At 34.7% G+C, this 144,179-nt stretch overlaps 2 protein-coding genes and 3 pseudogenes across 2 annotated transcripts; 3 read left to right on the forward strand and 2 right to left on the reverse strand.

Annotated features, from left to right (window-relative positions):
• The first annotated feature begins 17,981 nt into the window (after positions 1-17,981).
• LOC120170038 (glucan endo-1,3-beta-glucosidase 3-like) lies at positions 17,982-20,788 on the forward strand. The gene is made up of 4 exons (XM_039178088.1): positions 17,982-18,101; positions 18,963-20,216; positions 20,325-20,352; positions 20,455-20,788. Exons 1-4 carry the CDS (start codon positions 18,044-18,046, stop codon positions 20,606-20,608), a joined length of 1,494 nt encoding a protein of 497 aa, XP_039034019.1. The 5' UTR covers positions 17,982-18,043; the 3' UTR covers positions 20,609-20,788.
• A 4,711-nt stretch (positions 20,789-25,499) lies between these two features.
• Positions 25,500-79,375, forward strand: LOC120173506 (annotated as a pseudogene).
• An 857-nt stretch (positions 79,376-80,232) lies between these two features.
• LOC120170053 lies at positions 80,233-97,672 on the forward strand (annotated as a pseudogene).
• A 2,461-nt stretch (positions 97,673-100,133) lies between these two features.
• Positions 100,134-118,121, reverse strand: LOC120166943 (annotated as a pseudogene).
• A 19,765-nt stretch (positions 118,122-137,886) lies between these two features.
• LOC120170062 (21 kDa protein-like) lies at positions 137,887-138,800 on the reverse strand. Its single transcript, XM_039178097.1, has 2 exons — positions 138,127-138,800; positions 137,887-137,897 (listed from the first exon to the last, which is right to left on the reverse strand). Exon 1 carries the CDS (start codon positions 138,753-138,755, stop codon positions 138,138-138,140), a length of 618 nt encoding a protein of 205 aa, XP_039034028.1. The 5' UTR covers positions 138,756-138,800; the 3' UTR covers positions 137,887-137,897; positions 138,127-138,137.
• Positions 138,801-144,179: the final 5,379 nt, after the last annotated feature.

Here is a 144,179-nt window from a genome sequence, read left to right on the forward strand (position 1 = left end):
ATCTTTATTGCATCCTCATAAATTTGATAACCCAATTACCTATATAGAACTTCATTCTTTATCATTTCTTATACTTGTATTTTCCTTCCTTAAGGTTCCATGCAAATACTTATCTCCTTTTCTACATCATAGCTATCTGATCAGAATATGCAACTATATTCAGATTCACTTCATAATCAATTAACTCAAATTTATATTTTCCTCTAATCTTATAACTCTATCACCTTTACTCTGACAACTAGTCAATAACATATGTTCAATCTAGGGCACAAGCCCTAGTCAACCAATCATATACATCCTTTTCAATCGAACTTATCTCAAAATTAGTTTATTTAGCTTATCAATTTCACCTCTATTCTCATACATCTTGTAATTTACGTTGCTCAAACTAAACATTTTGACTTCCTTTGCCTTATAATTTGATCATCGATATGCTCATTCTTGAACTCTTCTTATCATTCCTCAGTTTTACTCAAACATATGAATCCTCTCCTTCTTCACTATGTCACATTATTATGATAAAAATATGCAACTGTATCCCGATCCACCTCATCTTTGGTTGTCTTATCCTGACAATATCTCAAAATATTAAATTTCTATACATTTTCCCTCACATAATCTGGTTAGCCAACGCTAACTCTTTCCATCTAAAATGCAAACCCTTATTTTATCCACATTCTTGCTTCTACACGGTACTATTCCTTTATTTCAAACTCATAAACTCTGGCTTTATATATCTTATACGCTTATCACTGATGCACTTATTCTTGAGCTCTTCTATAAGTACTCACCATGTCATTTGATCTTTTTAGCGTTCTTATGGTGACACTTGTTCACCATATTTTATCTTATCCACATACTAACAAAACTAATCCATATCGCTTTTTCGATTCAAAACAATGAAGATCTTCTATCACTATTCTAATATGATTTCAACTTTTTGAAATCAACCTTTAATCTTATAAGACACTTTCTGAGGTTTCCGCTCTTCATCCTGCCTGGCCAGGGCAGGTGAATTGCTACCACCATCAGATTTGTCAGCTATCGATTTATTTGACTTTGGCAATTTCTATAATCAATTCCTACTATATCATACAAATCTTATTCTATTAGTAAGACAGCATACTCCTTACACTATCAGATAAGAAATTTTCACTTTTAGTTGGCATGTACATATTTTTTAAACCTCATTTAACTTCGGTTTAAGCCTAGAATCGGCTAAACCTTAGCTCTGATACCATTAAATGTAACACCTCAACCCGTACCCGACCCGGATCCGAATCTGAGGTGTCACATTGACTTTTCAAAACATTTACTTGTATAAAATAGTGAGTAATTTAAAAAAAAATTATACATGTAACTTATTCAAAAGATTTCCAGAACTATTCAGAGCTTAAATGTTTTTACAAAACCGATCAGAGCATATACAATTTAAAACATTAATTACATGCCAACTATTTTCAATGTACAGAATACATCTAATTTAAAACATCTTTTCTGATCTGATCTTCGGTAAGAAGTAACTGACCTATCTTGCTCTACTTTGCACTTTACTCTTCTCACTTCTGTAACCTACGTGTGAAACAATCACACGCTAATTCTATGACTTAGTGAGGCAAATAAACATATAATATAAACTATAGCTTGTAATCATGCATGAACAACTACTGCTATCACTTATACCCTTATTCATATAACAAATCCCTATAACACATATGCAATATATCATTACATGTAAGAACATATACACACACATATACTCATCACTCATCATTTCCATCTTTAACCTTATTTCATTATCAATATTATTATCATTTATATCACTTAATACATATCCTCTTATACCTAGCATTTTAACCAACATTTGACTCATTTAATCATACAATCCATATATCATCATATAAATCATATAATACCATTCATAGCACAAAACCATACAAATCAAATGTAATATGTTTGTTGTTATTTCTTTATTAGCCCATGCACACATGTGAGAACTATAGATATGTGAGTCTATAGAGGTTGTGCACTAATACTGTCACCATAGCTCATATAAATGCACCGAATTACCTCGGAGAATTGTACCGTAGTGCCGCGTAGAAATGAACCGAAGTGCCATATAAGGTTGTCCCTAAAGACCACATAGAAAATTCCTTAAGAATCATATACATATGCCAAGGTTCAAGTATGTGTCTCAAAAGACCTCACACATGTTCCAAAGAATACATATATGTCCCGAAGGACTGCGTAGACCCTCGACTCTTGGCATGCCAACTATACCCTAGCTCTCATGACACATAACATGGGCATTATCATTTATGTCATTTCACATTTTTACATAAACATGTAGTTCCCTTTCACATAGCACGTAGATTATGTCACATAAGTTGAATCACATATATGTATAATCACGTAGATCACTTTTATAGATCACGTAGTTCATATCAACTTTTCATGCTATTTCACATTTCTGGTCACATTGCTTATATCTTATTTTTATGTCTTATCATATATATATATAGATATTCACATGTTCATATTGTCCATCATTTCATCATCTAAATGTGTATTCATATAATTCATCTTCCTATATTTATATATATAAAGATATATATATATATATATATATATATATCATCTTTACTATACTTGTATTCACATCATTTATATTCTCCTTCTCATAATCTCATATATCCTGATTAATAACTTATATCATATATGTATAAAATAACTTATATTATATCATATAGCTTACACCTCATTCTATGATATTCACCTAGATCATATCACCTCTGTCATACTTATAAACATATATCACTTCTATTATTTCATTTATATATTAATCTAATCTATTTACCTAATTCAGTTCATATAATACCTATAACTTTCTAATATGACTCCGTAAATTTCTATCATACAACCCATATATCATAATTTTATTTAAGCATATGTATCTTTCCCATCTAGCTTATCTTATATGTTCCTATTATCACTTATGTTCAAGTCTCCTATTTGATATATTATTCTCATATCATCCTATAAGTCAATATTATCTATATTGTTTCAATTCTCATTTAATGATATAATTCTATTTTACTATTTCACATAAATGATCATACCACTATGTACTTGCCCAACTCACATTCTTATTGTTTATATAACATTTACATTTGATTACTTCATTCGTATCATTTCTCCTAAACTCCTTTTTTTTCCATATTCTCATATTATTATCTAATTTATCTCATATCATGTATTCGCGTAGTCTTATATTCCATTTCTATATATCTCAAAGATCTTATCACATAACTTCTCTTTTATATTCATATAATTTCTTATCATATCATATAGTTTATATCATCATAACATAACATATATTCACATCAACCATGAAATACATATACAATAACATATCAACACATACCATAACATATAATTCAGACACTCATAACAAACACATGTTCATGTTCATACTTCATGCACAATACTATAGAGAATAGACTTGTCGCAAGTATTATTTCCCATTAAACATCATATATAAAATACTGCGCACTCACCTGGTCTCACTAGTCAATAATGCTTTTATGATTTCCTTTCTTTCGATCGAATCTTAACTCGATAATCGTTCTGGAACTTGTTCATGTTCGATATCTACCTAATCATACATTGGTATATATCAGTATCCCATTGATATACTCTAATCTATCATTTCTTAAACCAAAAGAAATGTCTATTTCTATTTCCCCTTGAAGTTCATCGATACATTCTATAGTGCATCGATGCATTCTTTAACATGTGCATCGATGCACTACCCATGCATCGATACACAAATCACCTTCGATGTTTTCATTTTAAGGGATGCACTCCTTATGCATCGATGCACTAATTGCATTCAATGTTTTCATTTTTAATGGGTGCATCGATGCACTTCCTGTGCATCGATACACACTGAACAATTTTTGGAAATACCCTTGATGCATCGGTACACATTGAATGTGCATCGATGCACATAGCCCAGAATTCATTTTTATGCCCGAAAACCCACTCTTTTCAGCTTAATAACTTCATACATCATCCCCTTTCTTATTCTTAACTTACATACTCATATTCAAACTCATTTATATTCATTAATCACCTCTTTAACCTCAAAATCCTATTCTCCATATGTAATTCAAGAATTACACTAAATTTTCAACATGTTCCAAATTCAATTATATTACTTCAAGAACTTCTTTTTAATTGTCTTTGTTGTAATTTCCATTGCCTTAGTTTAGGTTTTAATCCATTTTGACTTTATTCCTTCTCGTAGCTTGCTAGCACTGACATGCGTGTATCTTTCTCATCATGTTTCCTCTTTTTAAATTAATCCAGTACTTACGTTTTCTGTCTATATGCAGAGATTTTTAGGCAGAGTTTATTTGCAGGGATTACTTCCCATTACAGAGACGCATATGAATGACTGCATATGAAGACTGTTCAACTATGTATTTATTTATTTATTTATACATGCATTGTATTTAATTTGTATTTTTAATTTTCTGAATTGTCGGAGGTCTTTCACGGAAGTTGCTCTCAACCTGGTGTTGGGGGCAGCCTACTAACCTACCTCCCCCTTACCCCATTGTATATGGGAATAGGGTTTTGTTGTTGTTGTTATTGTTGTTGTTATAAACTCTTAATAGAAATTCCTTTCTAATTCTCTGTTCTTGGTGTTTTAAACTTATATAAGCTTTCCTTAAGCTTATATAACCCCCAAATACTCAAATCCAACTTAAAAATTCAAGAAATCAACAGCTAAATCAAACTTACCTTTTCTCTTGGCTTCCACGTGAAGAAGAATAAAGGAGAATAAGAGAACTCTGGAGAAATCTCTCCCTTTCCACGTGGTTCATTTTTCTTATAAAGGAAGAATAAAAATCTTACTTGTCAATTGACCATTTTACCCTTTAATTCATTCCATAATTACTAAATAACCTTTATCATATATTTGCAATAAATCATTGAACTATTCAATTATCCTACTTTAATCACCAATTTTTGAAATTTTTTAATCTATTCACTAACCCGATTTTGAGGATGTTATAGTTCATGTTCGGAGGATTATACCGTAGCAAAATGTCTTGCACAGATCATTCTAAGACTCCATTGAACCCGTTGAAACGCCACTCAACCAAGCCCTTCCTCGGTCACGCAGAGAATATGGAAATAACTTTAACTTCAATACATCTTCGTGCACTCTTTGTTGATGAAAAGAATCGCACAAGTCAAAATTCCTTATCATAACTACACTTCATATCATGTACTCACCTAGGTCTCATTGGATACTACTAGGCTCTTGTTCTCTCTTGCGAATCTTACTCTGATGACCTATCAGAACTTTGCTTCCGATCGATATCTACACGAATACGAAATTTAATGAATGTCGATATTCGAATTACCAAGCTAACTGGAAATTCACTTACGTTTAGTCATTACACAAACAATCTAGAATTAATATCAATCTCATCTCAATTATATCGAATCATAATATCTTGATATACAAGAACCTTATATTTCATTTCATACTTGGGGGTATCGATACACTCCCAGTATACCGATACACAAATAGCACTCGAAGTTTGAGGGTTGTCCGCTGGTTTTTAGTACTAAATATGGATGTTGAATTATGTGCAAGTATACACAATCGAACAAGTAATATAGTGATAAGTGAGTATCGTCTCCACAAGGATTGGAGGAAATTGATAAGTTCGATCAAAGCACTTTACTCTGTCACCTAATTAAAGTTAGTGATGGTATGTACAAATGATAATGTTGTGGCAAGATGAAATGGATGTTGTGGAAATGGGATGGTGGTAATATGGTAGCAAATGGATATGTTGTGGCAAAGTGGATGGAAATGCTTTGGCAAATTAAATTGTATTGAATGCAAACAAATAGAAATGCAAAGGCAAAATAAAATGTAAATATAGGATTTGATTTATAGGAATTTAACTTCCTCACAAGACAAGTTACTACGGGAATGACTGATAGAAGTCACTAAGGAAAATCTAAGTCCACTTCTCAGAATGTTTTATGTCTTATCTGCCTGACAGAGTTTACTAGGGTGCCCTATGCTATCTCTAGTAAGGGACTCGACAGAGTGAAGATGCCTTGGCAAAACCAGTTGGCGTAAGCCCATGCAGTGATCCTATTGGTCCAGATAAAAGGATATGTCTCGGCAATACCTTTTTGTAGTAGCATTAACATCTAACCTATCGCTCATGCACAACTCCTTTTAGTCGAATGAAATCCGAGCCTTATCTCTAAGATGGATTAGGCTTAGTTAATATCTAGAACCCCTTGCTTATGTGGTTCCTCCCTAGTTTCTCTCGAACACTAAGGATGTGCTACCTAGACATTCTCTCGAACACTAAGTAATCTCCTAAGGAATGGCTACTCTCATAGCTCATACAACCTTAAGGCACTAAAATCCATAAAGAAAACAGATAATAACATACCAAAATAACCATTCATTAAAACAAATTTTAAATATCCAAAATGAACTCCCACCAAATAGGATTAGTTCATCGTGGGGTTCGAAATAAGCAAGCACAAAGTAAGTTAATCCGTTCCTTACAACCCAAATGATAAAATATGAAAGCAAAGAACAAAGGGAAAGAGAAAAAGCCTTCGACGTGCACTGCTGAAGCTTCCCTCGGCCACCACAGACTGTCCCAGCGAACTAACCCCTCTCAGACGCCTAGAACGCCACTCCCTCTAGCTTGTCAATGGAGGAATGCCGCAGCAAATAGGATTGGTGGAGAACTTTTTCTCTGAATTTTTAGCTCTTGGCGACGTGGTAAAAGTTCAAAGTCTCATCAAAAAGTCTGGCTTCATTTCCTATTTATAGGGGAGAATGAACCTAGGGTTTTGTGTTAAAATTACACTTGAACCCTAAAGTTCATTCATATTATATGAGAGTCGGCGCATAGATGGTAACTGGCCCCTCCTATGTGGCTGATTGTAGAAATCACGAATAGAGAATGACAGCTGTCTCTTACTAAAAATATTTTTCTTTCGTTTTGATCGTTATCGAAATGCCAACTGGTTCGGCATTTGCATTATGCTCAGCAGTCTCCTTATGTCACGGCATTTCCCTTTTGCTTTTCCTTGCTTCCCAAATCCTGCACATCACCAAACAAACACCTTCCCCATAAAGCAGTACCGATTACAAAATAAAATGTCGCGACAAACAAAATTCCACCACATGCAACTATATATTCCTAAATGCATCTATATGATCCTAAATGGGCTCTTAGACAGTCAATAACTTAAGTGAAAATGTCCCAAATATGACATTTTTATGGAGTTATCAAGGGTATCGATACACTCGTCAGTGTACCAATACCGATATATACTCATACAATTACGCATGTTCAACTCATGAGGTATCGATACCTCTCCTAAGGGTACCGATACACTAGGCCCAGAGTGGCCATTTTCAACTAGAAAATCACCAAAAATCCACCCCAAAACTCCCTTAAACACGTTCTTTGAGTTTATAAACTCACCTTTATACCTTCAAAATAACTTGTACATATTTACAACTCTTAAACATTCCAAATTCTCATTTAAACACTTGAATCTTCAAATCGTACCCAACATTCAAACATGTTATTACCCAATTCTATCACTCTTAATCTTTTAATTAACCTATTGACAAGTCAAAAATCTTGTTCAAACTTCAAAAATTCATCCATAACAAAATTTTATCTAAAAACGCATTTTACAAATCCTTCTCTAAAATACTCATCTTGTTGTTTTAAGCTTATATAAGCTTTCCTTAAGCTTATATAACCCTCAAAGAATAAAATTCAACTTAAAAATTCAAGAATTAACCATCATAATTAAACTCACCTTTGGGATGAAGCTAGCGTGAAGGAGAGAAAGAAGGCAAGAAGAGTTTCCAGATAACTCCTTCCCCCCACGTGTAATACTCATATTTAAAGGGGGAAAATATCCTTTAAGTTGAAAAGACCATAATACCCCTTTAATTCATCCATCTTTCCTATTTAATCCAACATTAAATTCTTTACTTAGGCCCTTAACTTTTAACTTATTTCGAAATCGAGCACCAAATTTCAAAAATTTACATTTTAGTCACTGATCCATTTACTAGGATGTTACATGCATGCAATAAACCTCAAATTTATATTAAAGTAAACACTGTAAAATAGCAAATTCATATTCAAAATTCCAAAACACTTTAATTATATTCTAAACCACAAATTCTAAAAATACTTTAATTATATTCTAAATCCTAAATTAAAGTATTTTAGAATTTAGGGTTTAAAATGTAATTTAATTATTTTAGAATTTGGGGTTTAAAATAAAATTGAGGAATGTGTTGTAAGTTTTAAAAGTTGGGGGACCTAAATGCAAGCGCCTGAAAAGTTCAGTTACCATATTACAAACAGACTAAATGTTAGAGGACTATCATGTCATCTTCTTCTAACGGTAGTGTAACTGTAACCCCCTAGACCCGGCCTATGCGTTTCGACTAAGTCTAGTGGATCACATTATGATTATTAAAGACATTTTTCGAAACCGTTATTCCATCAATATAAAATCACATTATAAATAACATGAAATTATAAACAAATTATACTATCAAAATCCAACTCGTAAATATAGTACCAATAAATAATAATTTAATTTAAACCTTGTCTTCAAATTCAATATCACAATAAACCGAGCAGTATTAGCAAAAGAGTTATCATTATAAAATCCGATATTTTAAAATAAGGTCCATGTCACCAAAATAATGTCAACTTGCCAGATAAAAACATTACAATTTGATTTACTTCAAGAGATATGTTGATCCTCCAAGTGCTCGAACCAAGGTATCTAACCAACAGTATCTGAAAGGGGAAAACATTTTCAAAAGGTGAGCTAGGCTCAGTGTGTCCCAACATTTCCATAAAATCACAATAGGTACAAATCATAGTCCAGTAATCTCACAAATTCGTAAAAGAGTTTAACTTTTTGAAAATCATAGTTTAAACCCTTTTCTGGTACACCATCAGTAGTTCCCAAAAGTATTTTCCATATAGCTTACTTTATGCACATAGCAAAAAGAAAGCCGACTTAAGGATAGGCTATGAAGCTTGTATCCTTAAGCCCAAGTCAATAAGTCTATATAGCTTTTCGAGTCTGAATTTGGCCAAACGGATTGCGGAAACGGAATCAGTACGTCGAAAAATATAAAGTATGACTTTTCGGAAATTCAGATTCTTGGTCAAAGTCAAAGTCAACCACTTTGACCGTCGATTTGGAAACCTTCGGGTTTGAATTTGGCAAAACGGACTGCGGAAATGGATTTGGCACGTCGAAAACTATCAGGATAGGTATACTCGGAAAAGATTTACGGTCGTTTAAGGGTCGGTCAAAGCCATTTTAAGTTTTAGTCAAAGAAAGTCAACAGTCAACGGTCACGGTCAACGGTCACGGTCAACGGTCAACGGTCGGGTCGGGTCAACGGTCGGGTCGGGTCAACAGTCGGGTCGGGTCAACCCGGTTCAGACCGGTCAACCCGGTTCAGACCGGTCAAACCGGTTCGAACCGGTCAAACCAGTTCAAAACTGGTCAAACCGGTTTTCCAGCAGCTCACTCTCCCTGCGGCGGCGCGTGCGGCGCGTGAACAGTGCCACGGTGTCAGAAAATTCCCGTAAAAATTTCTAAAAATTATTTTGAGCGATTCCGAGATACTTACAACGATCGGTTCAAATTTTTGAACGGCGGAGAGCTCGTATTTCAACTCGGCCGAATCTTTGACTGCTCCACCTCCTCACGCGCCGCCGTCGACGGTGAACAAGGTTGACACCGGCGGACTCGAAACGACACAAGGAACACGATGGTGCAGGAGGTGTCGTAAACGGAACAACGATCGGCGGTGAATTTAAGTTTTTCCCGGTGATAGAGCTAAAAAAAACGACGATGCTTTGACTGAAAATTCCCGACGTTTGGCAGCGTTTCACTTCAATTAATTTGAAGGGTTTGTTCCTCGCTTGATGATGAACACAACGGTGGTTTCAATTTTATGATTGGACGTCGAACGACGTCGGAATCGGGCTTGGAAGTAAGGGTACGAGAGAAGGAAAATTGAGCAAATTCTCAATTGTGTTTTCTGATTTACAATCAGAAACCACGCTTAAATTATAAGCCTGCTGACACTCCTTGGAGGAATTCAGGGCTTGGTCCTTGAATTTCCTTCAACTTATAAAATGGCCTATAACTTTTCATAAATTTTAGTTCAGTCATTAAATTTCACCAATTTTCACAATTAACGTCCAATTTAAATTAAATATTATTTTGTAAATATTCGGGTTGTTACAATTCTCCCCCTCTACAAGAAATTTCGTCCTCGAAATTTACCTTATGAGAATAGTTGAGGAAACTGAGCCTCCATTGACTCTAATGTCTCCCAAGTAGCTTCTGAGGGGCCTCGATTACTCCACTGAACTTTGACCATTGGAATTCGCCTATTCCGAAGAACTCTTTCATCTCTTTCTAAAATCTGAATGGGCTCCTCCTCATATGACAAATCCGGTCTCAGCTCTACTTCTTCAACCTGAATAATGTGACCTAGATCTGGACGGTATCGCCTTAACATAGACACATGAAAAACATCATGAATACGACTGAGGTGGGAAGGCAACTCAAGCTGATAAGCAACAGGTCCAACTTTCTTCAGAATACGATACGGCCCAATAAATCGTGGACTCAATTTACCCTTACGCCCGAATCTCAATACTTTCTTCCACGGTGAAACTTTTAAGAAGACCTGATCACCAACCTCAAATCGTATATCTTTCTTTCTCTGATCTGCATAAGACTTCTGCCTATCAAATGCCTCTTTTAAATGGTCACGTATCAATCTGACTGTGTCCTCCGTCTCTCGCACTAACTCAGGTCCCAACGTTTTCCTATCACACAACTCAGTCCAACAGATCGGAGTGCGACATTTACGCCCATAGAGTGCTTCATAGGGTGCCATACGAATGCTGGTCTGATAACTGTTATTGTAAGCAAATTCAGCCAAAGGCAAAAATTTCTCCCAGCTACCATGAAAATCGATTACGCAACCCCGCAACATATCCTCAAGTATCTGAATCACTCTCTCAGATTGACCATCAGTTTATGGGTGAAAGGATGTGCTATAATCCAATCTTGTTCCCAAAGCCGTATGTAGCGCCTTCCAAAATCTCGAAGTAAATCTCGGATCTCGATCAGAAATAATAGACAATGGTACACCATGCAATCTGACAATCTCTGAAATATACAATCTTGCCAGCTTGTCCAAAGTATAATTTACTCTATAATTTACTCGCACAGGAATAAAGTGAGCTGAATTTGTAAGTCTGTCAACAATCACCCAAACTGAATCTTTTTTCGAATGAGTCATAGGCAAGCTAGTAACAAAATCCATAGTAATACGCTCCCATTTCCATTCAGGAATCTTAATAGGCTGTAACAAACCTGATGGATGTTGATGTTCTGCCTTAACTTGTTGACAAGTCAAACACCTCGCTACAAAATTTGAGATGTCCTTCTTCATGCCGATCCAATGATACCTCTCTCTCAAATTCCGATACATCTTATCTCCACCGGGTTGCATAGCATATGGACTACTATGAGCCTCAGTAAGGATAGTCTGTCTCAACTCAGCATCATCAGGCACACAATACCGACCTTTGAAGCATAGAACTTCATCCCGGTCAAGGGCGTAATCTGAGCTTGTCCCCTGCTCTACTTGCTCAAAGATGGGAAGCAAGGAGTTATCAAAGGGCTGCTTAGCCTTGATCTCATCAACCAAGGTCGGCTTAACTTGCAATTCTGCTAACAAAGTGCCATCATCATATAAATTCATCCTGGCCATTAAAGATCTCAACTCCGATACCGTCTTTCGACTCAAAGCATCTGCTACAATGTTAGCTTTACCAGGGTGATAATCAATCACACAATCATAATCCTTCAGAAGCTCTAGCCAGCGCCGTTATCTCAAATTAAGCTCCTTCTGGGTCAGGAGATACTTTAAGCTCTTATGATCCGTGAAAATATAACACTTCTCTCCATAAAGATAGTGTCTCCAAATCTTCAAGGCAAAAATCACTGCTGCTAACTCCAAATCGTGAGTAGGATAATTACACTCATGAGGTCGCAGCTGACGGGATGCATAAGCCACCACTTTACCTTCCTGCATTAAAACACAGCCAAGTCCTGAGTGTGAAGCATCACTATACACTGTAAAATCCTTCCCGGACTCTGGTTGAATCAACACCGGTGCTTGAGTCAAAACCACCTTTAATTTCTCAAAGCTCTCCTGTTGTGCCTCGCCCCAGTCAAACGGCACATTCTTCCTTAACAACTTTGTCAAAGGAGAAGCAATGATCGAGAAGCCCTCAACAAAACGTCGATAATAACCAGCCAAGCCCAAGAAACTGCGGATCTCAGATACGTTCTTAGGTCGTTTCCAATTCATAATAGCATCTATCTTGCTGGGATCGACCTGAACACCTCGCGCAGAAATAATATGCCCCAGAAACGACACTTCTTGAAGCCAAAATTCACACTTGCTTAGTTTGGCATATAGACGATGCTCTCTCAAAATCCGCAGAACGATCTTCAAATGCTCGTCATGCTCTGCCTCAGTACGAGAATAGATCAGAATATCGTCAATGAAGACCACCACAAATTGATCCAAATATGGTCGGAACACCCGATTCATCAAATCCATGAAAGCTGCAGGAGCGTTCGTCAAACCAAAAGGCATCACTAAGAATTCATAATGACCATATCTAGTGCGAATAGCCGTTTTTGCAATATCTGATCCTTTAACTTTCAATTGATAATACCCCGAACGAAGATCAATCTTAGAGAATACAGTAGCTCCTCACAATTGATCAAATGAATCATCAATCCTGGGTAGTGGGTATTTATTCTTGACCGTCATCTTGTTCAATTTCCGATAGTCAATACATAATCTTAGCGACCCATCCTTCTTTTTCACGAACAGAACTGGAGCTCCCCATGGTGAAGTACTATGTCGGATAAATCCTCGATCGAATAATTCTTACAATTGGACTTTCCACTCTTTAAGTTCCCTTGGAGCCATACGATAAGGTGCCATAGAAATAGGTGACGATCCCGGATAAGTCTCAATCTCGAACTCTACCTCTCTATCAGGAGGTAACCCAGGCAACTCCTCCGGAAAAACATCAGGAAACTCGCTAACTGTACGAATCTCCTCGATCGTGGAAATGCACCCTTGGTGTTCAAAATACAAGCAATGAAGGTCTCATATCCCTTCCGGATCATACAATCAATTTCCATAGCTGAAACTATATTGGAGAGATAACCACGCCGTTCACCAATTAACACAACAGTCCGACCATCTGAAGTCTTCAGAGTAGCCCGCTTGTATTCGCAATCCAGCTTTACCTTGTGTTTATTCAACCAATCCATTCCAAGAATTAGATCGAACTCCTCTAAAGGAAGCTCCATAAGATCAGCGAGAAAAATTTCTCCCTGAACCTCGAGAGGACAACGCCGGAATACTTTATTCACTAATACCGCTTGTCCTACTGGACTTGTAACTGTAACAGTATTTTCAGTGTTCTCGATCGGAATCTGAAGGTTTCGAGATACTAAGCTCGATACATAGGAGTGAGTGGAACCATTGTCCAATAATGCAAAGTATGGGGTAGAATAAATAGTAAATGTACCTGCAATAACCTCAGGCTCATCTCTGTCATCACGACGTCTAGTTGCATAAACCAAAGCTGGCTGTCTAGCCTCAGAAGCTGTTGGCCCTCTATTTTGCTGAGGTCGGGCTCTACTGTCTGTCCTGGACGCTGATCCTCGAGTCTTTCCTTGACTACGATCTCTAATTGGGGTCTGTACTGTAGTCTGCGAATGCACAGGAGTTTGGGTAGTGGTCTGCTCAAACGAAACTAACTGAGGACAATCCCTCCGATAATGACCACTAGATCCACACTGATAGCAAAGACCCATCTTCTTACGACACTCTCCTGAGTGCTGTTTACCACAATACTCACAAAGGGGCCCATTATAATACGACGAGGAACCGCCTCGACTGATAGCTAAAGGTGAGGATGTTGCAGGCCTGAAACGTGTATTGCTTCTCTGAGGGGCTGAAGTACGAGTCCTCTTTCCGGACTGTGCTGATGACTCCATCGGGCCTGAAAATTTCTTAGATCGATCTTGATCAACACGCTCTCTACCAGAAGCTAAAACCTCCACCTCTTCCGCATCTTTGGCTCTGCCCACCAGCACATCAAATATCTCATCCTGATGGGTTACAACTTGCCTACGCAGCTCGTATCTGAGTCCAAGGGAAAATTTACGACATCGATATCTCTCCGTAGGTACCATACTGAATCCATACTTCAGCAATTTCAGGAACTCGATCTCATATTCAGAAACAGTCATGTCTCCCTGAACCAGGTCTTGAAACTGTTGTCGTCTCTGAGCTAAGTAGCGCTCTCCCAGAAAACGACTCCGAAAGCGATCCTTAAAGAAATTCCAGGTCAAACGATCGGTAGGAACACTACTGGTCACTGACTCCCACCAAGTGTAGGCATTACCATCTAACATTGCTACAGCACCCAGATATCTCTTAGTTGAGTCCAAACCCAACTGATCCATGCGTCTCTCTGTATCCTGGAGCCAATCCTCAGCTTCAGTAGGAGCTCCACCAATCTGTCCCCCAAAAGTTCTAACTCCATTGGCAATCAACGTCTGTGAAATAGGAACCTCAGATACAACACCAGTAGCTCTAACTGCTCCCTGTATTAACTGCAGAAACTGTCTACTAAAATTCTCATCCAATGCAACTCCAGTAGACTCTGACTCAATATCGGTCGCTCCTATGATCGGTGTAGTCATGCCAATACCATCGGTAGGTGGCATATTCGTTGGTGTCGTAGGAGCAGGATCACCTATTGGAGGTGGGGGATCTACTCGTATCTCATCAATCGGATCTGTAAATCTAGCTACTCGACCTCGTCCACGACTAGTTCGACGACCACGTCTAGCACTCATTTTGGTAGATCTCGAGATTACTACAGAAGATAAACTTAAGGTTAGATAAGCACTTGGAGTCTCGAACATAGTTAAAATCTTAATAACTTTGTGACATGGCCTTAGTAACTCGTTTTGTAAAATATTTCAAAACTGTATTTTCAATGTGGACTCATACATAGTCCGAGGGTTAAAAACCAAAAGCTCTGATACCAATAAATGTAACCCCCTAGACCCGGCCTATGCGTTTCGACTAAGTCTAGTGGATCACATTATGATTATTAAAGACATTTTTCGAAACCGTTATTCCATCAATATAAAATCACATTATAAATAACATGAAATTATAAACAAATTATACTATCAAAATCCAACTCGTAAATATAGTACCAATAAATAATAATTTAATTTAAACCTTGTCTTCAAATTCAATATCACAATAAACCGAGCAGTATTAGCAAAAGAGTTATCATTATAAAATCCGATATTTTAAAATAAGGTCCATGTCACCAAAATAAAGTCAACTTGCCAGATAAAAACATTACAATTTGATTTACTTCAAGAGATATGTTGATCCTCCAAGTGCTCGAACCAAGGTATCTAACCAACAGTATCTGAAAGGGGAAAACATTTTCAAAAGGTGAGCTAGGCTCAGTGTGTCCCAACATTTCCATAAAATCACAATAGGTACAAATCATAGTCCAGTAATCTCACAAATTCGTAAAAGAGTTTAACTTTTTGAAAATCATAGTTTAAACCCTTTTCTGGTACACCATCAGTAGTTCCCAAAAGTATTTTCCATATAGCTTACTTTATGCACATAGCAAAAAGAAAGCCGACTTAAGGATAGGCTATGAAGCTTGTATCCTTAAGCCCAAGTCAATAAGTCTATATAGCTTACCCTAAGCACACAGCAAAGGAAAGCCGACCTAATGAAACATCTTGGGGCCCTCAAGAGTCACATTAAACCCAGTTAGCTTGATCAGAGCTATTCCATCGTATTTCAATTCCAAAATTCAATTGCACCGTGACATAAATTCCATAAATCCAAAAACATGGTAATCATATACCATTTCAAAACAAAAATTAGATAGCAGCCATATTCCATAAATTGTCACATTAAATTGGTGCATCCATAAAACAATAGCCAATGAATTCGGTGTACCACATATTAAAACCAATAAAACAGTTCAATAATAAGTAGGGAACACACCTCGACAATAGGTTTAAATAGCAAATTTACTGATTGCTGGTTTCACCACGCTCTGCTACAATTTTCGAACGGGTGAATACTGGCACACGTGGTTTAACTGATCTAGAAGAGCTGGGTCGAGCTGTCGAACTATCCGGAGAGTCTCTTGTACCTTCAAACAATAATAATCTATCAGTCCCAAATCCTATTTAATTGTTCAAAGCTAGTCTTCTTAAGTATATAAGCATTTTTCGAGTTTGACTATCAATTTAGGGTATTTCGAGTCTGAATTTGGCCAAACGGATTATGGAAACAGAATCAGGACGTCGAAAAATATAAAGTATGACTTTTCGGAAATTCAGATTCTTGGTCAAAGTCAAAGTCAACCACTTTGACCGTCGATTTGGAAACCTTCGGGTTTGAATTTGGCGAAACGGACTGCGGAAATGGATTTGGAACGTCGAAAACTATCAGGATAGGTATACTCGGAAAAGATTTACGGTCGTTTAAGGGTCGGTCAAAGCCATTTTAAGTTTTAGTCAAAGAAAGTCAACGGTCACGGTCAACGGTCACGGTCAACGGTCAACGGTCGGGTCAACGGTCGGGTCGGGTCAACAGTCGGGTCGGGTTAACCCGGTTCAGACCGGTCAAACCGGTTCAGACCGATCAAACCAGTTCAAAACTGGTCAAACCGGTTTTCCAGCAGCTCACTCTCCCTGCGGCGGCGCGTGCGGCGCGTGAACAGTGCCACGGTGTCGAAAAATTCCCGGAAAAATTTCTAAAAATTATTTTGAGCGATTCCGAGATACTTACAACGATCGGTTCAAATTTTTGAACGGCGGAGAGCTCGTATTTCAACTCGGCCGAATCTTTGACTGCTCCACCTCCTCACGCGCCGCCGTCGACGGTGAACAAGGTTGACACCGGCGGACTTGAAACGACACAAGGAACACGATGGTGCAGGAGGTGTCGTAAACGGAACAACGATCGGCGGTGAATTTAAGTTTTTCCCGGCGATAGAGCTAAAAAAAACGACGATGCTTTGACTGAAAATTCCCGACGTTTGGCAGCGTTTCACTTCAATTAATTTGAAGGGTTTGTTCCTCGCTTGATGATGAACACAACGGTGGTTTCAATTTTACGATTGGACGTCGAACGGCGTCGGAATCGGGCTTGGAAGTAAGGGTACGAGAGAAGGAAAATTGAGCAGATTCTCAATTGTGTTTTCTGATTTACAATCAGAAACCACGCTTAAATTATAAGCCTGACGACACTCCTTGGAGGAATTCAGGGCTTGGTCCCTGAATTTCCTTCAACTTATAAAATGGCCTATAACTTTTCATAAATTTTAGTTCAGTCATTAAATTTCACCAATTTTCACAATTAACGTCCAATTTCAATTAAATATTATTTTGTAAATATTCGGGTTGTTACAGTAACGACGTCAAACAGTCGGTTACGTCGGAAACCATATTACAAATAAACTAAATATTAAAAGATTGTATTACAAATTCTAAAAGTTAAAGGACCTAAATACAAACTTTAAAAAAATTCAATGATCGTTACTATACTTACTCTTTAAACTAAATCCCACCTCCATCGTTACGGTAACAGCTCACCACTTTATATATTTATACTTCAAAAGGAGCTCCCTTTCCTCTCTCTCTTTTTTTTTTCTTTGGGGTTTCTCCTTTATCTGTGGGTTCTTTTTGAGGTTTAACTCAATAGCTTCGCATTAGTCTCGAAAGATCGAAGCTTTTACTTGCTCAAATGGCTGCTTTCCTGCTGCTTTTGTTTTTGCTTGTATCTGCTGTTTCTGGTGATGAAGGTGAGATTCGTTGAAGCCATTGTTGTTACTTACTCCACTTAGATTTTAGCTTCGTTGTTATGTTTTTTGTCTATTTTTTTGGGCTGGTCTGTCTCTCTGTACTCTTCGTTTAGTACTTTCTTACTTCTTCATAGGCATTGATATGTTTTTATAGAAGCTGGCATCTGCAATTTCTGGGTACTAACCGTTTGGTTGAATGATCAAGAGAAACTTCGATTTTTAAAAAAAATATTTGAAATCACAGTGTTACTTTACTTTTATGATAAACTTTTTCTATTATTTGGAAACTGAGAGCATGATGGTTCTACAGAAAAAGAGAACAGTCTTTCTCATTGTTGGAAACTCTTCTAAACTTTCCATCTTTGATGGGAATCTCTAAATGCGCCCCAGCTCATGCGGCGTTGCATTACCTGTCTGAAACTGCAATTTCTTTTGTTCAGAGAATATTCTGTAGGACCAAAATGGCCCTTACGGAAGGGCTCTAAATGTTGAATGTATTGGCATCCTAGGAAGTGTACATTGGAGGGTAGTATTGTATTCTTAAGTGTAGAAAAATAACATTCTTGCGTAGTTGTTCCATTATATTATTATGTATGTAGAAGCTGATTTAATTTAATAAATTCCTCCCAAAAGAAGAAAACTTTAATATATTCCAACCAACTGTCACCTGAGTTATCAATTCATGTGTTTTACTTTGATATCTAACATCCATTGATGAAGATAATCATGTAAATGGTTATGTCATCGAAAATGCTACTTTTACGATTGAACTGCAATTTTCTGTAGTTAATTTAGTTGATGATTTTCTTTCTGTGTTTTGGTTGTTTGATTCATATCTGTATGTGGGATCTCTCTTTGCAGATGCCTTTATTGGTGTGAACATCGGCACGGACATTTCCGACAAGCCCAGCCCTACTGAAGTGGTTGCCCTTCTCAAGGCTCAGAGTATAAGACATGTCAGGCTTTATGATGCTGACCGGGCCATTCTCCTCGCGTTTGCCAACACAGGCATTCAGGTGACTGTCTCTGTCCCCAATGACCAACTCCTTGGTATCGGTCAGTCAAATGCCACTGCAGCTAATTGGGTGGCTCGCAATATTGTTGCCCATGTCCCTGCCACCAACATCACAGCAATAGCTGTTGGATCGGAAGTTCTAAATGCACTCCCGAATGCCGGTCCCATCCTAGTTTCTGCCTTGAAGTTCATCCATTCTGCTCTTGTTTCTTCTAATCTTGACAGTCAAATCAAAGTCTCTACTCCACATTCTTCTTCTATTATTCTGAACTCTTTTCCACCTTCTCAAGCCTTCTTTAACCGATCATGGGATCCGGTCATGGTTCCATTGCTAAAATTTTTGCAGTCTACAGGGTCGTGCCTCATGCTTAATGTATATCCGTATTATGATTACATGCAATCAAATGGCAAGATCCCATTGGACTATGCACTTTTCCGTCCTCTCCCTCCTAACAAAGAAGCTGTGGATGCTAACACACTCCTGCATTATACTAATGTTTTTGATGCTGTTGTCGATGCAGCATATTTTGCAATGTCTTATTTAAACTTCACCAATGTTCCAGTTGTAGTAACGGAATCAGGTTGGCCCTCTAAGGGCGATACATCTGAGCCCGATGCTATAGTTGACAATGCTAATACATACAACAGTAACTTGATCAAGCACGTTCTTAACAAGACTGGGACTCCTAAACACCCTAGGATTGCAGTTAGTACATACATCTATGAACTTTACAATGAAGATTTGAGAACTGGGTCAGACTCGGAAAAGAACTGGGGGCTGTTTGATGCCAATGGGATACCAGTTTATACCATGCACTTGACGGGTGCTGGTTCTGTTTTCGCGAATGACAGTACAAACCAAACTTTTTGTGTTGCGAAGCGGGGTGCTGATCCGAAGAAGCTACAAGCAGCTCTTGATTGGGCTTGTGGACCAGGGGAAATCGACTGTTCACCGTTGTTGCAGGGGCATCCATGTTATGAGCCTGATAACGTGGTTTCCCACTCAACATATGCTTTCAATGCATATTACCAGCGGATGGCCAAGTCTCCTGGGACATGTGATTTCAAGGGGGTGGCTAGCATCACTACAACTGATCCAAGTATGTAACTGAGATGTTAGTTCTTATAGAATAAGACCACAGATATCATAATTTTCATTTTATTACGAGGATTGACGAGCTGACGGTTAATATTGTCCATCGGTGCAGGTCATGGTTCGTGTAGGTTTCCCGGAAGGTATGCACTAATGCTTTTAAATGTTATTAATTTTCTTCAAGCTAGATTATGCTGGCCGTGAAGCAATCTGATTATATTATATGACTTTAATTTTCACTGTAGTTCTGGGAAAAACAGAACTTTTTTTAATGGCACATCACTGGCTCCGTCGTTGAATGATACGACTTCAGGATGCCCACCACAATACCATGGGAGTGGTCCTTTTACAACCTCTGTGATAATAGGTGCTTTGCTCATGGGCGCTGTTTTCTTGTAGAACTTGTTTCGGTTTTAACATCAAAATCTATTGAAAAATTCAATTCTCTGCCTCCGCCGGAACACATGCAGCATATCCGATTTTGTTTCGCTTAGGAGTTCAAGTTGCCCGATGGAGAATTTGACGGAAACATTTGGCCAGCAAGGTAGTTTTAAAGATGAGTTATTCAAGATTGTTGAAGTATTGGTATCTTTATTAAGTACAGTGAGCAGTGGGTTGTATTCTTTGGGTTTTGTTTTGAGGTTCATGTTATGTAGTTCAACATATTTGTTGGATCAGCCAAAGGCTTCTCGTGTTTATACATTCAAATTCATATTCAACCTTAAACTACTAAACAAATATGATATTTTATCCACTCTCTTGTTCATCGGCTCATCCCTCCTTCCACGGCCAGTGGGGTTGAAGTCATCGACACTTCTCGTCTCCAGGGAGAGAAGCGGTCACAGGGGCCTGATGACCAAGGGACTCTAGTTTTAGTCTTAACATCTGTCGTTTGTGGCGGCTTATTGGCCGAACTGTGATAGTTGTGGTGGTGGAGCTGAGAACATTTCGTAGCCAATTGGGTTGAAGGAAGCCATGGATGGATACAGAATATATGGCTATAAGGTGCTGCGAGAACTATATAGACAATATGGTAAAATAATTAGAAATTATTATAAATTTATCTGAAAATCAAATAATGAGATTTTTATTAGAAATTTGTTTTGAAGAATATAATAATAAGTTGTAAAATTATCATAATTTATTTTTTGGATAAATCTGGGATGAATCCTTATTCCACCTTATAAATGGAAACTGAAATTTAATGGTAAATTTTTTAGAAATTTAATGGTAATTTTTTTAAAAAGTTCACATCAACCGAATAAATTTTTAATGATGTTAACGTTTTAAATTAAATATATTTATAAAAAGTTAATTCAATAAAAAATTATGGATAGAGTGCTAAAGATTTATATATTTAAAAATTATATTAAAATATATTTATTATTAATTAAAATAATAAATTTTAACTATTTTTTAATTAAGTTGATATTCGATTAATTTGTGATATCAATTTAATTATAATTTTGAGAATAAATAAAAAAATAACACATATAGAAATTAAAAATTCAAAAAAAATTATTGATTACTTTAATGATAAAAAAGTCATTCATTTTAAAGGATTAAAATTTTAATAATTATGTTTGTAAGATCTATTGAGCTTACCATTTAAGGGGAACAAACATTTTCTTCTGATAATTCCTCAACCAATTCATCGTTCTTCAAGAATTTAAATCCAGAAGATAGTATAGGTTTGCATAAATCAAAACGTCATGTCGTTGTAGCTTTCCCTTGTAGGAAAGGAGAATCAACTCCCAAAAGCATTAAACTTAAAGCTTTTAAATATACATTATGGGTAAATTACAAATATAATAATTGAACTTTATTCTCTCTCTTATTTCACTCATTATACTTTTTATTTTTTTCAATTTAATAGCTGAACTTTAAATATTAATTTTTTTAGTAAATTACAAATTTACTCACTAAATTTTATTCTCTCTCCTATTTCGTTCGCTATACTTTTATTTTTCTTAATTTAATCATTGAACTTTACACATTAAATCATCAGTTTTCTTACTAACAACCCAATGACATGACTTATTTTATTAATATATAGTGAATTAATGATGATATATATTCTTTATTAATATTTAATTATGACATGTAATATTTAAAATAAAATCTTAAATTTTACTCCTAAACCTTAATCCCAAATTACAACCCCACCCTACACTCATCCTCCCACTCCCGCCGTCTCATCCTTCCACTATCATCTTTTATCTTCAATCGAAGCCTCAATTGCCACTTTTTCTTTCCATTGGAAAGAACCATCTGTAAACATCATCTTCACAACGTCGAACTTGTCTTTCAATAGAGTAGCTGAAGAGATAGTTGTTGGATCTGTCATTGATCAGAGGCTTGGAGTTTCTCAAAGAAGAGCAAAGGAAAAACGTATAAAAGTAAAGCAAGACAAATATGAGAATGGAGAAGAAGATGGGACACGATTTGTGTATAAAAGGGGAGTGAGAATGACGGTTTAATGACGAACTAACATATACCAAATAACAAAAAGTTAAAGCATTCAACGCTAGATCCATGAAGTTTAAGGGGTTTTTAGGTTAAATGGATGCCATATTTGCATTCAAGAGGATGAAACAAGTTTGATTGAAAATTTTGGGACTTATTAGCCACTGTTAATAACGATCGACGATGGTCGACGCGGTGGTCAGCCACGATGAACGGTGGTCAGAATTTGAATAGGTTGAGAGGAAATGGGAGGAATAAAAATAAGAAAAAAAGAAGGAAAGAAGGAAATTTTAGGTTTTTATATAGATGTAAAATGATGTCGGTTTGGTAGAAATTTAGTTTTTTGTTGTTGAAAAAACGAAGTTGTTTTGATGTTGTGTGCCCCATTTATTATTTAACAGTAGAGTGATCAAAAATAGGAGTAATGTCAAAGTTCAGTGATTAAAATGAAATAAATTAAAAGCAAAGTGAGTGAAATATGAGAGAATAAAATTAAGTGATTAAATTTATAATTTACCTTAAAATTTTTAATCAATTCAATGTTTTTCTCATTATATTTTGATTAGTGGCTTATTTTAATAGAAGCCATGTATGATTTACATTTAATAAAACAAAATTCATCAGACATTAATATCAATTAAAATCACCCCGAAAAATTTCTAAACTCAAAGTTTAATACTCACATTAAGCCAAAACTGACCATCGTCATTAGCCTCATTCACCTTAAGGGGACATTTGGTTCATGGTATCTCATATTATCGGGGAAATAGAATGTCATTCCCCTTTTGGTTGGCAAACATTATCAACCCTGGTAATAAGTTATTTACAACAGTGATATTTTGGGGTATATTATCGAGAATGTGATTATCCCCTTCCTTTAGGTATTGTTATATTCCCGGTGTTTTGGATTAAAATGTCCTTAAATTTTTTTTCAAAAATATCATTCTTCTGTCGTTGAATAAAAAAATTATACGAATGTTAAATTACAAATTTATTCTTAAACTATTTTAGATTTAAAACAATCTATAATTAGAATTTTATATAAAGTTCAGAGGTTAAAATAAAATTTCACCCTTTCTTTAAACCTATTTATCTTTTCAATTTTGTAAAAAAAAATATATAAATTTTATGAATTTAAATTTTTTAAAGAAAATATATAAATTAATTATAATAAAATTATAGTATAATTCAACTTGTTAAAAAAACAAATATATATAATAAAAATAATTTGGTAAAATATATTCCAATAATCTTTTATTCATTTAACCAAACACTGTAATCTTACATTCATACTAAACGAATCAAACACAAAATACAACATTCCCAGTAATTTTATTCATGCTGATAATCTTATTCTTACAGGTAATCTTACATTCAGTGAATTAAAACACACCCTAACAGTCATCATCACTGAAATAACCATCATTTCTCCCCTTATCCAAACTAAACCCCTAAAGCAAATCCAATGAGCTTTAAAATCAATAAATAATAGTAAACAATAAACAAAAATCAGATTAAACAAAAAGATAGAAAGTACCATTCTTAGCCCATCGTCATTCAAATTTTAGGCTTTGAAACTCCGACTGGAAATCCGTACGATCAACAAGTGGATACAGTCATGAAGAATAACGTATCTCAACTGTGTAACGATTTAACGATTCGGTGAAGAGATCAGCAAAATAAAAGAGCGAAAGTTTCTCGATCGCTTGTTTCAGGGCTGTATGGGCTCCTCTAAGAAGATCTAACTCAAGAAATTAAAAGAGGGAGAAAAGGAGAAAAAGCTTATATTCTTGCATGATCGGAGATGACACCGCTGGTCCAAGCACGACGGATATGACGAGGAGAAGCACCAACAACACCATATTATGCCAAGTTTCCAGCAAACCATTTCCAATAACCATCACGAGTAAAACGAGGTACATGTCGTCGAAGATGATGTTGTTGAAATGAGAGATGGAGGAGAATGACGACGTAATTAAAGAGGAGCTCGAAGTCAACAGAAGAAAGGAGCTTTGATGATGTCTACTAGGAAGTTTGTAACTTGATTGTGGAGGTTGCAGTCGTCAGATATAAAATAAGTCTGCTAGTGATGCCATGTTTCCTTTCTCTAACATCCAACTGCCACTTTCATCTAGGATACTAGTAGGTTACTTTAGAGATTTGATCATTAATACAATTAAATAAATTTAAAAGATAAAATTGATTTAATTAAAAATGAAAAATTTATTAATTGAATTTTATTTGAAGGACAAAATAATCCTTAAACCTACATAGGAGATATAGGCAGGTGTGGGGTGACTGGTGAGAGAAGAAAGCATCCGATTATGAGGGAAGGTAAATTACTAAAGGAAACACGATTCTTCCTCATTATCATACGTAGCTAACTAACTAATTAACTAACCAACAGAATCAATTATAAATTCAGAAATCAAACTCTTTATTTCCTAAAAAAATCGCAGGCAACCTGAAAGGGGAAAGAAAAGACCTAAGCCTCTCGTATCTTGTAGCTTTCGATTCCCTTTTCTTGTTGAAATCTGCGATAACTTTGTTGTTTTCGTTAGGGTCTTTTTAGCATCATTTGTGAATGGTGGAAACAGTTTCCAGTACTACTTTGATGGTCTCCCTTTGTAAATCAAGGGCGAGCTGTCTCCTCCCTGTTTCGCCAGTCTCTGCTTCCGGATTCGGCTCTTGCAGGGAAGGCTGGTATTATCGCTGTCTCGGCCTTGATCCATAAACATCAACACCCAACCCCCCCCCCCTTCATTTACTAATAAATATTCCTTCTTTTTCATTTTCATTTGTTTGGATTTTTTCTTTAAAAAATATGTTGCTCTACAAGCAGAAGAAGAATCAAGGTCCCAAGGGCAACAGGCTCTTGGTTAGTATCACGGTTCTCGGAAGTGCAGGTCCCATCCGCTTCGTTGTTAACGAGGAAGATCTCGTTTCTGATGTCATCAATACTGCCTTGAAAGCATATGCTCGTGAGGGTCGGTTCCCGGCTCTCGGATCTGATACCGATGATTTCCTACTTCATTGCCCTAGTGTTCGACCTGATGGTGAGTCTTATAACTTAATTCCACTTGTTTTTCTGTGGTCTGTGATGAAAGATGTGTTTATGATTGTGTTGTTGCAGCATTGAATCCATATGAAACGATTGGATCACAAGGGGCGAGGAATTTCGTGTTGTGCAATAAACCGAGGACGGAGGGCATGGAAGATGGTGGAAGGACGAGCAGGGCAATGTCTAGGAAGGGAACTGGGAATTGGAAGGCATGGATTCATAAGTCCCTCAGTATTAAGATCTATTCCCATTAAAATTCTATTTTATCAACTTTTACTTATAAATAAAGGACCCCAACAGTGCTTATCATTGATCAACATTGGTAGCATGTTTTGGTTATGTTTTCACTGTATTTATGAATTATGACATGGTATGTAAAGAATATTTATAAATAAATGGACTCTGAATATTTATAATCAAATCATAAATTATACAGACTTACCGATCATAATCTTCTCGACTCAAAAAATTATTTTTTTCATAAATTTGATCCGATCTAGAAAAGAATTAAAAAAAAATTTAGTTATAAAAAAGGATTCAAATAATTCAAAAATTTTAATAATTAATGGATTGGTTTTTAATCTAGAGTTGAGTCCACCAACTCTGACATATGAATATATATATATATATATATATATATATATATATATATATATATATACATCAACATATCGGTACTCCTAATAACGGCAGTTAACGGTGAGTGAGAGATTTGTTATAAATCGATAATATCAATGATCAAATCATTACTTTTGAAACATTAATAAAAAAATTTACTCAAACATAAATTATCATTTATATAATTTACCCTAAAAAATTATTTAATATAATTAGGACGTTGAGATATAATATTGTATAATCTAAGTGTTTCAGCAACGTCAACTTTATTATAAAATTATTAATAAAAACTGGTGAAATAAATATGGCAGTTGATTAAAATAACTTTAATCTAATAAACAAGGTGTCTTTTCTCATCCTCATGTACCTTGTTTATAAGTAAACAAAAAGAAAGGTATACTATATAAATTGAGACTAATATTTGAGTAAATTTTTATTTATTTTTACTGAAGTTTCAAAATTAATAATTTGATCGTTAATATTATCAATTTATAATAAATCAATCATTTACCGTTAACATTAATTACTGAGGTGACAGAATATTAACGTGACATGTTAACGCATGTAACTTAACACTATTTTCCACACAAGACTGGCCGTTTGACTCTCCAATACTGTTGACCGGCCATTTTGCCATGTAATCGGCACTGGTTTGATTATAGTGTATTTTCTCTGGCAGTGCAACATGGGTCTAGACCTCCGCTGACGGATCCTCTATTTTAGTACAGGCAAGGTAGATTTGGGAGCTTAATACCCATCGAAGCTTAATACTAAATAATTGACGCATCTCCTGTTTGACTATCCTATACCGTTGACCAATCGATTTGTAAAGTTGTGAATAAGGAAGGTATATTAGGTAAAGTAAGAAGATGGAGTATATAAAAGAAAATGTGTATATTCATGAATTAGGGGATTTGTTCATACGTAAAATAAGGGAGGGATTAACTTTGCAGCAATCTCTTTCGTTCTCTTTGCTGATGTATTCTCGTCGAACTATATGCAGAAATTGAATAACCAAGAAAACCCCCAAATCTTTGAAGTTTTGAGTCTTTTTTGCAAGGGAACACCGAACACACTTCAACTTAGATTCTTGAGTTATTTGCCAAATGAGCGTACCTGTATTTGACACTCATACCCGAGTCCAAGTAACATTGTAAAAAAGTACGTACAAGATTCCACTAGTATAACATAAACACTATCATTGCATGCATGCTAGTATGAAAGAAATGGGTAAAAGACTTGTACTGACAATGCCTAGTTGATTAACTGCTGCAACAAACTGTGGATGAAGGTCAACAGACCAGACAACCCTCGGTTTCTTTAGTGAGGATGTGCCATCTCTATCATCGTTTCATCCTCATCACCCTTCTTCTTTTTTTTATCTTTTCCAATTTCCTTCGGTAGTTGAGGTCAAGGATGACATGCTCCAAGTCCTTCCATCCGTTCTTCGTCTTCCGAATGACATGCTGCCATATGTTCTTTAACGCCTCGATGATAATTTCAATACAGAGATGCTTGTGGTCAAGGATGTTGATGGTAATTCAGACGCGCAGTGTGTGCACCGCCGAAACCCTCCACCCGCCGTTGGAGAAAAGACGTTTTAATCAAAACAGTGCCAATTACATGGCAAAATGATCGGTCAACTAATTGAGGGAGTCAAACGACCGTTCAACTACATAAGGGAGTTAAAAGATTGGTCTCACATGGCAAAATGGTGTCAAGTCAGCCGAGTTAATATACCACGTCAGCATTCTATTACCTAGCATTCTATTACCTAAATAATGGTTGTTAAATATGAATAACCGATTTATTATAAATTTATAATTTTAATGATCAATTTGTTAGTTTTAAAATTTTATTAAAAAAAATAAAAATATATACTCAAACATTCTAAAAGAAATTTTCCGTCTGAAATATTTTGAAAATTTCCAAAATATCACAAACAAATCTATCACCAAATCTTTTTGAGATTCGAGCCAAAACCAGGCAAACCTTATTTATAGTTCAATGAGCATTTGTAAAATAATGTAAAGTATTAAGTTGCAGGTAGAGAAAACCGAGGAGTGCAAAGAAATGGGGGAAGAAGCATTGTTGGAGAAGTGGCAAGGGAGGATATGGGAGGTAATGATGAGAAGAGAAGTGGTGGTGGAAGAGGTTAAGAAAGTGAGCTCCGTTGCGGTTCTTTTCATGGCGGTAGCGGTGTCGCAGTACCTAGTTCAGGCCGTACCGATGATGATGGCGGGTCATCTTGGTTAACTCTCACTCTCGGGTGTTGCAATCACCGGCTTTAGCCTCCTGGTAAGCTTTTCACTTCAACCTCTTAACCATTATGGAGTTCACTGCATTATTAGTAATTTTTTTTTTATCAATTTAGGGATAAACATTCGATTATACGAGTCGTATTTTATGACTTAAACTTAACTTGAATTTTTTTCCATCGAATCAAGTTTAAGAAATTCAAGTCGGGTTTCTATACAAATTTAATTATAATTATTTATAATATTATGGTACGTATTGGTTCTAATTTTTTTGAATTTCTCTAACCATCAGTGTTTTAAATAGCGCCCTGCTACCGCGATAGTGCCTGCGATTTCGCGGTATCGTTGTCTACCGCTACCCTCGTAATAACGCCCAATAGTGCCTGCTATGGGCGCAATAGTTCACGCTATAGTTGTAATCATGGTAAAAACAAAATGACTTAAAACACGAGCGCGATTTAAAACCTTGTTAACAATATATATATATTACGCTATAATTTTATTTAATATATCATATACAATATAAAATTATAAAATATATTTACAATATTATATTTTAAAGAAGTTATTTTTAAGGTAAAAGATTGATGTGAGTATAAAGGAGTCAGAAATAATTTGTAAATAATTAGTCAAAAGATTAACTTGGGTAAAATATAAAGTTAAAAGATTAAATTAAAAAAAAGAGTATATTTTTAGTAAGAAAAAAAGAATTGAAGTTACATGAGTATTTTATAATGATAGGGGAAGTATGTGGTTTAAAATTGGTAAAATAAAATATTTAAAATGAATGATGAATTGAAGAAATACGAAAATAATACAAAATTGAGGGATTAAATAGAAATAAAATAAAAAATGTTATCAAAAAAGGAGGAATTGAGAGTACATAGTTATTCTATGATGGTTTATGAGCACGTTGTAATCACCATTTTTAAAATAACAGCAGCCCGTCCACGTTGCAGCTTCACTCGACGGTTCCATCAGTTTCCAGAGGAACACCAGCTGTCCCTCCACGTCGGTAGCTCTACCACAATAGTGTTCCAGTTCCTTCCAGCAACACTAGCTATTCCCTGCTCCATTAAGTAGATTTCAGAGGAACACCAGCTGTCCCTCCACGTTTCAGCTCTACTACAGTACCCTTTCCAGCAGCTTCCAGAAGCCAGCTGCCCTTCCACGTTGAAGCTATAGGGTGAGTCACCACCATAGTTTGGTGACTCACCGAAAAATCGCCCTATTAACTGGTCCATAGTGAGCCTTGGTGGTGGCTATAAAGCCACCAAATCTGCAAAATCAAAAAAAAAAAACCAACAGCCAGAGAACACAACAACACCAACGACGAGGACAACCACCGGAAAAAAAACATACAGAGGTAAAACAGAAACAAGCAGACAACAACCAACAACACAACAACCAGAAGCCAAAAGAAAAAAGAAGAGAAAGCTTACTCGGTCATCGGAGACTTCGAAACATCACCGGAAACCTTCGAACTTCGAAGGTAAAATCCTAGATTTAGGAAATCCCAAGGGTTTTTAGGATAAATAAAGGCCTTATTCGGACTTAGAAAGAGAAGATCTAAGCTTTGGGGTATTTTGTAAATTTTCGGCCACCGTGAACGGTGGCCGGTGGTGGTGACCGGTGCCGGAACACGGCTGCCGGTCGGAATTTGTCTCCCTCCGGTTGAGGGTTTAGAGAGAAGACAGAGAGAAAATTTTTTTCTCTCTGTTAGAGAGAAAAGAAGAAAGGAAGAAATGAGAAGGGTGATCCTTGGGGCCGGCTTAAATGGGTATAAATACCCTCATCAAAACGACGCCGTTTTGATGAGGGTATCTGTGTAATTTCATAAATGAGTAAACCCCATCCGCAGTCCATTAGTTTTATAACTTTACATTTTAGTCACTAAATCAATTTATAATCCTTTTAATTTGGTTCTTTAATTTTAGTTTTATTTATTTTAGTCCTTTATATTAAAAATAATATATTTAGGATAAATATCATATTTAGTCCTTTAATTTTAATAATTAATATTTTAATCCTGAGTATATATTTTTAATTTATTTTAAAATGATATTCGAATTTTATATAGTTTTATTTTAGTCACCAAATTAATAAATAAGGAAAATAGTATGTTTAATCCCTGAAATTTTAAATAATTACGAATTAGGTATTTAATTTTATTAGATTATAATTTAGTTACTAATTTTAAATATTTTCATAAAGTTTTACTGCTTTTAAATATATAGTTCTAATTTTATTTTTATTATTGATTATTTATGTTTTAATTGTACTTGTTTATATTTGAATATTATTTTTATTATATAGTCATATAAATATATATAATATATAATAAATAATAATTTATATTAAATCTTAATTTGATTTTACATAAATTATGTTTTTATCATATTTTAATATATATTTATTTTTCAAAATCAAAGAAAATGGCAGTCTTAATATAACTGGATGTCCTATTCTGGTATTTTAAAATTAAATATTATGATAAAAAAATTATATTTTTTTTAATATCGAAGAAAAGAGCTGTCTTAAGGCACCTAGAAGTCCTTTTCTGATATTTCTAAATAAGTAAATATCTTATTTATGTTTAATATATTTTCTAAAAAATATATTTGAATTAAATAGGATTATAAATTAAATATATTTTGAATTTTTAAATTTCTAATAATAGAGACAATTTTTAATTAATAAAGTACCAATTTTGGGCGTTGTAGGGGTGCTAATCCTTCCCTAAACGTAACCGACCACAAATCCCTTTTTTATTAAAAAGAACGAATTTTTGGTTATAAACACAGATCAGTTCATCTTTTAACTGATGTTTTCTTAAAACTCTTTTAAAAGATAATTTTTAGGTATTCGACCTACCTGACCCAAAAGGCCGATGGCGACTCCCAAATTATTTTATTTAAAAAAAAAAAACCATTTATTCATATCATTTTTCCCGCCAATTAAAAAAATTCGTGCCCGGACAAAAACCGGTTACGACAGCTTGGCGACTCCGCTGGGGAACTGGTCAAACTTTAAAATCAATTATAAATTGTCTCTATTAATTAAAAATTAAAAGTTCATATATTTAATTTTTAATTCTTTCTTTTCAAAATTTTTATATTTACTTATTATTTTCATAATATTTATATGTTTCATTTTACTTGTAAGTATTTTATTTCGTTATTTATTTTTCTGTCAAAGGTTTGAACATTTCTCCTCACACACAACACTTGCATTGCATAACATAAAGCTCTATAATTGAGTTTGTCCCTTTTAAGTGGGAGTGAAAGCGACGTCTTCGTGAGAATTTATTCTCCGTGTCAGACCTAGCAAGTAACTTTCGGGGTTCATATGCTCTATGTCTTCGTGAGAATTTATTCTCCGTGTTAGTCATAGAGAAATGTATCCCCTCGAATTGAACTCGGTCCGTTTAAGTCTGTAATGGACTAGGATTGAGGGTTTGATAGCCCAAGGGGGCATCAACAAGGACAGTTCGAGTACCTTTACTCCTAGAACTGAAAACCTGCATATAATAAACCCTAGAAACTCTCTCGATCTGAAACCATGCCGAAATTTTGTCAGTAGGTATACACAAAGGAGAAATAAGCTCTAGCTTTTAATATATTTTATTTCCTTTTCCTGAATAAATGCATGCGAACTAGAAATCGTGCGGTTAAGTTAAATTTTTCAAACAAATCATGGAACTAGAAAACATGAGGTTAAGATTTATACATTGATAAATAGATTTTTTTTAGTTGGTACTAACTATTCTATTTTTTTTTTCATGTATATTACATTGCTCTAATATGTTCATATTGATTTCTTTTGTTTGCATTACATGATCATGGCATAACCAAAAGGTGTTGGCTTGAAAGACTGTTCATCATATTGGAAAGAAATCGTAAATGGACAAAAAGTTTTATGATCAAATAAAATATGATACGACCAAGGAAAGACATCCTGAAGAAACTACGAGGATCGAGGGAAGTTCTGCACACAGAGAACCGATTATATTAATACCAAAAGTAATCCATAAAGATTCTGCCAGATTGATACCAAAAGCAGTCTATGGTAAGAGTATCAGTCGGGACATTCATAGTAGTGGAGATTTTTATGAAGCTCAAGCATGTTATTTGAAGGACTTGAACGACCAAAACAAGAAATTGAACACAGAAATGAAAACTATGCATGAAGATTTTCAGAAAATCAGTCAAGCCTTTCAAAATACTGGCTTAGGAAGTACCCCATAAGAGTGGATCACAGGGGTCACTAAGCTGAAAAAGAACTACAACATATATGAAGATCTTGTTCAAGAACTTCTTAGACAGAAAGGATCTCTTACAAGGGAAAATGAGCAACTTCGAGAAGTGACACAGAAGATGAAAGAGAATGTCATAGAAGAAGTTGCAGTCCAGACAAGCAATATGGTTCTTAAATGATAGATTTAGCTGATTTTACAAGGAGATGAAGCAGACTGAAGACTCAACTTTTTGAGCATGAATGGAAACTAATTAGGCTTTGGAAAAGTTAGGAGTAAAATATATCCCTATATGTAAAGTTTTGTTTGATGTACCGAAACTTTTGCGTTCAATGAAATCTGTTCTAAGATGATCACTCTTGAGTAACACCTTTTCATACATGTATTTGTATTTTGCATTTGTATATTTTTACGTTTGTATTTACATTTACATTTTTAAATTTACATCATGCATTAAAACATATTTAATTAAATAATAATGTTTATTTATTTTCAATATCAAAGAAAAGGGCAGTCTTAATATAACTGGATGTCCTATTCTGGTATTTTAAATAATTTACATTTACATTTTTACAATTGCATATTTACATTTGGCATCTTTGCATTTGTATTTTTATGTTTGCTTTTGTATTGCACAATTTGTATTCTTATTATTACATTCACATATTTACATTTGCCTTTGGCATCTTTGCATTTTTTTATGTCATAATACATTAAAACATTCATTAAAATAAGGATTTCAAATGAAGTGATCTTGGTTTTTCCTTGAAGCAAGAACGCTTAGCACGACACAAGAAAAATGTCTAAAGAAATTGAGGATATGCTATCCAAATTAAAGATAGAGCAAAAAGAGATACAGGAAGAATTGAGGAGCAAGTAGGCACAAATCGAAGCTAATTCTCAGATCGATCTACTGAACAATATGAAAGAAATGATTGAGAAGAATTTGACTGCTAGAAAGAATCTTGTTGAAAACTCCACAAATCCTCTGGGTATTACGCCTGCTCATATTCCTGAGCACACCTCTGTACGTCAGGAAATCCAATCACCAGTTCACTTCACTGTTAAGAAACAACAATATCAGGCTGGAGTTTCGTTCCCCACTGACTGTCTTACTGCTTCTGGGTTAAAGCGAAATGAATTCTGTACTACTTCTAGAGAGTTGATTGAGTCATTTTATGAGTTTGGCGCCAAAGAACTGAACTTGGTCCCCGACTTAATTCTCCCACCAAATTTTAAAATTCCAGATTTTGAGAAGTATAATGGGACCACATATCCTGAATATCATATCACTATGTACTGTCGTCGTATGACTGGCTATGTAGAGAATGAAAAATTGTTGATCCACTGTTTCCAAGACAGTTTATCCGGGTCTGCATCCAAATGGTATAATCAGCTAAAACGTACTCAAATACGTTCTTGGAGGGACTTATCTCAAGCCTTTTTGGGTTAATACAATCACATGGCTGATATGGCCACTGATCGAACAATGTTGCAAAACATGAATATAAAGTGCAATGAAAGTTTTCGACAGTATTCACAACGATGGAATGGCGTCGCTTTTCAAGTGCATCCACCATTGACTGAAAGGGAGTTCACTACTTTGTTCATCAGTACATTAAAATTTCCCTATATTAATCACATGATAGGGGCTGCCACTAATAATTTCTCTGACATCGATATGATTGGAGAAATGATCGAAACACCTATCAAGAATGGCAAGATAAGCGGCTCTGACGATACTAACGTCGAGAAAGAAGCTGATGTTAATATAATGAGGTCTTATTCAGTTAAACATGGTGTCAAACCTTATAAAGTGGTCAAGAAGAAAAAGAATGTGCAGGGTTTTCAATTTCCTCCCTTCCATTGTTCGAGTGAAAAACTGCATTAAAAAATGCTCTCAGCCAGATTAACTACTCCACGACTTGTTCCACCACAGTGGTCTCCAAATGAGAATTGGACCTATAAAGAGGTTCCTTGGATAAATCAAACTGGAATTCCAAATTGTTCAGCTAAGGTTCCGGGTAACCTTAAGGGAAATTTCCAAGACCCTTTAGAGCAAGCAATTAAAAAATGCAAGATAAAAGAAGGGGTTAAGGTTCAATGTTCAGAAACCGTTGTTGCAACAGAAACTAATGTAACCAAATCCTACGAAGAATATCGGGCACAATAAAATGGGAAAAGAAATCAAAAGGCTCCCATGGATGTAATTTGAGATTGGCCAATAGGTCTAAGAAAGAATGTGGCAGATATAACCCAGAAGACACTTCAGATACATGTATCAGATTTTCCAAAAACCAGTAAGGCAAAGGACAACTTAAGAAATCTGGTTAATATTACCTCAGTTATAGCTGAAATGAGCATTCAAAACCCCCTCGATAACATAAGAGCATTCATTCGTTCAGAACGATCAAAGAAAGTGATAGCCTCGCGAGCGAGAAAAACTCTGAAGGTGTTTCAAGAATCTATCTCAGACCTGTACCCTCATTTGGTTAAAAGTCAATACATTACACCAAGATTGGTGAAGATGTCACCAAAGCCTTATGCTCATTGCTATGATCAAAATAGCTTCTGTAATTTTCACTTGGGAATATCTGGACATTCAACAGGGAATTGTTGGTCACTGTTAAAGGAAATAGAGACACTCGTCGACAAGGGAGTCTTGACACAAGAAATGATCAAGAAATGGGGGGCAAATAAGGATAAAAATCCTGGGCCAAGTACACACCCAACAATAAAGGAGTAATGATGCATAAACAAGTGGAAGTTGATATCTACCACTGTAACACCTTTCTATTTTCAGCATCTTGTTTGAATATGTTTTTTGTTCCTTTCTCCACCTTTTGTGTAATAAATAAATATGTGTTTCTTTTATGGTTATGAGCAAGGAGTCAAATTTTAATCTTGAGATTATTGAGTATCAAGTAGATTAAATATTCATTTAATTTTTCAAGAGTTATAGATCTATTGGCAAGTGGTAAAAGTATATCTTCAATATCCCATCCAATGCCAATTACTCAAACCAAATCCTGACACTACAAAGATTCTGAAGAAATGTCTCCACCTGTTTTTACACCTACTCCAGATGTTTACCTTTTCGGGTATAGTTGATTGATGATACTACATTCCACCATATACATGACTTCAAAAGTCACACATTTGTCTTTTCGAACACTAAACCATCATAAACCAAAAGACCTCAAAAGAACCAAACTTTCAATTATCCGTGAATCTTACTACAAGAAGAGACGAGATGAGGTATCAGGGACCAACTCATTGATAATAATTTCGAGTGATTAGGGCATACTCAAAGAAGAAGGGGAAAGTGATTGATTGAAATAAATATATCATGCATTGATTACATTTTTTTCATGTAAATAAAGTTAATCTTGAATATTCATCCCCCTGTGGATACCTCTTTTTACAAAGGTTTATGTGTATGAGATGATGAATGGCATTGTTTCATTTATCCTTTAATATATATATATATATATATATATATATATATATATATATATATATATATATATATATATATATATATATATATCCTTTGTTGTCCCCATTTGAGCCTGAATAATGTTTCTTCTAATTCAACCCTAACCAAGGATCACCATCTACATTAGGGGGCAAGGTAAAGGATATTGGCTCACAAGAATAAAGATTGTCAATACAGTTTTATTACGAAGACAAGTTTCCATGAAGTCATGAAAGTTTTGAACTACAAAGTAGGTCAAATACAGAGTGCTTGAAGATCAATCCAATCAAGAATAATGGAAACCCTCCAAAATGCAAAAGGAAAAGGAGGTGCTCAAAGCAATTGAAGTATTATACTCATCCAACAAAGAAAGAAAAAAAAAGGAAAATTGAATCAAGATGGATGACTTATTGAGCCTCAAGTTACAAGGTTGATCAAGTACGAACAAGAAGAGCAAGAAATGCTGAAGATATGAGAAATTGGAAATGAATCCAAAATTTGGCAGTCTAGAGGGATCCAAATGATGGAAAAATCCCCAACAAAGCAGATCCAAGTTAAGAAAGGCAAGATTGATGGCATCAGAATGAATTGATCCTTGGTTTGATTACCCTTAAACACTTATTTGGGCCTTTTTATCCCTTTCTTTCGTAACCATAAGCCATGGCCTACGTTACGTACCTGAAAAGTCCATTCTAATCATACATGGATTTCTAACTAAAAGATGATATCTTTAGAATTCATTCCGCCTTCCAAGATTGATTTTTTATTTGCAAAAATTGGTTTTTAAAATCTTTAATGCATGATATGAAAAATGATAAAGGGGGGGTCAAGATGTAAATTTTTAAATAACATTTTGAAACCAAAGGAGGATTCGAGTTGAAAACCTAAAAAAGGTGACTCGAATAATGAATGGTGCAACAATGACATAAGAGACGATCTTAATGAAACACCGCACATCCCAAAGATGTTCCTGAGAGTATGGAAACAGGAAGCATTTCTACAAAAATGAGCATAACAACCATTTCTTCAAGTTAGTGAAAGCCTAAAGCAACATACTGAACCAACTTGAAAGAACCTACTTTACCAAAATCAACCTACACCTCAAATCAGTCAATAATTTTGACATTTGCCATAGGACTATGATTTTTGAATGATTTAAAAGTATAGTTGATTTATTTGATATTCATTAAACTCATTGTTTATGATTTTTGATTATATTGTGAACCTGAAAGGGGTAATACTTTGCAAAATTCTTTCATTCTTCATTAAAGAAATGAGAAAAAACATTTTTAAACAGGACAACCTCAAATGAGGAAGATCCTTGAAGCAACTGTTGCTTATTCTACCTCTGTTGTAGAAAAAGGCCAGAATAATGAAGCACTTCACATTTTTAAAAGGCAAGTGGTCCAAGAAGCCAGAAAGTCTGGAGAATTGAACTTGTGACACTCTCCTATGACATTATTAGCAGCTCATCAAGAAAGATTATCGTTTATCTCATGCTAAGGGCGATAAGCATCACCAGACAGATTATTTTCCCCAACCATCAATTTATGTCCTCTAGAAGATTACATCATAGAGCCATGAACAAGTCACTACCTGCACTCTGGTTATACCGTGATGCTGGCTCAAGTCTTGATACATCATTGCTACTTCTATGCCGATCAATTTCTTTGTCAAGATGATATCCATTATGTCCTTCAGAAGATTGCTAAATTTGAATTTGAGGACTTATGGCACATAATAAGACATTGGAACAGAATCTACCCTTATAGGCCTTTTATATAGGGTAACATTGGTTACAGGATTCCAAAAGTTGAAGATAATCAGTTTTACCGTCAATTAAACTTTTCCATGGTTCAGTAAGAGTATGATATATCTTGGAGTAGCAAAAGAGACAGTCGTTGTAGCAGTCATTGCAAGTAAATGCACCAACAAAAATCTTCAAGCCCATCACAATGATGTTTATTTCTTCCAGTAAGGTTGTTACACTGGATGCTACTGGCAACAAGGTCAAAATTTCCAAATCTACTCATCAATTGCTCCAACCGATCATAATTCAGTTCTTACACATTTGTTTTCAAAAGTATGCCAAGACAGTATAAGGTAACTTCTGCATCACTGATTCCAGAGAAAAGAGACAGAACATTGATATCACTGGGGAACTTGTCTCTAGCAGCTCCTCATGTATGGTTTTTAGGGAAACCTAGAAGCATTTCCACCTCATCAGGTTCAAGTGGAATAATTTTATTCCTTCCAACCCATACCAGATTCCATTTTCAGCACTCATCAAGAACATACTTCTGGACACTCGAAGGTGACTTATCGTCATAAGCTTCAAGAGCCTTACGGATCCTTTATGTCAATTTGGCACTTCCTGTACATGTTTGTAAACAGTTCAACTTTATCCCAGGAAGGTCACCAGTTTGTTGTCAATGGAAAAGCATCATGTATAGTGCAATGAGAAAGTAGAATAAGAGGAAATCTGTTCTCAATTGGCAAATTATGAATATAGCTCATTTCCGTGCAGCAGCATGAAAATACTTCGAATCTACAAATTCTGGCTCTACATCAGTACTGTGACATTTCAGTCCAAGCACCAACTAGAGCAAGTGTCACGTTCTCGTAGTAGAAATAAGGAGGCTCAATAGCATCTAGTGGAAATGTTCTTTGAGTTATCTGATCTGTTTCGGAAGAAGTGTGTCAGCAACCTTTGATATTTGAGCAGCACATATAAAATCTGTCAACTCTACAATTGATGAATTCAGACCACATATGTCCATGGTTATTGAAGCCTTAGCCTCTGAGTATCCCATTTTTGTCAAGTATAACAGTTTATTCTCCTCATCAGAATCAGAATTCATGATTTCCTCCATATCAGAAGAACTATCAATATCTGTGAAATCATCCTAAAAGATCGCTTCATAATCAGATGAGTTGTTATCAGAATCAACATGTTGCATGGGTGCGGATTTTTGATGAGCATGTACCATTGTATATGTAGTATTGCCATTGCATCAGATTATTGTTCGCGTAAATTGGTTTCTCTCCCACAGAAAAGTATATTTCAGAGATAGCCTTCACTGAAAGATGATAAGCCACTGTGCAAGCCTGGAATGGATTACCAAGCGATTTATACCGCTCTGTCTGACTAAATCCCTCCAGATCCAGAAAACAGTCACCTCATTCAGAAGACACAAATCTCATACGTTTCCGTCAGAATGATTGAGTACTTCTTAAGTTTGTGACAACATGAAGAGAATTCCTCTAGTTACTTGACAACACTAATGTTAAGTGACACCAGAATGAGAGTATTCAAGATAAACATATTTGGGGCACGAATAAAGCCACAAGTACCCATAACAGTGCATTGTCAAAATTAGACCTCATGAGGATCATGATATTCCAGTCAAACATACATTGAGAGTGAATCAGAAGCAGAATATTGAGGCATCTCGAAATCCCAATTCAGACAGATCTAGAGGGACATCTTGAGGGTCCATTTTCAACCAGAAATAGAATATTGGGGCATTTTGAAGGCTCACAGCAATATGAAAATGGGGCATTCTTGGAGGCTTATCTCAACAAGAAATAATGTGAACACACTTTTAACATCTGTATCAGCAAATGTTGGGGCATTTTGAAGGCTCATATCAGCAAGAAGCAAATGATAGGGCAGGCTGAAAGCCCATTTCAATCAGAATTAGGATTGTTGATGCATTTTTGAATATTTGTATTAGCAAATGCTGGGGCATGCTGAAGGCCCACATCATCATGTGTTAAAAATTATTGACTTGAGCAGATATTTCCAATGAGACAGAAAGATGTGAAGAATGAAAATGGTGAAACAATAACAGTCAATCTGACTACGCATAATTGCTTCGTTCATCAGGCAGTTGCATTAGGGTCCTGTTGTTGAACAAATATTTATTCAGCAAGTATGGTTTCAAATACCCAATCTTCTTAAACCATGTGTCACATGACAGTGTGTTCTTTGTTAAGCTATATCACGGTTGTATGAATAAAGATGGTCCCCTTGTAGACCATTCGATCCAAGGATCAGTTCCTCGAGATCTCGAACTCTGAATTTGGCCTTTTGTGTGTCGGTGATAATTGAAAATATTTCTTTGAGATTCCTGTCAGTTAGTTTCAACCATACTGTTGATGTTACGAAGCTGTTTTTCACATCAGTTTTGTTTAACTTGATGACATTGAAGAGAGAAGCTCATGTATATTGCTCTTTCCCGATGTTACTGGGGTTATCATTGCCAGCTAGACTGAACTGAATTTTTATCTATTTTGGGTTTTATCATGTACGTTTCATCCCCAGCATCAAGAATTCCACGGATATCTTTCTGTACATGGATCCTATAGCTGAAGTGTTTCTACTCTCTACAATGCTCATTATAGAAGAAAACGTGATCAGTATTACACTTGCCCTTGCCCGAGATGATATCGAGATCAATTAGTGTCTCCTATTCAATTCGACACCAGCACATTTTGTGAATTTGACCAACTTTTTGGTCATACCAGTATTTCACTTGTATTCCCATTGAGTTTTGTTCTCAAGTGGTTTTGTGACATCATACAAAAACTTTGAACACCATGCAAAGAGCTTCATTGACCAGTAATTCGAGTAGAAACCACAGGAAAGGATGAATGTGTTGTCAAATATTTTACATCTGAGTAGAAACCACAGGAAATGATGAATGTGTTGTCAAATGTTTTACGAACCAGTTATTCCGATGCTAAACCAATGTTGTTATCATATGGTTTTCCTTTATTGATCCAAGATAAATTTTGTCTTCTTCAACCCCAAGATTAGAAATGAGATATGATGAAGATTTCTTTCCACAGAAGGAGAACTGAAATTTTAAACAAGAAACTAGTGGCGCCAACTAAGGTTGTACGACAGGTTGTTATTAAGCATCTCGACATGATATGGTCCAAGTTGCCTTATTCGATATCTGATTATATGTGGAGACATGAAAGGAATTGGAATAAATCTTCCTTGTGATGTGTTTCAAGATTTAAATTAGAACAGACTCTACTCTCCTAATTAATCCCTGCTGAGTCAGGCATATCTACATCTACACTCTTCAAAGATGATAGATTCTCTTTTCAAAGATGAAATCTTTATTGGATTTCTACACAAGTCCAGACAAAGAAAGCCGGTGTTACCAAAGACAAAATGGGGCATCAAAGTCATAGTTCTGACTACGGCAAGAGTTCCACAAATGAAACAATTCTTATGAGACTTAAATGAAGCAAAGAAGACACAAAGATACAAGTTGATTAGATGATTCTGCAGAAATGCAAGCTTGATAGCATAAGTTTCTACACTGATATCCAGAGGTAACCCTGGCAATAAATGATGAAGTGAAGGAAGACCAAGTTCACCACTTTGAAGTCAAATGAAGATTGCATCAACATTCATGCATTCATAAGAATATCATTTACACAATAGATAATGCATTACATTGATACATATGATTGCATTCAAACATAAGGTTTTGCAGATCTTCATATGAAAAAGAAGATTCATGATGAACAATACCTTACAAGAAGAATGTAGAATTCAAAACCTCGAATGCAGGAATCACGCCAACATCTGAAGAATAGATGGACGTAATCCACAAGAATGAATATTATTTTAAGGTTGGGTCATGTTACCCAATCAACATGTTATTTTGAAAAATAATGAGAAAACGATTTCCATAGTTTCTCATTCAATCTTTTCTAAAAATAAAATTGTTGAAAAGTAAGAAAAAGATTTTCATAGTTTCTTACTTAGTAAACTATTTCCCATATCTGTAAGTCCTACAGTGCATGATGTTTCCAAAAAGCCTTCGGGAGCTTTTTGATGTTTTCAAAGCCTTAGGGTCATCTATAAGTCCTACATTGCATGATGTTTCAAAAAAGCCTTCGGGAGCTTTTTGATGTTTTCAAAACCTTCGAGTCAGCTGTAAGCCCTACAGTGCAGAATGTTTTTTTTTCTTAAAACATTTCCAGGTAGAGTTCATAATGAGAAGAACTCATCTGAAGAAGGAAGAGGAAGTTCATAATGAGAAGAACTTGTTTAACCTTTTGTTCGAATCCATCACTTGATGGATCAACATTTCCAGGTAGAGTTCATAATGAGAAGAACTCATCTGAAGAAGGAAAAAGAAGTTCATAATGAGAAGAACTTGTTCAACTTTTTGCCCGAATTCATCACTTGATGGATCAACATTTCCAGAGAAAGTTCATAATGAGAAGAACTTATCTGAAGATGAAGAAGAAATTCATAATGAGAAGAATTTGTTTAACCTTTTGCTCAAATCCATCACATAATGGATCAACTTTTCCAGAGAAAGTTCATAATGAGAAGAATTCATCTGAAGAAGGAAGAAGAAGTTCATAATGAGAAGAGCTTGTTCAACCTTTTGCTCAAATCCATCACTTGGTGGATCAACTTTTCCAGAGAAAGTTCATAATGAGAAGAACTCATCTGAAGAAGGAAGAAGAAGTTCATAATGAGAAGAACTCATCTGAAGAAGGAAGAAGAAGTTCATAATGAGAAGAGCTTGTTCAACCTTTGTTTGATTCTATCACAGAATGAGATAGATCAGTATCAACATTTCCATAAAAAGTTCATAATAAGAAGAACTCATCTGAAGAAGGAAAAAGAAGTTCATAATGAGAAGAACTCATCTGAAAAAGGAAGAAGAAGTTCATAATGAGAAGAGCTTGTTCAACCTTTGTTTGATTCTATCACAGAATGAGATAGATCAGTATCAGCATTTCCATAAAAAGTTCATAATAAGAAGAACTCATCTGAAGAAGGAAGAGAATTTGTTCAACTTTTTGCTAGATTACATTACAGAAGAAGATAAATTGTCATCCCCAGCGAAAAAGTTCATAATAAGAAGAACTCATCTGAAGAAGGAGGAGAACTTGTTCAACCTTTTGCTTGATTCTATCACATAAGGTAGATCAACATCAACTTTGCCAGAAAAAGTTCATAATGAGAAGAACTCATCTGAAGAAGAAGAAGTTCGTAATGAGAAGAACTTATTCAACATTTTGTTCGACTCTATCGTAGAAGGATATAGAGCAACATCAATGTTCAACCTTTTGCTAGATTTTATTGCAGAAGGAAGATGATCATCATTTCCAGTGGAAGAGTTCATAATAAGAAGAACTCGTCCGAAGTGAGCAAAAAGTTCATAATGAGAAGAACATATAGCTCAAAAGTTTGAACAATTCAAGCTAAAAATGGTGTCTTTTGTCTTTGCTCCATTCCTGTTCCATAACAACGAGCAAAGAGGGGCAGCTGTAATCACCATTTTTAAAATAACAGCAGCCCATCCACGTTGCAGCTTCACTCGACGGTTCCAGCAGTTTCCAGAGGAACACCAGCTGTCCCTCCACGTCGGTAGCTCTACCACAATAGTGTTCCAGTTCCTTCCAGCAACACTAGCTATTCCCTGCTCCATTAAGTAGATTTCAGAGGAACACCAGCTGTCCCTCCACGTTTCAGCTCTACTACAACACCCTTTCCAGCAGCTTCCAGAAGCCAGCTGCCCTTCCACGTTGAAGCTATAGGGTGAGTCACCACCATAGTTTGGTGACTCACCGGAAAATCGCCCTATTAACTGGTCCATAGTGAGCCTTGGTGGTGGCTATAAAGCCACCAAATCTGCAAAATCAAAAAAAAAAAAACCAACAGCCAGAGAACACAACAACACCAACGACGAGGACAACCACCGGAAAAAAAAACATACAGAGGAAAAACAGAAACAAGCAGACAACAACCAATAACACAACAACCAGAAGCCAAAAGAAAAAAGAAGAGAAAGCTTACTCGGTCATCGGAGACTTCGAAACATCACCGGAAACCTTCGAACTTCGAAGGTAAAATCCTAGATTTAGGAAATCCCAAGGGTTTTTAGGATAAATAAAGGCCTTATTCGGACTTAGAAAGAGAAGATCTAAGTTTTGGGGTATTTTGTAAATTTCCGGCCACCGTTCACGGAACGGTGGCCGGTGGTGGTGACCGGTGCCGGAACACGGCTGCCGGTCAGAATTTGTCTCCCTCCGGTGGAGGGTTTAGAGAGAAGACAGAGAGAAATTTTTTTTCTCTCTGTTAGAGAGAAAAGAAGAAAAGAAGAAATGAGAATGGTGATCCTTGGGGCCGGCTTAAATGGGTATAAATACCCTCATCAAACCGACGCCGTTTTGATGAGGGTATCTGTGTAATTTCATATATGGGTAAACCCCATCCGCAGTCCATTAGTTTTATAACTTTACATTTTAGTCACTAAATCAATTTATAATCCTTTTAATTTGGTTCTTTAATTTTAGTTTTATTTATTTTAGTCCTTTATATTAAAATAATATATTTAGGATAAATATCATATTTAGTCCTTTAATTTTAATAATTAATATTTTAATCCTGAGTATATATTTTTAATTTATTTTAAAATGATATTCGAATTTTATATAGTTTTATTTTAGTCACCAAATTAATAAATAAGAAAAATAGTATGTTTAATCCCTGAAATTTTAAATAATTACGAATTAGGTATTTAATTTTATTAGATTATAATTTAGTTACTAATTTTAAATATTTTCATAAAGTTTTACTGCTTTTAAATATATAGTTCTAATTTTATTTTTATTATTGATTATTTATGTTTTAATTGTACTTGTTTATATTTGAATATTATTTTTATTATATAGTCATATAAATATATATAATATATAATAAATAATAATTTATATTAAATCTTAATTTGATTTTACATAAATTATGTATTTATCATATTTTAATATATATTTATTTTTCAAAATCAAAGAAAAGGGCAGTCTTAATACAACTGGATGTCCTATTCTGGTATTTTAAAATTAAATATTATGATAAAAAAATTATATTTTTTTAATATCGAAGAAAAGAGCCGTCTTAAGGCACCTAGAAGTCCTTTTCTGATATTTCTAAATAAGTAAATATCTTATTTATGTTTAATATATTTTCTAAAAAATATATTTGAATTAAATAGGATTATAAATTAAATATATTTTGAATTTTTAAATTTCTAATAATAGAGACAATTTTTAATTAATAAAGTACCAATTTTGAGCGTTGTAGGGGTGCTAATCCTTCCCTAAACGTAACCGACCACGAATCCCTTTTTTATTAAAAAGAACGAATTTTTGGTTATAAACGCAGATCAGTTCATCTTTTAACTGATGTTTTCTTAAAACTCTTTTAAAAGATAATTTTTAGGTATTCGACCTACCTGACCCAAAAGGCCGATGGCGACTCCCAAATTATTTTATTTAAAAAAAAAAAACCATTTATTCATATCATTTTTCCCGCCAATTAAAAAAATTCGTGCCCGGACAAAAACCGGTTACGACACACGTTGTTCAAATTTGATAAAAAATTTATTAAAATGAAGGAGGAATTGAAGGAATAGAAAATCAGGAACCAAATCACAAATCAATCAAAATACTTGTCTAAATTTTTGATTTTTCAAGTTACTCGAAATTTTGAAATTTAAACTCAACTCAAACTTGAAAATTGAATTGATAATTCTCAAGTTGACACAAATAATTCGATTTGAATAACTCGAAATTAAAAAGAAAATTTAATTTTTTGATTTGAATCGAGTTTTGTTCACCTGGGAGTATAAACAAAACTTCACCTGGCTTCAACCACCGAGATTGAGCTTCCCGAAACTGATAATCAATGAGTTCACTTTTATTACTATTACTGAAATAAATTAGAAAGAAACAACTTTGAACTAGGCAAAAGGGGAGGGGTCTCTTTCTTCTTCATCTTCATCTTGACTTTGGACTTTCTTTGACTATACTCTTTCATGTCTTTATCGTCAATATCGTAGTTCGTATAATCACCGACAGTAATTTTCTGTTCAAATTATAATGAGTGAACCATCAATAATTTGTGTATGAATTCAATGTGTTAAATTACTTGAATGAGTGAGATAATCTAAATCTTCCTTATTTTTTTATAGTCTCTTTTTTTCATCCAAATCATTTTCTCGAGTTAATACTTGTATCCAAACCATCTTAAATATTAGGCAAGCTTTAGGATTTAGACGGTTAATAGGGTTGTGTAATGTACTAATGTTCATTAACACCAATAATTTATGTGCTGAGAATTGAAGTCAGGATTTGCTGGTGGCTTGGAAACTTTATGCGGTCAAGCTTATGGTGCAAAGCAATATCAAAAGTTCGGAAGTTATACTTATTGTGCAATAATCTGTCTTATTCCAATTTGTCTTCCGGTCTGCCTGTTGTGGGTATTCATGGACAAGTTGTTAGTGCTAACAGGCCAAGAGCCTGAAATTGCCAAAGAGGCTTGGAGATACGGATATGGCTCATACCTTCATTATTTGCCTACGCCATTCTTCAATCCCAGATTCGATATCTCCAAACCCAGAGCTTGATTCTTCCCATGATGTTTGTTTCACTAGCAACTTTATTCTTCCATGTACCCCTTTGTTGGGTTTTGTTATTCAAAACCAGGTTAGAAAACACAGGTGCAGCATTGTCCATTGGCTTGTCTTATTGGTTAAGCGTAATCTTGCTTGGATTCTACCTGAGATACTCATCTTCATGTCAGAAAACTCATTCTTTCATCCTTAAGGACGTTTTCTCGAGTGTAGAGCAGTTCTTTCGTTTCGTAATTCCTTCTGCTCTGATGCTCTGGTAAGTCGTTTTAGTTCATTGTTTTGGCCAAGTTTGGTTTACCTGTCGTTAATGGTGATGTTTTTTTTTCTGCAACTAGTCTTGAATGGTGGTTTTATGAGAATCTTGTATTGCTATCCGAACTTCTACCCGATGCAAAGCTCGAAACATCAGTTCTCTCTGTATGGTATGATTATTAAGTTTCAACAATAATAGTTATACTTTTAACTCTATCTATATCTATATATATATATATATATATATATATATTGTGTAATATCAAAAATGTCCTAAAATTGACTGAATAATTATTTTTATATATATTAATTAATTCTTTTTTCTATTTTGACCCTAATATTTTATTTTTAGGCAAAATGACCCCTGATTGGTTAAAACTATCAGTTGTCTAACGGTCAATGCTTGTCATTGATGCGAGATTACCATGTCATCACTTTTTGACGAGTGGCATAAATCACATCATACTTATTGACACATGTCATGTATCATATCATCACTTTTTGACACATGATATGTGCCAAATCACTCTTTCAACACGTGGTATGTAACACTTTATCACTTTCGACACTGGAATATGCCATCTTATCACTTTTGACATGTGACATGTGCAACATTTATCACTTTTGACACGTGACATGTGCAACATTTATCACTTTTGACACGTGACATGTGCCAAATTAGCGATATAAATTGACCGTTAGCTAACTAACGGTTTCCATCCAATCAGAGGATATTTTACCTCAAAATGAAGCATTAGGTTCAAAGTGTTTCGAAAAGAAAACGAATAAAGATCAAAGTAACTATTTTATCAAACGTGAGGATTAAATTTTGACATTATATCTTTTTTTTAATATGCAGCTTTGCAAGTTCAGCTCTGCATTACTACGTACCATTTGGGATTAGTATTGCTGGAAGGTAATTTGACATATATATATATATATATATTTAATGTTAACTTATGTTCATAGATAAAATGACTGACCATACTCCAATAATGTGCAGCACTAGGGTATCAAATGAATTAGGTGCTGGAAATCCACAAGCAGCTCAAGTTTCTACCTTTGTTGTGATGGTTGTTACACTTGTAGAAACAGTGCTTGCATGCATCATTCTTTTTTGTTTCCGATACGCATTGGAATATGCTTACAACCACGAAGAGGAAGTGGTCAATAAAGTGGCGAAAATGGTTCCCCTAATGTGCCCTTCACTTGTCATGGACGGCTTACATGTTGTACTAGCTGGTTAGTTCCCAAACAATGTTAACCTTATGAATTTTCTTGGGTTTTAAGGGCACTACAAAACTAAGTTAACGATAAACCCATTAAGTGGCCTCAGTGATTAAAGGAGGTAATTGTAACATCCCAAAAGACGGGTCAGTGACCAAAATAGAAGTTTTGAAAACTTAGTGACCGATCTCAAAAAAGACTAAAAGTTTGAGGAATTGATTGGAGAATTTTAGGTATTGGAGTTAATAGCAAAGTTTGAAATTGGAAAGGGTATAATGGTCATTTTATAGGAAAGATTTTTATTTTCCCTTTTAAAAGGGATTTAAGCACGTGTAATTGGGTGAAAGAGAAAGAAATGTCTAGAACTCTTCTTCTTCTCCTTCTTCCTCTTCCCGTGAGCTTAATTTCAAGGTAAGTTGGTCTCAAGTTTAGGTTTTCTTTTATGTTTAAGTTGGTTTTGATTCTTGAGTGATAAGAAAGCTTAAGGGAAGTTTCAAAGTGGCTTAAAACTCAAGAATGAACAAGATATAAGAGATTTGGTAAAATGAGTTTTTGAGTGAATTATTGAAATAGAAAGAACAAATGGATTTTGAAGTAAAATTTAACTTAACAAGGGCATAATTAAGAAGTATGAAGTGTTAGAATTGGATTTAGAACATGTTGAAAATTTAGTATGATTCTTGAATTCTATGTGGATGATAGTATTTTGATGTTAAGGATGTGATAAATGAGTATTAATGAGTTTAAGCATGCATATGTAAGTTGAGAACATAAAAAGGGATGAAACATGAAGTGTTTGAGCTGAAATGAAGTAATTTTCGGGCTTAAAAAGTGATTTCTAGGCAAGGGGTATTTGTACCCATTCATTAGGTACCAATACCTCAAGAGTAAAAATAACGAAGGCATTCAAATGGTATAAATACCTGGGAAGGTGGTATCGATACCATAGGTACCGATACCATAAGGGAGGTATCGATACCAAGAAAATATCGAATGTAATTTCAATACAGATACCCCGTCTTGGTATCGATACATCAACTAAGGGTGGTATCGATACCCTATAGGGGGTACCGATACCACTTCAAAGAGAAATCGAAAATAGACTTTTCCTTCAGTTTAAGTGATAAGAAATCAGAGTATCTTATTTGAAATACTGATATATACATATATATATATATATAAATGTATGATTATGTAGACATTGAGCGTAAGCAAGTTCCGGAACGACCACCAAGTTAGAATTTGATCGAAAGAAAGGAATTCATAGGAGTAATTGATAGCAAGTGAGGCCCAGGTGAATGCATATTAGTTAGTATATGATGATTAATGGAAATAAGACTTGCGATAAGTCTATGTCCTATATGAGAATGCATGAATTCATGATTATAAGCATGTGTTTGATATGATTATGTGTGATACATGCTATTGCAACTGTTATATGATTGTTGTGAATACATGTTATGTAACTATGTATGAATGGTATAAGTTATATGATTTTAAGGTATGTGAATACATGTTATAAGATAAATTACGTAATAATATGAGAATATGATAAAAATGAGTTCATGAGAATTAATATGAGTTAAGTAAGCAAATGTAAAAGGTTATATAAATAATAGGAACCTGAGTGGGACAAGTACATAGTTGTGTGATCATTTATGTGAATTAGTATAATAGAATTGTATGATTAAATGAGAAGTAAAATAAGCTAAACAAAATTGACTTATGGAAGGATATGAGAATAGTATACCAATTAGGAGACTTGAACATAAATGATGATATGAACATATAAGATAAGTTATAAGAGAAAAATTCATGTGCTTAAATAAAATTATGACATACGAGTTATATGAAATTGAACTAAGTAAATAGATTAGATTAATATATAAATGAAATAATAGATGTGATATGTGTTTATAAATGACATAGGTTACATGATATAGGTGATTATAAGATAATGAAGTATAAGCTATATGAGATGATATAAGTTATTATATATATATATATATATATATGAGATATGTTATTAAACATGACATATGTGATTATGAGAAGAAGAATATAAACCATGTGAGTACGAATATAGGTAAAATGATATATGTATATATATGACTATGAGTTATAAGAATGTTATATGATTTATACTAGGATACATTAAAAGAATATATATGAAATGAAATGAGTTATATGAGTACATATTTATGTGATGAAAGAGTGGACTATATGAACATGTGAATATACGTCTATGAGAAGACATAAGAATAAGATATAAGAAATGTGACCAGAAATGTGAAATGACATGAAAGATTGATATAAGCTATGTAAAAATGATCTACGTGACTATATATATATATATATGTGATCCAAGTTATGTGTCATAAGCTACGTAAAATGTGAAAGCGAATTATGTGTTTATGTGAATATATGAAATGATATAAAAGATAATGCCCATGTTATATGTCATGAGAGCTAGGAGTATAGTTGGTATGCCAAGAGTCGAGGGTTCTACGTGGTCATTCGGGATATATATGTAATTCTGTGGAACACATATGTGGTACTTTGGTACACTTATTTGGTCCATTTTATTATGTTGAGTTAATCGATTGATGAAAATGGCCAAAAGGGGGTGAATTGACAATTAAAATTTTGGTAGAAGCTTTTGCAGAAAATTGAAAATATTTGCACAACGATTTAGAGTGGTTCGACTTTCTCAACCAAAGTCTACGTCCACTACCTTAGCTATCCACACTAAGGATTTTCCAACAAATTCACTAATTTGTTTTTTCTTTTGAGGACAAAGAGTAACCTTACAACTCCCTCAAGAATTATACCCCAAATTCTTGAGCACACTCTTTTTCAAAGAGAAATACACAAATTTGCAAACTTACAAGGAAAACCTCACAAGGTAAGATGTTTGCACAATTCTAGAACAAGAAAAAAATACTCAAAAATAATTACAAATGAGCACAAATGGTGTTCTTGAAAGCAAAATGAATATTGAAAGGAAAATTGGCTTAATTTGCATAAACTTGGTGTTTGATGCTTTCTCTCTTGTTTCTCTATGATTTCTTGTTGATCAAAGGCTTCAGAACTTGTTTAAATACTCCCTCAATTGATTCTGAACGTTGGGGATGATTAGTGGAGTCAATAGAACCGTTTAAGTGTGAAAACCATTAATAAAACAGCTTGAAGCGTGGGGGAAATCGGTACCTCCTCATGGGGAATCAGTTCCCTAAGTGTAAAATTCAAATATTTCGACCGTTAAACAGGGGAAATCGGTACCCCCTTGGGGGGAATCATTCCCTCCGAGCATTCTGTTTTTCTCAGAGCCAAACCATTCAGGGGGAATCGGTACCCCCTTGGGGGGGGAATCGGTTCCCTCTGGACATTCTGGAATTTTTGGCTTTGAAACGGTTCGAAATACTTTGTAAAATTATTTTGAAATAATTTTAAGATTAAAACTTAATTTTACACTTTAGTAAGGATTAAAAATGACTTTTGAAAGATTTGGAGTAATATTTTGATATTCGAATAATTATATTGAATATACTTAGAAAATCTCTTTGGAAAATCTTAAAATTCATTTATCTTAATTTGTTATATCGAAATATCAAAATGTTTTCAACAATCTCCCCCTTTTTGATATAACAAAACATTTTAGTAATTTTAAGATTTTGAAATCAAGTTTTAAAATTACTCCCCCTTACTCTAACAATTCTCCCCTTTAAAAACACTTTAATATTTCTCCCCCTTTTTGTTAAATCAAAAAGACCTTTAAAAGATTTTAAACAAGTTTTTGAAAAACAATTAGCCAATTGATAACTAAATATAGCGTAAGCTGTTAAGATCATAATCAAGAGAAAGATTAGCCATTAGTTCCATAATTCAATATTCATAAACAATGTAAAATGGCAAAAAATTGGTCATAATGCAACTAATATGTAAATGATGCAAAAATAAACATTAAGCTCAAAATGAAAGTGAAAATCAAACCAAATATATAAGTGAAGATACTAATTTTTTTACCCATTTTGATTTATTTATTATTATTATTACTATAATTATTATTATTATTATTATTATTATTATAAATATTATTATTATTATAAATATTACTATTATTATTATTATTAAATATATATATATATACATAAATAATAATAAAAATTACAAGCCCAGTCAACCGGCTCAAACCAAACTGAAACCCTAAACATTTAGGGTTTCAGTTAGGGTTTTCTAACCCTAGCTCTATGCGCCGCCGCCTCAATGGTTTCCAGCCGCCTCAGAAGTCCTCAGCCATCGCCGTTGGTTCCAGAAGCTTTGCTGCCATAACCCCGACCGTCCACGTCGCCTCTATGGTGAGTCACCAGCATAGCTTTGGTGACTCACCGAACATTTCACTCTTCAGACCGGTCCGATGGCCACACCGGTGATGGCTATAAAGCCATCACCCCATCTGCGAACAAGAAGAAGAACACGGAGACGGAGAGAAAAACAGAGAAACAAAATACTAAAAAACTACCAACGATCTCAACAACAACACAGCAAACCAAAACAGAAAGAAAAGGAAGAAGAGAGACTTACTGTGAAAGCCACTGACTGGATCGGATTCACCACCGGCCTCCAAACGTCACCAAAAACCTTCGAAAACCGAAGGTATATTTTTTAGATTTGCTCCGATCGGGAGCCGTTTAAAAGAAAAGATCATCGGAACCGTCATTAGGACGGTCCGATCTACGTTTCAATGTAAAAAAAAATTTCCGGCCACCGAAGACGGTGGCCGGCGGTGGGATCCACGCCGGCAAGCGGTTGCCGGCCCGAGAGCTTCTCTCTTTTCTAGAGAGAAGCGAGAGAATTTCTTTCTCTCATAGAAGAGAGAGAGAGGGAAGAGAGGAGAAATGAAGCTGGCCCTTCGGGCCAGCTGATGTTGGGCTTAAATAGCCCTTCCCGAACGACGCCGTTTTGGGGAGGGCTATTTGTGTAATTTTTTTATTGTTAAACCCTTTCCGTAATCCCTCTATTTTATATGTTTTACATTTTAGTCACTAAATCAAATATATGATCCTTTTAATTTGATCTCTAAATTTTAATTTTATCTATTTTAGTCCTTTGTATTAAAATAATATATTTAGGGTAAATAACAGATTTAATCCCTTAATTTTAATAAATAATATTTTAATCCCTAGTTTATATTTTTAATTTATTTTAATCTTATATTCGAATTTTAGATAAGTTTATTTTAGTCACTAAATTATAAAATAAAGAAATAGCATGTTTAATCCCTATAATTTTGATTAATTATGAATTAGGTTTTTAATTTTACTTTTACTATAATTTAGTCATTTATTTTAAATGTTTTCATTTATTTTATTGCTTTTAAATATATCGTTCTAATTGTATTTTTATTGTTTTAATTTTACTTGCTTATATTTTTAAATATTTTTATTCATAAATATATATAATAAATAATAATTTATTTTTTATTTTAATATTTATTTTTCAATATCGAAGAAAAGGACAGTCTTAATACAACTAGATGTCCTATTCTGGTATTTTAAATTTAAAAATTATAAAAAAAAATATTATTTAATTTAAATTAATATTTATCAATATCAAAAAAAAGAGCTGTCTTAAGGCACCTAGAAATTCTTTTCCAATATTTTTAAATATTTTTTATAATTTTGAAAAAATAGGATTATAAATTAAATATATTTTGAATTTTTTAATTTTTAATAATACAGACAATTTATAATTAAAAAGTAACAATATTGGGCGTTGTAGGTGTGCTAATCCTTCCCTAAACGTAATCGACCACGAATCCCTTTTTATTATTAAAAAGAACGAATTTTTGGTTATAAACGTAGATCAGTTCATTTTTTTATTGGTGTTTTCTTAAAACTCTTTTAAAAAATAATTTTTAGGTATTCGACCTACCTGACCCAAAAGGTCGATGGCGACTCCTAAATTATTTTCAAAACCATTTATTCACATCAATTTTCCCGCCAAGTAAAAAATTCGTGCCCGGACGAAAACCGGTTACGACAGCTTGGCGACTCCACTGGGGATCCTGGTCAAACTTTTAAAAATCAATTATAAATTGTCTCTATTAATTATAAATTAAAATTTATATATTTAATTTATGATTTTTCCTTTTTAAATTTTTTTTATATATATACATATTATTTTAGTATTTATATATATTATTAATATTTCATTTTTATTTACAAGTATTTTATTTCATTATTTATTTTTCTGTCAGAGGTTTGAACATTTCTCCTCACACACAACACTTGCATTGCATAACATAAAGCTCTATAATTGAGTTGTCCCTTTTAAGTGGGAGTGAAAGCGACGTCTTCGTGAGAATTTATTCTCCGTGTCAGACATAGCAAGTAACTTTCGGGGTTCATATGCTCTATGTCTTCGTGAGAATTTATTCTCCGTGTCAGGCATAGAGAAATGTATCCCCTCGAATTGAACTCGATCCACTTTAGTCTGTGATGGACTAGGGTTGAGGGTTAGCAACCCAAGGGGGCACTAACAAGGACAATTCGGGTACCTTTATTCTTAGATCTGAAGCCCTGCATATAAAAAAACCCTAGAAACTCTTCCGATCCGAAGTCATAGGTGTACACACAGGAGAAATGAATTCTAACTTTCTTGTTTATTTATTTTCTTTACTGATTAAATTACATGTATATTTAAATTATTTAAATTTAGAAAAGCATGTTTAAATAAAAATATTTAGGTAAATGTTATTATTAAATTTCTTTATTATATAAACTAATTCATTTCTTTTTGTGTGTTCTTTATTTTTTTCTGTTTGCATAGCATCATACAGGATAAAAGGCATTGATCCTTGTGTTAATTGTCTCATTGGAAAACTTTCATTCATGGATAAAAAGTGTTCAAATCAAGTAATTCTAAACTCAGAAGTAAGACAGTGGGCTGAGGACTTACAAAGACAAGAAGGAGATAGTTTGCAGGATGATTATGTATCTGACTTGGCCAGTTATGCTCCAGTTTCGCTAAAAAGAAATGATATGCAAGATTTGCGAAGCATTTGGGAAAGTTGGGATTCAAACAAAAAATTGCAGTTTTATCAGACTTACGGAGACATCCCATATTTGCTCTATGTAGAAGTTGATGATGAATTACTCAGAGCCCTAATTCAATTCTGGAATCCAGGGTACAATTGCTTCACTCTCAATAAGGAGGACTTGGTCCCTAGAATACACAACTTTGTTACATATCGAAGGTGCTTTGGAGAATCAAATCTATTCAAAGTCAATTAAAACTCAACCCTTTCGAGTTAAATTAGCAAAGATTGCCGGGGTACGAGAAGAATGGGTAGCATCCCGTACAAAACAAAAAGGCGAAAGCGAAGGCATTGCTTGGACCAACATTAAAGAACTTATTCAGAGTCATCCAGATATTAAAGTACGATTCGATTTATTTGCTCTGGGTATATATGGTATGGTCATCTTCCCAAAAGTATTGGGATATGTTGAAGCTGCAGTGGTAGATTTGTTTGAACAGCTACCGAAAAAGATTAATCCTGCTTCTGCAATCCTAGCAGAGACCTTCAGATCGTTAAATGCTTGTAGAAAGCTAGGAGGTGGACGATTCTCAGGGTGTACCCAGTTGTTATATGTTTGGATCCGTAGTCATTTCTGGAGGACAGAAAAAGTTTCATACCGACGCTTTAATACGGATTACTCACCATTAAAAGAATTTCTGGAGCAGGAATGGCCGAAAGAAATTAAGAAAGATATGTGGATTAATGCCTTTCGAAATCTGCAAAGCAATGACATTGTTTGGCGAGCCCCGTGGCAAATACAAAGGGAATTCTTTTACAAATGTGGAGATTACAACTGGATAATGCTGCTCGGATTATGGGGAGGAATTGGATATGCACCACTTCTGGTCATAAGACAGTATGAAGGTCGTCAATTTGTACCTGCCACTGCTGGATTACAGTCATCTGAGTTCGCATTCCATAGAAAAAATTATAAAAGAAGTATCATGGAAGCCGTTACAGCTTGGAAAACAACTTTTTGTATCCGAGCTAAAGCAGCAAAAGAAATGCTAACTCCTGATTATGAAGAATGGAGATCTGTCAGGAAAAATGAAAATATTCCTCTACCAGATCAAAAAGAGGATATCTCTATGGAAGATCGCATTAAGGTGGTTCCATCAGAGATTGAAATCCTAAGAGCTGAGTTTGAAGCAGAAAGAGAAGGATGGTCGAAAGAATTAGAGCAAATGAGACAAGATAAAGCTATGTTGGGGGTTGACATTGACTTTCATTCATCACAATGTGCAATATTGAGAAAAGATAAAGAAAAAGTTGATAATGAATTCAGAGCATTACAGAAAAATTACCAGGAGTTATATAAATCCCGGAAAGCATCAGGATCAAGCCAAGCAACAATACAGATGACCAGAGAATTGAACATTGAGAAAAGACGAGTTGAAGATCTGAAAGGAAAGAATAGCCGTCTACTCAAAAGCCTTGAGAAAGGAAAGCAAAAAATGGAAGATTTTGAGGTTGACAGAAGAGAGCTAATTATAAAAAACAAGGCTGAACACCGCGAGATCATGAATGAAATACAAAAAGAAAGGGATCGAGCCAAAGATTTAGAAAAGATGAAGAATGACATCTTTGTCAAATTTGAAGGTAGAAAAATATCATGTTCAAGGGATTTGAATTTGAAATGAACCAGCTGATTGCTGAACTTGAAGTCAGAGGCCAAAAGATGGAAGAATCCAATATTGAAAAAGAAAAATGGGAGTTAGAAAGAAAAAATTTCAACACCAGACTTGAGGTAGAGCAGGAAGTGGCTAGCAATTGGATGCAAAGATGCAGAAACAAGGATGTTCAAATCCAGAAGCTTAATCAAAGAACGCAAGAAGCACGAACAAAACTCGAAGAAGATCTGGATCAGTCTAGAAACAAAAATACAGAGTTTAATGCTTACATTTTGCAACTTGAAGAATCATTATTTCAAGAAAAGGTTCGTCTATGACCTAATGATCTCAAAGAAAGTAATGAGGAAAGTGCTTCACTGCGAAGACGCATTAGAGATCTTGAAAAAATTCGGCACAATTGTCAAGTCAGAATCACTGAGTTAGAGCAAACTCTTGAAGGAACGAATGAACAATGGCAAAAGTCAACTGAGTTCTATGTTGAAAGAAGTGAAGAAAGAAGTAATATGGTGTTCGAGGCCATGGTACAAATGAGTGAAGTTGCTAGATATGTTGGGGAACTAGCTGTTGAGGCCAAAATAATTGAGCATCACGTTGATCCAGTTTCTAAATGCGGAAAGAAGGTGTCATGGTTAATGAAAGAAATTATAGAGCTTAATAGGAAAGCTATGCCTTATCTGTAGTTATGAATTATTATAAAGAAACTTTTGTATGCCGATGAAAGTTGTTCTATGACAGTTAACTTTTTGGGATCAATGTTTTTTTTTGCATACATACATTTTGCATACATTCATCATTCATTTCATAATTTTCTTTATGAATAATTTTATTATTTTATTTATTAAGATAAAATTCATTAATTAAAATTTGGAAAAAATAATATTAAAAGATTTTTCAATCGCAGTTATTCTGGCCAAAAGAGAAATACAACATCACTACGGTACTAGACAAGCTACTAAGAGAATTATGGAGGATAAAATACAACGTATTGAGGAACATCATAATAAAGAACAAGCAGAAATGAGAATGAAGCTGGAGAAAATTGAAGCCAATATTGCAAATTCACAAGACAGTATGATGCAGAAAATAGAGGACATGTTTAAAAGACAGGCTATCATTGGAAAAATACATGAAAATCCTGTATCTTTTGACCAAGAACCTATGTATCCTCTAGGTTTTCCACCAGAACCAATTTATCATTCTGGTACTACACCTATACAAATCAATGCTCGTACATCTGCATTACAAGAAGCCAAACTACATGAAAATCAACAAGTGGATCCTGCATCTTCAAGCAAAAATCCGCTTATATCAGATGTGAAAATAGGGGATCTTAATACTGATCATTTGATCCCAGATTTGAATGAGCTGAATGAGAAACAAAAAGTAAATGAAGAATTGACCAGACAGATCAAGAGCTTAGAAGAACGAATGAAATCCGTGGAAATAACTGAATCATTCTATGGGTTTGATGCTAGTGAGTTGAGTTTGGTTCCAGACTTAATCCTCCCCATCAAATTCAAAGCTCCTGAATTTGATAAATATGATGGTACTACATGCCCTTCATCCCACATTACTATGTTTTGTCGAAGAATGGCAGGATATGTGAAGGACGAGAAATTGTTAATTCATTGCTTTCAGGATAGTTTGACAGGACCAGCTTTAAAATGGTATACTCAATTGACCAAAGCCAACATTAGATCCTGGAAAGATCTGGCTAAAGCATTCTTAGAGTAGTACCGCCACGTAACAGACATGGTCCCTGATAGATGGACTCTCCAAAATTTGGAGAAAAAGAATAATGAAACATTCAGACAGTATGCCCAGAGATGGCGTGACACGGTGGCCCAAGTTCAACCACCTTTGTCAGAAAAAGAAGCCACAGTAATATTTGTCCATACATTGAAAGCTCCTTATTTAAATCATCTAATGGGGAATGCAACCAGAAATTTTGCAGATTTGGTCATTTCTGGAGAACTCATTGAAAATGTCTTGAAAAGTGGCAAAATTGAATCAAATGAGGGGTCTAGTTCCAAAAGACCTATGTACTGGAAAAAAGAGAATGAAGTCAACAATGCAAATTCTTACAACAAGGATTCATCGAAAAGTGTTACAATAACCCAGCCAAGGGTTAAGAAAGAGGAAACAAACACTAATCGAGCAGAGTCTAGAGGATCTCGAAAGGAAAATGAAAGGTTGTCTTTTACACCTTTACCAGTACCATATGCGGAGATCTATGATTCGCTGTTAAAAGCAGATGTCATACGGCCCTATCCTTTAGTTCCCATGCAACCACCATTCCCTCCTTGGTATGATACAAAGGCACACTGTGTTTACCATGAAGGAATTACGGGTCATTCTATTGAAAACTGTTTGGCATTCAAAAGGGTGGTTCAAAATTTGATCAACACTGGGAAGTTGGAATTCAATACACCATCTGTATCAAATCATCCATTGCCAAATCATGGAGATAAAAGCGTGAATGCAATTCAGGAAGAGAACAGAAAGAAAGCAAAAACTGACATTTCTGAAATTAAATCTCCTTTTGTTTGGGTATTCCAACAACTCTCTTTAGCCGGTATAATTCCACAACAATTCAGGCCAAAGCAGAATGAAGGCAAGAATTATTGTGAATATCATCAGGAGAAAGGGCATAAAATTCAATTATGTCTTGAGTTTAGGGATTTGGTGCAAAAATTGATGAAGAACAAAGAAATAGAATTCTTTGAAGAAGAACCAAGGAAAAAAGAAGATGATGTTTGCTCATCAGAGGATTCTAAACCTAATCAAAGAATAAATGATCCTGTGATCATTAATGTGAAATCATTTACGGCGATTCCTGCACCAATAAAGCCGAAAGTAGTTATCACCACTCCTCTACCATTTCCATACAAAGACACCCGCAGGGTACCTTGGAATTATACTACCAATGTTTCAATGGTAGGAGGATCTGTTTCTCTAGAAAAAACAGAAGAGAAAATACAGAGTTTGGGTACAACATCGACGTCTGAAGCAATAAGCGAAGTCGGTTTCTTTACAAGAAGTGGGAGATGTTACTCTCCCGAAACATCCAATGCTTCAGAACAAGTGAAAGCAAAAGGAAAAGCCATGGCAATACCTCAGAAGGTATTTGATGATGAATCCCCTCCAGCATTCAATGAGCCTGTGATAGAAAAACAAGCTCAAGAATTTTTGAAATTCCTGAAACATAGTGAGTATAGTGTGGTTGAACAACTACACAAACAACAAGCGAGAATTTCTATTCTTGATCTATTGATGAATTCAGAAGCACATAGAAATGCTTTGATGAAAATTCTCAATCAAACATTTATCCCTGAAGATATATCCCTCAATAAACTTGACAGAATTGTGGGACATATAGCCGCTGACAATTACATAACGTTCACGGATGATGAAATACCAGAAGGCGGAATGGGGTCAGTAAAAGCTTTGAACATCACGACACATTGTCATGGTCATGTGTTGCCAGGAGTATTGATTGACAATGGATCCGCTCTCAACTTGATGCCTCTAGTCACACTTCAAAGAATGCCTCTGGATCAATCACACATGAAGAGTTATCAGAATGTAGTACGAGCATTTGATGGTACTCAAAAATAGGTGCTTGGGAAAATGGAAATACCGTTGTTAATTGGACCAGTCGTGTACAATATTGACTTTGTGGTGATGGACATCCACCCTACATATAATTGTCTATTAGGGAGGCCATGGATTCATTCAGCAGGAGCCGTTCCTTCTTCATTACATCAGAAATTGAAATTTGTTGTTGATGGACAACTAATATGCGTAGGAGCTGAAGAAAAAATCATTGCGTCGGTAACAAGTGATGTTCCATATATCGACACCAATGATGATGCTCTTGAATGCTCTTTCCGAGCTCTTGAATTTGTAAATGCAACCTTTATTGCAGAAGGAAGCAAAATTCCATATCCCAGATTGTCTGATTGCACCAAGATGACGGTACGACAAACTTTAGGCATCGGAGCTAAAGCTGGGAAAGGGTTAGGAAAGAATCTTCAAGGGATTTCAGTTCCTGTAAGTATAAAGACGAAGAAAGATCGTTTTGGGCTTGGGTTTAAGCCCAATTTTTAGCAAAAGAACAAAGAAATGAAAAGAAGATGTGAAGACAGAAAGACAAGGTTGAAAGGGAAAGAAATCCTTTGGGAACACATGTTTTTCCCACAGTTGAAGACCACATTCAGATCAGGGGGAACAATTAATGTAGAACAGCAACTTGTTGAAGTCTTTAAAGAAGAAAAGTTGACGAAAAATCAAAACATAGTTGAAGAAGCTATGAATGGATTATTTATCAACATGATCATGAATGACAACAAGAATGGCAAATACTTGGATAGGATTCGCCCATGTTTTCCTGGAGAAACACTCAACAATTGGACCACTGAAGATCTTCCTATAGTTTTTAATATTAACGCAGAGTAATATTCAGAACTAATCTTTATGTTTAGCTCAAAAATATGAAAACCTTTTGTTATCTTGTAAAAGAAATTATGTTAAATATAAGAAATTTTCTTTAAAATATTCAGATGGCAAACATTCTTTACATTTTCTTACATTTATTTATTTCATAAATTTACTATATTCTTTCGGAAATATGTCCGACTTAAATTTGCAGGTGTCACCGTGTTAATAGCATGTTTATTCCTAAATTTAATCAAGAGATAAATTTAGAGCAACCTATATGTCTGGAAGAAATCAATGGGTGTGAGGATGAACTGGAATGTGATGTTCCTACTGAACTATTAAGATTGGTAGAAAAAGAAGACAAACAAATTCTACCCCACAAAGAAGAGATTGAGACTGTGAATTTGGGAACAGATGAAGAAATGAAAGAGGTGAAAATTGGTACTACTCTGACAATCCAGATAAAACAAGAATTGATAAATCTCCTTCAAGAGTTCAAAGATATCTTTGCATGGTCTTATCAAGATATGCCTGGTTTAAGCACAGATATAGTGATACACAAGCTTCCAATCAATCCAGAATATAAACCGGTCCAACAAAAGCTCAGACGAATGAGGCCAGAAATGTTGCTGCAAATCAAAGAAGAAGTGATGAAACAGATCAATGCAGGTTTCCTACAGGCATCTAAATACCCAGAATGGGTAGCCAACATTGTTCCCGTACCAAAGAAGAATGGGAAAGTTCGAATGTGTGTGGATTACAGAGATCTCAACAAAGCTAGTCCGAAAGATAGCTTTCCCTTACCCCACATAGACACATTAGTAGACAATACTGCAGGACATTCATGGTTTTCATTTATGGATGGCTTTTCAGGATATAATCAGATAAAAATGAATCCTGAAGACATGGAAAAAACAACATTTATAACCATGTGGGGCACATTCTGTTATAAAGTGATGCCATTTGGATTGAAAAATGCAGGGGCAACATATCAAAGAGCCATGGTAACTTTGTTTCATGACATGATGCACAAAGAGATTGAAGTATATGTAGATGACATGATTGCCAAATCCCGAACTGAAGAAGAACATATTAAAAATCTGAGAAAGCTTTTCCAGAGATTGAGGAAGTATCAATTAAAGCTCAACCCCGCTAAATGCACTTTTGGGGTAACTTCCGGAAAACTTTTGGGATTTGTGGTCAGCAAAAAAGGAATCGAGATTGATCCAGATAAAGTAAAAGCAATTCAAGATCTTCCACCGCCCAATACAAAAAAAGAAGTTCGAGGCTTTTTGGGAAGATTAAATTATATATCTCGGTTCATTTCTCAATTAACTGACAAATGTGATCCAGTGTTCAAATTACTTCGAAAGAATAATCCTGAAGTCTGGAATGAAGAATGTCAAGAAACTTTGGATATTATTAAGAAATATTTATCCAATGCCCCCATTTTAGTATCACCAATGCCTGATAGACCATTAATTCTCTACTTGACGGTCTTCGAAAATTCGATGGGATGTGTACTAGGACAACATGATGAATCTGGAAGAAAAGAAAAAGCTATTTATTATCTGAGCAAGAAATTTACCGATTGTGAAATTCGATATCCACCAATACAAAAATTATGTTGTGCCTTGGTGTGGGCTACTCGAAGACTCAGACAATATATGTTATACCATACTATTTGGCTGATATCAAAACTTGATCCTTTGAAGTTCTTAATGGAATCACCAGCTTTGACAGGCAGAATGGCTAGATGGCAGATGTTATTATCTGAGTTTGATATTGTATATGTCAACCAAAAAGCAATAAAAGGAAGTGTAATAGCTGATTTTCTGGCCAGTCGTGTATCAAATGATTATCAGCCTTTGAGTTTCAATTTTCCTGATGAAGATTTGTTATGTATATCCATGAATGAAGAAGTCAGAACAAATGACACATTTGCATCTTGGAAGCTTTACTTTGACGGAGCATCCAATGCTTTGGGACGAGGAATCGGGGCAGTGTTAATTTCTCCAGAAAATGTTTATTATCCCTTTACAAGTAGACTCGAGTTCTTTTGTACCAATAACATGGCGGAATATGAAGCTTGTGTCATGGGATTGAAAGCAGCTATAGAAAGAAAAATCAAATGTCTCAAAATATATGGAGATTCATCATTAGTGGTGTATCAATTGCGAGGAGAATGGGAAACAAAAGACCCCAAATTATTGGAATATCGAAATTTTACCCTCGAATTAGTGAAAGAATTTGAGAGAGTTACCTTCAATTATCTCCCTCGAGAAGAAAATCAAATGGCAGATGCTTTGGCTACATTAGCTGCTATGTTTCAAGCAACTAAGAAAGTTGATATGATGCCAATCAAAATGCAAGTATATGAAATTCCTGCACATTGTTATAGTGTGGAAGAAGAGGTAGATGGTAAACCATGGTATCATGATATTCTGCAATACATCAAAAATCAAAGTTATCCACCAAATGCATCGGAAATTGATAAAAGAACCTTGAGAAGAATGGTTGCTGGATATTTTCTTGATGGAGAGATTATGTATAGAAGAAACAATGATCAAATGCTATTGAGATGTTTAAATACCAGCGAAGCTCGAAGCATCATTGAAGAAGTACACAGTGGAATATGTGGAACACATGCAAATGGTCTTTCCATGGCCAGAAAAATAATGAGATATGGATACTATTGGGCTACCATGTACACAGATTGCATTGATTATGCAAGGAAATGTCATAAATGCCAGATATATGTAGACAAGATTCATGTACCCCCATCTCCTTTACATGTAATGACAGCACCCTGGCCATTTTCTATGTGGGGAATAGATGTCATTGGAGCAATCACACCAAAAGCATCGAATGGACATTGCTTCATCCTTGTGGCAATTGATTATTTTACCAAATGGGTTGAAGCTGCTTCATATACTAATATTAAGATATCCACAGTCTGCAAATTCATAAAGAAAGAGATAGTTTGCCGGTATGGTCTACCAGAAAGGATCATTACAGATAATGCTCTGAACTTAAACAACAAAATGATGACCGAACTTTGTGCACAGTTTAAGATCAAACATGCAAACTCAGTGGCATATCGTCCAAAGATGAATAGGGCAGTTGAAGCAGCAAATAAGAATATCAAGAGAATCATTACAAAGACCACTGAAACTTACAAAGATTGGCACGAAAAGTTACCTTTTGCTCTATATGCATACCGAACTACTGTTCGAACATCTACTGGGGCAACGCCTTTTTCTTTAGTCTATGGGATGGAAGCAGTCTTACCAATTGAAGTTGAGATTCCATCGCTTCGAATATTGAGAGAAATAAAATTGGATGAATCTAAATGGATCCAAGCTAGATTTGATCAATTGAACCTTATTGAGGAGAAAAGATTGAAAGCTATTTGCCATGGACAGATGTATCAAAAACGGATGATGAAGTCTCATGACAAAAAAGTACATCCAAGAGAATTCCAAGAGGGTGATCTAGTACTAAAAAAGATTTTGCCTATACATAAAGATTTCCGTGGGAAATGGATGCCTAATTGGGAAGAGCCATACGTTGTGAAAAAGGCCTTTTCCGGAGGAGTATTGATCTTGGCAGAAATGGATGGAAAAATTCTGAGAAATCCAATAAATTCGGATTATGTCAAGAAATATTATGCTTGAAGAAAAAAAAAAGAAGAAAAAAAGAGAGAAAAAGAGAAAAAGCAAAAAAAAAAAGAAAAAAGAAAAAAGGGGTCAAGGTGAAAACCCGCAAAGGGCATCTTGTAACCAAAGGAAGGATTTGAGTTGAAAACCTGAAAAGGCGGCTCAAATGCAGGTTGATATTAGGCATCTGGCAATTGAACTCTCTTAAGATTTTGACAGTTTGGAAGAAACTTCACATCTACAAGCATTTCGACAACTTTTGAGATCTTCCAGACAAAAGCTTACATCATTTCTCTAAATTGTGTCAACTTGATTAATTTAGAAATACTTATGCTAATAATTTGTTGAGACATTTGAATTTTTATCATTCTTATGCTTGCCAGAACTTTGAATACAATTCTATATATTTCAAGTCCAATTTATTTGAGATTTAATTTATTTTCGAAAATTCAATTTATTCTTCTATGAATTAACATAATTTTGAAATAATTTAAAGATTTCTGAATATCACTTTATGTTAATACTTTTAAATACATGGGATACAAAGTAAGCAAATCATCACCATCTTAAAGCCATGAACATCAAGATTGTTACACGGGATGCTACCGACAACAAGGTCGAATCCGCCAAATCTACTCATCAATTGCTCCAACCGATCACCATTCAGTTCTTGCACCTCTGTTTTCAAAGATATACTAAGACAGTAGAAGGCGATCTTTGCAGCACTGATTCCAGCAAAAAGAAACAAGACATTGATATCACTGGGAAACATGTCTCTATACAGATCCTTGTGTATGGTTTTTAAGGAAACCTAGAAGTATTTCCACCTCATCAGGTTCAAGTGGAGCAACTTTATTCTTTCCAACCCATACTAGATTCCATTTTCAGCACTCATCAAGAACATACTTCTGGACACTCGAAGGTGGCTCATTGTCATAAGCTTCAAGAGCCTTACAGATCCTTTCTGTCAATTTGGCACTTCCTGTACATGTTTATAAACAGTTCAACTTTGTTCTTGGATCCCATGAAAGCCATCATTTCTTTGTCAATGGAAAAGCATCAGCACATGGAGGAAGCAGAATAAGAGAAAATCTGTTCTTAATTGGCAGAATTATGAATATAGCCTTTTCAGTGTAGTAGCATGGAAATGCTTCGAATCTACAAATTCTGGCTCTACATCGAATAAGCATTGTGATATCCTAGTCCAAACATTAACTGGAAGATGAATGTGCTCATAGCATCTTCTGGAAGTGTTCTTTGAGTTATCTGATCTGGTTGGACAGAACCAATCATTGAATTTAAAAGATGAATTTGCCAATAGCATCTTCTGGAAGTGTTCTTTGAGTTATCCGATCTGGTTGAACAGAACCAATCATTGAATTTAGAAGATGAATTTGCCAATAGCATCTTCTGGAAGTGTTCTTTGAGTTATCTGATCTGGTTGGACAGAACCAATCATTGAATTTAGAAGATGAATTTGCCAATAGCATCTTCTGGAAGTGTTCTTTGAGTTATCTGATCTGGTTGGACAGAACCAATCATTGAATTTAGAAGATGAATTTGACAATAGCATCTTCTAGAAGTGTTCTTTGAGTTATCTGATCTGGTTGGACAGAACCATTCATTGAATTTAGAAGATGAATTTGCCAATAGCAACTTCTGGAAGTGTTCTTTGAGTTATCTGATCTGGTTTGACAGAACCAATCATTGAATTTGGAAGATGAATTTGCTCATAGTAGAAATAAGGAGACTCAATAGCATCTTCTGGAAGTGTTCTTTGAGTTATCTGATCTGGTTTGGTAGGAACTACAGAACCAATCATTGGAATTAAAAGATGAACTGCATAATCGTCTTCATTAAGAAGCTTCTTTTCAAGCTTCTTTTTCTTATTCCTTTCCCAAAAAATCATAGCACAAGTTTCGCCTTTTCTTGTAATTGGGATCATAACATAATGGCTTCCCATCTTTTACCGGAAGAAGTGCGTCAGCATCTTTAGTCATTTGAGCAGCACATATAAAATCTATCAATTTTGCAATTGATGAATCTGGACCACATTTCTCCAGGGCTATTGAAGTTTCAGCCTCTGAGAATCCCATTTTTGTCAAGAATAACAGTTTATTCTCCTCATCAGAATCAGAAGTCAAGATTTCTCGATATTAAAAGAACTATCGATATCTGTGAAATCATCTGAAAAGGTCACTTCATAATCAGATGAGTTGTTATCAGAATCAACATGTTGCATGAATGCAAGCTTTTCAAGAGCCTATACTATTGAGTTTTATTCTCAAGAGGTTTTGTGACATTATATCTACATCTACATTTGTCAAAGATGATAGATTCTCTGATTTGAAGAAGAAAGATCTATTGGGTTTTTACAATTGAAGAAATACTCAATTCACCAATCTGAAATCAAACAACTTAACATTCATGCATCATATTTAGGCATTTGCAAAAATAGATGCATTTTCATTCATTTTTATTCTTGTTGAATTTTTAACAGGAATTTCAAAGATTTTAGCAAAGATTTTGAATCCATAATGATGGATCAGCTTGTCCAGAGAAAGTTCATAATGAGAAGAACTCATCTGAAGAAGGAAGAAGAAGTTCATAATGAAAAGAACTTGTTCAACCTTTTGCCTAAATTCATCACTTGATAAATCAGCTTTTCCAGAGAAAGTTCATAATGAGAAGAACTCATCTGAAGAAGGAAGAAGAAATTCATAATGAGAAGAATTTGTTCAACCTTTTACTCAAATCCATCACTTGATGGATTAGCTTTTCCAGAGAAAGTTCATAATGAGAAGAACTCATCTGAAGAAGGAAGAAAAAGTTCATAATGAGAAGAGCTTGTTCAACCTTTTGCTCAAATCCATCATTTGATGGATCAGCTTTTCCAGAGAAAGTTCATAATGAGAAGAACTCATCTGAAGAAGGAAGAAGAAATTCATAATGAGAAGAATTTGTTCAACCTTTTACCTGAATTCATCACTTGATGGATCAGCTTTTCCAGAGAAGGTTCATAATGAGAAGAACTCATCTGAAGAAGGAAGAAAAAGTTCATAATGAGAAGAATTTGTTCAACCTTTTGTTTAAATTCATCAATTGATGGATTAACATTGCCAGGAAGAGTTCATAATGAGAAGAACTCGTCATCTGAAGAAGAATTTGTTCAACCTTTTTGCTCAAATCCATCACTCGATGGATCAACTTTTACAGAGAAAGTTCATAAGAAGAAGAACTCATCTGAAGAAGAGGAAGTTCATAAATAGAAGAGCTTATTCAACCTTTTGAATGACTCTATCACAGAAGGAAATAGGTCAACATCATCCCTATCGGAAAGTTCATAATGAGAAGAACTCATCTGAAGAAAGAGAATAATTTATTCAACATCTCCATCATAATCAAGTGAAGCCAAATGGATAAAAAAAATTTATTATCTTTTCGTCTTTGCCCTATTCTTGTTAACACACGAATGAGCAAAGAGGGGCAGCTGAAGATACTAATTTTTTTACCCATTTTGATTTATTTATTATTATTATTACTATAATTATTATTATTATTATTATAAATATTATTATTATTATTATAAATATTACTATTATTATTATTATTATTAAATATATATATATATACATAAATAATAATAAAAATTACAAGCCCAGTCAACCGGCCCAAACCAAACTGAAACCCTAAACATTTAGGGTTTCAGTTAGGGTTTTCTAACCCTAGCTCTATGCGCCGCCGCCTCAATGGTTTCCAGCCGCCTCAGAAGTCCTCAGCCACCGCCGTTGGTTCCAGAAGGCCACACGTCCGCTGCCTACACTCCACCAATGCCACGAAGCCACCCCGAAGTTGGTTCCAGAAGCTTTGCTGCCACAACCCCGACCGTCCACGTCGCCTCTATGGTGAGTCACCAGCATAGCTTTGGTGACTCACCGAACGTTTCACTCTTCAGACCGGTCCGATGGCCACACCGGTGATGGCTATAAAGCCATCACCCCATCTGCGAACAAGAAGAAGAACACGGAGACGGAGAGAAAAACAGAGAAACAAAATACTAAAAAACTACCAACGATCTCAACAACAACACAGCAAACCAAAACAGAAAGGAAAGGAAGAAGAGAGACTTACTGTGAAAGCCACTGACTGGATCAGATTCACCATCGGCCTCCAAACGTCACCAAAAACCTTCGAAAACCGAAGGTATATTTTTTAGATTTGCTCCGATCGGGAGCCGTTTAAAAGAAAAGATCATCGGAACCGTCATTAGGACGGTCCGATCTACGTTTCAATGTAAAAAAAAATTTTAAGCCACCGAAGACGGTGGCCGGCGGTGGGATCCACGACGGCAAGCGGTTGCTGGCCGGAGAGCTTCTCTCTTTTCTAGAGAGAAGCGAGAGAATTTCTTTCTCTCAGAGAAGAGAGGGAGAGGGAAGAGAGGAGAAATGAAGCTGGCCCTTCGGGCCAGCTGATGTTGGGCTTAAATAGCCCTTCCCGAACGACGCCGTTTTGGGGAGGGCTATTTGTGTAATTTTTTTTATTGTTAAACCCTTTCCGTAATCCCTCTGTTTTATATGTTTTACATTTTAATCACTAAATCAAATATATGATCCTTTTAATTTGATCTCTAAATTTTAATTTTATCTATTTTAGTCCTTTGTATTAAAATAATATATTTAGGGTAAATAACAGATTTAATCCCTTAATTTTAATAAATAATATTTTAATCCCTAGTTTATATTTTTAATTTATTTTAATCTTATATTCGAATTTTAGATAAGTTTATTTTAGTCACTAAATTATAAAATAAAGAAATAGCATGTTTAATCCCTATAATTTTGATTAATTATGAATTAGGTTTTTAATTTTACTTTTACTATAATTTAGTCATTTATTTTAAATGTTTTCATTTATTTTATTGCTTTTAAATATATCGTTCTAATTGTATTTTTATTGTTTTAATTTTACTTGCTTATATTTTTAAATATTTTATTCATAAATATATATAATAAATAATAATTTATTTTTTATTTTAATATTTATTTTTCAATATCGAAGAAAAGGACAGTCTTAATACAACTGGATGTCCTATTCTGGTATTTTAAATTTAAAAATTATAAAAAAATATTATTTAATTTAAATTAATATTTATCAATATAAAAAAAAGAGCTGTCTTAAGGCACCTAGAAATTCTTTTCCGATATTTTTAAATATTTTTTATAATTTTGAAAAAATAGGATTATAAATTAAATATATTTTGAATTTTTTAATTTTTAATAATAGAGACAATTTATAATTAAAAAGTACCAATATTGGGCGTTGTAGGGGTGCTAATCCTTCCCTAAACGTAATCGACCACGAATCCCTTTTTATTATTAAAAAGAACGAATTTTTGGTTATAAACGCAGATCAGTTCATTTTTTTATTGGTGTTTTCTTAAAACTCTTTTAAAAAATAATTTTTAGGTATTCGACCTACCTGACCCAAAAGGTCGATGGCGACTCCTAAATTATTTTCAAAACCATTTATTCACATCAATTTTCCCGCCAAGTAAAAAATTTGTGCCCGGACGAAAATCGGTTACGACAATAAGCATGTAAGTTCAAATATCCAATTATCCAACAAATTCAAACACCCAAAATAAAACAATCCATGAACATCAAAATGTTTCACAATTAAAAGTTCTGAGTTCGGGACGTAAACCCATTGACCCATTGACCCTAAGACCGAGTTTGATAAACAAATTACTAAGGAAAAAACCATAAACCAAGGTTTCTATATTCGTGGAAGGAACAGTATTTATGGAAACTCACTAAAGATGATCTGTGGCAGATTAATCTTTTTTTTTATGTTGGATACAATATATCCACCATATATCTATGTTCTTAAGGGAGGAGTACCTACCTCCGGATGGTATAAACCACCAAGAGATCAAATAATGAAGGAATCTATCACAATGAATTCTTAGGGTACTCTCATTATCCTTAGACTTATAGGGTGAATCCACAGTCTCTTTTTCATTAAACCTGAGTTATCTAGTCCAAAATGGGTAGCGATTGTGCCGGAGTCAATAAAAATGAATTGTCCTAAAAGATAGGATCGAATTCCTATAGTTTCAGATCGGCGCTCGTTTTGGACACATACCACATTGGAATAGAAAAATGCAGACTAATTGATGATAAACCAAAGGTTTGAGTTTAAAGAGTTTATCAAACTTCTAGGATTTAAGAGTAGGAAGATATTGGAAGTCCATATCTTCTATAGCTTGGATAGAAGGGATACGCTCTTCCCAGATTTTGTATGACTCAAAAAAAGTATGGTACATATGGTATAGATCTTGTCCACAACCAGGTATGTTGAAACAAGAGTTCATAATGGTCATATTTGGGTTATTTGGATTGGGTGGAGGAATAAGAGGTCGATTTTGACTTGAGCTACTAGACAATGTCCTAGGTCATTTAGGATTTGACATGGTTTAAGAATCAGAATAGAATATGTAATCTGCAAATTTAAACACATGTATGCAATATAATCAAACTCTCAATATTTCAAGGTTCTCTAAACCGATTCCTAAAGGACAATGTTTTGAAAAACTATTTAGAAAATAATGTTTGAAAATCATAATACGTATAGTTTTTATGAAAACATAATTGAATCAAAAACATCAATTAAAACAATAATTTTTGATTTTTTTATTTCGAAATTTAAAAATAGTTTTTGAAAAATTAAGTGTTTTTGACGAAATTGATTGTAAAATCATCATATAACCAATGCCTGATATAATGTTAATCTTAGAACTAATCAAAACTAGTCCTAAGTTCAAAAATCAATGAAATAGAGGATTTTGAAATATTACCTTGAAAATTTGGATTTTATGAGAATGTGATGTTGTTTGCAAGGATTAGAAGTTGAAGAACGATCTAATTCCGACTTGTATTTGATGATTTTGGCAAAAATGGAGATTTAGAGAGAAAGAGAGGATGAACGAAATTTAAGAAAGAATAGAGGTTTTGAGAGAATGGGTTTTATGGTCGTGATATATCCATAACCCGTGGGGGGTATCGATTCCCTCAAGGAGGGAATCGATTCCCATTCAAAGGGGGAATCGATTCCTCTTCAAAGGGGTATCGATTCCCTCTGCACTAAAACTGCTAAAATTTGATTTTAAACACTCAAAATGCTAAATTAATTTTCTCTAGTGGTATTGGAAACTCATATATTGAAAATTAATCATGTACAATCCATCAAATTAATTTTTAAATTACATTTGAACATAAAGTTAATTTTCACCAAGAATTATAAACTCTCCCTAACTAAAATCAATGAATGCAATCAAAAATTACTATTATAAGCATTTTTCATTTATTCTTAAAAGTGCTAAATTTATTTTAAACACTAAGTGAAGATAGGTCAGTTAAACCTAATTCTCTCCTAAGTGTCCAAAAACGTTCCTTGTCTAAAGGTTTTGTAAAGATATCCGCTAATTGATGCAAAGTATCAACGAATTCTAGAACTACATCTTCCTTAGTGACATGGTCTCTAATGAAATGATGTCTTATTTCAATATGCTTAGTTCTAGAGTGTTTGGATGGGATTTTTAGTGAGACAAATAGCACTAGTATTGTCACACTTGATAGGAATGGTACATACTTCAATTTCATAATCAAAAAGTTGTTGTTTCATCCATAAAACTTGTGCACAACAACTACCAGCTGAAATGTATTCGGCTTCAGTGATAGATAATGCAACACAATTTTGTTTCTTTGAAAACCAAGAAAACAACACATTTCCAAGAAATTGGTAAGTACCGGAGGTGCTTTTCCTATCTAATTTGCATCCTCCATAATCCGCATCAGAAAAGGCATGCAAGCTAAAGCTAGAGTCTCTAGGATACCAAAGTCCTAAACTAGGAGTGTCCTTAAGGTATCTAAAGATTCTCTTAACAGCTAGTAAATGTGATTCCTTAGGGCATGATTGAAATCTAGCACATAAGCAAACACTAAACATAATGTTCGGTCTACTTGCAGTTAGATAGAGCAAAGAACCAATCATTGACCTATATAATTTAACATCCACACATTTACCTCATTCATCTAAGTCAAACTTTGTTGATGAGCTCATTGGAGTGTCATAAGGTTTCCCATTTTCCAGCCCAAACTTCTTGAGCATATCTTTGACGTACTTAGCTTGATTGATGAAGATGCCATCTTTTCTTTGCTTGATTTGGAGTCCCAAGAAAAATGAGAGCTCCCCCATCATACTCATTTCGAATTCGCTTTGCATTAGCTTAGAAAATTATTGGCAAAGAACATCATTAGTAGAACCAAATATTATATCATCAACATAAATTTGAACTACTAGTAAATCTTTACCTTTATGCTTTAAAAACAATGTAGTGTCAACCTTCCCTTTTGAAAAACCTTTTTCAATTAAAAAGTTTGACAATCTTTCATACCAAGCTCTAGGAGCTTGTTTTAAACCATAAAGTGCTTTTGTCAATTTAAAAACATGATCCAGAAATTTTGAATCTTCAAAACCTGGAGGTTGTTCCACACATACACTTCTTCTTTAATAAAACCATTTAAAAATGCACTTTTAACATCCATTTGATATAATTTAAATCCATGAAAACATGCAAATGCTAATAACATTCTAATTGCTTCCATCCTAGCTACGGGAGCGTATGTTTCATCATAGTCTATGCCCTCTTCTTGAGTATACCCTTGATCAACAAGTCTAGCCTTGTTTCTCACTATATTACCATTCTCATCAAGCTTATTCCTAAATACCCATCTAGTACCTATAGTAGATTTATTACTAGGCCTTTCAACTAATGTCCATACTTTACTTCTCTCAAATTGATTTAACTCTTCTTGCATAGCCATAATCCAATGTTCATCATTTAATGCTTCTTTAATATTCTTAGGCTCTATGCATGAGATAAATAGAACATAATTACAAATATTTTTAAGAGAAGATCGAGTTGTTACCCCTTTGGATGGATCACCTATGATTTCACCATCCTTGACATAGTTGTACTCTCTTGGGTAAGATACTTCCCTTTCTTCAATGGTTGGATTCTCGAGAGGATCATGAGTTTCCTCATCTTTTGTTTCTTCCTTTGATGATGGTTCTCCAATGTCATATCTAACGTCATTTGTATTTATAATACCTACATCATCATTCAAGCAAGAATCCTTCCTCGGAAGGAGATTATCATCGAAAACAACATGTATAGACTCTTCTACAACTAAAGTTCTTTTATTAAATACTCGATAAGCTTTAGAACTTAAGGAATAACCCAGAAAAATTCCTTCATCACTTTTAACATCAAATTTGCCAAGATTTTCTTTACCGTTGTTTAAAACAAAATATTTATATCCAAAAGGATGAAAATAGCTAATGTTAGGCTTTTTATTTTTAAAAAGTTCATATGGAGTTTTCTTTAAAATAGGCCTAATCATTACTCGATTAATAACATAACAAGCGGTATTTGTGCTTCCGCCTAAAAATATTTTGGCAAATTGTTTTCACAAAGCATGGTTCTAGCCATTTCTTCTAAAGTTCGATTTTTTCTCTCAACAACTCCATTTTGTTGAGGGGTTCTAGGTGCTGAAAAAAGTATAGGTGCTGAAAAAAGTATGGCTAATACCATTAAAATTACAAAACTCAGTAAATCCAAGATTTTCAAATTCAGTTCCATGATCACTCCTAACACTAGTTATAGAGTAACCTTTTTTGTTTTGGATTACTTTTGAAAACGTGATGAATTTTTCTAATGCTTCATCTTTAGTACTTAAGAATAGAACCCAAGTATATCTAGAATAATCATCTACCAAGACAAATGCATATTGTTTTCCACCCAAGCTAGTAGTTCTAGATGGCCCAAGAAGATCTAAATGGATCAATTGCAATACTCTACTAGTTGATACATCATTAATGGATTTAAAAGAAACTCGCTTTTGTTTTCCTTTAGCACAAGCATTACAGATTTTATCATTATCAAATTTTAGTTTAGGCAGTCCTAGAACCAAATCTCCTTGAATTAACCGTTGCAAAACACTCATACTAGCATGACCTAGTCTCCTATGCCATAACCAACTATCATGCTCATCCTTAGCAACTAGGCATAAATCAGTCATATCTATGAGTCTAAATGCACAATGTAAATGTTTCCTATTCTATGACCAACAAGCATAATCAAAATAGATGCAATGTCAATCAATTTTGCAAACACTAAATTTAAAAATAAGACATTGTATCTTTTGTCAAATTTATCTAATCGGATTATGCTTTAATCCATTCACATACAAAACATTATGCAATGTTGATTATCGAGATTAAAAGCACATTCATAAAGTTTTTGAAATGTTATGCATTAAACTTTATAATATTTTAAAAAAAATCTATGCATAAACATTAAAATTTAAGGTCAAAATTTTGTAAAACCAAAGTTCTTGAAAAAATCGATATCAATTGTTAAAGAGATTTTAATTACATTTTAAAAACCAATTTTGACCCAAAAAAATTAATATGATGAACTAGAGTTTATAAAACATTACCAAAAATTACTATGTTCATCATACAATATTTTTCAACATACATGAGATAAAACATAATCATTTAGAATTATTCAACATTTAAAACCTCATGCATGCATAAACTAAATGAGCAACCAAATAAAATAAAAACATTAAGTTTAGAGGTACCCATTCATTTTTCATGTGGCTAGAGCATCTTGAATATCATCATCTTCATCACCATTGCTCCCACACACCTACAAGAGACATTTAAGTAGATTTTAGTATCCAAATTGCTTTGGATCCTTGAACATTAGTTTCAATACCTCTTGTTCCTTTTAAAACCCATACTTGTCTAATTTTAAATCATTTTCCTTTCTTTAAAGGACAAATACGTTCCTTATGACCATGATAATGACAATGTGAGCATATTGTCATTATTGAACTAGATGAATTATTTAAAATGATCTCTTTTTCTTTTGTTAAGCATTCAAGCTTAACTTTCAAATCAAAATTTTCATTTTCAATACTTTCAAATTTCATTTTTGAAAGCTCTAAATCCTTCTTCAAGATTTCATTTTGATTTTCAAAATCCATTTTCGTTTCTAGAAGAAGTTTGTTTAATTTGAAATTTTCTTTTTCAAATTTTTCAGATTTTATTTTTGAAAGCTCTAACTCCTTTCTCAACATTTCATTTTGATTTTTCAAGTTTGTTTTAGCTTTCAAAAGAAGACCATTTTTAGCAATAAATTTAGATATCATATTTTTATATTTGGAGTTCATGGTCTCAAACTCCGAAAATAATTCATCATAAGCATCTTGTAACTCATTAAAAGATTTTGAATTTAATCTATTTGAGTTAGAAGATACATTTGGCTCTGTGAGAGCTAATAGAGACATCATCTTTATTGGTTCTTCTTCTTCCTTGTCTCTATAGATCTCCTCAAGCTTATCTCACATCTCCTTGGCATTTGAACAAGAAAAAACTCCTTTATATACATTAGGATCAATTACACAACACAACATGTGCATAACCTTTGTCTTTTGTTGAACTTTCTTCTGTTCTTGATCACTCCACTTCTTTGCCTTCTTTGTAGGAGAATAATATCATTTCTCGATCATCATCCAAGCTTCCATATCAAATGTTTGGATAAATATCATCATAAGATTCTTCCAACGACGATCTTTATCGATTTAACTCTTCCCGGATCTACTCAAGAGGCGGTTAAACATTCAAATGAGTCAAGCTCTGATACCAATTGTTGAGTTAATCGATTGATGAAAATGGCCAAGAGGGGGTGAATTGGCAATTAAAATTTTGGTGGAAGCTTTTGCAGAAAATTGAAAATATTTGCACAACGATTTAGAGTGGTTCAACTTTCTCAACCAAAGTCTACGTCCACTACCTTAGCTATCAACACTAAGGATTTTCCAATAAATTCACTAATTTGTTCTTTCTTTTGAGGACAAAGAGTAACCTTACAACTCCTTCAAGAATTATACCCCAAATTCTTGAGCACACTCTTTTTTCAAAGAGAAATACACAAATTTGCAAACTTACAAGGAAAACCTCACAAGGTAAGATGTTTGCACAATTCTATAACAAGAAAAGAACACTAAAAAATAATTACAAATGAGCACAAATGGTGTTCTTGAAAGCAAAATAAATATTGAAAGGAAAATTGGCTTGATTTGCACAAACTTGGTGTTTGATGCTTTCTCTCTTGTTTCTCTATGATTTCTTGTTGATCAAAGGCTTCAGAACTTGTTTAAATACTCCCTCAATTGATTCTGAATGTTGTGGATGATTAGTGGAGTCAATGGAGCCGTTTAAGTGTGAAAACCATTAATAAAACACCTTGGAGTGTGGGGGGAATCGGTACCTCCTCATGGGGAATCGGTTCCCTAAGTGTAAAATTCAAATATTTCGACCGTTAAACAGGGGGAATCGGTTCCCTCTGAGCATTCTGTTTTTCTCGGAGCCAAACCATTCAGGGGGAATCGGTACCCCTTGGGGGGAATCGGTTCCCTCTGGACATTCTGGAATTTTTGGCTTTGAAATTGTTCGAAATACTTTGTAAAATTATTTTGAAATAATTTTAAGATTAAAACTTAATTTTACACTTGAGTAAGGATTAAAATGACTTTTGAAAGATTGGAGTAATATTTTGATATTCGAATAATTATATCGAATATACTTAGAAAATCTTTTTGGAAAATCTTAAAATTCATTTATCTTAATTTGTTATATCGAAATATCAAAATGTTTTCAACATATTATGTATATGGTTCTTAAGGATTAGTCATTCAGGACATATGTGATATGTGGTCCTTCGGGACATAGTGGTCTTTCAGGACATAGTGGTCATTCGGGACAAATTCTTCGCGCCCTTAGTGGGAATTATATGAGCTGTGGTGGCAACATATGTGCATAACCTCAATGTACTCGCATACCTTAAGTTCTCAGTAATGTACGTGGGATAATAAAAGATAATATACATAAACTTGATATGACGATGAGTTGGGTTTTGTGTGAAGTGGTATATGTGATATATGATGTGCATACATATAGTTGTTATATGAATGGTTATATGATTGTTAATCATACGAATAATGATAAGATTAATAATAAGAATAATGAAATAATATGTATATGTATTTTATTGTGTTTTGATGCATAATGCATTCTATAGTTTATGATGATTATATGATTATATGAAGTGTGCATAGTAGGAACTAATAATGGTATGTCATAGTTCGTTTATTTACGTCTCACTAAGTCATCGACTTAGTGTCTGAGTGTTTCACATGTAGGTTTCGAGAAGCAAGAAAAGGAGCAAAGCAATGATAGGCAAAGCAAGACAGGTCAACTTCTCCTTCTCGAGTATCAGATCAGAAAAGTCTTTTATTAATATGTATTTGATTATCTAAAATTGTAGTTGGCATGTAATATAAAGGTTTTAAAATATATATATATATATATATATATATATATATATATATATGCTCTGATAAGTTTTGTAAACTATTATATTGGAATAATATGAGGTTTTATTTAATATTAAGTAAAACTTTTAATTATTACATACAAGTAAAGGTTTTGAAAAGTCAATGTAACACCTCAGACTCGGATCCAGGTCGGACATGGGTTAGGGGTGTTACAGTGTTATTTTCTTTAGCGATTCTAGGTTCAAGTAATTAAGTCTGCAAAGTACGTGTGCATTGATTGTTAAAAATATTTTTTGATGCGCCACTGTAGGTATTGCGAGAGGAATTGGGTGGCAGCATGTGGGAGTCTATGTCAATCTTGGGGCATATTTCCTTGTTGGAATACCGGTGTGGGTTTTAAGTGCCTTTGTATTGCATTTGAGAGGGGAAGGGCTTTGGCTTGGAATAGTGGCAGGGTCGACCGTACAAGTAATCTTGCTTGGTCTTGTAGCCATTTTCACAAATTGGAAAAACCAGGTGCTTCTACTCGAGCTTTTTCACTATCATGTTATATTTATTCATAGATGATCGTACTCGTATACTTATTTGCATGGGTGATTGGAATTTAAATATGATTATTTGCAGGCCAAAAAGGCTAGGGAGAGAATGTTAGATGGGACGCATGTTCATCGTGAGAGTGGATCGTTCTGAAGATGCCATCACAGAATGCAGTAGTGATTTAATCATCAATCGACCATGATATGTTTCGTATGAAAGAGGAGTGTTGTGCTGAATACAAACTAATCTTTATGTAGTCTTCCTTTTACTAAGTTTATATAGGTCTGTAAAGTTGTTTAAAAATGTAGTAATATCTAGATTTCTTTGTTTCTGCTGATAATATATTCTTACAATTTGATAATACTACCATTGATTTTTAAAATTTCCAGACCATGTGCGTCTTTTACATCTTTGAGTAAAGATCATAATTGGTCTGGTTTGCTTCAAAATTTTATAAATCAAATCAATTACACAACCGGGGAAGTGTTGGGTTGAAGAAGGAGAGAAAGGGGAAAGAACTGGGAAATTAGATATTTCTGGAAAAAGGAATTAGGGTTGAATGAGGAACGATGCTGTGCCTGTTTTGACGCAAGGGACCAACCTAGGCCAGATCAATAAGGAATTGCAATCGAATCAGCCCAACATGGCAGATCTGAAGGAATGCAGCCCACTCTAGCTATTGTTCACCAACGGTCACTGTCAAAGTACTTAAAAGTCTATTTTTTATATTTAAATACTCAAAAGTGCAAAATTTAATAAGCGATTGAGAACATTGTTTTTTTTAATTTGAGATTATTTATAAAATATATACACGTTAATAATAATTAAAATGTTATTAACAGATATTAATTTATAATTATTTTAAATTATTAAAAAAATATTTTAAGTACTTAATTAAATTATGTCATTAAGTAAAAAATTAAAACTAAAAGAAAACTCAATTACGAAAATAACCTAATCCGAGCACTTCGGTTTGTCAGTTCTAGTAAGGAGTTCCTCTTCAATCTTCATTGCAAACAAACAAAAGAAAAAACGAGAGGTTTTAATTCCCTCTATTACCTTTGCCATACATTAAAGCAAAAGAGAAAAAGAAACGAATAAAAAATAGTATATATATATATATATATATAAAGGAAAAGCAAACATTGCACTCTTCATCGTTTTGCCACCTTCCTGTCCATTCTCCATAGTAACGCATTTGCTTCGATCTCTCCAAGGTGTGAGCTCCATATCCTCTCTTGATTTTCACTCCTATTTTTTAAGCTTCTGTTTATTAAGATCTAGGAGATTCTTAACTAGAATTTGATTGATCTGTGTTGTGCGATTTGCAGATTTTGTGTAACCCCCCAGACCGATGCGGGTAGCCCGATCCGATCCGGAAAGTCACATTAGGGCCACCGGAGCGACCCACTGTAAAAATAGCGGAAAATTTAAATTTTTTTATCCGAACATGTAAACTTATAAAATCATTTGTCACTATTTAAAAATAAAACATATTTCCAGACTCGTATATAAATCAAAATACAATTACATGCTCCCTAATCACATGTACCATACTCTGCAACAACGCCGGAAGAACTCCCTTACTGAAGTCGATAGATGCTCTGGTACAATTCTTTTAACCTGAAAATATGAGTAATAGAGTGAGCTTCGAAAAGCTCAGTAATACAGAACTACCAGATGATGCTGATGAACGTGCAGATACAGATAAATATTTATTTCCTTATTGTTTCCGAACATTTACATATTTTTATGCTGAGCAGAGATCCTACTGATATTTCAGGTGGTAACGGACAATGAGCTTTCAGTTCAGAGAAATATTTCAGATGACTGAGTTCAGGAGATCAGAATAGGTTTTCTAGTGTGTTCCCAAAAATCATGTAACTTTTCAGATTTTTTTTAAAACACATATATATATATACCCCCATCCGTCACGAACAAAATGTATAGTTTCCCCAGAACCATACAACCCCGTCACTAACAGTAAGGCCCTGAGCACACAGCCGAGGAACCGGTAAGTAAGGCCCTGAGCACACAGCCGAGGAACCTCCAAGTAATCTTCCTCCAACAATACCCCCCAATAAAACATGTTTCCGTCCGTAAACGGATATCAAAATCAAAACATAATTCAAGTCAAGTATCATATCAGAATCCAGGTCATGTATCAGATCAGAATCCATGTCAATATCATATCAGAATCCAGGTCAGGATCATAATAGAATTCAAGTCGGAAATCAGATAAAATATTTATATGATTAGGGAACACACCAGAGTTTACAGATATTATTCAAGGTATTGGATAATCTTAACAGGAAACATGAATATTCAGTATACCGATAGGATATCGGAATTTAGAATCACTATTTGAAATAGTTCATTAACTGACAGAATCATCATTATTCAGAATGTGAATTATCAGGATATATCTTATTCGGACAGTTTTCAGAAGCTGTACGTAATCATAAGGGTATTCAGAATCCTTTACATCCTCGATTGATCGGATAATCGAACAACTTGAGAACGAAGATTCAGAACCTTAACAATCTATGTCGACTGGTCAATTCATTTTCCTTCTAGGGTATTTACTCTTAATACCACAAATTCTTGTCCAGACCATTTCGGAATTATCGCTGATAAATCTTCCAATGACTTTATTTCATTTCCACACTTCCACAATATCATGAAATGTTGACGTACTGATTAATTTGTTCATAACCCATTGTAATTGTACACTACGTAACTCATCAGAGTTTCCAGACTTATCCAAATCACTTACTAAATCCTCAGTCATTGAGGTTACCTATTTCATTTAGCAGTCATCTCCATTCCAGTTACTTCAGAATTTTCCAGAGTAATTCAAACGTTCCTGAATTTCAGATACATGTTGTACTTCCATCCCATTCAATTTGGTCTTCGTGGTTGATTGTTGAACAAACGTCCAATTCTTAGTACTGAATACGATCTAGATCTGAGCTGAACTGAATACTTCCAAGATTCGTCATCGAGCCAAACTTGAGAAGACGAACATATGTTCCAGTAATATCTATGCCATTCAGGTATTGACATAGCTTTAGGTTTGATCTACTCACTTAATTATTTTCCATTACCTTTAAAGTAGTCCAATACCTATGTTACTTGGATTCCTTAATTAATCCAAGACATTACTTAATTTAGGCCATAGGGTATTTTGGTAATTTTGATGTTTAGTTTGTTCCATTCATTTCAGAACTCGAGGATATTCATCATTCCTGAGCTTGGTGATATTCTTGGGTCATTTCCATTACAGGGTATTTTGGTCATTTTACAGATCTACGGTATTTCAATCTTTTCCTTCCATCCGATCTTATTATTTAATTCAATCTTATCATTACTTCAGTCCTTTCGAACAATTCTGACAGCAGAATACCCCGATAATTACTCTTCCAGTATTTACTCATTATTCGAATATTTTCAGGTCAAGTGTCTTCTCAGACTTTACAAACGGAATATCATAATTTTCATGCACTAAGTCGGGATCTTAACAATTAAATCCGTACTTAATCGAGTTAAGTATGAATCCTCTAAGTATTTTCTCATTCAGAGTCATCTCAGACTATCTACCTCTTAAGGCATTTCCGTAATTTCTTAACCAGATAAGTTCGATATTAGCTCTTAACGAAAATATAATAATTAGAGATCCTATGATTAATTGCTTTCTTGAACAATCTCTGATCTTGAAATAATTCCCTTAACACACTTCTATATCTTGCATAAACCTTCTTGGGGTTAAAAACCAGTTCTCCATAATTTCCAAGTAAAACTAACATTCTTATGCACATCAATAGTTTTTTAGCAGATCAAATTCCTCTCAGATTTATTAATCCACTTCCAGAGACAATTCTTATCATTTTCCAACATAAGGGTAATTTCGTAATTTCCCCTAATCGAATATTATCTTAATTTATCATCTAAGTACCTTTAATGAGATAAATTATAATCTACATCCATGGTTAATTCTTTTATTACTTAATTCCGGAATTGTAATTTAATTCAACCGTCCTCCAATTTCTTATAGTCATCTGAGCCATATTCTATTCAACCTTTCTACCGTATTCGTACCTAGTGTAGATCTTCATTAATTACACATATGAGACCAAACATTTCCATTCATGCATTTATCAATACCAACATGTTCCATAAAGCATAAAGAGGTAGTAAAGTATTACCTCGATTTCCGTGCATACTGATCGACCATAAAAATTCCATTCGAACGCCTTTGATCTTCAATTCAACTTCCAATAATTCCTCAGATACATATCAACATAAATTCAGAAACGAAGCTTAATTACGATAACGGATCGAATTGGGTGATAAATCAGTGAAAGACGGCTTACGGGGTTCGAATTTGGCGAAACGGACTTCGGATTCGGATTCAGGACGTCGAAAGCATAAATATGACTTTTCGGAAATTTGGAATATTCGGTCAAAATCAAAGTCAACGGGTTTGACCGGCAATTAAAGGTCTTCGGGTTTGAATTTCGAAAAACGGACAGCGGATCGAATTTGGAACGTCGAAAATGTCGGATAGTATACTCGGTCGAAGTCAAAGGTCGTTTAATGCTCGATCAAAGCCCAAAGTTTTGGTCAACAGTGGTCAACGTGGGTCACGGTCACGGGTCAACGGGTCGGGTCACGGGTCGGGTCGGTCAACTGGTCGGGTAAATGGGTCGGGTAAACAGGTCGGGTCGGTCGGGTTATGACCGGTCAAACCGGTCAATATCCACTAAAACCGGTCAAACCGGTCACTTTGTCTTCCCCACGCGCATGGCGGCGCGTGGGGGCGCGTGAACAGTGATAAAATCCCGGAAAAATTTCTAAAAATTATTTTGAGCGATTTTGAGATACTTACAAAGCTCGGTTCACAATTTTGAACGGCGGAGAGCTCGATTTCAACAAATCAGAAACTTTAACGCTTCACCTCCACACTCGCCGCCGCCGAGAAAGGGAGGACACGGTGGACTCGGAACGGCACAAGGAACACGATGGCAGGAGGTGTCGTAAACGGATGACCCGATCGTTGTGAATCGATGAAAAACCAACTAAAACCGAGTTATTACCGACGATACTTCCGACTGAAATTAACGACGAACGGAGATGATCATGACGAAAGGTTTGAGGGGTTTTGTTCCCGGTTGACAACGAACACGATGGTGGTTTTGGCTCGTCGATCGGAGGTCGACGGCGAGTAGATCGGAGTTCGAAGTAGGGAGAACGGGAGGGAAAACTGGAAAATTTCCGCTGAACCGCGCACGGGGGAACTTATATTCAACATATATAAAATTGGTTAATCATGACTTTAGCCACTAAACTTCATGCATTTCTTAAAACGGTCTGCCATCTTTGAAATCTGATAATTTAATCCCCAAATTTCTTCCAAATACCAATTAATCCACCTTTATATTTCTTAATTTTAGCCCCTAAATTGGGTGTTACAATTCTCCCCTCCTTAAAAAATTTCGTCCTCGAAATTCATTAATGTCACATAATTGCAGAAATGAAACTTCCATCAGTTCTTTCATATCTTTCATGTAGCTTTATAGAAACACAGATCCTTCACTAATCCTTAATCAGTTGAGTATACATTCTATCAGAACTTTTCCTCATTCAATAAAAGAATCTGAACGAAAATTTTCTCGAGTAATCAATCTCTTCAATTCTCCCTCAGTCCAAGTAAATAATTAAAACAACTTTATCCTTGTGAAATCAATTCAGCCTTGGTTACGTGATATGCTCGTAGAGCAGCAACATATCTAAATTTTATTCTGGAGTCGAGTCAGAATTTCTCAGATGAATAACTCTCACATAGCTAAGGTACTTTACTGCGTTAAGACAGATGTTAATGGAATTCCTTTTTGTACAAGTATAGCCTTAACAGATAGAAACTTCAGTTTGTTCATTAAGATAGGGGCTCAGCCCTGGAGTTCCAGCTCAGAGAGGTACGATGCAGTCTAGGGGCATGTATTGATCAGACATATTTGAATTCGACGGCCGGTCTATCTTGAAAAATTTTGACTCAAACCATAGCTCTGATACCACTAAATGTAACCCCCAGACCGATGCGGGTAGCCCGATCCGATCCGGAAAGTCCATTAGGGCCACCGGAGCGACCCACTGTAAAATAGCGGAAAATTTAAATTTTTTATCCGAACTGTAAACTTATAAAATCATTTGTCACTATTTAAAAATAAAACATATTTCCAGACTCGTATATAAATCAAATACAATTACATGCTCCCTAATCACATGTACCATACTCTGCAACAACGCCGGAAGAACTCCCTTACTGAAGTCGATAGATGCTCTGGTACAATTCTTTTAACCTGAAAATATGAGTAATAGAGTGAGCTTCGAAAAGCTCAGTAATACAGAACTACCAGATGATGCTGATGAACGTTCAGTACAGATAAATATTTATTTCCTTATTGTTTCCGAACATTTACATTTTTATGCTGAGCAGAGATCCTACTGATATTTCAGGTGGTAACGGACAATGAGCTTTCAGTTCAGAGAAATATTTCAGATGACTGAGTCAGGAGATCAGATAGGTTTTCTAGTGTGTTCCCAAAAATCATGTAACTTTTCGAGATTTTTTTTAAAACACCTATATATATATACCCCCATCCGTCACGAACAAAATGTATAGTTTCCCCAGAACCATACAACCCCGTCACTAACAGTAAGGCCTGAGCACACAGCCGAGGAACCGGTAAGTAAGGCCCTGAGCACACAGCCGAGGAACCTCCAAGTAATCTTCCTCCAACAATACCCCCCAATAAAACATGTTCGTCCGTAAACGGATATATCAAAAATCAAAACATAATTCAAGTCAAGTATCATATCAGAATCCAGGTCATGTATCAGATCAGAATCCATGTCAATATCATATCAGAATCCAGGTCAGGATCATAATAGAATTCAAGTCGGAAATCAGATAAAATATTTATATGATTAGGGAACACACCAGAGTTTACAGATATTATTCGAGGTATTGGATAATCTTACAGGTAGAGAAACATGAATATTCAGTATACCGATAGGATATCGGAATTTAGAATCACTATTTGAAATAGTTCATTAACTGACAAATCATCAGTATTCAGAATGTGAATTATCAGGATATTATCTTTCGGACAGTTTTCAGAAGCTGTACGTAATCTAAGGGTAACAATCTATGTCGATGGTCAATTCATTTTCCTCTAGGGTATTTACTCTTTAATACCACAAATTCTTGTCCGTAGACCATTTTCGGAATTATCGCTGAATAAATCTTCCAATGACTTTATTTCATTTCCACACTTCCACAATATCATGAAATGTTGACGTACTGATAATTTGTTCATAACCCATTGTAATTGTACACTACGTAAACTATCAGAGTTTCCAGACTTATCCAAATCACTTACTAAATCCTCAGTCATTGAGGTTACCTATTTCATTAGCAGTCATCTCCATTCCAGTTACTTCAGAATTTTCCAGAGTAATTCAAACGTTCCTGAATTTCAGATACATGTGTGTACTTCCATCCCATTCAATTGGTCTTCGTGGTTGATTGTTGAACAAACGTCCAATTCTTAGTACTGAATACATCTAGATCTGAGCTGAACTGAATACTTCCAAGATTCGTCATCGAGCCAAACTTGAGAAGACGAACATATGTTCCAGTATATCTATGCCATTCAGGTATTGACATAGCTTTAGGGTTTGATCTACTCACTTAAATTATTTCCATTACCTTTAAAGGTAGTCCAATACCTATGCTTACTTGGATTCCTTAATTAATCCAAGACATTACTTAATTTAGGCCATAAGGGTATTTTGGTAATTTTGATGTTTAGTTTTGTTCCATTCATTTCAGAACTCGAGGATATTCAATCATTCCTGAGCTTGGTGATATTCTTGGGTCATTTCATTACAGGGGTATTTGGTCATTTTACAGATCTACGGTATTTCAATCTTTTCCTTCCATCCGATCTTATATTTAATTCAATCTTATCATTACTTCAGTCCTTTCGAACAATTTGACAGCAGAATACCCCGATAAATTACTCTTCCAGTATTTACTCATTATTCGAATATTTTCAGGTCAAGTGTCTTCTCAGACTTTACAAACGGAATATCATAAATTTTCATGCACTAAGTCGGGATCTTAACAATTAAATCCGTACTTAATCGAGTTAAGTATGAATCCTCTAAGTATTTTCTCATTCAGAGTCATCTCAGACTATTCTACCTCTTAAGGCATTTCCGTAATTTCTTAACCAGATAAGTTCGATATTAGCTCTTAACGAAAATAAATATTTAGAGATCCTATGATTAATTGCTTTCTGAACAATCTCTGATCTTGAAATAATTCCCTTAACACACTTAGTATCTTGCATAACCTTCTTGGGGTTAAAAACCAGTTCTCCATAATTTCCAAGTAAAACTAATTCTTATGCACATCAATAGTTTTAGCAGATCAATAATTCTTCTCAGATTTATTAATCCACTTCCAGAGACAATTCTTATCATTTTCCAACATAAGGGTAATTCGTAATTTCCCCTATCGAAATATTATCTTATTTATCATCTAAGTACCTTTAATGAGATAAATTATAATCTACAATCCATGGTTTAATTCTTATTACTTAATTCCGGAACTGTAATTTAATTCAAACCGTCCTCCAATTTCTTATATAGTCATCTGAGCCATATTCAGTATCTACTTTCTACCGTATTCGTACCTAGTGTAGATCTTCATTAATTACACATATGAGACCAAACATTTCCATTCAGGCATTTATCAATACCAACATGTTCCATAAGCATAAAGAGGTAGTAAAGTATTACCTCGATTTCCGTGCAATACTGATCGACCATAAAAATTCCATTCGAACGCCTTTGATCTTCAATTCACTTCCATAATTCCTCAGATACATATCAACATAAATTATATCAGAAACGAAGCTTAATACGATAAACGGATCGAATTGGGTGATAAATCAGTGAAAGACGGCTTACGGGGTTCGAATTTGGCGAAACGGACTTCGGATTCGGATTCAGGACGTCGAAAGCATAAAATGACTTTTCGGAAATTTGGAATATTCGGTCAAATCAAAGTCAACGGTTTGACGGCATTTAAAGGTCTTCGGGTTTGAATTTCGAAAAAACGGACAGCGGAATCGAATTTGGAACGTCGAAAATGTCAGGATATACTCGGTCGAAGTCAAAGGTCGTTTAATGCTCGATCAAAGCCGGTCAAAGTTTTGGTCAACAGTGGTCAACGTGGGTCACGGTCAACGGGTCAACGGGTCGGGTCAACGGGTCGGGTCGGGTCAACAATTTGGAACGTCGAAAATGTCAGGATAGGTATACTCGGTCGAAGTCAAAGGTCGTTTAATGCTCGATCAAAGCCGGTCAAAGTTTTGGTCAACAGTGGTCAACGTGGGTCAACGGTCAACGGGTCAACGGGTCGGGTCAACGGGTCGGGTCGGGTCAACTGGTCGGGTAAATGGGTCGGGTAAACAGGTCGGGTCGGGTCGGGTTATGACCGGTCAAACCGGTCAACTATCCACTAAAACCGGTCAAACCGGTCACTTTTGTCTTCCCCACGCGCAGTGGCGGCGCGTGGGGGCGCGTGAACAGTGATAAAATCCCGGAAAAATTTCTAAAAATTATTTTGAGCGATTTCGAGATACTTACAAAGCTCGGTTCACAATTTTGAACGGCGGAGAGCTCGATTTCAACAAATCAGAAACTTTAACCGCTTCACCTCCACACGCGCCGCCGCCGCCGGAGAAAAGGGAGGACACCGGTGGACTCGGAACGGCACAAGGAACACGATGGTGCAGGAGGTGTCGTAAACGGATGACCCGATCGTTGTGAATCGATGAAAAACCAACTAAAACCGAGTTATTACCGACGATACTTCCGACTGAAATTAACGACGAACGGAGATGATTCATGACGAAAGGTTTGAGGGGTTTTGTTCCTCGGTTGACAACGAACACGATGGTGGTTTTGGCTCGTCGATCGGAGGTCGGACGGCGAGTAGATCGGAGTTCGAAGTAGGGAGAACGGGAGAGGAAAACTGGAAAATTTTCCGCTGAACCTGCGCACGGGGGAACTTATAATTCAACATATATAAAAATTGGTTAAATCATGACTTTAGCCACTAAACTTCATGCATTTCTTAAAACGGTCTGCCATCTTTGAAATCTGATAATTTAATCCCCAAATTTCTTCCAAATACCAATTAAATCCACCACTTTATAATTTCTTAATTTTAGCCCCTAAATTGGGGTGTTACATTTTGTAACAAAAATGGTGTTCAAGGTGTCGAAAGTGTCTACTAAGCCGTTTGAAGGTCAGAAGCCCGGAACATCTGGCCTCCGCAAGAAGGTTTTTTTCCTTTTCTTTCTCGTTTAACGTTATATTTCCGATTCCTTGAGCTCTCGTGTTAGATGACCCAGATCTGAAAATTTTGATCCGTTTTATTGATGCATGCAAGTGGTTCCCATTGAATCTGATCGAATTAAAGTTAAGCTGTAATTCGGTAGTGTATAACCAAAAAAGGCCAGAATTGTTTAATTTTGGGTGCCGATTTATTTTTTATGTTTAAAGTTTTACTTAATCATGATTCATTTTTCTTATTCTCTTTTAAATCTGAATTAAAGGTCCCTCTGTTTCACTGAAAATAGTTTTTAGATAATTATTTTTGAAAAATGACTTATATTTTGTGTAAAACAATTTATAAAAATCATTTTCTTATCTTTAGATGATGTGTAAATCCTTCTATTTAATAATTTTTCATAAATTATTTATTAGAAATGTGTAATACACCAATAAATAATATTATTTATTAAAAAAACTTAATATTTTTTAAAATATTACAATAATTTAGTTAATATTATTTATGATAAGGAAATATAATTAACTTATTTATACGGTGCAATTTACAATTTTTTCCCCTTCAAACTTTCTTGTTTAACGTGTCAAATACTTGAAAGAATTATTTTGTCCAATGTTAACCAAACACATAATTTTTGGAGGTAAATTTAACTACATGTCAAGTTAAGGGAAATGACAAAATTATCTTAAAAAAGTGATTGATAGATTTAAAATATTTATTTTGATAGATGTAAAAAAATATTTTAAATAAGACAATTTTAAAATCTAAAAGGGACAAATTTAGTGTGATGAAGGAGTATTAACTTTATTTTTAAAATACATGTTTTTCCCTTCTACTTATATTTGGTTATACATTGACCAATCTATTTTACTTGAACCAAACACAGGAAAACAAGGAAAATATTTTTGTAAAACATTTTACATGAAACAAACACACCTTAATTTTTTTTTTTTTATTTATTTTTTCTGGTTGATAAAGTTTTCTTCCCTTGTCGTGGCCGGCTTGAATTTATAGTCACATTTTCTAGTTGAATGCATTAATTTTTAATGCTTGTTTCAGTTCAGATTATAATATCCGATTGTTATTTTTTAATTATATGGAATGAAACTTTTGGTAGTTTATTTTATGAGGAGAATCCACTTACACCATTTTGTATTTTTTTTACAATTTATATTTATATAATCTAAACATTTTATTTCAATCTCTCTTCATGTATATCATGATGGTGAATTTCAAGTTAATTAACAATTTGAACTACTTGGCTGATAAAGAAACTCACAACTAATTAAATTATAATGAAAAAGATAGTGTTCTCAATTGATATTAGATCGATTCTGGGGTGGATACAATTATGTTTGTTTGATTGAATTATGTGGTGTTTTGGTCTTTCCAGGTGAAAGTTTTTATTCAACCTCATTATTTGCAAAATTTCGTTCAGTCAACATTCAACGCCCTTACATCAGAGAAAGTTAGAGGTAGGGTTTTTTTCATATATTCTACGGCTTTTTGTTACTTAATCTTGTTTATTTTCTATCTTTAGAGGCATAACATGAAACTCTAAATATGCACTTAGAAGCTCACAACTGAGGTGTCAATTGAGGTATATCCACTTATATTGGGCTTGCACACAATTTTGCTTTTCCATATGGGGGCTATTTTTATGAAAAGGATGTATGTATCCTAAATATGTTTTGGACATTGACAATTCTTTGTATAGTTCGTCAAAATGTTCTACTTTTATATTCTCGTGCATTTGACCAGCAGAAAGAGCTTTGCTAATTAATGCACGTTCATCATGCTTTACCTTGGCTTGTTATTTTGTCTTTAGCAACTGTATCCATATCAAATATAACCTTATATTAAACACGAGTCCTTGGGTCTTGGGGGATATTTAAAATTTTGAGCCTTTTATTTTTGGTCATCTTTGGCTCTTAGGCCTTTTTGGACATTGGTTTTTGTTTCTGTTTATCCTGAAGAAGGAATGGAAAAATGAAAGAGAGGAGTGAGAGATGGCAGCTGCCCGTGCCATCAAAGCAGCTACCAGGCCACAATGAAGTGAGCAAGAGAGTGAGAGACACTGGAAAAATAGAGAATCATATATATAGGTCAACTTGATCAAAGTTCTGAAATGCTAAAAATTCTGAGACCCTTGTATCACCGAAAGAGCTCAGCACCAGTTTCTCGAAACATATATCCGTGTACCGTATTGAAAATATCAAGTGGTAACTTAACTTATTGCTTTTAGTTCCATTACATTCATCTAATTACATTTACCCCCAATAATAGGTTATGAACAGATAACATAACCACCTTCCTATTCTTGAAATGAACTTGTGTTAATTTTTCTGAATTGAAAATTCAATTTGTAGGAAATTATTTTCTTTTTTTTTCTTTTCAAATTTTTAGTTTTGTGGTGAAGAGATAAAGGGAACGTGCCTTTAAACTACCACCTAGAGAAAGCTGTCTCACCTGGTTCATTGCAAGTCCTGTTTGATAAATTTGCTCTGCAACTCAGTGCATAGCCTGCCCCTTACTACATTCGATTCCATAATTCATGTTCTATTTTCAAGTATGTACAAGATGACTGCACCATGCTCCTGATGCGCGATGTGTACCCTAACTTAGAACATAGAGTGCATTGGTATTTTTTTTCGAAAAAAAGAGTAAACACATGTTTATGATCCATTGCATGCTAGTTCAATTTCTAGCATCACCGACCTCCTCCCATGTTCAGACAACATACTGTTATAATTTGTTGGATGATGATTGTAGATCATTGTCCAGTCAATTGTAATTTTTCACCAGCATTTTTGTACGGTAGTTTGGAAGATTTTCGTTCCTTATCTTGAAAGAGCGATATTGAATTATCTGAAAGGAAAAACATATATTAAAATTAGTATTTTTTTTTGCTTCATCTCATTGTCATAGTGGTTTCTTCTTTTGCTTGATCACATTTATTTAGTGGATTAAAATTCTCTAACTTCTGTTCATGGTTGTAGGTGCCACACTTGTTGTTTCTGGTGATGGCCGTTATTACTCAAAGGATGCTATTCAGGTGCTGCAAATTTAAATCTAAATTAGAAATGAAATATTTTTAAATAATTTTCTTAAACTTTAACATAATATTTCTATATTACATTGTAGCATTTTGTACTTGCATGAAGTATATATTAATTGATGTTGGTTTCTGGGTGAAGTAGACAGTTAATGTTCAACCAGATACTTGTATTTTTGGAGAACCATCTAATCTGTATAAAAACACATGTAATAGTTTTGTCTAGTTAATTCACATGATTCACCTTTGAAGCCCCTTATAATTTTTGTTGAATATCCTGTGATAATTCTCTTGTTCTGTTTCTTTTTCTTCTGAAATATTGTATTCTTTTTGTCTAGTCAATATCAATCATGAATAAGTTGTCCAACTATATGCTTAACAGAATCTAATGATGAACACACATACACACTTCTTATAAAAAAACACACACACACACATACAAACACATCCATTGGCACATAAATATTTCATCTTGAGAGCAAGAAAAAAAAAGTATCTTTCTTGTTATTTGATTAAAGGAGTGCTCTTTTTTTCTTCTGTAATGACAAGTAATGTTTCTTTTTCTGGACCTTCCTATGGAACTTTGGTCAGTGTTGAGAGATTCAGGTTTAAAGCTTACCTATGTATTTGTCATGCCTTTGTTGAAGTGGCTTTGGACTTGGCTACTTTACTTGTGTAAACCTAGTATGAGGTTTTAGTCAAAATTTTACTGTTTTCTGATATTAAGTAATGATATAAAGTTGCTACATGTGCTATTGCTATGTGTTCAATGCATGTATATAGTAGGTGGTTCTGGTTATTCAATTATTAAGATGTAATTTTGGTATCCAAATCGTAAATAATATGTTCTACATGGATTCAATTGAGAGCTTCTAGTGCGTTTTCTTGTATTGTGTTGCCATCCATTTTTGAAAACAGTATTATTATTTTTGGTAATCAGTCCTTAACCATCATATCAGATTGTTCAGCATGGTAATGCCTTTTGCAAATTGACAGATAATAATCAAGATGTCAGCCGCAAATGGAGTAAGGCGTGTTTGGGTTGGTCAGAATGGATTACTTTCAACTCCTGCTGTATCAGCTGTGATACGCGAAAGGGTTGGTGCAGATGTAAGTAATATTGCTCCAATTCGGTACATCTAGCTGTTATTATGTTTTCTTTACACTTTACAGTATTGTGTCATCGCGAGAAGCTGGTGTATATGATTAAAATTTGACAATTTTAAGGTTCACCCATAAAATTCCGTTCCAGGGATCCAAAGCAACTGGTGCCTTTATTTTGACAGCTAGTCACAATCCAGGTGGCCCTCATGAGGTATGCCTAGTCTATTTTCTAAAAATTGCTTTTATGCAATATGTTAATGATATATGACTGCTTTTGTTTATTTATTGCAGGATTTTGGAATTAAATACAATATGGAAAATGGTGGACCTTCTCCAGAGGCCATCACTGATAAGATTTTTGAGAACACAAAAACAATATCTGAATACTTGATTGCTGATGATCTACCAAATGTTTGTCTTGCATCCTTTTAAAACAATAATTTCTCCGTTTTTATTACATATATGTGAATGTTGTCAATCTATTGCAAAATCCAGGTAGACATCAGTGCCACTGGTATTACAAGCTTTGAGGGGCCTGAAGGAGAATTTGACGTTGAGGTTTTTGATTCAGCAAGTGACTATGTGAAATTGATGAAGTAAGTTATTTCTCCACATGAATATGTTTTTGCCTACTTTATATGGACTAGCAGCATCTTTTGGATAGTGATCTTTGTTCTAGCTCACTACCATCCTTCTGTACCTCCTTTGATAAGACCGAAGAAAACATTTCATAGGCAAAGTTCAAGTACTTATAATTTATCTTCCTATGGTTGGCATCTCGATTTATTAATTCTGATCAGGGTTCTATACTTGAAGCATGTGCATGCAATCTAAATACTAAATCCTTTTGCCTGTACTGCCCAGGTCAATTTTTGATTTCGAGCTCATCCGCAAGCTGCTTTCATCTCCCAAGTTTACATTCTGGTATGCAGATTTTGCCTTTATGCAAAGGTCTTTGTTTTCTGAGACAGAATTAATTTTCGCTTGAGATGTGTAACTCTTTCCCTCATATTGAAGCTATGATGCACTGCATGGAGTTGCCGGAGCTTATGCAAATCGCATCTTTGTGGAGGAGCTTGGAGCACAAGAAAGTTCACTTTTGAACTGCGTTCCAAAGGTCTTTTAAGTTCTTTGAAGAATTTTTAAAGACTGATATGTTCTCTGTTTATCTGAATGGATTACACTTTTTTTTTATTCATCGATATAATGCACATCAGGAGGACTTTGGAGGGGGGCATCCTGATCCCAATCTGACCTATGCAAAGGAGTTGGTTGTTCGGATGGGATTGGGCAAATCGAACTCTGAAGTTGAACCACCAGAGTTTGGTGCTGCAGCTGATGGTGATGCTGATCGTAACATGATCCTGGGAAAAAGGTAGTGTTGCCGTGTGGAACTCTATTTAGCATTCCTAACAATGACTACATCTACTTGAATTTTCTCTTGTGACTTACTTGATTTCTTAGGTTCTTTGTCACTCCATCAGATTCAGTTGCTATCATTGCTGCCAATGCCGTTGATGCAATTCCTTACTTTTCTTCTGGTTTGAAGGGAGTTGCCAGGTTTTCTACTGCTCTTTTCAGCTTCTACCTGTTTATATTTTAGCTGATGCACTGTCCAGGTCATACTTTCAATTTTGAACTATCGATTCTCACAATTATAAAGACTATAAATGTAGAACCTCTAACATGCCCAACATCTCTAAAGCTTATAAATATTATTCTATATTTGAAAACTTTTACAAGGTAAACAGTATTTGTATCCTCTGTTTGACATGCTCAAGTGGATCTATATGCTTGTGTGGACAAAAATAACATACAGTTTTTTTTAATAAAACATATAGGTTTAAAATGCGAGGAAAAGGGTGGTTTGTGTTCAGGTATGGCTCGATGATGCCCGCATGATGTGCTTCATCTAACACTAGAACCCACTTTAGCTCAAATGCTATTTTAATCTAATTAAGAATAAAATATCATCAATGCAAAAACATGTATTCCACATTCAAACTCTAATAAGTTTTTCCTGTCAATTGCTTTAATTTATAATTGTCGCTGGTCTCCATTGAAATTGAAACTTAAGAATTATGTCCTGCACTTGTGGCTTGTAGGAGCATGCCCACTTCAGCTGCCCTTGATGTTGTGGCCAAGCACTTGAATCTGAAATTTTTTGAGGTACTCCTTGGAAAAAGATTTATAGTAGTTTTTATCGTTATAAGACAGCTACTTATCTATTATATGCTAGGTACCCACTGGCTGGAAATTTTTTGGCAATTTAATGGATGCTGGAATGTGTTCCATTTGTGGAGAAGAAAGTTTTGGAACTGGTAACTGTTTGTTATTCCAATCTATATACCGGTTTCATTTGGAACTCTAAAAACTTACAAAACCTTGTATTTGTGGACAGGTTCTGACCATATACGTGAAAAGGATGGAATTTGGGCCGTTTTGGCTTGGCTTTCAATACTTGCATATAAAAATAAGGATAATCTCAATGGAAATAAACTAGTGACTGTTGAGGATATCGTCCACCAGCATTGGGCTACCTATGGTCGACATTATTATACCCGATTTGACTATGAGGTATATAACATTTCTCTTTAATGGCATATCTGGTCAAGTTACAGTCATCTCTCGATGAAATTAATGCGTAAGTACATATTCTATTTTAGAACTACTCAACCACTCCCTAAGTTTCTGCCCTGTTTTGCAGTTTCTTATGGGCAAAGGCCATGCTCTTCCTGCATTGTATTTCTTTTAATTGCTTAAATATAAACAACCTTACATGATATTAATTGATGTAAATGGTGTTCTCTCTGACAAGTGGCAAAGTGATACGAAATGAGCCTTGTTACGTTATCCATGTTTGTGGGGTGTCGCCTTTGGTGCTATAGTTATTCCTGCCAGCATGATGGCCATTTTAACTGCCTAAAGCCTTCAATTTAGTGTTTGATTTTACCTTATATCATCTTCAAATAACTATCATTTTCCAAAATTAGTGAGTTATAGTTTCAAACGTTTATAATCTTTCAATTTAATCAGTGCTTCACATAGAGTAAGTTGGTTAACATCTAAATTCGCTTTGAATATAAGTTTATATTATGATTCTTGTAATGACATTAGTAAATGTTTTACGCTGGAGTCGTACATTGCATTTGGAAAAATTGTGATGTTTGCACTCATTATTCCTAAAGATTTTCCATGGGTTTTTACTTTCTTTTGATGATCTTATGCCTTCTATCATGCAGTATAGTGAAGGGGGCTCGTTCGGATGTGTCAAATGTTGTGAGTGCTGATGAATTTGAATACAAGGATCCTGTTGATGGTTCTGTTTCAAAGCACCAGGGCATTCGGTTTTTGTTCGAAGATGGGTCACGATTGGTGAGTCATGACTCTTTTACCAACAAAAAGTTATCTGCGCGAATCTTGTCGTTTTCTAGTGCAAAGAAAATAATATCTAGAGTTCATCTGAAGAATATGCAACTGAGATTTATTTACTTGATTTCACCCCCTTTTTGTAGGTGTTCCGTCTCTCTGGAACTGGCTCAGAAGGCGCAACCATCCGTCTCTACATTGAGCAGTATGAAAAGGATTCTTCGAAAACCGGAAGAGATTCCCAAGATGCACTTGCTCCTCTTGTGAGACATCCTTAAACTTCCGTCCTAATGTTCACAGCCTCATTTCAGATTTTACGTTTTTAGGCTAACATTTTTGTTCAATATCAGGTGGAGGTTGCCTTAAAACTTTCAGAGATGCAGGAGTTCACCGGCCGATCGGCACCTACTGTTATCACATAGATCCGTATACAAGTTACGGGTTGCCAGATTTGGCAAACATAAAACACTTCTCAAGGCCTGTTTAGGTAACCCGCGTTTATATTTGTCATCCAGCAGGGGTATCATGAGTACATGGAGAGTAATAAATGACGGACACTGATAACTCATCAAAAAAATTTACAGGGTTCATGAAATTTAATTTGAAACTTCTCTGCATTACTTTGCGATTTAATTTGAATCTTTTTCTCACAACCTCACTGCCCCAATGGTTAAATAACATTAAACCTCTCGTCCAATTATGGAAAAATATATATTATTTTAAAAAATCCAACAACCAATTGTATATAACTCAGGTTGTGGGTAGATATAATTTCATGTTTAATAATACAACATGAAGAATCCTAATGGATAAGGCATTAAATTTGTAATTGGTGTGGGTTATCACGAAATAATGGAAAATTATTCTAAAACTATAAAAATATTAGATTTTTTTTAAAGAAAGCAAGTATTTGTGGAGTGGGCAGTGTCATCCAAATGAGAAATAACCCAATTATCCGACCTTGTTTAACTGTTGACGATGAGACCAACCATCTGCCTTAATGCCAACATCTCAACAAGGATTACGCACTTTCCCCAAAAAAAGTCAAAAAGAAAAAGAAGAGGGAGGATTATTGAGTAGTGAGGAATGACGGCCCGAGGTGACTTAAATTAAGAATATTCATGAAAGCTATAAACTCAAGTTTTGCAAAATTTGAGGCCGATTCGCATATGGAGATTCATGCACGACTTAATTTGCACTTTGGGGACATGACATGATTGATATAACCTTTGGATAACCGATCTTCATTTTTATTTATTGTTTACAATTATCTGTTTTTTCAATTTCCTAAACCAATTTATTTAATAAAAATATACAAATTTACAATTATCTATATTTTTTTAAAAGGTTTGTGAATTTTTTTTATGGACATGCATCTCATAACATCAGTTCTTCACTCGATTTTTTTTCTTTCTTTTACATGAGATTAAACGTTATCCTATCGAGATCACGATGATTATCTTAACCGAACTAGTGAACATCTAAGAATCTTAACTATTATTATTTTAATAGTTTATGTGATTATAAAGTAATGTTTAGAATTCTTTTTAATCTATTAAGAATGTATGCACTCTACATACACAACTGTTTGAACTTGAATTCTCTATGAAAAACAACATTCTTTTTTATTATCGATGCCACTCAATATATTTTCAAGAATATAAAATATCATGTCTCATTAAAAGGGACCATCCCAACACATATTTCATCCTCGAAGTATCTCATACCCTAAAAATCACCATAAGTCTTGACACATATCAAAGAACTATAAACCAAAAATACTTAAAAAGTAATTGATTTGTTTGATATTCAACAACAACAACAAAACTCAATTCCCATATGCAATGGGGTAAGGGGGAGGTAGGGTAATAAGCTACCCCCAACGCCAGGTTGAGAGTAGCTTCCGTGGAAGACCTCCGGCAGTCAGAAAATTAAAAATATAGATAAAATGCAAAGCATGTATAAATAAATACATAAATACATAGTTGAACAGTATTCACATGCAGTCATAAATATCATTAATATCATATGCGCGTTTGATATTCAATATACCTATACTTTATAAAATATTTCACTTGTGAGCCTAGAGTGAAAGACATATTTTCACTTTGCAAAGTGATTTTATAAGTCCGTCATATTTTAAAAATGTTTAGTTTAAAGATAAACCTTTTAATCGTGTTTATTTTTAATGAAATATTTTTAAATAAATGCAAAAAAATATCAAATTCCTATAATAAAATGTTAAAAGGTTTTCAACGTCTATATTTTTGTTCACGCCATAATTTGTAAATATAGACATAATTATACACACTTGGTGTTGTAGTGTATACCTCAATAGTAGTACAGCTTCACTAGGAAAGCCGACTACTAATAATACAAGGAGAACTCAACATATACCACACAAATATGCTACCTAATCCTTGCTTCTTTTTCGGCATTATTAGCTAATAATCCTTCATATATTATACAAAAACTTTATGCTAATAAATTGTTTTTTAAAGAAAAGAAAAACTATATCTTAAAAAGTAAGGGATAACCATTGATAGATAATCCATGACTTAATTTGGGTTTATGGAGTGATCAAAATTGGACATTACAAAAAGTAAAAGAGTCAACTCATTGAATCAATTATATATATATATATAATTGAGAATCATACGCTAATATTATATTTTAAATATTTTTTTATAATTGTTTGGGTAGTTATAAAATAATATTTGTTTAAAATATTTCCTAATTATTAACAATGCATTCACACCTTGCATACGTAACTACCAGATCATGAAAACTCTAGAAAAAAACAACATTTTCTTTTACCATTTAGATCACTTAATGTGTTATTTTAAATGTATTTCTAGTTTATACATAAACTCAAAATCAAAAAGAAAAAAATTAGCAAGACAAACACATGGTATTAATTATATTGATTAATAGTAGATGTACAACTACAATGTCATGAAATTAAGCATTAATGCCAATTATACAACACTTTTTTTTAATTTGACAAATTTAACTTTTTAATAACACCCTCCTATGTATATCACCTATATAACTATAAAGCTATCAATAATTTCAGCATAGGGTCGCTTTCCTATTTACATCTTCCAAATGGGAAAATCAACCCCATCAAGAAAAACCATCACAATCCAGCCTCAAATGGCACTCCGGTGCCTGGAATCCAAGCACTTCCGGCTAAAAAGTTCCCCACGGTAAATTTCCCGGCTTCGACCGCGCTTATAACACGATATCCACCCCATTTCACCCTTCCACTGGTACTTGCTTCGGTGCCGGTGTTCATATGCTCAGCGTAGTAAAGGCCTAAAGAGTGCTTAAAGCGAAGCCTCCACTCCACGGTAACCACCCTTCTCTATCAATCAGTCCATCCTGTTAGAAAAAGTCAACAAACGGGGCTTGGTTTTTCTGCAAATGAAGCACCGCAAATGCACATTTCAAAAAGGATGGGCATCAAATTCGGTGCCCAATTTTTAATTATAATTGAAATAGGATTAATTACAAGATTAGTCCCTAAGCTTCAACTATAAATACCTTAACCCATTTAGCTTTAAAATCATCCCAAATCATTTTTTTCTCCCAATACTAGAGAGTTTTCTTGTGAGTAGAGAGTGTTTTGTAAACACCTGTAATTTTTCTCTCTTTAGTAAAAGATCTGCAGCAGTCCGGAGACGTAGGCATAATTAGCTGAATTCCGTTATCAATTTCGGGTATTATTTTTTCGCTTTTATTTCGCATTCTCACTAAACTGGTTATAGGGAAATTACTTGTACTCGTTTATTTCCCAACAACTGGTAATCAGAGCTTTTGTTTGAGAATTTTGTCAATTTTTGTTGCGTGTTGTGAGTACTATAAAATATACGCAAATAATGTGCAAGTATACACAATCGCTCAAGTAATATAATGATGAGTGAGTATCGTCTCCACAGAGATTGGGTGAAATCACAAAAGTCTAACCAAAGCAATACAATATTCTATCTAAGTATAGTTAGTCTTGATATATACAAATGTCACGGCAATGGATATGTGTATGCTGGTGGATGCGGATTGATGGTGTGATGGTGTAGCAAATGGAAATGTAGTGGCAATGATGGATGTTTAATGTTGAGTATGGTGAAATGTTGAGGCAATGAGAATTGGTAAAAACAGTAAATAAAAAGATAAATAAAATAAGAAGAAAATAATCCTCACGTGAAAAGCTTCCAATGAAATGAATGGTAAGGATTGGTCTAAGGTTGCTAAACTTATTTCTCAAGTATATTTAAGCTATCTTGTCTTTACTTACTCGACAGGGCTTTCCTAAGGTGTTCAAAAGAACCTAACAGAATAGGATGCCAATGCATCTGCTCTCACTCAACGATGTTGGACAACCTACCCTATTGATGAAGACACCCTTTTTAGTCGTTGAAATCCTAACCTAGTCTCTTCCGAGATCTAAGGGATTAAGTTATAATATTCCTAGGCCGGTTCAAAGCCCCTTGAAAATACCATAACCCATTGCTTATGAGGATCTTATCTTGCGTTTCTTCCGAATACTTACAAGTATTTTTAGTTTAGGATTCTTCCGAATACCCAACCTTCATCTAAGAGATGGACATTTCCATGCCTCTTACAAGCCTAGATGGTGAAGCATTCATAAGCAAAGCAAATAAAGAACCAAAATAAACTTAAATATACCATTAAAAATAAAGTTTAAACAACCATTCAACCAACCACCACCAAATAAGTTAGTTCATGGTGGGGTTCGAAATATCCAAACACAAAGTCATGAAAATTCGTTCCAACAACCCACAAAATAATATAAAGAAATAGCAGCAAAAAGGGAAGTGAGAAGAAGCCTTCGACGCGCCACCGGAGGTCTCCTCTCGGCCACCACGAACCACCTAGCTCGCTAGCTCCTTTTGGCGCCTAGCTTGCCACTCCTTGGAGCTTTATCAATGGAGGAATATTCCAAGGAAAAAGAAAGGAAAAAGAGAAATTAAAAATCTGATTTTTTCTGCTCTATGCGTGTGCTCCCTCTCTCCTTTTTCTCCCCCATGAGGTGTCATATATAATAAATAAAATATCTAGGGGTAATGATGAGTTTGTTGGGTGCGAAATACCCCTCATACCCCTAGAATCACATTTTGTGCATGAACCTTATCCTCCAAGTGGCAGTGGTCCATTGGTAGCTCTGGCAGGCGGTTACAGCAGTCCTCTACGTGCAGAGACAGCTGTCCAGTGCCAGCTGTCCTCATGCAGAAATATCTTTTTGTCTTTTTCTGCGCCAGAAATGCCAAGGCATTTCAATCTGCTTTAGCAACGTGTGATGCCGCGGCATTACTTCCCAAAGAATCCTTTTCCTTGCTATTCCCTGCACACCATAGACAAACTACACCTTTCCCTCAAACAGCACCATTGAGAAATAAAATAGTACAACCACCACAAATGTAACTATATGCAACTACATGATCCTAAAATGACTAAAATGAGCTTTTAAACAAACAATAACTTAAGTGAAAAAGGCTTTAAAAGTAGCCTTTTTAGGAAGTTAACACACCCCCAAACTTAAGCTATTGCTTGTTCTCAAGCAATGGATAGCAGTTACATAAGCATAATGTCATGGCAAAGTTCGATAGTAAGACAGTAGGACAAAATTGAATTTCAACCCTCAGAACGATAGGCTTCAACATGCTAGACTTATCAAGAATTCAAGTACTTTTCTCTAGGTCAAAATCCTTTGTGGTAGTGTGTGTGTGTGATTGTATCCAATCTATACTTAGCGAATTTAGACAATTTCTAATCAAGTCCCCTAGTTTTTGTCAAGGCATTTACTTATCATTAAGCACATTTTTACTCCCTTTTCTTTGATTTTTTTTTTTTACGAAGGGAGTCAGCTCATCACACCTACTCACCCACACTCTAGATGAAAGGGAGCATACCTTCCATCCCGAGCTAGTTAAGTCATCCTGTGACTTCTTCATTCACTCATATGCACAAGGCTTCCATTTATTAAAGAAAGTTCCAGGAAATGCCACGGCAAAGAGGAGTGTCCCTCTACAGCTATGCTTAAGCATTATTCACAGTTTCATTTCTAAGGGAGTTTGTTGTTTTTGATTTTTTAAACACCATACTATTTCAATGCCAAGGCTAACTAAAGTTCCTTCATAAAAATTTCCTAAATTTTCTAAGTATAGAGAACATACAAATCGTGTAAATATTTTTCACCAAGCATCAAGCCCTAGAGTGAGTTCTATCATTCTCAACAGTCATTTACATTCAGATTCTAGCCTAACAAAATTATCATCATCGGGTATCTTCAAAACATTTTATCTAACTGTCCTACCATTTACTGATGCCATGGCATAATACTATGCTAATGTTATCATGCATATGACCTACCAAGAACAATACCTCCCCCAAACTTAAGGGAAGCATTGTCCTCAATGCTTTAAAGAGAACTAAACTATCTATAAACTATATGTTATGCAATGAAATGAAACTAAATGAAAATGGATGCAAAAGAGGTACCTCAATGTTTACGTGATGGTGGTGCTTTGGAGATGCTAGCAGCTCCTCGTCGGGTGCGCTTTCGGATAGGTGCTGGGCTGGACTCGGAAGAATTGGAGTAATAGTGCGCAATGCGTCCAGCCGTGGTCTTGGTACGGTGACCACTACGTTGTGCATGAGAAGGATTGGGTACTGGGACGGGGCTGAGTGTTTCTTCGACATGTACAGTGGGCGGATATTCAGGAGTCTTGGACCGGTGTGTATCAGGAGTAGGGTCATCAGCAGGAGGATCAGGTGCATCGTGCTCAGGCTCTGGAGATGCCTCGGCATTGAATGCCGGTAGAATTTCGTCTGGGAATCCAGGAAAATTCCGTTGTCCGTGGGGAATGATTTCTTGAAAGAATGATTCCATCACAGCATCTCTATGCTTCACATATCCAAAGAAGTTACGGATGTCACCGTGTAAAGCATGCATTTGAGCTTGAGTCTGCGTCACAGCTTCCTCAAGAGCAAGTAACCTTGCCTCGGCATTCGATTCTGTAGCACCTGCAGATTGCTCATGAACAGGGTCGTTAGACTTGGGATTTTCAATTCCCAACAACAGTGGAAGTCTAGCCCTAGTGATTACCGATAATCCAGGTAAAATTTCATCAAAAACATTTTCCTCAACCTTTTTCTTACGACATAAAGCGATAATTAAATTAGGAAACACCAAAGCACTTGCCTTTTTACCCAAAAGTCGTGAACTGCTGAACAATGATATGACCCACACGATCGAACGGGATACCATTATAGAATGCAAAAGCAATAAGCGTGAAAGTGATATTGTAGTGTTGTGGGAGGTGGGCATTAGTTTATGCTTAAGAAAGTGATTCCATAGCTTTGCGCGCGGTTGAAGACGTTCCCGGTTGACTGAGTATCTACTCGTCTGGCGACCATTCCACTCAGTGTTTTCGAGACAAAGGTCCTCCAAGATCCCATCGTATGTGTTGCTATCTGCTTCCTCTTCGAACTTGGCATGGTTATCCACAACATCCTGCAAATGAAATAACAATAATAGCAGTGGATGTAAAACGGATTTGCTTACCTCGAACGAAGTGGAGTGTTGATTGGGCTTGGAAATGTTTGCATAGAAACTCCTTAACTAATGAGGCGTTCACCGAACCAGGATGACGGGCAAACTTTGCATTTGAGCGGCGTCACGATGTCCATAAAATCGGGTCCAAAACCACCCGGTTTCCTCGGTAAAAAAAATCCCAACTCAAAAAAGAGTTTCGGTTTGAAGTTTGGAACCGAACCTTAGCCTCATCGTTCTCAAACTGTTGCCAAGCGGTCGTGTCGGTTGGAGTGGTCTTGAGCGCACCATTTTCAGTATTTTGAAGTAAGAAAATGAAAAAAAGGAAGAAGCTTTTGAAAGCTTTAAAACTTGGATGTATTCGGCTATGGAGAAATAACAAAGAAAAAAGATGAATGAAAGAAAGAAAGAAAAAAAGGTAAAAGTTAAAATGAAAGAGAAAAATTAATAATGAAAGATAAAAATAAAAGTTAAAAATTTAAGAAGGAAAAATGGTGATAGGACGGTTAAGAAAGAAATTAGTGGTGGGGGTTGTGCGTGTATGGGGGGAAGGAAAAACTGCCAAAAAGCAATGATGATGATGGGACAAAACTGTGGAAAGAGAAAAGTAAATGTCAGAAATTAAATTAAATAAAAAGAAACAAATCAAAAGAATATCTCTCAAATTAATGTTTTGTCCTTTCCTCCCTTTGGTAACCGCCTTGTACGGTTTGCAGCAGTGTGGTCCTACAAATCAGATCAAAAAATTATAAAATAAAATAAAATAAAACTAAAGAAAAAACTTGAATGTTAATTTTATTTATGCACAGACACAAATTCCATGCCGAGGCATCGAATTTTGGTCTCCTCTGGGCACGCTTCAGTATCGTGCAGCCGTAAACGTGTTTGTGTTGCGGTGGTGGAATTCCATTGTAGGCTTTCAGACGCTGGCCATTGACCTTGAAGATTTTTCCCATTGTCTATTCTTGATGTCAACAGCTCATGGGATAGACATAATGCACCTCAAATGGCCTGACCATCGAGATTTTAGCTTCCAGGAAAGAGTTTAAGTCTAGAGTTAAAGCAGACTTGTTTCCCCACATGAAAATGTCGTGGCATCAGTTTTGGTATGCCACTTCTCAGTGCGGTGGTGGAATTCCATTGTAGGCTTTCAGACGCTGGCCATTGACCTTGAAGATTTTCCCATTGTCTATTCTTGATGTCAACAGCTCCATGGGAATAGACATAATGCACCTCAAATGGCCCTGACCATCGAGATTTTAGCTTCCCAGGAAAGAGTTTAAGTCTAGAGTTGTAAAGCAAGACTTGTTTCCCCACATGAAAATGTCGTGGCATCAGTTTTTGGTCATGCCACTTCTCAGCTTGGCCATTTGTCTGCGGGTGATATGCCGTGGCAATCTTGTGTCGAACTCCATATCTCAGCAATGCCTTGGCAATCAACTTGTTATCAAAATTGGTTCCTTCATCACTGATGATAGCACGAGGTACTCCAAACCGAGTGAAAATATACTTGTGCAAAAACTTGAGTACGGTCTTGGAGTCATTCCTTGATGTTGCTATTGCTTCCGCCCACTTTGACACATAATCCACAGCAAGCAATATATATAATTTTCCTTCAGAAGATGGGAATGGTCTCATGAAGTCGATGCCCCACACATCAAACAACTCTATCTCCAAAATATTTTACAGCGGCATCTCATGTCGTCTAGAGATGTTTCCAGTCCTTTGGCATCGATCACATCCTTTGTAAAATGCTTGGGTATCTCTAAACAAAGTTGGCCAGTAAAAGCCTGATTGCAGGACCTTAGCAGCAGTCCTTGCTCCACCAAAATGGCCTCCACTCGGGGACGAATGACAATGGTACAAAATATCACTTTGCTCATCTTCAAGTACACATCGTCTAATGAGCTGATCGGCACAATGTTTGAACAGATATGGCTCATCCCAAAAATAGTGCTTTGCATCGTGCTTGAACTTCTTTTTAGCCTGACTATTCAAATCAAAAGGCACAATTCCACTAACAAGAAAATTAACAAGGTCAGCGTACCACAGGATTGCCGCGGCATATAAAATTTTCTCATCAGGAAATTCCTCTTGGATATCTACAGTGTCATGGCATTCAAAATTGTTCTCTAGCCTAGATAAGTGATCAGCAACTTGATTTTCAGTTCATTTTCTATCTACCACCTCTAAGTCAAATTCTTGTAAAAGTAAGATCCACCTAATAAGTCTAGGCTTGGCATCCTTTTTGTTCACTAAGTATTTTATAGCTGAAATGATCAGTGTGAACAATAACTTTAGTGCCTATTAGGTAAGGTCTAAATTTATCAAAAGCAAATACCACGGCAAGTAATTCTTTCTCAGTGGTGGTGTAGTTCAATTGTGCTTCATTTAAAGTGCGGCTAGAGTAATAAATAACATGAAAATTTTACCTCGCGTTGCCCCAAAACAGCTCCTACGGCATAGTCCGCATCACACATCAGCTCAAATGGTGATGTCCAGTCGGGAGGGACTACAATGGGTGCCGAGATCAGTTGTTGTTTCAGCTCAGTAAATGCGCCGAGGCATAATTCGTCAAACACAAAGGGTTGGTTTTGTTGAAGCAATGTGCACAAGGGCTTAGAAATCTTGGAGAAGTCTTTGATAAATCTTCTATAAATCCAGCATGTCCAAGAAAACTTCTTATTCCCTTGACCGAAGTTGGTGGTGGCAATTTTTCAATCACTTCAATTTTCGCCTTGTCTACTTCAATACCCTTGTGTGAAATTTTGTGGCCTAATACAATGCCTTCAGTCACCATGAAGTGACATTTTTCCCAGTTTAAGACCAACTCAGCCTCCTCGCATCTCTTGAGAACTTTTGCTAAATTGCCGAGGCATTGTTCAAATCATCCCCACAACAGAAAAATCGTCCATGAAGATCTCCAGAAAATCCTCAACCATATCTGAAAATATAGCTTGCATACAGTGCTGAAACGTTGCCGGGGCATTACAGAGTCAAAAAGGCATCCTCCTAAAGGCAAAAGTGCCATATGGACAAGTAAATGTAGTCTTCTCCTGGTCCTCTGGTGCGATGGCAATTTGATTGTACCCCGAGTACCCATCCAAAAAGCAATAGAATACTTTGCCGGCCAATCGATCCAACATTTGGTCGATGAAAGGTAGAGGAAAGTGGTCCTTCTTCGTAGCTTTGTTGAGTTTTCGATAGTCCATGCATATCCTCCATCTGGTCACAGTGCGAGTGGGTAATAGCTCATTATCCTCATTCGTAACCACCGTCGTGCCTCCTTTCTTCGGAACACATTGGACAGGGCTCACCCATGAGCTATTGGAGATAAGGTAGATCACTCCAGCATCAAGCCATTTCAGAATTTCTTTCATCACCACTTGCTTCATAACAGGGTTGAGTCTTCTTTATGGTTCAATTCAATTGCCGTGGCAATCTTCTAGCAGAATCTTGTGCATCCAGATCGTGGGACTAATGCCTTTTAAATCGGCCATAGTCCAACCAATTGCTTTCTTATGCTGCATCAAAACACTTAACAAACTTTTCTCTTGGTTAGCAGTAAGGTTAGCGGAAATAATCACCGGTAAAGTCTCATCGCTACCTAAGTAAACATATTTAAGATGCCCTGGCAAAGTCTTAAGCTCTAGATTGGGTGCATGCAATAATGAAGGCTTAGGAGAAATGAATTCATCAAAATTCAGAGGTTCAAAATTCATACCTGATCTAACTTGTACTAAGCTAGATTGCTCCTCCAAAATTAGAAAGTCGTCGGACTCCACTAAGCTTTCATCATCCACCCAATATTCATTTCCTGCTAGCTGAATGAAGTTGTTCTGGCAAAGATGTTCAGTCTCTTCTTCAATCACTGAGTTCAATTCAGAAATGCCTTGGCATTCTTCAGTGTCATCAACATATTTGAGCGTTCTAAAAACATTGACAGTCACACACTGATCAGCCACTCTCATGGTGAGTTCACCTTTTTCACACAGTCTATCAAGATACGTCCAGTGGCTAGGAAAGGTTCCCAGAATGATTGGTGCCTTGGCATCAACTTCGTAGTCCAGAATTAAGAAGTTGACTGGAAACACAAACTTGTCCACCCTTACTATGACATCCTCGACTCTCCCTTCAGGTTTAACATGGGATTTGTCGGCAAGTTGTAAAATAACTGAGGTGGGTTGCATCTCCTATGCCAAGCTTCAGAATATCGATTTCGGCATTAAGTTGACACTTGAACCAAGATCACATAAAGCCTTCCAACGAATTAGCTCCAATTGAACAAGGAATAATGAAGCTGCCCGGAGATCATTCTCTTTGGCGGCAACTTACTCAATGAAGAACAAAATTCTGTTGCCGTGGCAACAGTCTCTACTTTCTCTTCTTGGTACAGATGTCCTTCAGAAATTGGCATACATCGGCATCTGTTCAACAGCTTCCAAGAGAGGTATATTGATATGGAGCTGATCAAGAATGTCTACGAACTTCTTGAACTGAACTTCATCATTGTTCTTCTTCAATCTTTGTGGGAAGGGTGGGGGAGGTCTAGCTTCCTTAGCTGAAGGAATAAAATTTTCTTTTGCCTTGGCATCAGAATCTGGTACCTTGGCTGAATCCTCCTCCTTGTCCTTCTCAGAACTCTATCATTGTATTCAGCTTCATAGTGGAATTAGAATCATCATGCTGTGGCCACTATCCTTGTCTTTTCCAGGCCCTTTAATGATTTCAGTATCACTTGGCAAACGTCCTTGCTGACGCTCTTGCAATGCCGTAGCAATCTGACCAACTTGACCTTTCAAAGCTCTCAGAGACGAGCTATGGCTTTGAAGTAAGGCGCCTTGACTATGAAGTAAAGCTCCTTGATTCTTAATTGAAGTAGAATGGTCTTGCAGCATTGTCTTCGTAGTAGATATGAATTCTTGAATTGTAGCTTCTAAGGAACTTATGCTTGCTGAAGATGAAGCTCCTTTGTTAGTATTATGCCATGGCATAGCATTTTGGTAACTTTGAGGCTCATTGTGATTCTGCTGCCTAGTAGGTTGATTAGCATTGTGGGCTCCTTGATTTCCCCATGAAAAATTAGGATGCTGACGCCATCCATCATTATAAGTGTTTGAGTAAGGATTGTTGCTGCCTCGATTGTAATTACCAACAAAGTTGATGGACTCATGGTTGGTTGGGCATTCGCTCTCGTGATGATTGCCTTGGCATAACAGACATGCCAGACTAGTTGTTTTCATTTCCTTCATATCAGTGGAACATTGTAAGTTCTTCAACATATTAGTAATAGCGGAGAGTTGAGCGGACACCGAATCTTTGGCTTCTAACTCGAATGCTCCAGGTGCTCTCCTCCCACTCCCAAGTCTTGAGGAAGGAAATTGATAATCATTATTAGCAATTCTGTCCAAGATAGCAAACGCCTCCGTAGGTGATTTATCCAGCAATGTCCCATTTACCGAGGCATCCAATAACATCCTCGTGGGTGCATTGACTCCATTATAGAACATGACTACTTGAGTCCAATCATGAAAACCATGATTTGAACACTTTCGAAGCAAACTCTTGTAACGATCCCAACACTCATACATGGATTCGATTCCATCGAACCGGCTGGTACACCACTCAACTAAGCCCTTGCTCGGTCACGCAATGAATACGAAAAAAGCTTTAATTTCAGAAAATCCTCATGCACTCCTTCTTGGCAGAAAGAATCACAAACTTCCAGAAAATTACGAATGTGCTGCCTGGCATCTTCAGTTGGCATACCCCCAAACTGCCCAATGGAATTCAACATGTTAACATGACTGGTTTCGGCTCGAAATGTGCAGCTTGAATTTCGGGTGCCACAATCCCAGGATTCAGATCATCCATCATCGGATTTAAATGATCTCGAATAACACGAGGCCTGATAGCAGGTTCAACATTGTTTAATACCGCGGCATTCTGATTTCTGTCATCTTGACCAATGCCTTGGTTCCAATCTGATACTATTTCCTTGAGCATGTCTTCTCTTCTAAAGAGTCTTCAATCTCAGGTTCTATTGGTTCCAAGGCTCTTCAGAATTTCTTCTAGGCATACACTAAATAAACCTGAAAATAAAACAAAATATCAAGTAAACTATACAAAAATAAAATACAAAACAAATAAAATGCTCTGGAAAAACTAATAACTTCAGGCTGCCAATCCCCGGCAACGGCGCCAAAAACTTGTTGCGTGTTGTGAGTACTATAAAATATACGCAAATAATGTGCAAGTATACACAATCGCTCAAGTAATATAATGATGAGTGAGTATCGTCTCCACAGGGATTGGGTGAAATCACAAAAGTCTAACCAAAGCAATATAATATTCTATCTAAGTATATTAGTCTTGATATATACAAATGTCACGGCAATGGATATGTGTATGCTGGTGGATGCGGATTGATGATGTGATGGTGTAGCAAATGGAAATGCAGTGGCAATGATGGATGTTTAATGTTGAGTATGGTGAAATGTTGAGGCAATGAGAATTGGTAAAAACAGTAAATAAAAATATAAATAAAATAAGAAAAAAATCCTCACGTGACAAGCTTCCAATGAAATGAATGGTAAGGATTGGTCTAAGGTTGCTAAACTTATTTCTCAAGTATATTTAAGCTATCTTGTCTTTACTTACTCGACAGGACTTTCCTAAGGTGTTCAAAAGAACCTAACAGAATAGGATGCCAAGGCATCTGCTCTCACTCAACGATGTTGGATAGCATACCCTATTGATGAAGACACCCTTTTTAGTCGTTGAAATCCTAACCTAGTCTCTTCCGAGATCTAAGGGATTAAATAATATCCTAGGCCGTTCAAATCCCTTGAAAATACCATAGCCATTGCTTATGAGGATCTTATCTTGCGTTTCTTCCGAATACTTACAAGTATTTTTAGTTTAGGATTCTTCCGAATACCCAACCTTCATCTAAGAGATGGACATTTCCATGCCTCTTACAAGCCTAGATGGTGAAGCATTCATAAGCAAAGAAAATAAAGAACCAAAATAAACTTAAATATACCATTAAAAATAAATTTTAAACAACCTTTCAACCAACCACCACCAAATAAGTTAGTTCATGGTGGGGTTCGAAATATCCAAACACAAAGTCATGAAAATTCGTTCCAACAACCCACAAAATAATATAAAGAAATAACAGCAAAAAGGGAAGTGAGAAGAAACCTTCGACGCGCCACCGGAGGTCTTCTCTCGGCCACCACGAACCACCTAGCTCGCTAGCTCCTTTCGGCGCCTAGCTTGCTACTCCTTGGAGCTTTATCAATGGAGGAATATTCCAAGGAAAAAGAAAGGAAAAAGAGAAATTAAAAATCTGATTTTTTCTGCTTTATGCGTGTGCTCGCTCTCTCCTTTTTCTCCCCCATGAGGTGTCATATATAATAAATAAAATATCTAGGTTTAATGATGAGTTTGTTGGGTGCGAAATACCCCTCATACCCCTAGAATCACATTTTGTGCATGAACCTTATCCTCCAAGTGGAAGTGGTCCATTGGTAGCTCTGGCAGGCGGTTACAGCAGTCCTCCACGTACAGAGACAGCTGTCCAGTGCCAGTTGTCCTCATGCAGAAATATCTTTTTGTCTTTTTCTGCGCCAGAAATGCCAAGGCATTTCAATCTGCTTTAGCAACGTGTGATGCCATGGCATTACTTCCCAAAGAATCTTTTTCCTTGCTATTCCCTGCACACCATAGACAAACTGCACCTTTCCCTCAAACAGCACCATTGAGAAATAAAATAACAACCACAAATGTAACTATATGCAACTACATGATCCTAAAATGACTAAAATGAGCTTTCAAACAAACAATAACTTAAGTGAAAAAGGCTTTAAAAGTAGCCTTTTTAGGAAGTTAACAATTTTTTTGCTAGGTTACTATTTACATGAATAGTAAATTTCGTGAATAGCAAAAATTTTGTCGGCGATACGAATTTGTCGATGGAGGTGTTCTAATACACGGTGGTTCGCAAGAATTGTCAGAAACGATCCAAACGAAGCCAGATTCGAGTGGGAACGATGGCTGCAGACGAAGGGAATGTGAAAATTGAAAAGTTCGATGGTGCAGACTTTGGCTTTTGGAAGATGCAGATTGAAGATTTTCTGTTCCAGAAAAATCTATATCAACCTCTCTCAGGAAAGAAACGAGAGGGCATTAAGAATGAAGACTAGGCTCTTCTCGATAGACAAGCCCTCGGAGTTATCCGACTGACGTTATCCCGCAATGTTGCTTTCAACATAGAAAATGAAAAGACCACGGCGGGTATTATGGCGGCTCTCTCCAGTATATATAAGAAGCCATCGGCCTCAAACAAAGTTCACTTGATGAGGCGTTTATTCAATTTGCGGATGGCGGAAGGGGCATCAGTGGCTCAATACCTAAATGAACTCAACACAATCACAACCCAGTTGAGTTCCGTGGAAATTGAATTCGATGATGAAGTTCGAGCTTTAATTCTCTATCATCTCTATCAGACAGTTGGAATGCTACTGTTACAGCAATCAACAGCTCATCGAGAAACAAAAAATTGAAATTCGACGATTTTTAGGATCTGGTATTGAGTGAAGAAATTCGAAGGAGATAATCAGGTGAAGCATTAACCTCCTCAGCCTTGCACACGGGGTCTAGAGGGAGAACTTCAGAAAGAAATTTAAATCATGGCAGATCGAAATCCATAAGGGGAAAATCAAGAACATGAAAGAAATATTTTACTTGTTATAATTGTGGCAAGAAGGGTCACTTTAAAATAGATTGTCGAGCACTGAAGAAAGATACCGGCTCACAGGAATCTGCCAACATGACAGAGGAGACAGGTGATGCCATGATTCTAAACGTCAACAGTCCGATTGAATCATGGATCTTGGATTCAAGGGCATCTTTCCACTCCACCGCATGCCAAGAAATCATGGAGAACTATGTCAGTGGTATTTTGGGAAGGTTCATCTAGCTAATGATGAAACCTTGAAGATTGTCGGAAAAGCAGACATCCGATTAAAGTTGCCAAACCAGACCACCAGAAGCTAACAAGAGTGAGACATATTCCTGGCCTCAAAAGAAATTTGATTTTTGTAGGACAGCTTGGAGAAGGATATAGTACAACCTTTTCAGGCAGTGAATAGAAGATTACCAAAGGAGTACTCATCATTGCTCGTGGTAAGAAGACTGGTACTCTCTATGTAATCTCAAATTTAGAGAATATCATTGCAGCAGCAGATGCTGATGGAAAATCAAACATATGGAACCAAAGACTTGGCCATATGAGCGAGAAAGGGATGAAGACACTTTTTTCAAAAGGGAAGCTGCTTGATCTAAAGAATGTAGATGTCGGACTATGTGAGGATTACATCTTTGGCAAACAAAAGAAAGTCAGTTTTGCAAAGATTGGTAAGACACCCAAGGCTGAAAAATTAGAATTGGTTCATACTGATGTACGGGGACCATCTTCAGTTCCATCTCTTGCAGGCTCACTATATTATGTCATCTTCATCGATGATTCTACAAGGAAGGTGTGGGTTTATTTTCTAAAGAAGAAATCAGAAGTCTTTGATACATTCAGAAAATGGAAAGCCATGGTGGAAAATGAGACTGGTTTGAAAGTCAAGCGGTTAAGGTCTGACAATGGAGGAGAGTACAGAAATAGTAGATTCAGAGATTTTTGTACAAATAATGGGATCAAGATAGAGACAACAGATCCCATGACACCGCAGTAGAATGGCATAGCAGAGCGCATGAACAGAACTCTGAATGAACGTGCCAGAAGCATGAGGATACATGTCGAATTGCCAAAATATCTATGGGCTGAAGCTATCAACGCTGCAGCTTACCTGATCAACCGTGGGCCCTCAGTTCCCTTGGATGGTGTAATACCAGAGGAAGCTTGGAGCAAGAAAGATATAAACCTTTCACACTTAAGAGTGTTTAGTTGTATTTTTTATGTACACATAAATTCTGCTGAAAGAAGTAAACTTGATGTCAAGTCCAACAAATTTGTCTTTGTTGGTTATGGTGGTAATGAGTTCGGTTACCGGTTTTGGGATTACAAAAATTGAAAGATCATCTGAAGCAGAGATGTCATTTTCAATGAGAATTTGATGTATAAAGACAGGTCAACTGTAGAATCAAGTAGCTCCAATACTGAAGCTGAAACAAAGGAATTTGCTGAGTTTGGAGATATTTCTAGAAATGATGTTCAGATCAATCCTGAAGCAGTTCAAGAAGGACCAGGCACACCGGAACTAAGACGCTCCTCCAGAATTCCTAAACCAACCCATCGTTATTCGCCTTCTTTGCACTACTTGTTATTGACTGACAATGGTGAACCAGAGTGTTATGATGAAGCAATACAGGTGGAGGATTCAGTCAAGTGGGAGTCTTCCATGAAAAATGAGATTGACTCGCTTATGTCAAATCAGATGTGGGAATTAGCTGAATTACCACCAGGCAAGAAAGCACTACATAACAAGTGGATTTACAGGATCAAAGAAGAGCACGATGGGAGAAAACCCTACAAAGCAAGATTGGTTGTCAAAGGTTTTCAGCAAAAGGAATGTATTGACTACAATGAAATTTTCTCTCCAGTCGTGAAACTGTCTATAATCAGACTGGTGTTGAAAATTGTAGATGCAGAGAATCTACATCTTGAGCAGTTAGATGTGGAGACAGCTTTCCTTCATGGTGATTTGGAGGAAGAAATCTATATGAGGCAGCCAGAAGGCTTCATAGAGGCAGGCAAGAAAAACCTGGTATGCAGGTTGAAGAAGAGTTTGTATGGTTTAAAACAAGCTCCTAGACAGTGGTACAAGAAGTTCGATAGCTTCATAGGTAGCAATGGTTTTACCAGATGCCAAGAATATCATTGTTGCTATATCAAGAGGTTCGACAATAGCTTCATTATTTTATTATTGTACGTTGATGACATGCTCGTTGCAGGCTCAGACATGCAAGAGATTATAAACTTGAAGCAAAAATTGTCAAAGCAGATTGTTATGAAGGATCTGGGCGATGCTAAGCAAATTCTTGGGATGAGGATTAAGAGAGACACAAAGTTGGGGACTTTGATGTTATCACAGGTTGAGTACATCAATAAAGTACTCTCCAGGTTCAACATGTAAGATGTTAAACCAGTAAGTACACCTTTAGGTGTTCATTTTAGACTCTCCAAAGAATAGTCACCAAAGACAGAGAAAGAACGTGTACACATGGTGAATGTGTCGTATGCCTCAGCAATTGGAAGTCTGATGTATGCCATGGTTTGTACTAGACCAGATATTGCTCATGCAGTGGGAGTTGTTAGCATGTATATGAATAATTCAGGCAAGGTACACTGGGAAGCAACCAAATAGATCCTCAGATATCTGCGGGGTACTACAAACAAAACACTTTGTTTCAAAGGTGGAGATACGATACTGACAGGCTATGTAGATGCTGACTTAGCCGGAAATATCGACATCAGAAGAAGTACTACAGGGTATGTCTATACTCTAGGAGGAACTGCAATGAGTTAGGTTTCTCAACTACAGAAGATAGTTGCTCTCTCCACAACTGAAGCAGAATATATCGCTGTTATGGAAGCCATCAAGGAGAGGCTCCAAAGTTTCTTGGAAGAGTTAGGCAAGAAACAAGAAAATAATGTCTTGTATTGTGATAGTCAAAGTTCTATCCATCTAGTGAAGAATCTGTCTTTTCATTCCAGGACGAAGCACATACAATTGAGATATAATTTTATCTTGTCTCTTCTGGAAGATGGGATTTTGAGTGGAGCTCAAAATCCGGCAGACATGTTGACAAAGACGGTGACCACGGACAAACTGAAGTTGTGTTCAGCTTCAGTTGGCATGCTAGAATAACAAGACTAGAAATGTTGCTGCATTGATCGAGGTGTGAAGACATATTAAAATCAATCTTCAAGTGGGAGATTGTTAGAAAAGGTCAACAAAGGGGGCTTGGTTTTTCAGCAAAGGAAGCACCGCAAATGCACATTTCAAAAAGGGTGGGCACCAAATTCGGTGCCCAATTTTTAATTATAATTAAAATAGGGTTAATTACAAGATTAGTTCCTAAGCTTCAACTATAAATACCCTAACCCATTTAGCTTCAAAATCATCCTAAATCATTTCTTTCTCCCAATACTAGAGAGTTTTCTTGTGAGTAATGAGTGTTTTTTAAACACCTGTAAATTTTATCTCTTTAGTAAAAGATCTACAACAGTCCGGAGACATAGGCATAATTGACTGAACTCTGTTATCAATTTCGGGTATTATTTTTCCGCTTTTATTTTGCATTCTCACTAATCTGGTTATAGGGAAATTACTTGTACTCGTTTATTTCCCAACACATCCAATGTACTCTTCATGAACACGGTTCTCGAATATTTCTGCCATGGCCTCCCAAGATAACTCTTGAATGAACCTTGAACCGCCCTCATATCTGATGACGCTATCACACATGAGATGTGGATGATTATGCCAGTATTCTCGTCTGGGTCGGTTCTCCCTTGTGCTGTGACGGTGTTCTTTTGGCCGCTCATCGGTCTCCGGATGTATATGTTGCAATTCTGGAAGACCGCAATGGAATCTCCGAATATGAATCGACGACTAGAATTGGCGTTGAGAGTAAACATATAAGGTGTCTTGGTAACCTTTGAAGCTGCAACGATAGAAGACCGAGAAATCCGAACTGGACCGTAAGTTCATCGCTTGGTGTTTTTGTGGTCCGGCGGTGTTCTCGAAAGTTATATCGCGAGCCACGAAACCATCACCGGAAACACCTGAGAGAAGAAATAAAATTCAGAGAGTTAAATGAAAATGATGTGTGAAAAATAATTGTAAGGAAAAGTTGTTAGCGAAAAAGGTATTAAAAATGTTTATTTACCTTTATTTACTATTATTTTTTCGTTATGTTTCACGTTTGGTGATAATCTTTTGTTTAATCATCATTTTTGATTTTTGTTGGTAAAATAGGGGACATACAAAAATACTCAAAATTTACTATTATCTATTTCGTTTAAGACTGTGACATATAATCGGGATGATTCGAAAGGATTGATGGATGATCGTATTCTTGAAAATTTTAAATTTTTATATATATTTTATAAATAATATATTTTCACCTTCTAAAATTTTATAAGTTACGTGCGTCTCCCCTGTATATATACGATAATGATATTTATGCATGCTTCATAGAAGATCTTACCAACGGTTGCTGAACGAAAAGTTGTTGTGGTTTGAGCATTCTTGCTGCCAGTAACAATGGTGGCGCCAATTCCATCCCCAATTAACATTATATTCTTAGCTGATCTCTTAATATATACATTTTCCCGGTAAATTCCGGCTTCCACGTATATAACAGTTCTTTTGCCCCACCAGCTGCGGCCACTGCCTCCGTTATGGTCTTAAAGTTACCGGACCCGTCTTGAGCCACCACGATATCGGCTTTCGATGCACCTGTTGTTTGCAAGAAGAGGATGCAACCAAGGTGGCCTTATTTATGGCTAGAGAATTGCTAATCAACTTAGTGAAGTTGCCTAACATGGGTGGTAAGGTTTGTAAATGAGAGGCTAAGTTGAAGTCAATGAAGCCATTTTAACAAGTCTGTTGGTTGGCAATTGCATCACTTACCCAAGTTTGAGAATCCATGGGATTGTTGGTGCTAGTTGATTGATTAAGATGGTGAACGGTATCCTCATAGAATTCCAAGCAATCGTTCCAAGCTAACTTGGCTCGATCATTGAAAGAACTTGAGTCAATCGACGAGCTGAGTTGATGAGCTCGAACTGCTTGATTCAGAGTCACCTGAATGAAAACATCACGAAATGAGAATTTATTTTGGTCGAGTTGTGCTACTACGTTAACATTGTTTTTCAATGTAATGGTTGCACACATCGGGGTACCGAGTTTGGGCACATGATGTTATGTAAACACTATTGGCACCATTCACAAAGTACCCTAGTGGAAAAGAGAAGAAATGGGTGAGGAAAAATGTTAGGATAACAAGCTTATCCATGAAGAAATTTCTAAGGGTGCGTTTGGTTCACGGAATGTAAGATTACTAGTGGGAATGAAACATTACCAGGGAATAGGATTACTGGGAATGTTGTATTTTGTGTTTGGTTGGCTTAGCAGGAATGTAAGATTATCGTGTTTGGTTAAAGTAATAAAATATTATTAGAATGTATATTTAACCAAATTGTCCTTATTATATATTTGTTTTTTTTAACAAGTTGGAAAATATTTATATATTTTCTTTAAAAAAATTAAATTCATAAAATTTATATAATTTTTTTTACAAAATTGAAAATATAAAAAGGTTTAATGAAAGGGTAAAATTTTATTTTAACCCCTGAACATCATATAAAATTTTAATTATAGACTTTTTTTGTAAATCTAAAATAGTTTAAGGATAAATTTGTAATTTAACATTCGTGTAATTTTTATTATTCAATGACAGAAGAATGATGTTTTTGAAAGGAAAAAATTTTAAGGGTATTTTAGTCCAAAACGCTGGTAATCCAACAATACCTAAAGAAATGGAGGTAATGATATTCCCGGTAATATACCCCAAAAAATATACTATTGGCAATCTTACATTACCGAGAATGAGATTCCCAGGCTAACCAAACGGGGGAATGTGGATTCCATTCCTATGGGAATCCCACATTACCCACCCAAATGCCCCTAAAGATTACTTGTGTTTGAAATTGATGGAGAAAGAAGGAGGGAAGAGCGGTTTATATAGAGGTAGCAATGGGTTAATTTTGTGGGACAAAAGCATAAAGAATTAAATGGGGTTTAGGGTTTTTAGTCAAAATCAAAATACAAATTGGGCCATGCAAATGATCTGCATGGCAAAACCGAATCTTTCAAGCTTTATTTTTTTAGGGTAAATTACAAATTTGATAATTAAATTTTACTCTCTCTTATTTTACTCAATGTATTTTAATTTTTTTTCAATTTCCTAATTAAACTTAATACATTAGGTTTTTTTGGTCACTCAGTTGTTTTCTCACTAACGACGTTATAAATGAGCTATTATATTGATGCAAAACAATGTTATTTTGGTGAAATTTTTGTTCTCTTAAAATGATGTCGTTTTAAAGTCGTTAACAATTTAATGCCGGAATGACGAAAAAAATTCAATGTATTAAGTTCAATGAGAAAATTGGAATCTTTTAAAGTTCAAATGAGAAAAATAGCATAGAGAGTAAATATTAATGATGAAATTTGTAAACTAGACCATTGGGTTTTGCCTTTTTCGTCCCTATTTATTTTACCCATAGTTTATTATCTTATTTTATCATCAAGTGATGGTGCAGAATTCAAATACGAATTCTAAAAATATTATAAAAAATGATAACAACGAATTTTGAAAATTAATTTTAATATTTATAATATTTTATATTATCGAATCTACATTTTTGTATATAAGAAAAGAAATATAAAATGGTGAAGAGATGGACTCACGAGTCTTTGAACCCCAAATGACTTGAAAAAGTGGTCCTATGAAGAATTTTCCAAGTAATTTTTGGCTGACCATAACATTTATATTCATTTCCATTCAACATGTCGTCTAAAGGGCTTCTTGTTTTTCTATGGCTTAAATCTACCATTGCATCCTAAACTATACCATTTGTATCGAGTTATCCCTTAAAGTATTTTTCAGGACATTTTGCCCCCTGAAGTTTAAATCGTTACCTCATTTGTCCTAAACCGTTAACTCCGTTAAAAAGCATGTGGGTAAATTACATAGTTAGTCACTCAACTATTCATGCGGTTATGTTTTGGTCACCAAACTATTTTCTTTTCAAAATCATCACTAAATTTAAGTTTTTGTTCCGATTTGGTCACCTAATTTGATTCACTTTATTTTTTTAATTTTTAATATATAAGAATTTATTTATATCACATATTTTTTTATTCAACACACAAATTAATTTATAATAATAAATAATATTATAACATTTGATATTTCTTTTATTAAAATTTCAAGTACGTACAACTTAATATGTTATTTATTATTTATGTTATAATAAGTTGAGAGATATAATAAGTTGTCACTAGGCGGATTGTAACATCCCAAAATCTGGGCTAGTGACTAAAATGAAAGTTTTGAAACTTTGAGGTCTGATTTTGAAATATTAAAAAGTTTAGGGACTTATTTAGGAATATTTTGTGAAGGATTGTTAGTAATTATTAAATGAATAAAAGGGTAAATTGGTCTTTTCACAAGAAAGATTTTTTATCTTTCTTTTATGGGATATAAAACACATGGAAATGGGTAGGAAAAAAGAAAATATTTCTCCATAGAGCTCTTCTTCTTCTTCTCCTCTAGCCGTGAGCTCCATTTCAAATGCGAGTCTTAGTAAGTTGATCATTTCTTGAGTTTTAAGCTTAGTTTTGATTCTTGGAGTATTAAGAAAGCTTAATGAGAGATTAAGGTGCGTTGAAACTCCAAGGTGGATAAATTATGAAGGATTAAATATTAAGAGTTTTTAAGTGAATTGATGAGGAAGAAGTTCTAAATGGATTTTTAAGTCATATTTGACTTGTCAATGATCTAATTAAGAAGTTAGAAACAATATAAGTGAATTAAAAACATGTTGAATAATTGGTAAGATTTTTAAATTCAAGGGTTATAATGAGATATTGGATGATTTGATGAGTTAAATTGATATAATATGGTTTTAGTAGGTATATTTGAGTTTCATGAAGCAAAAGAAGTTAATGGAGTGGAAATTTAATAAGTTATGGAAAATTTTCGAGTGAAACAAGTAAATTCTAGGCTGGAGGTATCGATACTGTTCATTCAGTACCGATACTTCAAAGGGAAAAGAAGTAGTAATTGGGGTAGGGGTATCGATACTGGTTGAATGAGTATCGATACCCTAAGGTGAAAAATTAGTGCTTTGATTAACTGCCAAAAGTAAGAATCTTTGCAAGTAATTCAAATTCTTATATTTATTGGATTGTGTATCAGTGTAGATAACAATCGAGAGCAAAGTCCAGACAAGTCGTCCAAGTAATAGTCCTCGAGAAAAAGATAAGAGATCGGCATTGACTAGTGAGGCCAGGTGAGTGCATATTAGTTAGTATACGATGTTTAAGGGGAATTAGACTTGCGACGAGTCTATTTCCTATATTAGAATGCATGAACTCATGAATGTCAATTTATGTTTGATATAAGTGTATGTGTTATATGTTATTGCATGTGTTACATGATTTGTATGAATATATGCTAGTGTGATAAGAAATATAAACCGATATAAGTTATTTATGTGATTATATAAGTTATATGATATTGACATAAGGAATGATCTAAACATGTGATATATGAACATAAGAGATTAAGAGACATGAGATATGTGATCATATAAGAATGTGACATGAGATATGTGATATGTGAATTATATGGAAATGTGCTATGTGTAAGTGAACTATGTGCCTATGTGAATATGTAAATGATAATGCCCATGTTATGTGTCCTGAGAGCTAGAGGTATAGTTGGCATGCCAAGAGTCTAGGGTTCTACGTGGTCATTCGGGACATATATGTTATCCTTTAGAACATATATACGGTACTTCGGTACACTTATTTGGTCCATTGGAATATGTATATGGTTCTTAAGGAGTGGTCCTTTGGGACATATGTGATATATGGTCCTTCGGGACAAATTCTAAGTGGCCCTAGTAGGAATTATACGAATTGTGGTGACAACATATGTGCACAACCTCTATGTACTCACATATCTTTAGTTCTCACATGTGTACATGGGCTAATAAAGAGATAATAATAAATATATTATATGTGATATGTATGTTTTGTGGTATTAAATGTGTTATAGAAACTATATGATGATGTGTATATTGTTAGGTACAAGAGCATGTGACTAAGAGATATAAATGATAATAATGATAATAATAATAAAAATAAGGATAATGATATGATATGGATATGTATGTATTTATGTTCTGATGCATAATATGCTTTATAGTTTAATATGATTACATTAAATGTGCATGCTAGGAAATAGTAATGAGATGTTATATTTAAGCTTATTTATGTCTCACTAAGTCATTGACTTAGCGTGTGAGTGTTTCACACGTAGGTTCTGGAAAGCGAGTAAAGGAGTTAAGAGGAGCAAGACTGGTCAGATTCTCCTTTCCACAGATCAGATCAGAAATATATTGGAGTATATGTATTTTGTTATATAGAATGTAGTTGGCATGTAGTCTAAAAATTTGAATTGTATAAGCTCTTATATGCTTTGTAAACTAATTGATTTTAATTAATGTAAAATATTTATTTTCTCAAATTGTGAATTTAAGTTTTAACCAATTTGTAAAAGAAAACGCTTTGAAAAGTCAATGTGACATCTCGGACTCGAATTCGGGTCGGATACGAGTTGGGGGTGTTACACGGATTCAAACCAAGGCCAACAAGAGGGTGTTTGCACGATCAAACCACTCAACCAACCTCAACTCTTAGTATAAAATTACAATAACTATTTTTGCATCTGTTATAGTTAATAAAGAAAAAAATGAAGTTAAAATGAAAATAGAAGGTTTTGAACTTGAAACTCTACCACTAGCCCAAACATATATTAGAAGCATAAATACAATATTTTTTTATATTTTATTAATTTTTATTAATAGGTGTAATTTACTCTAATATTTAATATAAATTTTGCATTTATATTTGTTATTTTATATAATATTATGTGTTTTCTTTTAAAATATGAAATAATTTTATTTATCTTTTAATAATTTGGATTAGATTATGATTTTTAAACCTTTTTAATAACAATTTTTTTATTAAAACCAAATTTTTTGTAATCTAACTAGACAAGTTTAAAAAATTATATTAAAAAGAAACATGTCATCTTTTAGTGTGATGTTTAAGATTATCATAAAAAGTGTATACATATTTTAAAGATTATCATATCTTTTTAATAATTTTTTTACTAAAAAATAAAATGTTATAATCTAACTGTCATAAACAAAAAAGTTTATATTAATAACATAAATAAATAAAAAGTTTATATTAAAAACATAATATTAAAAGGTTGTAATCTAACATAATTTTTTCAAAGATTATCTAACTAAATTAATAACTAAAATTTTTCTAACTAAAATTAATAATATATAATACAATGTTGAAATTAAATATCAAATATGTGTTTGGTCTAGTGGTCGAGGTGTTTCCATCGTTTATCGTAGTTCGAATCCTTTTATTAGCATTTTAATTTCATTTGTTTCTTTCACTAACTCTAACAGGATTAATTAAACATATTGTAACCATATAATATTGTAACCATAAAACAAGAATGCAAGGTGGCTCAGTGGTTTAAATGTGTATTTACTCTTTTGTTGTTCTGGTTCGAATCTGCCCAGCAGCAACTTATTATTTCTTTCAATTGTGTTTTCTTTTAATATGGCACCATCTTATTGGAAGATAAATAAATTAAAATTAAAAGATATCCTTCAATCATTTAATTATACATATCATCATCTAATTGGATGTTAAATTTATTTAATTGAATTAAAATAGTGACTAAATTGATAGGATGTGTAAATATTAAGGACTAAATATACAATTATACCTATTTTATTAACGGACATGTCATCACATCCTTTAAAAATTAACGTACAATGATTTGATTGAAGCATTTAATAATTGAGTGGTCTGGTTGATAAAATTGAAATGTTGGTGGTCAAAATAATTTTTTACCATAATTTGGTGGTACCGTATAATTTACCCTTAATTTTAATATAATGATAAAGCAATTGATGAAGTTGACGCTCTGCCCACTTTCATTATATAGATTACTGTTAAAAACAAGATGAATTTTTGTAAGAATTTGAGATTCTTTTGTTTTTCACCTAGGTTTATAATTGGCTGATTCCACGAGATAATGCTCTCGAGTTTTTTATTTCACGAGATAACGTACTCTCAAGATTAATTGCTCAAATAGGACGAATTGCACAGGTTGGCCGTAGGTCGCCATGCACTCCGGGCGACCTACGGCGTGGCAGCTTCAAAACGATCAAAAAACGAATTAACGTCGCATGAATTAACGTTGCATGGGACATGCACAACCCAAAACATAGGTCGCCATGCCCTCCGGGCGACCAAGGAGGTCGCCATGCACGCCAGGCGACATGGTAGGTCGCCATGCACGCCCCGCTGCGTGCCGCTGCATGCTCGCCTGCTCCCCACTGCATGCTCGCCTGCTCCCGCTGCTCCATGCACCTTTATTCGTTGCATTATTGCAGCATAATTTTCGCTGCTTCATACAGCAATAATTGCTGCAATCCACGAGAATCAACGGCTCGTGATTCTTCAATTATTGGTGCATGGCAGCCGACCCTTTAATATATAGGGGGTATGATATGGGGTTAAGGAAGCATAAGAAAGAAAGGGAGAAGAGTGTCGAGAGAAAGGAAAGGAATAAGAGGAAGAAGAAGAAAGGGAGTCCGGCAAGCAAACATCGAGATAAATTTTCATTTTATTTAATTTAAATTAGTTTATTATTTTAAATTATTAGTTTGTTAGTTTAGGGTTAGGGTTAAGGTAAAAAATTTACTTAATTAGTTAGTTTGTTAGTAGTTAGTTATATATAAAAATATGTAATTAGTTTGTGTTAGTTAAATAGTTAAGTTGCCATATGATTTGTTGAATTTATATTATATAAAAATTTTAGTTAATTAGTTTTTTAGTAGTGAATTATAATTAAAAAATCGTTTATTAGTTTAAGTTATATTAAAGAATAGTTTATTAGTTGTTTAAAGAAAATTCACGTTTAAGTTATATTTTAAAAAGTTTAGTTTGTTACTTTATAAGTTTATTATATTATAAGTTATTATATTAAATTTTTTTGTTGGGTTGTAAATTAGTTAGTTAGTTAGTTAGTTAGTTACTTAACATTAGATTATATTAAATGATTTTTTAAATACTGTTGTTTAATTTTCGTTGCATTATTGCAGCATAATTTTCGCTGCTTCATACATCAATTATTGCTGCAATCCACGAGAATCAACAGCTCGTGATTCTTCAATTATTGGTGCATGGCAGCCGACCCTTTAATATATATGGGGTATGATATGGGGTTAAGAAAGCATAAAAAAGAAAGGGAGAAGAGTGTCGAGAGAAAGGAAAGGAATAAGAGGAAGAAGAAGAAAGGGAGTCCGGCAAGCAAACATCGAGGTAAATTTTCATTTTATTTTATTTAAATTAGTTTATTATTTTAAATTATTAGTTTGTTAGTTTAGGGTTAGGGTTAGGGTAAAAAATTTACTTAATTAGTTAGTTTTAGTAGTTAGTTATATATAAAAATATGTAATTAGTTTGTGTTAGTTAAATAGTTAAGTTGCCATATGATTTGTTGAATTTATATTATATAAAAATTTTAGTTAATTAGTTTTTAGTAGTGAATTATAATTAAAAAATCGTTTATTAGTTTAATTTATATTAAAGAATAGTTTATTAGTTGTTTAAAGAAAATTCACGTTTAAGTTATATTTTAAAAAGTTTAGTTTGTTACTTTATAAGTTTATTATATTATAAGTTATTATATTAAATTTTTTTGTTGGGTTGTAAATTAGTTAGTTAGTTAGTTAGTTACTTAACATTAGATTATATTAAATGATTTTTTAAATACTGTTGTTTAATTTTCGTTGCATTATTGCAGCATAATTTTCGCTGCTTCATACAGCAATTATTGCTGCAATCCACGAGAATCAACGGCTCGTGATTCTTCAATTATTGGTGCATGGCAGCCGACCCTTTAATATATATGGGGTATGATATGGGGTTAAGAAAGCATAAGAAAGAAAGGGAGAAGAGTGTCGAGAGAAAGGAAAGGAATAAGAGGAAGAAGAAGAAAGGGAGTCCGGCAAGCAAACATCGAGGTAAATTTTCATTTTATTTTATTTAAATTAGTTTATTATTTTAAATTATTAGTTTGTTAGTTTAGGGTTAGGGTTAGGGTAAAAAATTTACTTAATTAGTTAGTTTGTTAGTAGTTAGTTATATATAAAAATATGTAATTAGTTTGTGTTAGTTAAATAGTTAAGTTGCCATATGATTTGTTGAATTTATATTATATAAAAATTTTAGTTAATTAGTTTTTAGTAGTGAATTATAATTAAAAAATCGTTTATTAGTTTAAGTTATATTAAAGAATAGTTTATTAGTTGTTTAAAGAAAATTCACGTTTAAGTTATATTTTAAAAAGTTTAGTTTGTTACTTTATAAGTTTATTATATTATAAGTTATTATATTAAATTTTTTTGTTGGGTTGTAAATTAGTTAGTTATTTAGTTAGTTACTTAACATTAGATTATATTAAATGATTTTTTAAATACTGTTGTTTAATTTTTTTACAGATTCATTTCAATGGCTGACCAAATTCCACTGCTGAGACTTGACAATGAACATATTTCAAGTCATTTGGGAATAATGGTGAATAAAATATTTGTTTAATGAATTATAATTAATAAATATTTGAATATTATTTTATGATTGTGATAAATTTTTTGAAATATTTAATTGCAGGAGGACGAGCAGCGAGTACTTCGTCTTCGGCTACATAAAGTGCCCAAGCCACACAGATTGATAGAAGAAAACTTGCAGGAGGCTGGATTTTGGTATGTAACATTTGTGTGAGATTACAAGTTGGTCCCAGGTTTGATCAATGCCTTGATTGAGCGTTGGAGACCAGAAACGCACACGTTTCATTTACCGTGTGGAGAATGTACGATAACTCTGGAGGATGTGGCATTGCAACTTGGGGTCCAAACAAATGGGATGCCAGTGGTAATGTCACATGAGTTTAATAATGTGGCACAACTTTGTAGCTTGTTTCTTGGGAAAACGCTCGTACCACCAGAGTGTAAAGGGTGGCGTGTGAGGTTGTCATGGTTGAAGAATGAATTTTAGCTTCAACCAAATAGTACGAAGCACGAAATTATATATGCAACACGAGCATATATATTACAGTTGATTGGGGGTATTTTAATGCCGGATAAATCCGGTAGTTATGTTCACACTCAGTATCTTCTTTTTTTAAGAAATTTTGAGAATAGTAGGCAATATAGCTGGGGATCGACGATATTGGCATTCTTGTATCGTGAGATGTGCAAGGCGTCATTAGTCGTGAATGATAATAATACAGCAGAAATCGGTGGATGTCTGTTGCTGCTACAGTCATGGGCTTGGCATAGACTTCCGTTTCTGACACCGATTAGTCGGACTGCGGTTGACTTTCCTCTTGCCGGAAGGTAATATGAATTTTCTATTTTAATATAAAATATTAATTATAAAATAAAAATGACCATATTTATGTTTTGATTGATATACAGATGGAGGCATAAAATTGAAGGCACGGGGTTGGTGCACAACAACATTAAAGAGTTCAGGCTGAAGATCGACATTAAGGCAAAAAAGGAGGTATGTATAATCTGTTATTTTTAATTATTATTTAAATTAACTATATTATTTGATTTAAATAAATTTTATTGTTTTTGTAATTTTACAGTTTAATTGGAGACCATACATGAATGAAGAAATACTTGCGTTGATACCGCACGATATTTTAGATGGGTTTCAATATTGGTGTGCTGTTACACCATTGATCAATTTTGCTTTTGTTGAGATCCAATTTGGGGATAGAGTGTTGAGGTAATTCCACTTCCACCAACCTATTCCGCGGAGTCCATGGGATCATGACCTTCTCCAAATCTTAGATGGTCGTCGTCAAGTGAATTGGGTTGAGACGCATGACCAGCTGCACATATTTGATGGTCGTCGTAAAGAAAATGTTAATTGGGTTGAGAAGCATGCAACCTACATTAATGCTTGGAACAATAGGGCTTCATTCATGCCAACTCTTGACGACATTCAAGACGACGACTTTAATTTTGAGACTTCGGCTTACTTTGCTTATTTTTTGGATAATGGAAAGCCATTCTTGACAATAATTGTAGAGAGGCGACAATTTTTGAGGTTTAAGAAAAGATTTGGTAAAGATGAATACTCTCTACCAAGTGGGAGTGGGAGTTCATCTCAACAACATGAAGCGGAAATGACCGATGTGGATAATAGCGCACCACAACCGTTCGGCGATGCATACATACCAGAGTTTGTGCAGCCTGATGCATCCATCTACTCTCCCATGTTTTCGTCGACGTATGACTTTGAACACATGTCAGTTCAAATGCCCCCAATAAATGAGAAGGATTGGTACCATACTCCTGAGCAAACGCAACGGCCACAACGCATCAGACGTCCGCCCCAACATTATCATTCAACAACACCCCGACATCGACAACAATTGTAAACTAGTTTGTTATTTGTTACAAATTTAATATTGAAATTAGACTAGTTTTTTCAAACCTTAACAAATCATTACTAAATCATTAAATATTAATAATAATTTTATTATTACTAAATCATTAATATCAAATCATTAAATATTAATAATAATTTCATTATTACTAATCATTACTAATCATTACTATCAAATCATTAAATATTAATAATAATTTCATTATTACTAATCATTACTAAATCATTACTATCAAATCATTAAATATTAATAATAATTTCATTATTACTAATCATTACTAAATCATTATTATAATTTCATTACTAGTTATGTAACGAAAATATGGTTAATTGAACCAAACATTGTTCATTGTTCAAGTCGTAAATCATTACTATCAAATCATTACTAAATCATTAATATCAAATCATTAAATATTAATAATAAATTATTATTACTAATCATTACTAATCATTACTATCAAATCATTAAATATTAATAATAATTTCATTATTACTAATCATTGTTAAATTATTAGTATTAAATCATTAAATATTAATAATAAATTATTATTACTAATCATTACTAATCATTACTATCAAATCATTAAATATTAATAATAAATTATTATTACTAATCATTACTAATCATTACTATCAAATCATTAAAAATTAATAATAATTTCATTATTACTAATCATTACTAAATCATTAATATCAAATCATTAAATATTAATAATAATTTCATTATTACTAATCATTACTAAATCATTACTATCAAATCATTATTATTAAATTATTATTATAATGATTATTATTAAATCATTATTATAATGATTATTATCAAATCATTACTAAATCATCAAATCATTAAATATTTAAATCATTATTAAATTATTATTATAATGATTATTACTAAATCATTATTATAATGATTATTATCAAATCATTATTATAATGATTATTATCATATCATTACTAAATCATCAAATCATTAAATATTAAATTCATTATTAAATTTATTATTAAATCATTATAATGATTATTATCAAATCATTTTTATGGTTAATTGAACCACACGTCCATTCAAATCTATTCAAGTCCTCGAATTATAAATGTCATATCAATTAGGTCCCTCTATTTAAAAACTCCGGTCGAATATTTTATCGACAAAAATTACATAATTTCAACTTAAATGTGAAGTTATAATAATTTATCACCCTATTAGTAAATCATTATTATTATAATTTCATTATTATTAATAATTACTAATCATTACTATCAAATAATTAAATACTAATAATAATTTCATTATTACTAATCATTACTATCAAATCATTAAATATTAATAATAGATGGGTGCCTCAGACTGCACAAACTCTGGTATGTATGCCGGGACAATATTAGTTATGTAACGAAAATGGCGTTAATTGAACCACACATAATCCGGATAAATACATAGAAATACATATATGATTACTAATGATGAGGCCTATATCTTGGTAAATTAGGACAATTGTTTTTTGAATGGCCTTCACCCCTACATAATCCGCATCTCTTTGCTTGACCTCTCTCTCTAGCATGGAAATCCATACTGGTATGAATTCGAGTGGACTCAGGTCGACCCTTCAGACTTCTGCGAAGCATTGGATTTGGTAGCCATTCATCATGATCTTTTTTGGGCCAATATGATTCATTCGGGATCTTTCTGAACGCATAGCTGTAGACATTTAATATCCTACGTAGGTGGAAGCATTCATCAACATAAGTGTATGCGCTTACACCAGCATACATACTTGCAGCGACTGCATGAGCACATGGATATTTCTATGCCTGAAAACGACCACAATCACACCATTTGTGTCGTAAATCAACTCTAAATGTTTGGTCTTCTCCTCCGACGTTACGGCGTATGCACGACATGACAAAAGTATGACCAACTCGGTCGAAATTATGAACAACCATTGATGTTGCCAATCGCTCATTTGCTTCTATTGATTTCACCACTGTAGGAGCCCAAGTTTGACCTCTATTTATGAGACTCTCAATTTCCTTACCTTTGTCCGACCAAACTTTAGCCAATCTAAAGTACGTCTCTTTTACTACACTCGCTATTGGGAGATGGCATGTACCTTTTAGTACCGAATTAATGGCCTAAGCAAGGTTTGTGGTCATATGTCCATATCTCCGACCTTCATCGTATGCTTGCGACCATTTTTCCCGTGGTATTTTTGAAGCCCACTTCCAAACACGCTGATCATCGTAAAATACCTTCAAATTCTCCAATCTCTTGTCAAAATTTGGTCGACGTAGTTCATATCCTGTTCCATAATATATTTTGTTAAACCGCAATTAAAAAAACCACGTAAAAAATGCACAAATATTGTAAATAAAATTTACCCATGCTGACTATCTCGCTACGAATATGTGCGTTATGAAACTGGTCGATACTATTCTTGCCAATATGACGGATACAAAATGTCGGATATGCATACGGAGGTATCCAACGACTTCCTGGTCGTTCAATTGCCGCCAAAATACCCGTTCCTCTATCGGATATCAAGTAAACTCCATCTTCACGAACGAAATATTGACGTAGATTGGTCAGAAAGAAATCCCAAGCCTCTGTTGTCTCTCCCTCAACAATGGCGAATGCAATTGGGAAGATATTTCGCTCACCATCTTGAGCAACTGCCATCAAAAGTGCATGCCTATATTGACCATACAGCTACATACCATCTACTTGGATCATACGTTTGCAAAATGAAAATCCTTCAATACATGCCTTGAATGCTCAAAATAGTCTATGAAATATTTTCTTCCCTCGCAGAAGTTGACCTTCTTCGTCATATGCGGGCATGGTTTGAGACTTCACTATGGTTCCTGGGATAAATTTCTTCATTGCTTGTAGCAAATGTGGTAGCTCATTGTACGATGTATCCCAATCTCCATACGTCAGCTTCATTGCCTTCATCTTCGCATTCCACACCTTGCCATATTTTACTTGATATCCAAATTGGCTTCGAATAGATACAGCTAACACTGAACAAGATATCCTTGGATCCTTTTCAACCATCGCCTTCACGTATTCACATATTACATCGGAGTCCAATAGTCGATGGTCTTGTTCGATGGAGTTTCGTAAACATGTGTGCGGACCATTGTACCTCGTGATGACCCAAACATCGTGCCTTTGATTTTTCGACACTCTGATCTTCCACTTGCACTCTGGGCCATATTTTATACACTTCGCGTATAGGGTTTTCTGGTTGGACTCTGCAACATGGACATCAACATGGCATTTGATGCAGTACTCTTTAATCGCCAGCGTAGCTTCATTTTTTCCTCTGAATTGCACCCCAACTGAAAATTCACCAGAATTATCGAATGATTCAGTCATTTGGTATGGAGGTAAATGTGGCATGTCTGGGAATTCAGGTGCCCTCATCGCATCATAGTCTATCTCGTACATGTGAGGAGTAGCTTAATACGGTGCCGGAACTTCATCAATTGCACCTCCACCAAAAATATTTTCGTCGCCGCCCAAAACGGGTTCTTCGGTTTCTTCATCTTCGCTTGAATCATCTTGAATTTCTCCCCATCGATTTTCAGCGTCAATATCAACAACCAATTCCGGTATGTTTCTCGTCTCATACTCTGCTGTTGCAGATGTCCCCCCGACTTCATTTACACTTTCCAATAGTGCCATAAAACTGTTCGGGAACTTGTATGTCGGCTCCTCAAACTGACTATATAAAGCCATTTCAGATGGATTTTGAGCCACACCTCTTGATGACCCAGGAACATCACATATGTTACGTACATCAACAAATAACTCAATAACTGCTATATTGGTTGACTCATGTAATCCAACCATGGTTCTAATATCATCATCTTCTTCAAGTGGAACTGCAGCATATCTGACTGGGTTGGGGCATATCATAAACCTATACCTCAAACCATCAACTGCAGCTCGAATTTTTCTTTCTATCTTATGCTTCATTTCTATAAATGTGATGTCTTTTTTGAACATCATATTTATTGTTTTTTCAGACTGAAAAACTACTCCGACCTCATTTTCCATAATATGTCCATTATAATGGACAATCGTGAAAAAGTTGTTGCTCATTTTCTGTACAAATAAAAAAATAAATTAATTTAGATTAAAAAATTAGATAAGATAATTTCATAAATCATTAAATCATTAAATATAATATAATATACTATTATATTAATGATCAAATAAAATTTGTTATTTAATTTGATTGATTGATTACTAATATTACTAATAATGATTTAATATTTGATATTTAATGATTTAATAATAATATGATTTAGTCATGATTACTAATAATTATTTATTATAAATATTTAATGATTTATATTTGATACTAATCATTTAGTAATTATTACTAATAATAATGATTAGTTTGATAATATTTTTTATTTTTTAAAAATATCAAACAAATTTGTTAGGCAGAACTGTGTGATAATGTTCTCGAAAGAATTATTTCGTGAGATAATGCGTTGACTGGATTATTTCATTCAATTAATTTTTATTCCTTACTAATTTACACATATAATATAAATTAAACAAAATATTTTTAAAACAACACTAAATATTTTTAAACACAATATTTTTTTAAATAGAAATTATCTCGCATAAATTATCTAATATAAACTTACTAACTAACAAATTTACACATACACAACAACTAAAAATGGACAACAAAAAATAATAAATTACCCGCGTATTTGTGTATTCTTCCTTTCCTTTCTAACAACTAATTAAGCACTAATTAATTTTTTTTATAATATAACTTCAACAAACAACCTAATATACGTTTAAAGATACTAACAAATTAATTAATTTTTTATATTTAATAACTTAAACTAAGAAACTAATTAACGAATTTTTTATATAATATAATATATAACTTAAACTAACAAACTAATATAATATAACTTAAACTAACAAACTAATTAACTAAATTTTAGTTTTACCCTAAACCCTAAGCTAACAAACAAATAATTTCATATAATAAACTAAATTAAACAATAAAAAATTACCTCAAAAAAATGTTTGAGCCTTTATCTTCTTTTCTTCTTCTTCCTTTTCTTTCTCTCGATAAAGTTTCTATATGTGCTGCTTCTGCTTTTACCCTAAACCCTAAACCTCCATATCCTCTATATAAAGAAAATGAGCGTTGGAGAGCGTCATTAAATTTGATTGTTGAAGTAAATAATATTGAGCATTGAATCGTGTAACTATTGAGAGCGTTGAAAGGCTGCAATTCAACAGCAATATTTGCTGCATTTAGCAGCTAAATTAACGCTTATGGATGCAGGAATCTCCCAGCTATGGATGCAACGCATGCATGAGGGAACATAGGGTTAAAGCTTGGCTACAATCTCCCAGCTATGGATGCAGGAATCTCCCAGCTATGGATGCAACCCATGCACGATGGAGCAGGGTTAAGTTTGGTCGCCAGCAGGGATAAGTTTGGTCGCGAGCGACCAGGAATCTCCCAGCTATGGATGCAACCCATGCACGAGGGAGCAGGGTTAAAGTTGGTCGCCAGCAGGGATAAGTTTGGTCGCCAGAGCTTGGTTGCCGGGATTGCTTGGCGACCTACAAGGTCGCTGGGAGTGCATGGCGACCTTGTAGGTCGCTGGGAGTGCATGGCGACCTGTGTTGGGGGTGTTGGGGACGTGCATGTGCCATGCAGACGTCCATTATCTCTATGCAGCTCCCGGGAAGCCATGGCAAATAATATAGAGAGTGCATTAGATCGTGAATTATTTATTTTGAAAGCATTATATCGTGAGTTTAGCCGTTTATAATTAAGTACTAAAAGATAAATAAATATTAACACGAATTCTTTCATGCAATATTATACACATCAAGACCAATAAAAAGACAGTTGTTTTTAATATTTACAAGGGATTTGACTGAATGTAAATGTTGGTAAATTGGATTAATTAATTACGCATGCCTTAGCTACCCCGATTCGATAACTAGAACATTATATTCAGCAAAGTCAACATGCAAATCTTTCAGCAAAGCCAATCAAATTCTCTCTCGTACGGATGCTTCAGTTAACACAACTTCAAGTCTGGGAACTGTAGGTGAAGTTCTCCGTTGGTCGGATGGGACATGGATGCTAGGCTTCCACAAGCCGGATTGTAGGGCATTTATGTTCGGTTGCAACTCGTCTGGTCTCAAAATCTTGAACTTGTGCAGATCTCCTTTTGAATGACTCGGCTGGCCCTCATGCCTCTCTCCCCTTTATTCGAGCCATCTCTAACCTCTATAAGCGAAATTGGTTCACCGAATTCATATGAACCCCTCGTGAAGGCAATATGATCGCGGATGCAATGGCTAAGCTTATCATAATTTCGGATTTTCACCTGGTTACCTTCCAAGACCCCCCCCCTCCTGCTGTTGTCGAGCTGCTCCACAGGGACACATTCGGCCCTCCCTACTTGCACCCATAGCTAGCTAGTTCAAAGCTTTCACCTTCCTTTTACCATTTACAAAATAAAATAAAAAAGTCTCTCTCGTATTTGAAACAAATAAATTTCTTTTCTCCAAAATCTATTCATTTTCACTAAGAAACGAACACATAATTTTTTTATTATGAACAAATTTATAAAATTTTAAGAGGAATGAACTTATAAATTTGTTTATCATATATTGGTTTATATTTTTATAAAATTTATAGGAACTTATATGTAGTTTTACCATTTGTATTCAAATGTTTTTCACGAATTAATCTTTATAAATGCATTTATTTATATGAAATATTTTAATTTCCTTGATAAAATTCAATATATATTATTTTTAAAAATAATTGTACTAAATTTGATTTTTTATTCACTTTTTGTCTTTCTCTAGAAAGATACATGTAGGAAACAATACAAATAAAATATAATTCAAAGTAGTAACGAAAGCTACCTATAAATTTCCTCGCAGTTGCTTCCAAGCATACCCTACCAAGTCCCCACCATTTTGCTTTACTGTTGCTTTTGATCGTTCCATTGCATTGGATTTAATGACACAATTTGGGTTAACTCAAATTAGGATCACTAGTTAGAATCAAAGTTTGAAAGTTAGGAACGAGGGTAAGATTTTATGTTAATGGGATAATTTTTTTTAAATTTTAGGAGGAAAATAAACTTTTAAACTTTTAGTGTTGAAAATAGATTAAAATAGAAAATATATGAAATTTTGAAATTTCTTAAAGAGTAAACCATTCCGACCGCTCTCGATCCATCCCTGTATTTATGTTGAAGAAATTAATTAAAGTGGGTCTTTTACAAATTTTTCTTGGTTGTTATGCTTCCGCCAAGATCAGGCTCAAGTTTGGTGATGAAAGCATGGTGGAGACGTGTTAACAGAAAACCCTGTGTTTGGGTTCATCCCTTCCACTATCTTTTGGAAACTTCTTCAATGCTTTTAACAATTACTTTCATTGTTTCAAGATTTTGGTTTGTAGTACTTGATTCTTTCTTCCTTTGTTTTTATGTTCGAATGAATCTTTCTTTTTAAATCATGGGTGTTATTAGATCTGAAAATCTTAATCCGAAGTCCATTTATCTGATTCAGGATTTGATATGGAATCAAATATAATAATTTAAATTTGATCTAAAACTAAAAACAAATTGAATTGAACTACAAAATTTATTAATAATTTTAGATAGACTCGATTAGACATATATTTTTTAAAAAAGCTAGGAAAATATACTAGACATTTTGCGGCGTTTGTATCCGAAAAACACCGTTATATATCTCGACCTAAACGCCGCTATATCTCATCACCTATTGCGGCGTTTATTCAAAAAAACGCCGTTATATCTCTTCACCTATTGCGGTATTTTTTGTTATCAAATGCCGCGAATTTTAACGACGCTAGTTTGCTCGACGCTTCTTGCGGCATTTTTCGTATCGCCGCAAGCGTTTGTAGTGGCGCTTAAAATGCAGCTACAGGTAAAAAAAAACGTCACAAATACTCTTTTTTTTGCTGTAGTGAAATATTTAGTTTGCTTACTTACACATAGGAATGTGGATTGCACTTTTTTATCTTTTATGTACCTTTTCCTGGTTGCCATTGCTTCAAATGAACACCAAATACTTCTCGGTCATGACTCATTCTCCAACAACACAGGTAGGAGTAGGAGTGGGAGATTTTACAATTCATGGCATGGATTTAAATAGTGGTATGTGTCTATAATAATACCCGCGATATAGTGGTAATGATATCGTTTGATATTGTATGATTAAAATATCTATAATCACTGTAATAATATATGTTATATTTACAATCGTGATAACGTAATCGAAAACGTGACTACAATCACAGAGGTAAATTATTCCATGTATAATTTATATGGTGGATATTCACATCGTTGTGACAATGACACTTGGAATTTTAAACTAAATATACCCATTGCAGTTGGTGTACTTTTCCTTTAATGAAATGAACTTTTTTCTCACTTTTGTTTCTGTTTTCACACTTTATTTAATGATTGTAAATGTAATTTGGTGACGTACCAAAATCTGCATCCATGCATGAAGTGACTCCATTATAACAGCCACAAGCCCTCACAAGCTACTCATCGGCCTCGGTGTTTAATAAACTGACTCACCCACTGCTTATTCCCATGTGTAAATAGGGAAAAAACATACATAAAAGAATTGATAAAAAGGATTTTCTTATTATTATTTTAAGTCGAATAATCATTTTACAATTTTTCATAGTTAAGAACTTAACAAAAAAGAGACATATAGTTGGAGGACTAGTTAACGCATTTTACCCCATATAAAGTTACACAACACATTTTTCTTAGATGATCTGGACCTGTTTGATTTGTACCCACCAAACTTGATCAGTGACTTAACAATAGTTATGACTTTGGAAAATCTCTATACCCCTCTTTGTTGTAATTCTCCCAATGCTTTAGTCAATCAAAGTAAGGTAACGAGAGCATCTTTATCACTCATGTCTGGAACTTCAAATATCAGCTCCTTCAAGTCTTGCACAAGCTTAAAAAAGTTGTTGAATTAATTATAAAATTTAGTAGGAGACAATGAAGAATGAGAATCAATCAGCTGATTAGAAGATTATACAGCCACTTCAACGTATTAGCTGATTACATAGTGCCCTTTTCAGCGTAACTATTAACCAACGCCAAGGCATTGCTCGTAAACTTCTTCACTTTGGCCGCCCTCTTCAACACCTCCGTCTTCACCGGTCCCTCTGCCACATCCTCCAACCGATCCGTACATGTCTCCTCGTCCGTCAAAGCCGCGCTCATCCACGTCTGCACATTCCCCATTTGGAACCTGAAAGACTCCGAACCCGGAGCCACCGTCTGACTCATTTGCTTCAGCGACCCTCGGATTTCATCCACGGCGTCACCCATGTTGGAGAAACAGTCGAGCAAGGAGGCTTTTGCTCGTCTGTCGGCGCCGTTATCGGCTACACGGGAGATGTTAGAGACGTAAACGGCTAGGTTACGAGCTTTGGAGAGGGCGACACCGATGGCTGCACGAGCAAGACGAGCTGGGTCTTGTTGGATGGCGTTGGCGTAGCGAGAAAGGGATGAATAGCAAACGTCGGGATACAAGGTGGCGTAGCAGCTTGTACGGATGAAATCCGTAGCGTTGATGGTAGTGGTGGTGGTGGCGCTAGCGTCGTATACAGCGTAACAGAGGGTCGGGGCTGGGTAGAAGTAAAAGAAGAAGAGGAGAAAGAGGAGAGGTTTCATGGCGGAGGTTTCGGCGATTTACAAGAAAAAGAGAAAATTTTTAGAATTAGAGTAAAGAAGGTGGTGAGTACGAGTGAGGGGGCAGTGGTGTGCAAATGGCTTATGTAGTATCCTTGGGTAGGGGGCGATTTACTATTTTAGTCCAGATATATGAAAGAGTATATATTCATACACACGACGTTTTTTAATGTAATTAGTATCTTTTATATAATTATCGGTAATTGATTTGTTAATCAATTAATTTGATTTAGATATTGTAGAGGTTTAATATAATGGTAATCTTCTTAATTTAATTTGTTCCATTATAATTTGTAGATGTTAAGATTTAAACTCCTAATTTTATATAAGGGAATGTAATATTTTATCTGATTAAATCAGTACTTTTAATGAAAAATAAACAATTAGATGTTAGGGGTAAAGTTGAAAGATGTAATTCAAGTTTCACGGACTGATCGGCGCGATTGACTCTCTTGGTCTTTATCTGGGTAGGTTAGTGATTTGGGGAAGCTGATCTTGATTCAAATGCTTGTATCGGCCCTTTTGCTGAATTAGTGGTTGAAATTTAGTCTCAAAAGGAGGAGAATTTATGTGGGGCTAAACTTTGATACATCTTACAAATTTCACATTAATCTCTTTATTTTTCAAGTTAGAAGCATAGTTATATGTAACAATATACATTAGTTTTGAACAATACATACAAAATATGCTTGCCCTAGTATAAACCAATTTATCTCAGTGGTTAAAAGAATTGTTGTTGTTCTTAGAGATTACAGGTTCGAGCACCAACGATTGTAAGGGTGATTGAACGTTCATTATTAAATGGTTGAGAGTATTTAGAACATATATTACTTTGTAATCACTTTTACCTTCATCAAATATATATATATATACTTGCCCTAAAAGGCTAAAACTCTCTTTTTCTTCTTTGCTTTATAAGCAGTAGAATTAATCTTGATATTAGTCTCGAACCGCCTATATTCTTTTTTTTCTTCTTTCTTTTTTAACTTACAAACATAATTATATTATGTAAAATCTTATTTTCAAGTGTTATGAATATAGACTAAAAAATAGATTATAAAATAAAATATTAATATTTAAAATAATAATTAAATCTAGATTAGAATAAATTTAAATAAGACATACACATAGTGAGATTGATATCTGAATCAATAATCAAATATAAATTTAAACTAAGTTTTTTCTCGCACTCTAAATATTTTTGTTGGTTAAATTAGTAAATTTTGTCAACTGTTATCGGTGGCAGCTTAAGAGAGAGTTCTTGGACCCTTCTATCTTTTTATATCTCTTATTTTATCTTATCTACATTCCATCTTTTTATTTTTTATCTCTTTAAGTTTTATTTCAAAGAGCTGAAATTTAATAGATTTAATGAAAATAATATATATATATATATATATTCTTATAATTAATGTTCATCATTCATTGTTGTAATTAAGAAAAGAAGTCGCATGGGATCACTAATTGGCCTACATGTGAGCAAAAATAAGCAGGCGAATTTCGCTCCGTGAATGAGGGAACTGCTTTGCTCACTTTTATCTATTTATTTTTGTGTATTCAGACCAGCGACAGCCGGACGTTAATTTTGATTAATCTTTTTAATATATATTTTAATCAAATTCAACGTTTTGATTTTTTAAAACATTAAATTATTAAAATTAATAATTTTTTTAAGTTTTTATTATAATTATTTATAATTAATCTATTAATAATAGTTAACTATAATTAATGATGTAATGTACATTTTGTAACAAAATCAAAAGTCTAGTAACTTATAAAAGTTTAATGCTCAATTTTCAAAATAATTGAATGATTATTTGCCAACTTTCTTATCATAATCATTATTATCATATAATTACTATATATATATATATATCAATTGAAATCCAGTAGAGAGAAAATTATAATGTGTTAATTCTTACTATATTATTAATAATGCGAAGATAACTTTTTCGCTACCTATGCATTAAAGTCATTATATTACTTATGGCGATACAAATGACTAGATGTGAATGATTGATTAAGACGGTTCTTATCTGTTATTTTGTTGGTTTTTTTTTTGTTTCGAATCTTTAAATTGGATTTGAATACATGGTTTGCATTCGTAGATAGTTTTTTCATAGCACTTGATTCTGATTTGCGATTGTCAGTGATATTTTAGTAGTTGAATTCCCTGATGTAGTTCGTTTTTCGATGCATACATTTTTGTTTGTATCTTCTATGTACGAGTAGGGGTGTTTATCGAGTGAGTTGATCGCGAGTTAGGTTGTGCTCGATAAAAAAATGTTGCTCTACTTGACTCGTTTCTCGTTAGGCTCGTTAAAATTTTGCTAGACTCGTGCTCGTTAAAAAAACTTATTGCTTGACTCGTTGCTCGTTAAGCTCATTGCTCATTAAGCTCGATGCTCGTTGTTTGCCTCATTGCTCGTTAAGCCCGATGCTCGTTGTTTGCCTCGTTGCTCGTTAAGCTCATTAAAATTTTTATCTTATTTTTTTAGCTATAGGTAAAATCTACTAAAACACTATACATAGCTTAATATAAACATAAATTAATAAATTTAACCAAAAGAGTATATGAAGCATTTTCAAAGTCTAAATTCCAAAGTAACAATCCACAATACATTAAAATAATAAATAGGGTTTGATTTTTGAGTGTAGTAAAATATTAATTAATAATTTAGTATTTTTTGTTGTTTATTAGAAAATTAATAAATTAGCAATTTATGACATTTTTATTATCTATTTGTAAATTAGTAATTTTTTGAATAAAATAGTTTTTTAAGATAACTACTAAAAAATTAACAAGTTGCTCATAAACTTATCGAGTCGAATTGTACTTTGCTCAACTCAACTTGTTAAGGTCTCGAGTCAAGTCAACCCGAGTCGAGTTTTTATCGAATTTTGTTTTGGATGGATTTTTACTTTTCTTTGTATGGTCCTTCTATGATCTAAAGTGACTAATTATCTTGTGTTATTGGCCATAGGAAAATATTATAATTATGTGCTTTTAGTTGCTGAAAATCATTGTAATTTTAAATATTTTTTTAAAAATAAAATTAACGACCCTTCTAAGATTTATATCCTACGTACTTTTGTAACGGTATTTCTACTTTCTTTTTTCTCGCATATGTTACTTGAACTAATGGAGGCTCCATGAATACTAGTGTATAGTAAAAGAAAAGAAAAATCAAATGTAAAAACCGAAAATATACAGTTAATTTCTAATTACTCGTGCTATAGTATCTACAAAAAGGATGACCATATTCAATGTCATAGAGAGAACGGGGCTCGAAATCTCACATACTTTTAATCATTTTACTGATTAATGTTGATTCTCTTAAAAATTCATTAATTGGTCGAATAATAAAGAATATTTATATTATCTCGTCTTATATAAGTTTAAACATTTATATTCTTTAAATATAATAATCTCTTTATTTAATAAAAAAATGGTGATCCTTCGGATACCTAACAATCATAACATTGAACTATAAGCCTACAGTTAATCAAGTAATGTCACTTACGTGGCACATTTCTGTTTAACTAAACATGAAAATAAAGTCTAACGAAGCCTTGAAAATAGACTAGCTTGTTAAAAGATAAAGAGTTTCCACTTCCACGTTGTGAACAATACCTATTTAAGCAGCAGAATTGGTCGAATGACATTCCACGTTCCACGCACGCTCGACATGGACCTAATTTTCATGAGGCCCAGCCACTTCATGCACGTTCTTCCCATTGCCTAGGCCATTTCCAATGTGAGACAAACAATTGCCCTCTCTCTACCCTTTTCTCTCGCTCCATGATTGGATGGGATTAGCTTGAACATGAGCCAATGTCATTGCTCATACCGAAAAAGGAAATATGAGCACATGTCCTTGGTGATTACCAAACCACTTGTTTTTTTCTTTATTAAGGGTCTTGTCCAAGTTGAGTTAAGAGATCTATACTTCATACATGAATCTATAATATAAAATTTTAGTTTCTATTTTATCGTGCAGTCACTGTGGTCGATGTTATCCTCTAATAATTGGTGTTAGAGCTTTTTGATTATTTGTCTCGTCACGATAATAACATCCTTAAAGTATAAAATTCTATTGTTGGATCATAATACCATATTCGCATATGGCAGGTGAACATGCAAGCAATTTTAGTGCTGATGTACTTGAAAGATGTCCTAGTAGGGCTAGATAAGATGTCTTCGACATTGACGATAAACGAAAAGTAATGTAAGAATCGAAATACCCATTCATAGTTATATTTATATTTGTCGAATGAAATTCTTCAGGACATGTTGAAATAAAAGATTTTCATCGCATTATGAAATAAGTTAAGGCAACTACGCATGAAGAAAACCTTATTTAGCAAGTTGTATCTAAAGCATCATCTATATTCTCATTATTTGGCATAATGTTTATCTTTGGTAGAATACTTAACTGTCTTTGAAGAAATTATCTCGGATTTGGAGATAATGGAATTTAAGTATGATAAAGAGGATTTAGGCTTAATTCTGTTTTTTTTTTCTCCAATCTTATTCAACCTTTAGAAATACAATTTGTATAGTCACGAGTCTCTAACAGTTGATGAAGTTTATGACTCACTAGCATCGTATGATAAGATGAAGCATCTTGTAGTTGGATGTGACTCTATGGGAAAATGTTTCGTTATTCATAGGAGAACTCAAGAGAGGTGTTTTTGTAATGATGTCAAGACTAGGTCAAGAGTAGTAACGCGAGAAAAATCTATTATTATTGCAAGAAAAAAGGGCACATCCAGACCGAATGTTATAAGTTGCAAAATAGGAATTAAAGGGATGGTGCAGATCACACGGGAGAACAACTAGAGAAATCTAGGGAAGTTGACATTCTTGAAGACTACCATAACGGCGAACTTCTAGTTGCTTTTGATGAAGACTTTGAAACAAATGATAAATGAATTCTTGACTATGGTAGCAGTTTACATATGAGTTCTAATAAGAATTGGTCTGTGATGTACAAAGTCATGTCTACAGTGTTATTTTTTGGGTGAACAATGTCTCTTGTAAAGTCACATGTGTTGACACAATCAAGATTAAGATGTTCAATGTGTCTGTTCAAACACTTCTTAATATGAGACATATTCTAGATTTAAGAATGAATTTGATTTTGCTAGGTACTCTATATTCAAAATGGTACAAAGTCTCTAGTGAAGGTGGAGCTACAAAATTTTGTAAATGCTCTCTCGTTGTGATGAAAGGGTAAAGAAAGGTGCTCAAGTTCTATGTATTGTATGATTCAACAATTTTAGACAATACAATCAATGCTTCTTCTTTCATGTCAAATGATGACATTACTGGTGAAAAAGTATTGACTGAATTAAGCGAAAGAGAATTTCATGTTAAACATAAGAACCATTGTTGAGTTAATC

Source organism: Hibiscus syriacus, unplaced genomic scaffold, assembly GCF_006381635.1.
Source record: "Hibiscus syriacus cultivar Baekdansim isolate YM2019G1 unplaced genomic scaffold, ASM638163v2 tig00003041_pilon, whole genome shotgun sequence".
NCBI classification, from domain to species: domain Eukaryota; kingdom Viridiplantae; phylum Streptophyta; class Magnoliopsida; order Malvales; family Malvaceae; genus Hibiscus; species Hibiscus syriacus.

Coding starts and splice junctions, on each gene's coding strand:
- LOC120170038 (XM_039178088.1), top strand. CDS start 18,044: ATGGCTGCTTTCCTGCTGCTTTTGTTTTTGCTTGTATCTGCTGTTTCT. Junction 18,102..18,962: donor TGCTGTTTCTGGTGATGAAG/GTGAGATTCGTT, acceptor CTCTCTTTGCAG/ATGCCTTTATTGGTGTGAAC. Junction 20,353..20,454: donor TCGTGTAGGTTTCCCGGAAG/GTATGCACTAAT, acceptor TTTTCACTGTAG/TTCTGGGAAAAACAGAACTT.
- LOC120170062 (XM_039178097.1), bottom strand. CDS start 138,755: ATGAAACCTCTCCTCTTTCTCCTCTTCTTCTTTTACTTCTACCCAGCC.